A 144179-nucleotide genomic window follows, 5' to 3' on the forward strand; every position below is an offset into this window, starting at 1 on the left:
GAGGAAAGTACCCGAAAAAGTTTGTGTCACAGTACTCTTCAATACTCGGTAGACGTGGAAGTGTATACCAGACCCTTATCTCCCCGAGCATTTGAGTAATGAATTGGCCAGACAATATACAGTCAAACCTGTGTGTAGTCATCTTCATATGCAGAAACTGTTCTCATTGCGATCACCATTGGGCAGTCTTAATGCAAATTACAAGTCTCAAGCCTCTATATAAACGTTACTTGTCTAATTTGACTTGCAACCGTTTTTGGGTTCTGGTTTGGTGTTATGACCATCTGTCTACACAGATTTGATTGAATGGAAAATCATTTAACAAGATTTCAAATGCAGTCAACCCGGGTGTTTCAAAATCCACAGCTTACATAGTAGTTTAGACCGTAGAACAGGTGGTTCCACGGGGTGTCACAATCATGTCATACAGCACATTGAATTGCACAAGAAAACTAAGGCCAGACTTTTATTATCCCTTGTTTCGCGAACCCGCCGAATGAACAGGAGCCGAAAATGAAATAAAAATAAAATTTTATTTCAGCGTAATTTCTCGCGCCCGCCGACTTGTAAGTGCAAAAAATTGCTAAAAAAACTTTTTTTTTCGCCCGCCGCATAACAAACCCAAGTTGCATTTTCGTGGGAGTATCATGATCAAAGTACCAAACTTTGTGCTTGTTTCTCATCTGCCTTGAGTGCACAATCATAATTTCTTTGTTAATATCAGATGAGAAACAAGATGAGAAACAAGGTTATACATGGAATAAAAAATTATTTCATTTCTTCTCTCCGATCAATGATCTCACTTACAATTCTTTGAGAATCACACAAATCTAATGGAAAAAAAGAATTAATTTTATTTTCTTTCCGCCCTCAAAAAAATTGCCTTATAAAAACTCGAGAAACAACTTGAGGAATAAAAAAAGTCTGGCCTAAACGGACATATATTTGAAAGAAATTCAAACTAAGTTTTATATCAACAAAATACGTGGACACGTTTTCAAGTATTGAGACTATATACCGAAAAAAAAAGAATATTGCAAGTGTCGCTACACAATCATGTGCGACCAAAACAAAGATTGGACACAAGATTTCAAAGAAACTTTGTTAAACTACAATATTCAACAATTGCACTGATTTGACGAATCATCGATAATCAGCACATTGTGTCTGCTGTCACGCCGAGGGAAGGCAAGATGCCGCCGAAATCCATGCCATGCAAGTAACACAGAACCTGTTGTCAAGTGTATCCGGGATTGACGGTCCCCCCAAATAGTTAAAAATGTTTCTCGGTGAAGCACCCGGTGCTCTCGATTTTTGGTAGAGGGAGATCGCGATGTTATGGACAACTGGATATTCAACCATTACCACTTTGTTTAGCCTGTCCTGTTTTACAGACGTTGATCATCTAAGCACGCTGTCACGCAAGGTTTAATTTATCTACGGATTTGACTGTTTCAAAACTCGGATAACAATCACGGCAATTTTTATAAATTCGCTAGTACTAGTAAGTAATAAACCAACTTTAGAAGTACATGAACATCTGAGACAAGATTTTGTTCAAAGTGTTACTGTAGTGACTAAAAAAAGTCTGAGGGTTTGACTACGCCAAAGTTTATCTAAACATATTTATATGCAAAACGGGTGTGGGGGCTTTAAATACAAAAAGTATGAGTAAACCCCAGTCTCAAATCAGTATATATTTAGGTTAGATGTTCGCACTTTTGATGTCATTTAACGAAATTCGTAATACGTAAGGGGGGGGGGCGAATACACCTCGATAGGCAGCGCGTCTCAGAATGACCGCTGTTTGAACTCTGAGCCCAAACTGTGAGTTATCTTATTAACACCTGACAGTGAAACTTTATCAGAGTTTCGTCATTTATGTCACGTGATCTGTATACAAATCCTTGACTTGAGAAAACAAGTCACTCAGAAATAAGACAGCGTTATATAAAGTCCTGCAATGAAACATTCTGATACGGCGGGTTTTAATCAGATTTCACAGTGTATGGATTTCCATATAATTCTTAAATGTGCCTCATTTCACCACTGAGGGCGCACACACACATATACAATATACTTTCTCGTTCTTCACAATTAGAAAGCATCTCGTATAGCTGTGTAAACGTCACATCTCCCTAGCCGACGTCAATTGCGTACAAGTCTACAACAATCCCTACGTTTTTCCTCTGAACTTTTATGCGCACGTATTTTGGTGTCGTGGTTGCCATGTTGGAATTTCCGGCAACGCAATACGCATGTGCAGAAGATTATTTACGACAAAATTTGCACGTTTTGAGGTAGTCCAAAACGAGTTTTACGACAAGCCGGCGCTTTGCGACAATACGAGTCGGCATGTTCCGAACAGAAAACCGATCTGTGGAGACTCGTCGTTGGAGATTTTGTTGTTGTTGAGAACAGGCGAAAACTAATGCGCGCGAGGATGTCATCCATAAACTTAAGTCGGTGTGGCCTATGAAGAAAAATTGTGTAATTTATATTTGAAGCAGTCGCAATTCAATATACAGTATTTTCTCTATTAGTAGAACATGCACTTAAAAACGACGAATATTGGTGATACGCTTCTGAGATTGCTAACAGATCAACTGGTGCCAGACAGGGATCTTGTATGCTGTTTCAGAATAAAGTTAAAATGGACACCGGGTAAAACATACGAAAATAGACACGTGAAATATATCAAGACAAAAATCAGAATTATACAGCATACAGGGATACCATGCTACGTGAACATAGACATAAAATGTGATCCCATATCTGGGTGTGCTCTGAGCAGCAGACTAATGAGCTAATGAGTAAAGGATAGACAAACAAACAAACAAACAAACTTTACACCATCTTATATTACTTTATGTCATTTTTTTATTCTGGGATCTTCATAGAACACCATAAAAGATAAACTTGTGATACATTGTACCAATATTACAGGTGATGATGTATTGGGACAGGATGTAACTTTCAAACACAGAGGGAGGGGGTCATATGCTGCAACTCTGGATATATTTTTTATAACTGTGGAGTACAATAAATAATTATATAAAAACATACTTTAGTATCACGTTTTCATACATAACTACGGTGTTGTTTATAAGCCACAATGTTAAATTTGGCAAAGTCGGTGTTTTCTATGACCCCTATTATTATTTTGTCTGTCAAGATGGTTGACAATTCATTTTTTTACAACCAAGCAAAATGGTGGCAACCCCCCTGTGCAAAGATCCATAGTGACTCTGTGTTGTTATATAGAATCTATCTACTTTTAGGTACGTACCTAAAATTAATTTACATGTTAGAGATGTCAGCACACACGTTTCACACAGATTAGACATGTTACAAATCTAAATGTTTTTGGAAAAAAAAAAAATCACTTTAACAAAATAATCATTGAGTTGCAGCATATGTCCCTTTAAGTGATGTGTATAATATGCAAGTCCAATAATCAGGATTGTTTGCAAGCTTCAAACTCGTGGAGACATCACTATCATGGCAGAGCGCCCTCTAGAGACAAAAGTCACAGATTTTATGGCCAGTTTGTGTAGTACATAATGAATGACATAATTCCAAATGCTGGCTCCTTGTTAGTATCCGGCGCCAAGTTCTGGCGTTCCCCATTGTGGTATCTGTAACAGAAGAAGAGAATTCAATTAATTGAACATTTCCCTCTTGAGGGGCATATACAACTGTATACAAATTTCTGATTTAATACTAAAGGTCTAAGGTCACGTTGATAGATTTTATTTATATATATTCACAATTATTTGTGAAGGGAACAATACATTTATATTGTTACCTTCACTGGGTTTTAATTAAGCATTTTAGTTGTCAGTAAAATGAACAAACATAAAAACTCAGTCATTAATTAAGTTTTACAATGTGATATACAATATAAAAATCTCGCTCAAACTGAAATCGTAAAATGATCACAGAATCGCATGAATAAATTTTAACGCAAATTATTGAGACTGTGAAAGAAATGAATAAGATTGTTTTTAGTAATGATAAAAAAAAGCATGCAATACATGCAATTTTGTGTTTTCAAATGCAGAAACATATCTCGCTTATTTTTGTTTATGCAAGCAAACCTATTCTAAAAATCCACTGTGTTCTGTATCACCAATGGGAAGAGATACGTTTGATTGACATGTAGAATGAAATCGCTATCACTGTACTTGGTTATTTTTGTTGCATAAATCCTTGGTTTGACACAGTAATCTGCTGATGTAATCACTACTCACCCCCGCTGCAGTTTGTTGTTTTGCTGCTTCCCTCTTCTCAATATTCATGGCCATATTTATACTTTTAAAGGACAATCCTTTTGTTTTTTCGATGACTTGTTGGTATGGCGATACCGCTTGCGTACCCATCACTACATGGCCCTGTAATAAACAATACATCAGTTACCTATATGGTTGTGGAGTTGTTGGAAAAATGACCTGTGACTGACACTTTTGAACACAGTAACATGAGTGATTAGTGGAGATATGCTTTTACAAACTTTTCAAAATGGTATGAATTGGGAGTGTGATAAGTGCTGGAAGCAGGGTTAAAGCCAGAAAAGTACTTGTCTAAAAACTTTATCAAAATGGTATGAATTGGGAGTGTGATAAGTGCTGGAAGCAGGGTTAAAGCCAGAAAAGTACTTGTCTAAAAACTTTATCAAAATGGTATGAATTGGGAGTGTGATAAGTGCTGCAAGCAGGGTTAAAGCCAGAAAAGTGCTTGTCTAAAAACTTTATCAAAATGAAAAACAACAGTTGCTAGTCTGCAGCCATAGACTTATAGTTTATTTTTTGTTGATTATTTGTTGATTATTTATTGTTATTTTGTAATTTTTAATGAAAATTGGATAGATTTGTAAATACTTTGCCTGTCTAAAATGACAGGTGGACAGGCGGCTGACTAAAAGCCCGATGGGGAGCAATCACTCTTATTAGAAATCAGGGATTTTTTTAAACATGGGAACAGGGGCGCAGTGACCTCATGTCATGGCCATGTGCCCCCTTACTCTGAGGAACAGATTCTCTGGCTACCATAAAATTCTGAATGACCAGGGATCACATGTGGCCACAGTCTTCAACTGTGACCTGCCTGATAGTAATTTTGGCCCCAAGGAAGTCATAGAATGCTCCATTTTAACTTAAAATTATCAAAAACTCCACACCCTGGTAGAAAGAACCCTATCTCCCGCACTTGGTGGTGCTCCTGAATTACAGTGCTCTCTCTTGCAGTTTTTTTCTAGAAAAACCCCTGGGAAAGTAATGTTTTCAAATCCGAGACGAGTTGACTCTGGGAAAATATGCCAGAGATTCATTCATTTATGACAGGGAAAGCCATAATTCGCAGGTACTTGAGTTCAACCACACAAACGTGGAATATAATGCATGTGGCAAACAAGATAATCTGTGTGTATCAGTAGCATGTGCAATTAGCAGGTAAGGAATTCAGAAGAAACAACAACATATTTCAACATTGACTGCCTATACATGTGTCTAAACTAGAGGAAATTTATGATATAAATAGAAAGGGAAATGTTATTGTTAATTTTAAATCAACCATTTTTTTTGTCTATGGAAGCTACACATGTCTTATTCCTGTCACATTCCTGTCAGGTCATTTTTTTATATTTTTGCCAACAAGCATACGAATGTCTGATAAAAAAAAAAATGCTGTACACTGATCAGCACTAGTTCATGATCTACTGTGACAACATTGCCCATGAGTTGTTTTATCAACAGAGAGCAATACATGTAATAATTAGTAACACCAGCAGCAAACATTGCCATTATTTTATCTTTGGCTGCATACAACAGAATTTTATCTAACCAGTCTCTGGGCATACATATGCACATCAAACATAAACCAGTGTGGCATCCTATGTAAGGATAGTGGTGAACACTCACCTGTTTGGAATCTATCTTTGCATCTAGCCTGGCATTTCTAATCAAATTCACAATCCATTTCTCAGCTTCGTCGGGACTCATGTTCAATTTCTCAGCTAACATACTTGAAAATAGAAAGAAAATAGAAATAAATCAATATCATTCTTATTTTTTGATCAACTCTGAATGAATACAAAATGCAAAAAAACCCAGAATACTATTTTTTATTAATAATGCAAAACTTAATTTCTATCCCTGTTTTTTTTTAAAACTATCCAACTGTCAATATTCAAGTAAGAAGTACAAAAAGTAGGAAGTACAGTCGAGTCTGCATACAGCAACCACCCCAGGGACTTTATTTAGGTGGTCTTTATGGAGACAGGTGATCTTTATATGGGGCTTTGGTTATTTTTTTATGGATCACCAACTCATACATTTGATATAATATAATGAGATTATACTGTTGTAACAAAAACACATTTATTTGAGTTGATCAAAATTTATTAAGTTTGGCTTGAGAAAAAAAAAATTGTATTATTAAATTATTATTGTCTATAAACAGAGGCAAATCTGCAAAAAATATTGCTGAGTGGTTACAAAAGACAAGGTGGTCTTTATTACACATGTTTCTCACGTATGCCATGAAACTACCTATAAGTGGTCACTATAGACAGGAAGTTTTTATATAGGTGTGGTCACTATAGGCAGGAGATCCTTATATAGAGGTGGTCACTATAGACAGGAGATCCTTATATAGAGGTGGTCACTATACACTTACTTTATGCTAATACACTGGTGAATTCGGCAAAATGTCTCAAATATAAATAACCTGGCATTCTCAATAAAATCGTCCAAACACGCAACCAGGAAGAAATCATTCACTAAAACCTGTAAAACAGAAAGCAGTGATGAAAGACAATGATGAGATAACATCATAACATTCATTGGTTTATGGGACTATTACTCATTGGGGTGATGCCAATGTAGTGAAAGTATTGAAACAGGAACATGTCAAATACAAATATGACTTGCCTATTCACAGTCCCAAGAATAGAAATGGCATTTGGATGCTATATTAACAATTCACATATACAAATTTAATTAAAGATGAGTTCACTGGGTAGGTTCCCTGGTCGCTACATTAATCGGTGCACTAAAAATGTAATGTTTCCTTTACAAACCAATTCAAAACCTATGCGTGCAACATCAAATCCTTTAAGATTGAAAAAAACATGTAGACGTTCAGGATTACAATTCAGTTTATCTGTAGTACAGGAATACACCATCAGCATAGTGTAGTGTAGTACAAGATGAAACACCAAAAACAAACTTACTGTCTCGCATTCTCTTAGTTTCTGCTGGGCTCCATCAAAGTCAAAATTGACGTAGAGACACTCTAGGAATTCTGTGATGGGATCTCTGTATGTGTAGGATTCCTGCTGTATGACTTTAACAAGGTCTTTTAAGACGGTTCGTCGTCTCTTATTTGTGATCACCGCTGTGGTCAAGTACCGCAGTATGTGTGGACATAAAGTCTGTATAGCATTAAGATATCTATAAAAAAATAATATCAGTACGAGTTTCTGACTATTTCTGACTGTTATGACACTATGCTCCATCAACAATCAAGATGAATTACTGTAAAATCTGTATTAGAAGAGCAGCTTTTAATACAATGGTACAAAGCAACAGAATTATTTTCAATTGGACCATCTAAACATACGAAGATTTTGATTCTGTATGAGAAAGGGTGTGCGATTTTCAGCTTGTGCCAACTATTCACTGATTTCCCTTGTTCCCAATAAGCTAATGTTTATGCAGCGAAATCAAATGTTTTTACATCAGAGCATACAAGTTTTTATGGTAACGAAGGAACTCGAAAATTGTCTATTGGGGCGATCATGAAATATCACACGCAAATGAAATAGACAAAAAACAGAAAGCGTGTCATCTTGGTATCCATACCCATGTTCCAGATAAGTATTACTTACGGGGGTTGATAAAGAAACAGATCAATGATAGCATCTCTTCCTTTAGGGTGGTTGAAAAACACAAACAGACTCCAATGGATTAGCCATGTACGCTGCTGTAAACTCTGTAAGGGAGTGACAAATGCCTGCAAAAGATAATATAAGGCAACCTTACGTAAATGAAGTGTTAATACATTTAATATAAATTGATCAATGAGTATTTGGTGAACTTCAATCTCACTCATTGACTGAATGCTACTGAAGGCAATTTATTGGCAGCTTATTATCAATACATCAAAAACTGTTGTACACTACACAATCATAATTGCTCATTCGTAGCACTCACTACAAATACTATGAACAATATAGTGATGCCACCGACTCATTAAATGTGTTATAAAACAAACTTTTGTCCTCCATACAGACGTATCCGGCCAGGAACACCACCTGTTTTTTTCGCAGAAAATCAAAACATCAAGCAAATACTTGTTTTATTTTAGTTTACTGATTGCTAAATGTTATTAACACCACTAGGCACAACATATCTGAACATCCCTAATCAGTCAACTACTTGTCTCGCTAGTTTGCAACATCAACAACATCACCTTCACTGAACGGTTAGATTACAAGTGACTGCAAAACATGTACATAACACACACATAGATACTACAGCTGGTGAATCAATGCACCACTCATTGTGAATAATATTTAATTTTTGTGTGACGAAATGCACAAAACTTGAACACGAATGTAACATTAAATATGTGTTGATATTGATCTTTCAATCTTTTTATTTTATATTATATATATCTTCAAAAACATACATGGATGCTGAATTACAACAAACAATGACAGTATATGTACTTTGAGAAGAGGGACTAATTGCACCTCCATGTTCAATTGTTATACTGTAGAATACTTTATTTTCGCTTGGAATTTATTTTCGCTGAAGGGATGATTCCGTGAAAATAAAATCCAGTGAATATACTTTTTTTCCTATATTTCACATTAAACTTATCAAAAATCAGTGAAAATAAATTCCATACAAAACGAAAATTAATTCCAGCGAAAATAAAGTATTCCACAGTATTCTAACATAATTTTCTGTGTTTTTTTTCACCTACATGTATGACAATTGCATACAGCACACAAATTGGATTAGCAATATATGTCCAGGCATAGTAATTTATAAACACATGATGAAATTATTTGGCTATTTATTGATGGAAATGGATTGCCTGGCGCACCAAAACTACGTCACTTTCGTTTAACTGATTTTAGAGGTACTCAGCTGTAACACTCAATAAATATTCAGAATTACCAATCTATTTGGTTTTTTTACCTAGTGAATATTCTTCTAACATCAAATTCAATGAAATTCAACACAGTGAAAACTTTTTCTTATACGCTAATACATCTGTACATCATTTTGTAGTGAATACTTACATTGGAATCAATAACGTCTTTTAATCTGTTAAGATCTTCTAACGCTGCTTCCCAATTTTGCATCAGTATTTCCGACGCCAACTTGCCCCATAATGAACTCAATGCATTCTTATCATTGGGAAGAACCTTTGTTGAAAATAAATAAAAATGTGCAAAGAATGATGCACTAAAAATTTTTTGTGAAAAATTCATGGAATTCAACAAGCTAAAGTACAATAGAGTAATATGAGCAATAATTTTAGAGATGTTTTACACCACTCACCAACACTCTGTGGAAATATAGATACTCAGCAGCCCCAGAATAATTCCCACACTCGTATTGAAATTTGGCATATCTATACAACGTGTCTAACATCTCTGGTACAAACTGAAAAAAAAAAAAAGAACATGTCAATATGCTGAACAAATCAAAGGATTCTATGCACTTACATAGACCATATACAGTGAACCCTGTCACCATAGACAGGGATCACCTCAAGATAATAACATAATGCCATTGCTAAAATGCACAAGTCTAGAATATGGTAATCACTATGGTATTCACTGTTATGCTATGCTATAATGTTTATCAAAAATGAAGGCATGTAATTCACAAGTAGATTTGTGGTTAGGTAATATGCTATACACATTTGAAGATGGTCAATTTTGACTGAGTAAAGACATCTCAATGCCATTTTTTTCTTCTGAAAGATTGTAATTTTGAGATTAAGCATTAATAAACAAATAAATTCAAATCAAATCAAATAACTAAATTTTTACAACAGACATTTGGGTCTTACCTTCCACACAATGCAATACAGTGAATAAAATATCTGTGGAGAACCCTGCATACAATGCATTTAATAGTAATAAATTAGTTTTGTATTTGATGTAGGACTTCACGCTTCACCAATCAAAGCAGTGTGCAGCCCATGCATGACTTGATACAAACATTTCACTAAATGACAGTATATAACACAATGCCAAGTATGTCCAAAGCAACTGTTTTAACACAGGGACTATGTATACTAGATTACTTACACCATGACTTTTTGCAAGATAATCAAATAACTGTCTCCCATCTCTTGTATTCTGCACTTGAGTGTTCACTTCGGGGTCATCAAATATCTTTACAATTGGTTCTGTTTCACCTTGCAACTTTTTCAACTCTGACACAACTTCTTGCCTTTTATCTCTCAGCTCTATAACACACAAAATACAAAACCCATGTCAGTTGAGAAACCTCAGATGAACATTAAAAACAATTATTGCTGAATTCTTTTTTTTTAACTTGAGTAATAAAATGGCATGGCTCTGATTTGATGAGCAAACTTTCTCTACAATTGTCATGTTTTCTTTCTTTACTTGCAGTGATAATAACTGAATCTCACTTCTCAATCACCGACACAGAATTTGATTTTCAGGGCTTCACATACAATGATGTAATGAAGATAAAACGAATGAACTAGTAAAGTGAAGTACAAGTACTTTGGCGTAAAGCTGTCTAGCATATTTGGGAATAAAGGCCAAGACGAATTACGTGCACTAGGCAATATTTTTAACCACTTTGGTGGGCCACCTCCAGGACCAACTCACCATATCGAAGGACATGAAAAGAAACTTGATTATTTCAGCAAATATTTAATCCAGGACTTATTGCATCAATGACCCAACTAATTGCTCTTCAAAACGTGGATACCGACAAAGACCATAGGAATAGCAGGAACTATTGGAGCCTGTCGCTCTGCTCAAAACGAATATGAGGAATACTACTCATATTTGGGCAACATAAATTTTTGGTCATGAGATAAACAATTGCAGAGGGCATTCAGAGGATAGAGCAAGAACGTCACATGTTCACCAGCACTATGAGAATGATATGCACCCTTTGGATAATTCATGGAATTAATGTAAACTTTGACGTGAGATATTGTTTTACAACACTTGATGAATTCTGTACAATTTGCTGATTGGCTATTTCTACCTAGCTAGGGGTACTTGCAGATTGGTTATTTCTACTTATCTAGGAGTACTTGCAGATTGGTTATTTCTACTTACGTAGGGGCACTTCTATTTCCGGATGAAGATTTTTGTAGACATCCATGGCAAAATCGACCTAAATTGTAAATATAAAAAAAGTTGTCAGCAACTAGTATTATCTGCTATTATCTTGTAATGCATCCATACCCAACAAAGGCCAGGTTGAGACCACGTGCATTCTACCATATTATGCAACATTTTATAGCAGACAGGACGTTATTTTCAGTTTACGACAACACATATATACACACTTACCATATTTGTTTCACTGAGCAGGTCAAGCTTTCCTTGCAGCATTTCCTGTTCCTCATAAATCTGTAACAAAACAATACATTTGAAATTAACCTTTTGAGCAACAAATAAACTTTAGACAACATCATGACTTTTTACACCGAAAATTTCAAGAGATTTTGTTCATCTGACCCAAAATTAAAAAATAAATGAATGCATACATACATAAAAATAGAACAAGCAGCCTGTCGGCTGAGATAGCTCCGCTGTTAGCAATGCACATGGCAATTAAAGAACAGAAGATATCATTAGAAAATGAACAAATCTGAGAGAGGTCCACATGTAGTACCTATATGTATAATATATCAAAGCAATTGGACTTGCGGTTTTCAACAAGAAGTCGAAAATATCACTTTTTACCAAAAATTACAAAAATATTCATCAAAATTAGAGAATTAAAGATATCATTATGAAATGAACAAATCTGAGAGAGGTCCACATGTAGTACCTATATATGTAATATCAAAGCAATTGGACTTGCGGTTTTCAACAAGAAGTCGAAAATATCACTTTTTACCAAAAATTACAAAAATATTCACCGAAATTAGAGAATTAAAGATATCATTACAAAATGAACAAATCTGAGAGAGGTCCACATGTAGTACCTATATATGTAATATCAAAGCAATTGGACTTGCGGTTTTCAACAAGAAGTCGAAAATATCACTTTTTACCAAAAATATTACAAAAATATTCACCAAAATTAGAGAATTGAAGATATCATTACAAAATGAACAAATCTGAGAGAGGTCGACATGTAGTACCTATATATCTAATATCAAAGCAATTGGACTTGCGGTTTTCAACAAGAAGTCGAAAATATCACTTTTTACCAAAAATGACAAAAATATTCACCAAAATTAGAGAATTAAAGATATCATTACAAAATGAACAAATCTGAGAGAGGTCCACATGTAGTACCTATACATGTAATATCAAAGCAATTGCACTTGTGGTTTTCAACAAGAAGTCGAAAATATCACTTTTTACTAAAAATGACAAAAATATTCACCAAAATTAGAGAATTGAAGATATCATCATGAAATGAACAAATCTGAGAGAGGTCTACCCAAGGTACATATACACCAAGTATCAAAGCATTCAGGCTTGTAGTTTTCAAGAAGAAGTCGAAAAAGTAAAACATTGACACGGACGACGACGACGGACGACGACGGACAATCACTCATATGATAAGCTCCGCTCGACAAAGTCGACAGCGGAGCTAAAAAATGATGCACAAAAGCTTTGAGAAAATTATGGCGATCAATTTGACAACTGAATAGTGACTCACTTACAGAAACGGACGAGACTATAGTGATTATAACATTCATTTCGAAAAGTGAGTTTAAAAGTTAATCATAACATGCATCAGTGTACCCAAGCAAAAAATATACTTACCGTAGTTCTAATAGGTATCTCTTAATCCTACACACCAACCTACATCATGCTATGAAATGGTGAGATTTGATTGACATGCTATGACAAGAAAACAATTTTGTTTATGATAACCCTGCCTACCCATATTTTTAGTGAAACAAAAACATATTTTATATAAATTAAAATTCTATTTTATTTTGTATGCAAATTAGCCAATTTCCATTTTATTTGTGATGCAAATTCGCCATAATTGAGCCAACAAATTATGATTCTGTTCATTTACTTCCTTTGATGTACTGGAGTGAATGACCAGGACACATCTATAAGAAAATCAACTAAATATGAAATTTGTTTGTATATTTTGTTCTGTTTGATGTTTGTTGGATGCATTTTTATCACATGACATTATGTGTTACAACATGTCAATCATTTTTGGGGTGTTGAATCTGTTTCAGCTGTGCTGGTCATTTATGCTAGTGTATTGGGCTATGTGTAGAGACATTCTTGATCAACACAACAGGACTATACGTAGGGGGTACAGGGATGAGAATGAGAATTTTCAGCTGAAAGTAAAGTCGCCGAGGTCCGAGAACTGTAGTTGATCAAATCGTTACAATACAGACACTGCGCCTTTCAAGGGACCTCGCACTTGCCGATGAAGTCACTCAATTTTTCAGTTACCACTTCATCTTTCTTCTCGATTCGCACGGTCAAAGTCACTTTCTTGTCAAGCTATGCCCTATGAAATTTGTTCCTAATGTCTTTATCGATCTTTCGCACAGCTGACTGGTTGTCTTTTGTAACCAATTTCACCATTAACGCTGCATAAAACTTGTACAACGATTCAACGCAGCTAACAATTGAAACAATAAAATGGCGCCGCTGGTAAAAAGAAAAATGAAAGCTCTTCACTGATTTGCCCGTCAGAACACACCCAGCCAATCATGTTAATCGTTACATATTACTTTGAACACTTCGGATTTCACGATTGCACTGATGAAAAGAGTTGTGAGTATTCCGCATTTGAGACACCGCGAGTTGTCTACCCTTGACCATACACTGATACACGTCTCTTGCAGCTGACAACAATGACCCGAGAGCGTGTTTACTTCCAGTGAATGATTTGTATTCTTACCCCCCTAAAATTTTCTTTTTGGATTTAGATGTTTCAGAAAATCGATCCCTGGGGCTTAGAAATCCGCGGATCCGCTGAAAAATCTCACCCATGAGGGGTAACATTTCCCATGATGCACTGGGGCAAACACAGGGATTGCATAGCCACGTTATCCCTCGCCCTGCTTCTGAATGGTTCACTCCTTATTATAATGTATTTATGACCTAAGTCGGGGTCAAATTAAAAATGTCTCTATAACTCAACAGCATATATAGGATAATTATGCCAGTTAGAGAAATGACGTACTGTCGCCAGCGATAGATTTATTGTATTTTTATTTCAACTAACATCGATAGATTGTCCATATGCATAAAACACATGGAACCAGCAGCACCAATCTGGCAATCACGTGTGACAGCAGAGAACCTATGTAGTAAATACGCTAAATGTGCACATATGTATATTAAAAAAACAACACATTGAGGAGAAAACATGTGATGTATACTTACGGCTTTCACCGACAAAAATTCCAACAAAGGAAAAACCAGATGTCGGTCTAAATATTGGCCAATACGCGAAGTTAAGTCAAATTCCGCCATTTTGAATTGAGCAATTAACCACACTCCCTTGCGACAAGGAAGTGGTAGCGTTCACTTTATGATAGGGGTGGCAATTCAATTATTTTCATTAAACCTGACATAGTTTTACACTTGGTGTAATTTTGTTCATTCTTCAATAATATGCTTTCACTATTTAATGCTTATCTCGGTAATACATCTATATCAGTATTCAAAAACTTAGCAACCCTCTAACCGATAGGACGAAACTAAATTTTTATCTGCGCGGATGATTTTGTGCCAGTGGCCATCTGTGATGTAGGATATTGTCACTGAAGTGAGAAAGGTGGCCTTCTAAGAAACAAGTCTCTATTTTTGTTGGATAAAATACTTGTGTGACATACTTCTGTTTTTCGAGAAAAATTATTTAGCTCAAATTTAGGGGAGTATTTCTTCTGCGCCGTGGTAGTGTCGTTAGTGGTTCGGCTAGGTTCCGTTTAGACTCGGCGACTCCGATCAAAACAAAGTACTACAACCAAAACAAAACTGTTTTCCGAAACATGAGTTGGTGATCTATTAAATTTCTGTCGAACCATGGCTGAGAAGGAGTATAATCGACCTGTGTTGGCGGGCGCACAGACGGACCGTGCGAAGAAAGACAAAAAATCGAAATTAAGAAAAAAATCTGGTAAGCACATTTCATTCTGTGGTGTCTGGTTGTGTTATCGTTTTTTAGTCTGGTGTGTTTTCACTTCAAAATTTAACATTTACCGACATAGCAGTAAAACAAATTAAATTGTCCATGAAGCACAAAAATATCAATATTCAATTCCAAATAAATTCATGCGAACGCTACATGCACATTGGCGTCGTGGTCGCCTGTATCCACGTGATCTTGCCTCGTAGTCGTACATATGTAATACATGTACAATTAATTGAGATTTATTTTTTAAAATCATTCACAAACTAGGTGTAGCATTGTCTTTTTGTGTATATGATTAATTAGAAATTCAGCTACCTGCAATCGTCTGGCCATCTTTTTGTGTGTGATTATACCTGGGTGTACATGTATTGAATTGTTTTTCATTTGTTTTTGTTTATTTTACAGATGTCCAAACCCAGGAGACAGAGGAAAACATTTTAACAGATGTCGATATCCCTCTTGAATGTGCTGTATGCCTGCAAAGCTGTATTCAACCAGTCAAGCTACCATGTGAACACATATTTTGCTTTCTCTGTGTCAAAGGTGTTGCGAATCAGAGCAAACGTTGTGCATTGTGTCGAAAAGAGATCCCAATAGAGTTTCTAAACTGCCCTGTACTGGTAAAGTCTTGCAAAGATGAAATAGAGCCAGAGCCAGAGGTAGAGTTGGAGGAGGGTTATCAGTGGTACTATGAGGGACGCAATGGTTGGTGGCAGTATGATGAACGTGCTAGTGTGGAACTAGAAGACGCATATAAAAGTAAAAATAGATGTATAGAGTTACTTATAGCAGGCTTCTTGTATGTAATTGATTTTGAGAACATGATTCAAATTAGGCGTAATGATCCAACTCGGCGACGAAGAATCAAACGTGATTTGCGTAATGCACCAAAGAAGGGAATCGCAGGAATCAAATATTTCCCATCGGAAAAAAATAGTTCTGATGATCGCCAAGGTGATGGAGATGAGGAGACTGAAGATACCAGTGGCCAAGCACCTAAGGGAAAAAAAGTGCAGAGGAAACCGGGATCCGGTAATGTTGATACTATGGCAACACGTTTTAGTGCAATGACTGTAGGTGAAAATAGAGAAGAAGAAGAAGAAGATTTAGTTTTACTAACTGACGAACAAAATTCATCTGAAAATTCAAGTGGAGACCAGGCACCAGGAGCTGTGGGAGGGTCATACTAATAGTGTACTAAGCCAATCAAGTCATTGGCCAGCATGAGGACATGTGCTTTGCAACGTGATAATGGCACTGTGCTACCACAGGGACTAAGACAGCGGAGATGGTGTATGCTAGTAATACAATGAGTAGGCAAGAATACTTGGTGTCTCAATCAGAGACGCTTCCCGGGTCTGACCAAGACACCAGTACTACTAGATCAGCACAGTATCGGTATGATGGTGATGTTGAGAGCAGTGATGAGGAATACTGCATAATATCTACTGTATTTGTTGATTAGAAGCTCATCTCCAATATACCTTTACTATCAGTGACGAAGTACTTCTGTAACATAGGTGTAAGTTCACAGCAGTATTGTTTTTTTTGGGTCTGTAGTAGACTTGTCTATCTATAAAAAAAATAACTGTAAAATGATGAATTGCTCTACAACCAAACACAGATGTTGCTTTGAACCTTGATTTTATCCATCTACATGTACATAATTTTGACAGAATTGCCTCGTCATTTTAGTTGTATTGGAACCAATCTATGTTGGTTGATTTTATCAGCTTTGACAGTGTATTCACATGCTCACATATATCAATTTTCATTGCTATGTGATGACTTTAAAACACTGGAATTTAAGAATGTCAAGGATCGTCTTTTAACAAAAATCATTTGTTATCAATGACTACCCCAATATCTGCAAAGCTGCGTAACATTGCAATCCAGACTCTGAGGGCACTGAATATCTAAAATTATACTGTAGTTGCTCTATTGGTAGTGTATGTGCTTGAGTAAATAGCGGAGGTGAATCGTATGGTAGAACTAGGTCAGTTAATGATCCAGTATATGATCAAATGCAACTGTTGTCTCACATGCGCTTCTATTGGAGATTCAGATACTACACTTTATTGCTCACTGTATAGAGTATGGCATCCAAGGTGGTGACATACTGCCTCCCTACACTTGCATGTGAGTAGTCCATGCTAAACCCAAGGCATAAACCAAAATACTGTATCTGCTTAACAGTTTTATATTAGAAGCTCATCTCTAATAGAAGCACATATAAACCAAAAAATTGCATTGTTGTGTGGTGAATTATTAAAATATTATTTACTTTGACCATACAAACAGCTCTGCAACTTACGTTAGTGCATGCATGACTGATAGAGCAAGTCGGTATATCTATAATAGTACTATCATTGGTGGAATGTCATATCTGTTAAAAAAGCTTTGCATTATCAGTCTTTAATGTTGATTATTGTACTCCTCCTGCCTACTTATTCACCATGTGTCTATTTTCCAGATATGTGGCTTTCATTTGCATTTACTGTAGTTGCGTCTTTTTAAGTTAATTCAGAGTGAGTGTAGAAACTTTCTCTTGGTCACTTGCCCAATTACATCAAATGAAGTGAATGGTAATTTAAATTTGCATTCTGATTATATTACCATTGATATTTTCAGATTTGTTACTAACAATCATGCTTGGTTACGCCTGCAGTTTGCATATCACTGCTAATCAAAATTTCTCTGGCTATGGTAATTCAAAAACCAATTTTGTGTCAAGAGAATATGAAAAAAAATATACTAGAGTACCCCCGGTACTTTAAATGCATATGGCAGATATTATGCTGAATTACATTTCTGATTTGATGAAAAATTGAAATGAAAACTGTAAGGATTGATGCAGTCTGAGAATAACTTAACATTTAGCTTATTTCTCAAAACTGTCATACATGTATATCTACAGTGTGCAGAGTGATCTGTCTACATGTAAATGTGTCTCAAATTAGTAACATAAGTAAAAACTAAGAACAAAAAGTTAAAATTATTGATACTCACTCAAAGGCAAAGTCAGCTGATAGCCAGCTTGGTATCAGTAGTCAAGTTATGCCCAGACTGTACTGTAGTCTGTATTTCTAATCATGTAGCATACCAATACATGGATAAAACTTTTAGTGTGCAATTTTACTCATTTTGTACATGGATCAGCCTTTCTCCCAATAGTTGTCAACCAAATACGAGAATGGCCAAAAAATAAGGTAAAAGATATTTTGCAATGTTCTGTATTGATTGTAACAGTATATCTCGGCTACAGGTAAAGTCATATTTGTGTTTTCTGTACTACTCTTGTTTGTTAATGTTTGGTCAGTTGGTAGGAATTAAGGTTATTCTGTGTTTTAATATAAATTGAAGAAATTGTATCATTTACAGTCTAGCCAGAATCTAGCCATTCTGATTACACTCAAGAATGGTCTGTTGAATCACTATGTAATGTAATTACCGGTATGTAGTCGGCACAGAATTATGTGTCTTCCCTGATTGACTGTCTCCATGACTTCCGTACATTACCATGGGAACTTGTATGCGCAGACTGACTTGTATGCAAGGCCCGCCCACACCACTTGCCCAGAAATTCTTACGATCATAGACGGCATCTAGTCTAATAGAGTGGTTCTTAGACTTGTTCTAAGACTTGTATGCACTATTATCATTCAGGAAATATTCCACACGAGTCAGTTGTGATCGTGCAATCGTCACTAATGTGATTTCAACTTAACCTTATTCTTTGTGACTTTGTGGAATAATATTCAAAAGTTTTCCTTTGTTTAACAAACACAATATGCACATTTTATCGTCCACAAATTCCTTCTGCAAGTGACATTCATCAAACACCTAATCACTTAAGATGCATTTACAGTATACAATTATGAGTATATGCAATCTGCTTTTAGAACCCAGCTGATTTTTGGATCACCTGGTTATTATTTTATAGAAGCTAATCCTACAGGATTATTCAGTTATTGACATGATGATAAAATGTAGATTATAAATTCCAGTATGTTCTACTTAATCCATTTGTATTAGTCTTGTATTGTATTGATATGTCTATTTTAGATGCTTTTAATAAAAAAAAATTGTATGTATGAACATGTGTAAACTGTCTTTGTGTAGACAAACTGTGATACTCTCATGTAAATGTTAGAAACGCCATAGGACAGTGTGGGTTTACATCTGTTTTGATCAGAGTAAATTGCACTCTGTTTCAGACAATATTATTTAACTCTGACCAAAACTGGGTTTGTATCTGAACTTGCACTGTCAAATATAGATTTCAAACATGCATCAAGATAAAAGATAATTTAAAGCTTCAGCTTGGCTGTTTAAAGACTGTAAACCCCACACCTGGCTGTACGAAGACTGTAAACCCCACACTTGGCTGTATGGAGATTAAACCCCACAATTGGCTGCATGAAGACTGTGAACCCCATACTTGGCGGTATTAAGACTGTAAACCCCACACCTGGCTGTACGGAGATTGTAAACCCCACATTTGGCTGTATGAAGACTGTAAACCCCACACTTGGCTGTATGGAGATTAAACCCCACAATTGGCTGCATGAAGACTGTGAACTCCATACTTGGCGGTATGAAGACTAAACCCCACACTTGGCTGTATTAAGACTGTAAACCCTAAACTTGGCTGTATGGAGATTAAACCCTACAATTGTCTGTATAAAGGTTGTAAACCCCAAACTTAGCTGTATGAAGACTGTAAACCCCATACTTGGCTGTATGAAGACTGTAAACCCCACACTTGGCTGTATTGAGACTGTAACCCCTACACTTGGCTGTATGGAGATTAAACCCCACCATTCGCCGTATGAAGGTTGTAAAACCCAAACTTGGCTGTATGAAAACTGTAAACCCCACACTTGGCTGTATAAAGACTGTAAACCCCACACTTGGCTGTATGGAGACTAAACCCCAAATTTGGCTGTTTGAAGACTGTAAACCCCACACTTGGCTGTTTGAAGACAGTAACTCCCACACTTGGCTGTACACAGATTGTAAACCCCACACTTGGCTGTATGAAGACTGTAAACCCCACACTTTGCTTTATGGATATAAAACCCCACACCTGTATGAAGACTGTAAACCCCACACTTTGCTGTATGCAGATTACCAGGTAACACTTTGTTGTGTAAAGACTGTAAACTTAGATGTAAGGAGTCTGTAAACCCCACACGTGTAGTGTTAAGTCTGTAAACCCCACACTTGTAGTGTTGAATCTGTAAACCCCACACTTGTAGTGTTAAATCTGCAAACCCCACACTTGTAGTGTTAAATCTGTAAACCCCACACTTGTAGTGTTAAATCTGTAAACCCCACACTTGTAGTGTTGAATCTGTAAATCCCACACTTGTAGTGCCGAGTCTGTAAATCCCACACTTGTAGTGTTGAATCTGTAAATCCCACACTTGTAGTGTTAAATCTGTAAATCCCACACTTGTAATGTTAAATCTGTAAACCCCACACTTGTAGTATTGAGTCTGTAAACCCCACACTTGGAGTGTTAAATCTGTAAACCCCACACTTGTAGTGTTGAGTCTGTAAACCCCACACTTGTAGTGTTGAATCTGTAAACCCCACACTTGTAGTGTTGAATCTGTAAACTCCACACTTGTAGTGCCGAGTCTGTAAATCCCACACTTGTAGTGTTGAATCTGTAAATCCCACACTTGTAGTGTTGAATCTGTAAATCCCACACTTGTAGTGTTAAATCTGTAAATCCCACACTTGTAATGTTAAATCTGTAAACCCCACACTTGTAGTATTGAGTCTGTAAACCCCACACTTGGAGTGTTAAATCTGTAAACCCCACACTTGTAGTGTTGAGTCTGTAAATCCCACACTTGGAGTGCCGAGTCTGTAAACCCCACACTTGTAGTGCCAAGTCTGTAAACCCCACACTTGTAGTGTTGAATCTGTAAACCCCACACTTGTAGTGTTGAATCTGTAAATCCCACACTTGTAGTGTTGAATCTGTAAACCCCACACTTGTAGTGTTGAATCTGTAAACCCCACACTTGTAGTGTTAAATCTGCAAACCCCACACTTGTAGTGTTAAATCTGTAAACCCCACACTTGTAGTGTTAAATCTGTAAACCCCACACTTGTAGTGTTAAATCTGCAAACCCCACACTTGTAGTGTTAAATCTGTAAACCCCACACTTGTAGTGTTAAATCTGTAAACCCCACACTTGTAGTGTTGAATCTGTAAATCCCACACTTGTAGTGCCGAGTCTGTAAATCCCACACTTGTAGTGTTGAATCTGTAAATCCCACACTTGTAGTGTTAAATCTGTAAATCCCACACTTGTAATGTTAAATCTGTAAACCCCACACTTGTAGTATTGAGTCTGTAAACCCCCACACTTGGAGTGTTAAATCTGTAAACCCCACACTTGTAGTGTTGAGTCTGTAAACCCCACACTTGTAGTGTTGAATCTGTAAACCCCACACTTGTAGTGTTGAATCTGTAAACTCCACACTTGTAGTGCCGAGTCTGTAAATCCCACACTTGTAGTGTTGAATCTGTAAATCCCACACTTGTAGTGTTGAATCTGTAAATCCCACACTTGTAGTGTTAAATCTGTAAATCCCACACTTGTAATGTTAAATCTGTAAACCCCACACTTGTAGTATTGAGTCTGTAAACCCCACACTTGGAGTGTTAAATCTGTAAACCCCACACTTGTAGTGTTGAGTCTGTAAATCCCACACTTGGAGTGCCGAGTCTGTAAACCCCACACTTGTAGTGCCAAGTCTGTAAACCCCACACTTGTAGTGTTGAATCTGTAAACCCCACACTTGTAGTGTTGAATCTGTAAATCCCACACTTGTAGTGTTGAATCTGTAAATCCCACACTTGTAGTGTTGAATCTGTAAATCCCACACTTGTAGTGTTAAATCTGTAAATCCTACACTTGTAGTGCCGAGTCTGTAAACCCCACACTTGTAGTGTTGAGTCTGTAAATCCCACACTTGTAGTGCCGAGTCTGTAAACCCCACACTTGTAGTGTTGAATCTGTAAATCCCACACTTGTAGTGTTGAGTCTGTAAACCCCACGCTTGTAGTGTTGAATCTGTAAACCCCATACTTGTAGTGTTGAATCTGTAAACCCCACACTTGTAGTGTTGAATCTGTAAACTCCACACTTGTAGTGTTGAGTCTGTAAACCCCACACTTGTAGTGTTAAATCTGTAAATCCCACACTTGTAATGTTAAATCTGTAAACCCCACACTTGTAGTATTGAGTCTTTAAACCCCACACTTGGAGTGTTAAATCTGTAAACCCCACACTTGTAGTGCCGAGTCTGTAAACCCCACCTTGTAGTGCCAAGTCTGTAAACCCCACACTTGTAGTGTTGAATCTGTAAACCCCACACTTGTAGTGTTGAATCTGTAAATCCCACACTTGTAGTGTTGAATCTGTAAACCCCACACTTGTAGTGTTGAGTCTGTAAATCCCACACTTGTAGTGCTGAGTCTGTAAACCCCACACTTGTAGTGTTGAGTCTGTAAATCCCACACTTGTAGTGCCGAGTCTGTAAATCCCACACTTGTAGTGCCGAGTCTGTAAACCCCACACTTGTAGTGTTGAATCTGTAAATCCCACACTTGTAGTGCCGAGTCTGTAAACCCCACCTTGTAGTGCCAAGTCTGTAAACCCCACACTTGTAGTGTTGAATCTGTAAACCCCACACTTGTAGTGTTGAATCTGTAAATCCCACACTTGTAGTGTTGAATCTGTAAATCCCACACTTGTAGTGTTGAGTCTGTAAACCCCACGCTTGTAGTGTTGAATCTGTAAACCCCACACTTGTAGTGTTGAATCTGTAAACCCCACACTTGTAGTGTTGAATCTGTAAACCCCACACTTGTAGTGTTGAATCTGTAAACCCCACACTTGTAGTGTTGAGTCTGTAAACTCCACACTTGTAGTGTTGAGTCTGTAAACCCCACACTTGTAGTGTTGAGTCTGTAAACCCCACACTTGTAGTGTTGAGTCTGTAAACCCCACACTTGTAGTGTCGAATCTGTAAATCCCGAACTTGTAGTGTTGAATCTGTAAACCCCACACTTGCATACATCACCAGATCAAACACAAATGCCATCCATTAAAAAAACACAAAGTTTAGAAAAAACTATTTTACTGAAATTACTGAATTCACTGCATATATCTAGACAGCAAATACAATCAAACCTGATAAAATATGTTCCACTCTGAAATTGATTTAACAGTTATTTATATGTTTGACTGAAAAACTACACATTAATTGGCACCAAAATCATGTCATGTATAAAATATAAAGCAAAACAAAAAATCACCATCATAATTTTGTGAAAAATCCTGAAATGAAAACAATGATGTTAAATCGGTCAATGTTTAATGATACATAGGACGGAAATGCCCCAGATGGAGGTACAGCAATATTTGGCTATAATGCATTACTATGATAATTCATCTCTCTTATCAATGGCCAGACTGGCAAAGTCGGAACTTTTTATTTGTTTTGCAAAAAGAAATATTTGTTTTAAGTCTTTTTAAGCGTGATCGCGAAAACTAACGTGACCGAAAAAAAAAATTGTGGTCACGCTAGTTTTCACGATCACGTTAAAAAGGCTAAATTGGCTAAATTATATTTTTTGTAAAACAAAAAAAAAGTCCAGAGTTTGCCAGTCTAATCAATGGTGTGCAAACATTTTATGCAATTTCAAGAAGTGCTTCAGCAAAATACAAAGGTCAAACAAACTAAGTTAAATTTTAAAAGTTGCTTTCTGAGCGCTCTAATTGGTAATTGAGTGTCTATTAAATGAAATAGTTGCATGGTCTGAATAGCGGGGAATATGCAATATTCAAATTTCAGTGTGCGCAAGTGCTTGTGATTATTTCAGCTTCCTGTCAAATTGTTAGTACCAATGTTTTTGAATACTAGTATAAGTGTTCCATCATGTGTGGATTTCACAGTGATTTAATTCTATCCTGAATTACTGTCGAATAAATCCTGTTGAATCCTCAGGTTTATTTCATGAAATTAATGCACTCAAATTCAGCAATATATCAAATAGTACATGCCGTCCCAAGGTGCCAATAAAGCTATATGAATACTTCCAGGGTGCAACTTATAAGTATACAATATTTGACACAACTATGAATGTTTAATGCCACAATTAGCATAAATTCTGTTAAATAACCACAGTTTGATAAAGTGACGATATTAGATCAGATTAAAATTCAACAAAAGTGACTTCTTGTCTAGTGAAAGCAAGGGATAGTTTTATTGCTACATTCAGCAATTTATCTAAAATTCACAAAATTAGTTACAGTACAATAAAGTCTCTGAAACTCATAAAATCATATTACATATGAAAATAATTTTGGACAGTAATGTTTCCGAGTAATTTTGCTATTTACTCTTTGTGCCCAGTTGGTTTGAAAAATGAGCAAATCAATGGGTCACCAAACTTGTTTCCATGGCAGCCATTTAAAAAAAAAAACTTTGCTCTATTAGCAATTTCTATGGTCATAATTATCCAATAAATTATAATTAAATAGCTTTTTGGTTTAATTTACAATTCACAAAACAGTATATATCAATTGAAAATATATTGCTTTACTAAGGTGTATATACATACACACCAATAAAACAAATACCTGTAAAAATTGTTGATTATAGTTACCATGGTTACACAATGGCAGGAAGACCATGACCATGAATGGTATATAGTGCTATAACCATCACATGACCACGATTTCAAATCATTTGTATCATGACCGTTTCAAGAGGTGCTGTAAAATAATTATTGGCTAAAAAGACGTTTTTGGCTGGTTTGTATGGAATTTATTTTCACTGATTTCTTTAATGCAAAATATAGCAAAAAGGATATTTTCACTAGATTTTATTTTCACTGATTCATCCCTCCATGATATCGGAAATAAATTCCAAGTGAAAATAAAGTAGTTTATAGTAGTAGTTTACAATTCCAGTCAAACTGTTTAAGGGAATTGTTTGTGAAGTGTTGCCTAATTAGTAGACAGTACATGTATATATCTAAACAACTAGTCTATTATATATCTTGAATCCACCATATTATACTGGGAACAGTTATTTTTTTAATTGTTTTGCAAAACAGCAACATCAATTCACACAGAACATTTATGTGAAATAAAAATTACCAGACTGAGTATACAAAGATATCGCGGTTTGATTCACACTGATCCAGTTTGATCTAGTTTGGTCAACTCTGATGATCCAGTTTGGTCAACTGTGATCCAGTTTGATCTAGTTTGGTCAACTGTGATCCAGTTTGATCAACTGTGATCCAGTTTGATCTAGTTTGGTCAACTCTGATCCAGTTTGATCCATGTCACATGAGAACCTTATATGAAATTACTTGTCACAACTCCTTTTGTCGCTTAAAGCAAGCACAAAATATTTCATACATAAGAGTGAATATAAGTATATTATGAATATAATTTTGAGTATTGTTTGAATAATTTTGTTTGATTCTATATCGTAATCTTTTCACCCCCCCCCACTTTTTCTGCACTCCCCCTCCCCAATATTTTTCAATATTTCTAGAAATGAACCCTAATTTTGAAGCAAACAGACAAATTTGCAGACTATAAATGAAACTATTTTGTGAATTTGTGGTGAAAAGAGAAAACTGGTGGTGAAAAGGTTTATACAGAAGAGAACAATTTAGCACAAAATTGAAACTGTTGTTTTGGCAACAAATTTAGTAGAATTTGTTCGATGGAGTAACAAAATAGTTAATATGCATGCATTTTGAATTATTGATATTTCTTTATTTTTAAGTTTAGGGCTTTCAATTCAGATTTCCATGTAAAATTACATGTGATGAAGATCTTGCTCCTGTTCAATGAAATGTATTCCTGAAAATTGGGACACAGAATGCCAGGGACACTTAGCGAGATCTGATTGTGGAAATAAAAAAACAAATGAGGTACAAAAAAGCAAAAAATTTGCTACAAATACACAAGAACACTAAAAAACAAAAAAGCAAAAACAACCTCAAACAAACACTAACCAGTTCTTTCACAGACTCGCTCATTTGCATTAATATGTCTAGAAATATACATCATCATTGCGATTTTGTGATCATCTTACAATTCATACGATTTCAAATACAAAATATTAATCACACATCAAAACCGATTGTATTCCATTGACACATAAATCCTCAATATGCATAATGTTCAAATGAATTTCTAATACATCATCGAAACTGAAGACCAAGGAGATGGATGCAACCAGTTACTGTACACTGTAATTATTCAGTGATTTTTAATTTCACTTTTCGTTGGCAAGTAAAATTCGCTGAATTAAATCCACATGAACTTGTAAAATAACAATAAAACGATAAATTGTTTCTTACAAAGTTTGTGAACTTAAAATCGAGTGAAAATTGCTCAAAACATCAAAAAAATGAAATTAAATGTCAGTGAAAATAAATGGTCTTACAGTATATGGAATATGTACAATGCATGAATAAACACTTCTTAAAACTGAAACAATCATTAAGTATCTCAGATCAGATCACGTAGTCATTGACATCCACAAACAGCCACCAAAGGTGCTGAATAAACCAACTTTCCAGTACAGAGACCTTCCTCTTTCCGTTGCTATGAATGGTGTGGCAACTGCACACCAGAAGATCAATGAAGGTACAGTGTGCCATAAACTTAATGGCGCCTTTGTAGCCTTGCCAGGAAATTGACCTCTGACCTTTGGGTCGTTTGAGTAGTAGTCTTCCAACATTCTGAAAAATTAAAAAGAAGCAGTCCATTGTTTTTAATGCAAGCAGTTTTTTAAATTAAAACAAAACAAAAACAGTTCAAGTGAGAAAAACTGAGGTTACCATGGGGAATTGTGACTGTTACATTACAATGCCTGCGGAAAGTACAAGGATGTGTGACCTTTATATAGACTTGCGGCAAGTTTCAAGCCAAATTTGATAAAATTGCCAATTTCAAATATAAATTACGCTGGAAATATCTGTATTTTTTCAAAGAGCACCAAGGCGATTTGTTGGACAGCAATGCCGATTCATCTTTGATGTCTCTGAAGTTAAATCCTATAATAGGAACAACTTCTTTAACAACTGCTCACGATTTATTCCATCAGTAGTCAAGGTAACCACAAACCAAAGATTACTTGTGCACATGATTAATTACGTTCTATTACAAATCCTGCACTTATTTTTTTTTACAAAAAAACCTAGTTGTAATAAGCTAGGGTAATAGGTGATTTTTCATTCAACTGCGAGATCTCACGGATTGTATGAAAGACGAGTGTCGAATGTCTGCCGCAAAAATCTAACGATTTCATTTTGAACTCGAATTTCTTTATTTCATAGCTCACATCGACCAGCCGATCTTACTCCATCAAAATTGCCTATCATCAAATGCGGAGAGCACATTATTAAGCATGGAAATATCCCCCGAAATACGTTTGTCGAATTCCACGCTATGACCTTTGTTTGTCCTGTTTTTACGTTACATTTCACGCATAACGCTACGGTAATTGCTTACATGTCCTTTTCTTCAAATGCTTCATGTAACCATTGTTGGCATTGGTCTTCATCGTCCGGTACTTCATCTACAGGAACTCTTCTGAGGTGAATGTGAATCCGAGGACAACATCCGGTCAGGAAATCTGGATAAGAAAAACATTGAATCCATTGAAGGGAAACGTTATTATTCATTCATTCATTTTAAATCAGTATTTACGGATTGGCGATTACCCACTCATACAATCATTTCCTGTCATCAGTCTCGAAGTGCACTTACAGACTCTGAAATGATAGACGACGCAAGCCAAGCATACACATGTATTTGGAGGAATACGTCAGTAGTCCAGCTTTAAGACAAGTACAGCTGTATCTAATATGTGCAGTAATGGTAGATACAGTAAGTACACAGGGATAACAGCTTTACATCCCGGATGAACTGATGCTATTCTCTCCAATGCCGCAAGCCTGGCAAGTTGGCTCTTTTTACACTTCTGAGTGTGCATTCAACCATAGGAGTCAAACCCACACCCTCTGATGATTGGCAGACATGCTAGGCATTGTGCCAGGTTTTATTAGCAATAGTAGAGTTGGGCACAGAACTTAGTCAAACATCCAATGAATAAGTCTTAGTGAAGTATGGTATATCTGGCCACAAGACCAGATTAAACACAGTACAAGAATAACTGCACTATATGTATACAGACAGGAAGATTCAAATACCTGGTGTGAAGGCCATAGTGGGGTTTACGAACATACAAAGTGTTTAAAACAGACTCAATTTGGCTCAGAAACAAAACAAAAAAAAATTTTCTAGTCTGTTTATCCACAAAAATTGCTTGCATGCATTTGTTTTTTTAATTTCCATTACAACTGTTATTAATTTTATCCTGAAAATCCACAGAACTTCTTCTACAATCTTAAAATTGTGATGATAAAAAAATGAAAACATATTCCTTATTACTGCTCACAATATACTGTAATATACACTGTGCATTGCATTTGATTAAAATTCGATAGTGTTATAAATGGACAGCCAACATTATTAAGAAGTGAGGTGTAAATTATCTTGTCAGTGTCAACGAACTTCATACCTGTCATATCAGGACCTGCTCGTCTCACGTAGTTGTCATTCTTCCATTCGTATGCTATAGTAATATCATAAATGGCATCAATATGTTGTCTCAGTATTTTCAGACTTCCGGCCGTCGCTTTTACTCGCGGTGTCAGGACTTGATTTAATACAGTGTAGCCTGCAAGATGAGAAGTGATTAAATCAGAGGGGTCGTAAACACCTGTAGACACCTGGGAACTGAGTTCTAAACAATGCAAAGGCTTGTGGGTAGATACTTGTTTGTAAACAACAACATGCTATGGTCGTCTGTGTGCGTGACGACACTCCCGCTTTAATACCCTGTCCATTTACTTTTGGGCCAATTATGTGTGTTATTTATTAATAGTCCCTGTGAAATACATGTACTGAATGATTGAATGTAGATTATGCATGAAATTCTGGGAGAAATTAACATCTCCTGAAAACATTTCAAATTCAGAGCTAATTCGGAGACTACTACTTTTATTTGTTAAAATGTGGCCAGTTGTAGAAATCAGAATCCCAGAAACAGCAATACCGGTATTTTGTATTTTTATGTACATTGGAATCTAAAGCAAAACTCCACATGATGGAATTAGACAAGTCATTGAGAATGACGCAGTCCCCGTTAAATTTTTGAAAATTCTCTTTGTGCTCGTCATATTGAAGCAGAGGGGTTGTCGTGAGCGTGACCTTGAAACTTCAGTTCCAAGTGGCGTATACAACAGATTGTTTATTTACATCAAAACATGTGTTCCGTGTAGTTGTAATATGGCCAAAAATAAAAAACAGCCGTTATTCGGCCATCTTTGATCTGATTATGAAACACACTGATATGTATGATGTATGCGCCAAAATGAAAATGATACATAAATAGTGGGAATATAGTAGTATGGTCAAAAAGTCAGATGGCTGTCAATCGGCCATTCTTGACCAGATTTTGAAACAAATTGTCATGGACATGCATCCTAACATGTATAAAGTACATGTATATGCCAAATTTGAATGAAAACTGCCAGAGCACGTACAAGATACCGCATATAAAAAAAACAAGATGCCTTCCAGTCGACCATCTTTGATCCAATTGCGAAATAAATCATCATGGACATGTATCCTAACATGTATAATCTATGTACCAAGTTTGAATGACAACTGACAAAGCATGTCCAAAATAAAACATTTTCAAAAAACAAGATGGCTGCCAGTCGGCCCTTTTGAATCGAATCGCTAAACCACTGCATGTCCATATGTCCCACATAAGGTACTAGGCACATGCAAAGAATGAACGGAATCGGTCCACAGGATTCTGAAATATGACTCCGAACGGCGCACGGATGCACACCGAATTATAAGTCCCTGTTTTCGGACTTCATCCGAACGGGGACTAATAAACGAACTCTGAGCACAAATGTGCGTACAACAGTAAAAGTATTTACTCGACATTTTGAGCAGTTAACTCTAATTAGAATATTACTACAAGCAGGAAAAAAATGTATAATAATAAGCTTATGAGAATACGGCAAAATATGTGCTAAGGCAGAACTGGATTGCATCAACCTCATGATGACCACATACTACTAGTATGTACAGTAAAAATACCTGAATGGTCAAAGCTGTAATTCTAAATGAGCTTAAACAGTACATATTCTGAATAATTGAAATAATTCATGTGACATCTGTCACAATGTTCGTATATTAGATATGTAGATATACACTAAAAATCACCATGTGTTGCACAGGGAATCTATCTAAATTTATGTGAAAGGACAATCATCAAATTTCAAATTTTGTCTGAATTCAATTCAATTTTGAAAAATACTGTAGAATACTTTATTTTCGCTTGGAATTTATTTTTGCTGAAGGGACGATTCTGTGAAAATAAAATATATAATAGAATATACTTTTTTTTCTATATTTCACATTAATCTCATTAAAAATCAGTGAAAATGAATTCCAAGCAAAAGGCCCAAAAAGCCTTTTCAGCGAAAATTAATTCCAGAGAAAATAAAATATTCCACAGTATTAATTTTTGCAATCTTCACAACATTAATCTGAGATCGGCAAGTACCGTATTTGCAGCACACCTCCAATAGAAGCACATATGAATGAAGGATTGCTTTTATTGTAAACTAATTAATTCAAATATGGTCCGCGTCCGTCATTTACCAAAGTTCATGCACCACTGATAGAGTAAATACAATATTTGTTTGCTTAATATTTTAACATTTTTAAAGGGGAACCGACACTATAAATAAAGGTCAAGATGGTCAACGTATTAGTATGCTAATCCAAACCAAAAAATATGCCATTTTTGATGTTTGGAAATCAAGCTGTGGTTCCAAATACATATTCATGGGGCATGAATATGTATGCTAGCGATTACACTCGTCTGGTTGGGCTTTTGATTTATAAATGTTGTTATTTTCGGTCGAAATGTGCCGCGACCAGTGAAAATCACGAGTTTAAAATGGTGGCTAATGTATGCAAAATTCCTGTCAATCACAGTTTGAGTAAACGAAAATGTAAATCCCCTAGATGTTTATTCAATCTACAAAGCTTGTTGGTTTACAAACAGCATTATCGTTACGTAGTTTGTCTATGTCTAACCACCTCCATGGTCTAACCGTCGGTAACACTGGGACATGACAACGTAAGACAGTAAACAATGTCAATAACGTTAGATTACAGGCTTTCGGATATCCATTGCAATAAATTAAATGTAGAAGTAGAAATCGTTCGCGTGGTTTAAATTTTGCGGTGAGTCCAAAACCGCGAAAATAAAACCACGCAAAAATTTCCTGTTGAAATGTAAAACACAATACCCAAGTCAAAACAACACTCACTCCTGACCCACAATCTTACGAATTCAAGAGTACAACGTTTATTGTGGTTAGCGTGAATGGGTAAAGCTTCGATTCGACAATGAGCTGTTATCGTAAAAATAGTCTTCAAATGGTCAGTTTATCATCGAAAACAACTAATGTTTTGATTTCCCAAAAAAAAAAACGTGCCGTCTTCCTATCAAAACCAACGATCGAGATGAAACATCAGCAAATCTCCTCAGTTTTGGTAATTTGAACACGTTGGCATCATCGAGTATTTTGACTGGCTGATTAGCGATTTGACCTATAAGGTGTCGAGCATTTGCATGGGACCGGAATCGATGAAACTAAATTGAAATTTACTTGCATTTCAGAACAATTCAACGATGTTTACTTTTTGTACTTTATTAATTTATTTATTAATCACTACCAAGTAATAATAATAATTGTGAAACATAGCATGGTCGGATTGCGCTACCGTGATTATTTGCTACTAAGCAATGCAGTGTTTTTTTAGGAACGCCAGAACGATGTTGGTTACTACTATGTGGACATTTTTCTTTTGATTGTACGGCAAAGACTTGTGTTTTCTAGGGGATGAAACTTTTTGCATAACTTTCTAGACAGTCTGGAAAAAGGAAGGGGTACAGTGAATAAGTGTCAGACTGCAATGAGGTGCAAATGGTAGTTGTGTAATACAGGTAGGCGTGCAGGAAATAACCGTTCTGTTAGAGGTTCCAAGTTTCGGATATTAACAAGACATTGGCCCGACTGCTTCATATGGTGTTACCCTTTGTTTTATTTTTCGCAAAATACTTCGACAGCTCAAAACCGTGAAATCAGACGTTTCCACAGCACACACCACAGAGTACAAGAAGTAAATATGCCATGCTTGAAATGCATGAACAACCAGGTCTTGGCATAAGAAAATAAATCAGTTTTTGTTTCTGTATTTGACTGTAGGACGAAACGGCACCCAGACAACAAGTCACAGGCAGTTCCAATTCATATCATTTACAATAGATCGTTTTCATTCATGCGTCGTATATATGTCCAGAAAATTTAATCGAGTGTATGTGTGTATTTATATTCTATTTTTGGATTCTTATTTATAATAAATACAACTCTGCAGATTGGTTGTTAAAATTGAGTCTACGGTAAAATTGTTTTGACAGAACGCTCTTATCCCCTCACCTATTTTGACTGTAAAGTCAACCCGACGTTCACCCACCAGATCACAAGAACTCAAATCTCACAAGAGATACAAGCCGGTACCACCCGTGTGTACATTTTGATTTTCCACACGAGTGTCGTAAACAGGTTACAAGATAAGCCTGTGATGTCGCGGTGACTTTTCTTTACTGATGATTTTCATATTGTATCACGGGAATTTCCGTGTAATAACCTGTACTTATAATATACAGTAAACTTTTTCATTGTCGCCTCTACCAATTAGTCAATTTGGAAATTTGAGGGCAATAGTAAATACACGTTCTGTTTACAGATTTGTGACGGAAATATGAAAACAGAAGTCATTGACTTTGTGTTTTCACACTTGTTATATTAGCAGTCTGGAGGAGTAGTATACAGAATGTGCATAGGAAGTTTCGTTCTCAGGTTTACTTTATACGAGTTCAGTACCGTCAATAGACCGACGCAACGGAAACAGGCAAATAAACTTGAGTCGACGTATTTTCTTCGCGACCGTTTAGCAACACTCTGGCCGTGTGTTTCCGGTGGACTGTCGCCTTTTCTTGTTGGCCATCATCAACTTGAATTAGTTCCACGTCATATTTTTGTAATGATGTATAAATTACTGAGCGCGCAATGTTTCAAATCATGGCACATGAAGACTGTTCTGTATTTGTTTGAAATTCAGTTGCTATGTTATATTTAAACAAGCAAATTGTAATCCGTTCTTAGGATGTTTATATCAGTTGTTGTTTTGTGAGATTAGCGGTACAGGGGGAAAGATAAGCATTCATTTACTCAGTGGACAGAGGCGGCGTTAATTACCCATGAGCACTTGGTGCAATCCAAGGGATTGAGTGGTTCCTCTTTAACTTTTGTTCAAAAATAAATAAATATTAACAATGTTTATTTTATGCATATATCCTAGGTGTTTACCTCTCATGTAAGCAAAGCCTTGACTTTTCTGAATAACAATTGGTAAATTAGGATTGTAGCGTGTACCCTCTGGGAAGATGACCAACCACAGCTGTGATACAGAATAACATAAAATTAGTGTAATTTAATTATACAAATAGATAGTCAGTCTGTGTTTAACTCAAAGCCTCAAATTTGAAAGAAAGATTGTATTATTCAAGAAATACATGAATGAAATATTTTTTTAACTTTTAAACACTAAAATGTAAATGCTATTATGATCTATAACTAAAATAGAACAATTATAGCTAAATGATACAATGATATTTTCCATTTCTGAGAGTCTTTTACATAATCAATCAATTTACATGTATAAACCATATATGGAGTTAATTAGCATATTGATCACATGTCACTTAAAAGGTAAAATCCATATATGGAGAATTAATTAGTATATTGATCACATGTCACTTAACAGGTAAAATCCATATATGGAGAATTAATTAGCATATTGATCACATGTCATAATATATCAACTTACTGGTATATTATACTTAGAATATCTGTTTAGTTTTCGTATGAACTTTTTTTCTTGGAACTGTCCACTTCTCTTTACGTAAACACCACCATGCTAAGAACAGATAAATATACTAGTACTGTTGTACATGAATAAAATGTACCGGTAGTGGTGGTTTTACTAAGATGTCAAAAATCTGTTGCTTTCACAGTTGAAATATCAAATTGAGCTGCAGCCACAATTATGTATCAAAGATTGAGCTTTCACCATATACATATTTATAATTATATTTTTGTTATTATCTTTTGCTGTTTATTATTACCTGGTACATGTATGTACAGATTTGTTTGTATTATTTTTTTTACGGTACTATAATATTAAATATGAAAAAACAAACAGGATGAAACATCAATACAATGTACATGACCATAATCTAGTTCCAAAATGGCAGAAATGCTTGATTTCGAATTTTAACATTAAAATGGCCACCATTTGGCCATCTTGAATTGAATTGTCAAATGAATACATATGCAGGATGTATATCTACAGTTTGAAAATGTTTGGTAAGGGAATGTCCGAGATACAGGTCTGGAACCAAATTTGTTAAAACTAACTGGCCACCAGGCAGCCATTTTGAATCAGATCTAAAAAACAAAATGACTTTCATCCAGGCCCTATCATGTCTGATGTATGAGCTCAATCTACCACACACAACTGAGATCTGGTTCCAGTATGGTCAGAATGCTTGATTTCAATGAATTTTCAACATTAAAATAGCCACCATTCAGCTATATTGAATTGTACAATGACTAAATGTGCATATTTGACATCATACATACATGTACATGTATATAATATATATAGCTTGAACATGATTTTACAAGGCATGTCAGAGATATGGCTCTAGAAAATAAGTCCCCGTTTACGAATTTTGTCCAAACAGGGACTAATTATGCACCAAATACATAGCAGTAAAGTTCATTCAACTTTGACCTGTCTCCCCTCCTGAAACATACATGTAGACCATCAATGACAGTTCTCCAGCGTGTGCGGTCCTGTGCTGCAGTCTCAAGCTGTCAGTAAAGTTCAACCAACGATAAATTGAAAATTTAATGTTGAAATATAATCTGAGAGTTTTTAAAGAATATGCGTTTTTTCTTCTTTTTCTCATGTCGCTTTCTCAAATTACCATAATACTTCGTCAACATATGATCGCTGTGTCAGCATTTAGCACATAAAGTCGGGAGAGATACCAGTGATATTCAATGTACGCAACTGTCACTTGAAAAAATTTAAAAACGGAAAAAAAAGTGACGTACCATTCCTAAGTAAAAACCATAAAGTGGGAAATACTTGAGTCCATCTTTGAGTACATATCTGAGATGTCCAAGACTTCCTTGTCTGATAGACAAAAAATCACAAACTATCCAGTCTATCGTACTTTGGTGATTACTTATGTAGATGACATTCTCTTTCTTGTTCAGCATATCAACATCACCGTACAGCAAAACCTGTTGACAAATATTTAATTATAGGTTATTACCTGATATCACTTGTGCGTAACGCTGGTTGATATGAGTGATGTCATAGGCTAGAATTATCCACGATCAGAAGGCGAACACACATTTATAGTTACCGGGTACAGCCGTTGATTATATAAATCACCAAACATATTAACCTTCTTAGTGATATTTTGTTTCAAGATAAACTTACAGTTGTCGTTATTATGAGTTATTGTTCATGCACCACAGGAGTAATTCATGTTGTTACTGTAGTTAACCTTATGTTCAAGATTCTCACTGATTGGTCAGAATGTAGTCACATGGTAGTGAATAAAACTCATTGACTGATTCAATGTTGAAAATCCTGTGTTCTTGATTTTTTTATTAACACTGTTGTAGTGTTTTCAAAAAAAGCAAAATGTCATCTTCTGATATTTGAGTAATGTTTAATTATTCAGTAAAATAAAACAAAGCTGAGCCTCGGTCAATATTACCGGTAGTTTTAATTATGGAGCCCCTTGTCAATTATTTCCACTTCAGGGAATTAAAACTGAATATAGATCTCCACTTACGTAACTATTTGTTCATTATCCAGTCTGAAATTCTTGTATTTTATCACAGCATGTTTTGGTTTTATTTGTGTGCTATTCAACCACATGGATGCTGATTAAGTTCATTGTGCATACATTTGTATCAAAATAGAGTAATTAAATAGGTCTAACACATTTTTTTATTATTCAAGGAATGGGTTTCATAAAATTATATTTCCATGCAAAATGTTGAACACTGTTCAATTGTATTAGTGGTTACCTTAATATTACCCCAACGAATAGTTTGGTTATGAAAGTTCGATATTTTTTTCCTGATTTGTAGGAATCTGAAAAACACGTTTCTCAACTTGTCATTCATCGTCTGAGTCACATAGATCTGATTGCATGCAGCCAACCAGAATTAGCATAACATCAGACAACTGGTCAGAAACAAATTGTACCATTGGGTTGTCGATCGTGAAGCATCGCTGATGCACCCACAGTTCCCACTTGCCAGGATTTTTTTCTGTATGTGGTCTGGCACTGACCAAAGTCTACAGTTAGTCAAACTATTTATGCAGACTATCGTTTGACCTAGCAGGTAAGCTTATTTGGCACAGGCACTCTGCAGTCTAATCCATGAGTTCATTCCTTCAACCTACAGCACAGAGCCTCCACCTCATGCAGGAGTCGGTCTGTGAAAAATATTTTAGTTTAACTACTAAAGTTTTATCAGTTCACAGTTCTTCCCCAGAGACATACTGTATAAATATATAAATAGTTGTGATGGTTGATGGTTCATATGGTAGAGAGTTTAAGATTTGCGTACGTAACGGGAACGTAATGTGATGTTCTAATTCTAAACGATTAAGAACAAGCGCCCACAACGGGAACGTAATTGAAACAGAACCATGTCAATTCGTCTCTCATTGGGCAACCATAACTACCTAATAAAATTTGTTATGTCATTTCACGTCCGGAATCTGAATTAGTAGTTAGTTCCCAGACATTTGACAGAGCTCTCACTATTTCCATCCACTTTGCTGAGGTCCCAAGCCTGTTTGCTGAATCCTCTTTCAGCAGATCAATGTCATGCATTTTCAGTGGGTATAAATGTCAGCTAAAATACATCCAATATTTCTTATTTCATCATAAATATACAAAAACACTTTATTATAAAACGTTTTATCAGTGTCAATGAAAAGTTAATCAAAATTGACAGCGAGAAAAGCTCTCGGAAATCAACTACGAGTCAGTCACCTTGATCACGTTCAAAACGACTGCCGTACGACCAGGCAACCGATGACGTCATTGGTTCGCGCGGATGTCATGCACAAAGCAGTGACATATCCGTTCTCGTTCCCTTCTCGTATGCGCATCTTAATTTCTCTAATACCAAGACCATGTACTTGAATATTACCGTGCATTTCAAAGTGGGCATATTTCATAGCTGCGTTTCTTTAAGTGTAGTATAGTGGAAAATTGGAAAACAAATTAATAGACTGAATTGATCTAATTAAACTGTGTTTAAACCCGTGTGGTGTGAATAGTTGATCCACTGCCTATGGTCTAAGTAATAAACTCCAGCCACAGTTACCGAGGGCTGAAAATCAGAATAAATTGAATAAATCAGCACTATTTATTATTATTTATTTCCCGAATTTTCATCGCAAAGACAAGAAGCATTAGAAATTGTGGAGGAAAATGATAATAAATAATACCAGAGGTACATTACTTGGGGTTTGCAACGCGCATAGTACTGTATGGTGACATCATGCAAAGATCCCATTCAAGTCTCATCTCGTAGATAGCGAGACTGATGCTACGACCTTCTGACATGACATATAATGTATATCAATGTTCAAGGTTTACAATAAAACATGCCTCACCACTATCAATGTAATACATCGGAAATGTACAGAAAATATAGTTATCGTAATCCGTCATATTGTGGGCAGCTATTTTGATCCACCTAAACATCCAGTATCCCATTGACGCTGCAGGTCGGCGTCTTCTACACCGATCTGACGCATAAGGTGCAAGGTGTGCCGGGAGTTTGTTCGAAATTTCAAACGTTTGAAGTCAATCGTCGATTGTCACATATTTTACGGATGTATTAAATCGTTTCAGGGACCTGTTTACTAAATAATGATAAATGAAACTTAGAAAACATGTAAGAACAAACTGGGCCAAAATTGTGCAAATTTGCAATAAGTTTACGCTGCTAGTGTCTAGTTCGGGAGGAGTACTACGCCGGATTTCATCGCGTTCAAGGACGTTCTATTTTGGAACTCGTTGAAACCGGAAATTATGCAATTACTTTCGAACTTCAAACACAAACTTGATTATCGTTGTGTTAGTTTCTGTTGTTTCAAAGATTGAATTATTTATGATATTAATATTTCACTCACTAAACAATATGTCGTGATTAATAAATAAATACGTGATTAAAAAGCAACTTAAGGTAGCGGGACTATTCTTTGCATACTTGTTTTCATCTTCTAATTGTGACCAAATGACTACAAATAGACCCAGGAAAGTATATATTTTTGGAATCGTCAGACGTCAAGCTTTTCAGAAGTGTGTTTTTCATGCCCGTATCTGCATTCTACGGTGCGATACTTAATCAAAAGTGAAAAATTACTTTTTTTGTAAAAAAAATAATTACGCATTTATGCTGGTGATAGGAAGTTTATTTTTTCAATTTTCCTAGTTGTTCAATAGTCTGGTAAACTGAATGTGTCTGGTCAGTTTTCTTCAAGCAACGCGTTTTGAAAAGTAATGTCCTGAATTTTAATTTCTGTTTTAGTCGCATTGCCCCTAACTTAAACCACAACACATTAGTAAATAATCCATGACTATATAGTTTGTCTGGACACATTCAAGTTCCTCTCATTGTCACCTTAAAGCTGTGAAAATTTGGTGTTAATCCGATGACAATAAGTATACGTTATTTTTTGTTAAAGACCTTGTATTTTGAAAAACATAAACTCCTAGAAAACGTCCATGAAGTAACAGCAAAGATTTTCAAGCTTGTTTATCTGCACAAGCGATTTGTTTACCCTTCAAGGTCTGTTTTAACATGTATCGGGGCATCCAATTGTGTAAGGCTATTGGAAACCAAAAAATGAAGGAATGGGATAGCTATTATTCGATAAAATCGGCAGATAAAAACACTAAAATCAATGATTTTTTTTCAGTGGCTGTGTGACCTTGTGTCTGACACATTCATATGCAAATGACTAATCTGTGAAACAAACAGGGGCTGAGACAAACCACTCAAATGTTTGGAAACACTCATTGTGTGTCAGATAGCTACTGATAACACATCCTAACATTGCTTTGTCTTGAGTTAATCTTTGAAACTTATAGGCACACAGATTAAACCTGTGTTGTTGATTTTGTAAAACACTACTGAAACTGCCTTGCTTCCCTTCAGAAATTCTACATTTTAACCAACTTACATGACATTCTATGTTACGTTGACTTTATCAGATAAAATTTTATAGTGCATTTCATCAATTAATAAATAAATAAATGTGAAAATCGTAATTTTCAACACAAATAATAGTCTCGCTACCTTAAAGTTGGAAAAAAACATTATCAAGTTCCGTGTATAAACACTAGTGTAAAGGGGCGGTGGAGCGCTATTTTAACCAAAATCGGCTAGTAAGGCGTCATATGACACAGGTATCTATTTACTGTTTTGTAACCTTTTATTCCTTTTTAAACTTTTGTAACCATTGCCAATCCCTCCGGGGAATGTGCAAGTGTTAATAAAATTATTATGATATGGATTTTTAGCCCTCATCAGTGACTGTGTGAAATCCCTGAGATTTTCAGATTATTCCCAGGCCTAAGAACTTGCCGCACGTATTAGAAATTCCAATGCTAATGAGTTGGCGCTTGTTTTACTGGACACCGACTTACCTCTACTCCCGTATAATGCTCATAAAAGAAGACAATTAGACGCTGGTAGTTTGAATACATGATATCGTCTACGGCGTGGTACCATCGTGTTGGTAACACGGCCGATACACTTCGCCATGTCCCCCATATCATCATAAAACAAGGCGATACTCCAAGCATCGTTATCGCTGGCAAGGCGAACTTCAACGCCTGCAGGTACACGATAGCTGTCAGCATTTTCGACAGTTGTGAAAAACACAATTAAATACGTGCAAAAACAGTAGAAATGCGAAGTAAACAAGCGAACCCACTTTAACACGTGCACTCGATCAACTTGCAGTGTCAAATGTCACTCGTACTGTAGGTCACTAAGAGGGCGCTAGATGGAGGGCGCCCTCTTATATACGATCAGAGGCGATCTGAAAACTTAGCAACATACTTGGACGTTTTTATAATTGGTAACCAGTTTTGTTAATATACTGAACTAATTTTACTAATAACTGCTTGCTATTTTATGGATGAGCACAGTTTTAGATGGAATAAAACGCTAAAGCAAAAAACCTGGTACAATCAACTTCAGTATTACTAATATTTGTCTTTCGTTGCGAATGGAATGGAAATTCGAATTCTCGTTCTCAGGAAATGAGAGTTAAATTGTTGTTGTATGTCCATTACGTAAATTAAATTATTCTGCACCCATAAGTTGTTTTTAAAACGGTATACATGTGCCTCCATTGAAATATCGCACTTCCAAACCCAGGCGGCACTACAGCAATAACGAGAATTTAATGCAAAGCCGAACAATACAATGCAGTACAAGCCAGTATAAGAGGCTAAATATCTGTCTTTCAAATTTTATCGATATTTTATTAGCTCCGCTGCCGACTTTGTCGAGCGGAGCTTATCATATGAGTGATTGTCCGTCGTCCGTCGTCGTCCGTGTCAATGTTTTACTTTTTCGACTTCTTCTTGAAAACTACAAGCCTGAATGCTTTGATACTTGGTGTATATGTACCTTGGGTAAACCTCTCTCAGATTTGTTCATTTCATGATCATATCTTCAATTTTCTAATTTCGGTGAATATTTTTGTCATTTTTGGTAAAAAGTGATATTTTCAACTTCTTGTTAAAAACCGCAAGTCCAATTGCTTTGATATTACATATATTGGTACTACATGTGGACCTCTCTCAGATTTGTTCATTTTGTAATGATATCTTCAATTCTCTAATTTTGGTGAATATTTTTGTCATTTTTGGGAAAAAATGATATTTTAGACTTCTTGTTAAAAACCGCAAGTCCAATTGCTTTGTTATTACATATATAGGTACTACATGTGTACCTCTCTCAGATTTGTTCATTTTGTAATGATATCTTTAATTTTCTAATTTTGGTGAATATTTTTGTCATTTTTGGTAAAAAATAATATTTTCGACTTCTTGTTAAAAACCGCAAGTCCAATTGCTTTGATATTACATATATAGGTACTACATGTGTACCTCTCTCAGATTTGTTCATTTTGTAATGATATCTTTAATTTTCTAATTTTGGTGAATATTGTTGTCATTTTTGGTAAAAAGTGATATTTTCAACTTCTTGTTAAAAACCACAATCATTTATGGTGAAAACTGATATTTTTGAATTCTTGTTGAAAACAGCAAGTCCCATTGCATTGATACTATGCATAATGCTCATTTTCTAATGATATCTTCTGTTCTTTAATTGAAATGTGCATTGCTAACAGCGGAGCTATCTCAGCCAAGAGGCTGCTTGTTAAAAGTCTTTTAGAAATCACATTTAACTGCAAGCCAGTGTCATAACATCCTTTTTTAGTCAATGTAACACAAGAAGTTTCAGTCAAAAATAGTTCGTACACTATCATTTTCAATAAGCATAAGTCCACTGAATCGATTCACAGCCAATTCGTCTCAAGCCGATTCGTCCCAATTCACATTCGTTCACGCTCGCCACATTGCCTTCGGTTAGCCGCACTATCTAGTGCAGGATGACTTCCTGATTTGGTAACAAGACAATGGTGGTGGTGCATATAAAATACAATCGAAATGCACATGTTCTTGCAACAATATTCACTGAGTTTCCCCGATATTCAGAAACAAAAAACCTTTTACCATGATTACAATTTTTCAGAACACTATAATTTTGAAATATGAATAACGTATTGTGAAGTTTGATTCAGCCTTCGGCACGCTGTCGCGTCGTATGCGCGGTGAGTTTGTTAAGATCTTGTTGCGCGTATTGGACGAGGTGGTATCGGGCTAACCAAATAGATCGGACGAAACGACTTTGGGACTGATAAACTTGAGAGACGAATGTGATTTGGGACGTTTCCACCGTCCCCCGAATCTACGCAACATATTGCGTGTTAGAATTAATAGACAATGACGTTATTTACTATAATATTTCATTAAAGGACAATGGAATATATATTTGTTGCATGTTGAAAGTAATAAAAAGATTCACGTTGTCAAAGAATCCAAAACGTATCATTATACCCAAATTCGAAAGTTAAGCTACACCAACTGTCCCCCTCTGTTTTCTCCGTTCCAATAATGCTAAGCCAATGGGGGAATACATTAAAAATAAAGTCGAAAAACAGTTTGGGAAGAGTTGCAATTTTTGCACGCCAAATATAATTGACCAATCACTACACTGCATTGAAATGTATATTGGACCAAACTGGTAAAAGTGACTAAACAGATTTCTCAAGCCCAAGGTGATATATTATGCTCTATAATGTTGAGTACCGGGATATTAGATCAAAGCCTTTTTTAGGGCAGGTGAGAACAAAACTTAAATATACAAGACCAGGTAGACAACATGAAGAGTTTTATTTGTTTTGCCAACACTTTTAAGCACACGTTACTATATTCAGATTGGTATAGTCAGGTCTACACTATGAAAAGTATTGTTCCTTTTACAATGTACAAGATTTCCTATACAACAGAAAAACATATTTATATCATGCAATACATTGGCTTCGGGATAACGACGAATAGAAAAAATAAATTTCATTTGTAGCACAAACTATGTTGACAATGTTTGCATTATATTTATTTACAAGTATTATGAATGTATTCTATTTTTTTCCCCATCAGCGATTAACATTCACAGCTACATGATTTGTAAACAGTAGTTTCCCCGTCATATTGTGATTAAAATGCACATCTATAAACATTGCCAAGCAAACCATTTCTCGCTTAGGAAGACTTCTTATTGTGGTTGAAACATTTATTCATCCAGTGATTATTGGTAATTGACTGAAGATAGCAAATTTATGTTAATACTGTTCACCAAAATATAATCCTATCAAACGTGGATATTGTATGCGGGATGGAAGTAACTACCAAAATCAAATTTTTTTTTGGTTTTAGTTGCCCGAGAAAGGTCCACCTGAGGTGCCTACATATTCAATATCAAAGCAATCATACTTTTCACCAAAAATATTCATCAAAATTAGAGAATTAATGACATCACAATATGAACAAATATAAAATGTGGTCTACCCAAAGTACATATACAAGTACCAAAGCAATCAGACTTTCATTTAGTTCATAGCAAAGCTAGATTAAAAACGGTCAAACGAATGACAAGCAACTTCAGTCCTTTTCCTTTGATGGAGGAGTCTGTATTTTACAATGTAAAGTCTGAAAACTAGGTGTGTGAGTGGTCCTTTTCATCCCACACCAGGACACAAGGCTGCAATCAGGTTCTTCCATTCCTGTCCACCATTTCTGCATTACTCCAGGTCAGGTTCGTCAGGGGTGCTCAAGCGCCCAGCATCACAGACAGTGATGTTGGGACTGACTAGCTCGTCTCTAGTGAAAACAAGGTGCATGTGATTAAAATAAGGGCTTCTACATATTGTACTTTCTGTTGACAGTTATTGCAGAATGTTAGTCTGATATGATGTCCCCAGCTTCCCGACTGTACATGGCATGCCCAGAAAATACAATGACAATGTATTCTGATAAAACATTTATTTTGACCAACTACAAGAGTTACTTGCATTTACATGTGCCATAGCACCTTAGCTAAAATAAAGGCACTCAAGAAATTGAAAACTGACTTTACCATTAGTAAGGTATACATAGTGAGTGGTGTTGGTAAACATACCAAAATAAGAAAAATATATATACAAATGCGACCACAGTAGCAATGTAATCAAGTCTGTGCAGATAATTGTTTTCAAGCAGGGTTTGTACATTGGAAATCGAAGAAATTCCAAAACTTTTTATATCAGTTTTCTAGTCATTTTCAATTTTTTTCCCCTTCAATTTAGAATTGTAGTGGTTCCTAATTACCGGTAGATAGCTAGCTTTTGACACTGATCTTACCAATGATTAAAGAGGAAGGGTTGTCACCTGCGCATGTGCGAGAATTGAGTCCCAAGCGACTATTACATGCTAAAAACGCAAAGGCTCATGGGTAGATGCTTGTTTGTAAACAATGACAAACTATGGCCATCTGACGCATGCACAGGTGACGACTCCCCCGCTTTAATTAATAGTTTTTTTATACTGATTGTACATTTTCCAGGACATCTTTCAAATTCTAGGACATTCCAGTATATTCCGGGACTGTACAAACCCTGTCTAGACTTGCACCAAAGTTCATTTTGCATTGATAGTGCAAGATAATGTACACTAAAAATTGATTTTCGTCATTAGCTTCTGTCTAATTGGTGAATTCGGTAGATCATCATCAATAATGATCAGGATTGAAAACTTTAAAACAATTACAATTCTTAAAATCATTGAGACATTTGCTGAACATGTAGTTTTCAATCAAGTATGACTATAGAGCCAATCCCACATTGTATCTGCACCCCCTGTTACTAATGATTTAGCAGATCCACCATATGTATGCACTTCAGATTTCAGTTAGTCATTCACAATACCAGAGTTGTAATTCACGATGACAGCATCTCTACACATAAATGCAGAGAGAACACTTGGTCATACACAGAAACAGAAACTAAATCAGAGGGAGTACAGATAAAAACTGAAATGGTTGGATGTATAGCACAGGACAAATACCAACTCAAGCAATACTCGGTAAATGAAATGCTCGCTAGGACCAGGCATATAAACACAACATTCTTTTGTAGTCCATGGTTCCAAATATGGCAGTGAAAAATCACTTTGTGACGGACACTACCAACTAATGCTATCTACATGGTATTCACCTTGGGCATTGAAAGAATCCTACAGTTTGTAAAACTTATATTAATACAAGATAAGATGGATTTTATTTGGCCTTCAGCAATTTTACAGGAAGTCAGATCCCGATGGTTGCATACGGGAAAAGTACAGTTGTCCAAATATGAATGACTATAGAAAAATTGAGAACAAAAACTAACCAACTCAAACCACAGAATAAATTGTTTACAATACTATATTATTTCTTGACATGAAAGCGTTTTTGTGTATTCTTGGCGTGATCAAGCAAAAGCTGACAGGGTTTGAATTGATTGCCGTACGTGGCTTGGAATTCCTCCATGACCTTCACCAAGTTATCAGCACCAAAGGTGTCTACAAATCGGAATGGACCTGCAATAGACAAAATTAGTTTAAACATGGAATAAATATATATTTAACAACGATGAAATAGAAACCTGACTGGAGTTTGTCAAGAGCTTTTCGTTGTGTGGGAATTACTGTTGAGTTTTCCCAAATAAATACATGCTTCACCTTCTGCATTGTATGATGGCTAAACCAACTAGCACGATAATTCTAATGTAAGTTCAACCCATGTTGGTTTTAAGCCATTGTTTCAAATGTACATAACAAATGTAACGTGGTTGAATATTATGACTAAGTTCGGAAATAGTAAGATATGAAAATTTTGAGTTAGGCAAAACAAAACAAAAAAAAGAAAAATCTTGCTTCTTGTCCCAGGGCAAATTTTGAAATGATGAAGTCTTATTTTTGTATTAAGATTAATTAATACCACAAAAACAAAAAGATGCATCAAAGTTTAACATTGATCAAATTCTGCTTTTGAATTCATACTCTGACAGAGAAACATTTCTCAATTCTACTACCTTTGACGAGTAAAGCAAAATTTACACCCCCAAAAAAGTGTAAAGCAAAGGTTGTAAAATGACCTGCATGATCACGAGAAGCAAAAAACCCTTTGTTTTGACCTCATTTGACCTGTGACCACAACCAGAATTTTGTCTGACGTCCAATTTATAAAATGGAAAGGATCAAATCAATGAAAACTGTTTTCTTGACCAAAGGAAAAATTGGCTTTATATTTCCATCAATTCACAATTTGGTGACTAAAAAAAGCCAAAATATTGTCCAACATTAAGAGTTTTACAAACTTCAACACTGATGTAGATGATTGTTCATTTTATTTACACAATAGCTGAAGCCAAATTATTTGATGATGACTACCATTCTAAGTCAAAACTGACAAACTTATTACATGTTAATACAAACATAACTGTACCTCCATGGAAGGGTGGAAATCCAAGACCAAACACTGCACCAATATCACCTTCAACCTAAAACAAAACAATAAAATCAACAGTTACATTTATTGATTATAAATAACATGGTTGGATTAGTCTTTTGATGAATCTCAGATTAAAAATGGTCAGTGTATAACACACAAGCAATATGGGGAAATTATAACATGTTTATTACCATAGAAACAAGCAGATATACCCCACATTGCTTATATTTTGCGAAATACTTAGTTCTTCATGAGAAGTAAAATGTCAAAACAAATATTTTCTTCATAAGCAACAAACTTTATTACCAATGTGCCTTCTAACAGAACCAATTTTGTGGAGATGCATAAGTTGAAATAAAATCCCCCTCAAAATCAAGTTGGGTCTGTTGTGTTGAATTTTGAGGCCTCTGATTTTGTTTTTTACATATATCAAGTTTATAGAGTGTGAATTTAATCGTTTCAAATTCTATGACATTTATGTATGATTTTCTGTCACATCAATGACACATCAAGATATTAGCAAAATTATCATGGCTTCAGTTATGCAATATATTGGCCCTAAACGGCACACTATTAATCTGGTAATATTAATACTTACAGGATTAGTGAGTACCCCCTCTTGTAGACAAAGAACTGCTTCATTTACAAATCTTGTCACCAATCTCAACTGGAAATCTTCATCAGCATTCCTGCCACGGGGGGCAATGTGATGCTTCTTAAATATTGCCTCGGCGCCTTCATTCACTGGACGTTCCTTGGAACCTTGCTCATACATGAATATACCCTTACCAGATTTACGACCTGTGCAAGAAATGATGTCTTCATTACTATCTTTATGCAACTTATTTTGAAAACATTGAATTTGTGTAAATTGTGTATAGTTAATGTTGCTATTTACTCATGATTGACAGACCCAAGTTCAAATCTAACTACTGATTGATGTGCTACATAACGAGAAGGGTTAAAGCCAATGGCCAAGATTCTTTTACAAACAGATGCGACTTTGGGGTAACCCTCGGCAAATTAAGTGTCTGTATTAGACCAGGGTCAGGTTGGTGCTGGGATAGCACATTAAACTACCATATTTGTAATTACATGTTTGATAAGGGATAATCATGTCATACAATCTCAAACATAATGGTTTCCATGAAAAAATGCAGCTGCACTTCCAATTTGCCTTTGAAAGTCTGAAACTGTCACCTATTTTTTTTTTTTTAAACAATATAGTACCTCAAATTGGACCACTGAAAATTTATGCATTGCATCATGGGAAAAGCAACAGAGAAGACATTTACTGTGAATTATTTTTTTCACTGAAAAGACTTTTGGAGTTTTGTATTGAGTTTATTTTCACTGATTTTTGAATGAGTTGAGTGAAAAATATAGGAAAAATGTAGATTTGCTGGATTTTACTTTCTCTGAATGATCCTTCCAGTGAAAATAAAGTATTTTACAGTACAACAAATACATGAAAAAAATTGATGACTCTGACGAATTGTATCAGAGCTTAAACTTCAAAGGCAATTACCTCTGCCGAAACCCAATGAGTTTGCCGTTGGGCCTTGAAGAACATGGATTTTCTCTTTACTGTAAAATCTACATTAGAAACCACGGCTTCTATTAAAATGGTACATTGCAACAGAATGGATGCGACTTCTATTACAACATTTACACATATGAGAAATTTTTTGTTTTTTGTTTCGCCAATAGCTTCTATTAGGGATGCGGCTCCAAATTCAAATTTTACCATACTACTGCTATATGCAAAGGCAATTTTATCAAATATGTAAATGTATGACTTCTCAAGATCAAGCTCTGCTGTATGTACTGTTATTTTGAATAACTGTCTGCCAGTCATTTGCTTCTGGACTTGTGAATTCCTGAAATGACTATGAACAAGGATAGCATTTGTGTATGTTTTTTTTTCTACTGTGTTGATGTTTATAATACCCAGTGACAATTCTACAAGCCCACTCACCTAAAAATCCAGCATCTACCATATCTATCAAGACTTCATTATTAGCACCTGAGAACCTTTCACCAAATATTTTACCAAGATCCTGTGCAACATGTGAGGCTACATCAATACCTACTTCATCTAATAATGTTGCAATTCCTACAGGAAAACCATAACTTTTAGACCATTTGTCAAGTTGCTTTGGACTCCATCCTTCCTGTCATTGAAAACAAAGTAAACGGAGAAAAACAAATCAGCCTTAGAAATTAAACAAGAATGTCACAGTCCCCATCATTTAATTATAAAATACTTATGTTAAAATAATACATGGAACATCTGCAAACAATTGAATTAATATGTACTCCATGTGGGTACAACTCACCATAAAGTGATTTCCTTTAATTTCCCTCCCTGATAACTGAAAACTTTCATTGACCAAGGTCCAAAATCTCAGAGTGCAACCAAACTATGTCTCATAAATGCTCAAGAAACTGCATTCATAAATCTGAATAAACCTTGATGTACCTTTAATCTGACCAATCTGTCACCGATTCAGATCAAGGTCATGACCAAGTCATGACCAAGTCATGACATCACTAAAAACCCTAGCATCACAATCTAAGCTAATTATTTATTCTGAGCATGCTCAATTGTTCTCTCAGTGGTGTTGGGAGAGGTAGTTTTGGATGAAAATCATGAAAAAGACCCACTTAGGATTTTCAGATCTGGAAACAAAATTACATGCATATTCAGCAGTGACTTTTTCATCAACCTGCTAAGTTTCATAGATATCTGCTGCAGAATTTCTCAGAAAACGTCACAGACAAAAACTGGAGATAAGAATGAATAGGCTGCGCCTGAAACAGAGACCAACAAACAGTGGGTCGGCTGATATAGCTCGGTTGTAAATTGAAGAGAAAGGCAACTAACCATATTCAGGACAAGTGTCACATTGTCTTACCTGGAGTATTCTAATAGTTTCCGATAACGTGGGTGCTAAGATTCTAGTTGTATAGAAACCTGGCCCGTCTTTAACAGTGATGACAACTTTGCCTTGTCTAAGTCCTACGTCAACCGCTGACGCCGCTGTATCCTTTGACGTCTTCTCCGTGGTGATAATTTCTAAAAGTTGCATTTTATCGACTGGTGAAAAATAATGCATTCCAATCACCTGTGAATGTAGAAGAAAGTGAGATATATTATTTCTGAAACTGTCATTAAAAGCAACAGTCATTATGGAAATTCTGTGTATAAAACAATGTTCTTTACATGAAATGTTCACGATTTTATGGCAAAAATTGACACTTCTAGGACTTATCAAAATTTTGTAACAGTGTAAATTTTCTGGGGTCCTTGTGAAATTAGCAAATATTTGCCTCTCAAATTAATTATTTTTTACAGTTACATCATGCCAATTCAACATGATGCATTCGAAAGAAGTTTACTGCCTGAACAAAGCCCTTGAGAAATTATTTCAACACAACTGTTATAAATACATCTGTCAATATTTACTCGTTTGTTTGTCTGAATCGAATGTCTTCATGAATAATTAACCACACGATGTCATTTCAATCAAACACTTTCAAATTACCTTTTCTGGTCTCTTGCTGACTTCTGCAATTTTAGTAATTGGTAGTGCAGATGTATTTGATGCAAAGATGCAGTGATCTGGGATAACCTGAAATCAAAACAGAAAAAGAATGAATTTCCTACTTGTATAATGAAGACAGCCTGAGACAATAGCTATAAGTTAAACTAAGTTCTTCTGTAGTGTAAGTGGGTGTAAGGGAAGCCATCTTGATCTGTAGTCCTTGCACAATAAAAAGTAATCTTTCTGAGAGATTTACTACACAGCCAAACATTATTTTTTCATTCTTTGTCACTGCTCACAAAATAAATAGACCTAATTTTTTCCCTCCAAATTTTAATCAAGACCTCCAGCCAATGGGGAACTATGTCCTCAACTATGTTGGAGAAAACTCGTAAAAACATGGAAATTGATGCAACAAAATCTTGGCAGAGTAATTATGCCACTTAAAGTGTTATGATGCTTAAGCACTCTGCCACAAGATGGTGCACTTTATAGAAAACATGGATTATAAACAGTTGTCATGATAAAATATAATTTCCTTCCAAGTAAAACGCATTTATAATACACTCTGTATTTAAAATCAGGAAAAAAACAACAGTTGCACAATTTCTTGGATACACTGATAGAGGGCGCTGTAATGCTATAAAGTTATTACATATTAATTGTAAATACACGACTTACAGCTTCAATTTCTTTCAGAACTTTATGTTTAATATTAATATCTTCAAATACAGCCTCAATCACCATATCAGCTTTATCAAAATCATCATTGTTTACTTGACAGGATAAATTAGACATGATCAGATCGCGTTCAAAACTGAAAACAATTAGAGAGATTTAATTATTTGATGGTCAATCTTCATATATTAATAGTATACAATTTTGTGGAAACAGACTTTATATGCATTCAGGGTTTTTTCTAGAAAAAAACTGCAATTCAGCGGCGCCACCAAGTGGGGGAGATAGGGTTCTCTCAGGGTGTGGAGTTTTTGATTATTCTAAATTAAAATAGAGCATTCTATGGCTTCCTTGGGGCCAAAATTAATATCAGACAGGTCACAGTTGAAGACTGTGATCCCTGGTAAATCAGAATTTTGTGGTTGCCAGAGGATCTGCTCCCCAGAGTAAGGGGCGCATGGCCATGGCATGAGGGCGCTGTGCCCCTGTTCCCTTGTTTAAAAGAATCCCTGGCATTGTATGGGACCCATATCGACCGTGACCCGAAAAACATCTCACAATCCATGCACACAGTTCAATTTACAGGTGTACCCAGTGTTGTGTTTGAGGGTTAGTGTACTGTACATGATTTATTCAATAGACATACCTTGTAAGACGCTTTCTTTTTACTTTCTTATCAAATCTATAATAAAAAAACAAAACAAAATTCAATTGCGCCAAATCTAAAACTGCATGTACTGGTTTTAGTAAACACAAAGCAAAAGATTTCAAAGCAAACATTTCTCTATATGTCTTGCACTGATTGGACAACTCTGCAATTTTTAAATTGCACAGTAGCAACATATTCACAATTCGTAATGCAGCATTCAATATGGAGACCCTTGCTTGAAAATATATTGCTTAGCATAATCAAGTGACTGTATTAGCTCTATTAGAAGCTCATCTCAAAAAGAAGTACTGTCGAATACTTTATTTTTGCTTGGAAATAATTTTTGCTGAAGGAACGAGTCAGTGAAAATAAAATCCAGCAATTATACCTTTTTCCCTATATTTTATATTCAACTTGTCAAAAATCAGTGAAAATGATTTCCATACAAACCACCCAAAATAAGTATTTTACAGTACACATACACCTGACAATAGAATTTATTATTCATAATGAGTAACTGTGATATTTAATATTCTGCACTCGAAAAAACAACAAAACGATCCTTCTCACAATATTATATATAATTATTATTAATCTTTCACCATAACACCACAAGTTACAGCGTGTCGTAATTTTGCGGTATTGCACTGGGTATTTTCATCCTACCATATTAGGAAATGCGAATTTCAAACATGGGGCATGAGCGTCCTCTAATATTAAAAACAAACATGGCACCCCATAGGGTTTGACCGGACTCCCCACAAAGAAGTTCGCTAAATCTGCGAGTCGGTCGATACTCCTGCTGTACTGTCTTTGTGCATACTTTTTGTTATCCTCTTAATAACCTCATTATCTCCAGTATTAGTCACGATACTCTGAATCATTGAAATTAAACTCATTTTGACCAGCGACACACACCTGTCATTTACCAAGGAGAATGCATTTCTAATAGTGGATATGGTATAGGAATAAATTGATCAATAGACAGTAATTTCTTACCCCTTGTATATTTGGCTCCTGCCTCGACCAACTCCTTCCAATGACATGTCTTTTAACAAGACCTGCATTTTCTTATCAATACTGACTTGAGCAATACCGGCTCCCATCAGTCCGGCACCAAGAACAGCAAGAGTCTTGACTGGTTTCTCTGGTTTGCCAAAGCTGTTCTTTTTACACTCAGTCTGTGGGTGGAAAAAAAAAAAACGATAAATAGCGTCATCTACTCAGTGCTTTAGCGAGGAAATGGGATGGATAAACTGAGGCAGTCGTAAAGATACTTTTCGATATTACAATATTTTATGCATTATTACTTGTTCAATAAAGAAAATCACTGTTTTTAACAAATACAAATTTTGCTATTTGTTAAATTATAAGTTGTTATATTGGCAATATTTTGTTTAAACTGATGACATTTTAAATAATATGTGTAGTGCAAGCAATGCAACAGCATTCTCAAGCTTTTCACATCAAAACATCACTGAGTAGATTTATGTATTTGGTTGTGCTTGAGTTTGCAGCATTTAGTGTGTCATTGAGTCACCCTTAGCACAAAGGATTCTCTGATTATCTGAGATGAAGTATTTTACTAACTCAATATTTTGATGTGAAGATTTTCACATCAACACTAGTCCGAGATGCACACTAAGCTCTTGTTGAGTTGTTTCCTGTATAGCCATTACATCTGTCCCCTTTGAATTGATAGAACTACTATTTTTACTTGTGTTAACTTTGTCCGATCAAACATCAAATTTTACGTAGGGAGTTATGTGCTCAACCCCGAAGCAAAATTCAAACAGCAATGCATGAAAAGATTTATTGAAATGGAAACAAATAGTAAATTCATGGATAAATGGCACAATGTCAGCTTTGGTATAGGCCAGCTAACACAAATTTAACTTCAAGTGCATTCAGAAAAGTCAATAAAACTCACAAATCCCAAATCAAATCAATACTTGCAGGTTTTCAGAAGATGAGGTGTTACCAATTTTATAAATTCATGGTTACAGCATTCTTTGACATAAAAGCTTGCAAGCTATATGGTAATAAACATCCGTGGGATTCAAATGAAATCTTTTGCACCTTAATCACAGGGACAAAACATTTAAAGATTTTGACATTTCTGAATTTCAATTCACTAACCTGACCGTGGAACAACCCAATTAATGCCTTTGATTCATTCGTCATTGCTAATTGAGCAAATCCTTCAGCCTCGGCCAAGTACCCAGCAGTGGGTCCCTTCTCAACACCAGTCTTCATAGCCTGTTATAGATGGGAAGAAAACACACATTATTTTTAAGAAAACAAGACATTATTTACAAAAATTTACTCTATCAATAGCACATGTTTATGTGAACGAGTTGTGTCTATGGTCAAAATAAATTATATTTTAATAACCCAGTATACAAGAAATATGTTTGGTTTATGTGAGCTTGAATTGCGCCCTCTAGTCTAATAAAGCAAAATATGGTAGTGCTGCTAGAGACATGATCCAGTACATTTGTTAAAACAAATTGGCTACCAGTAAGCATTATGTTGAATGGACACGCCAAGTTTGAATGAAATGTGTCCATGCAGGTTGAGATCCAGTTTCGGAATAGCAGAAATGGTTGATTTCAATGAATTTTTAGCACTAAAATGGCCGCCATTCAGCCATCTTCAATTGGATCATAAAACAAACATGTATATACATGTATGTATGATATGATGTGTGAAAGAAATTGTCCCAGGCATTTCTGAGATGTGGACAAACACATGGATGTCCCTGTTTTCGGACTATCAGTCAATTAAATCAAGGATTTCAGCACTTACATCGAGAATTCTGAGAGGTGCAGGATACAGTCCCTGTGTTTGCTTCATAACTTGTGCTTTTGCTTTCTTGAATATTTGGTCTCTTACAAAACCAGTGCTCATCACATAGTCAGTCAGCTCTGTAACAAAAAATGCAAATGTTCAGATTCTCTCTATGCTATTTTCACACTGTGCACCTTAGTGCATTGTACCTCAATGACAAACAAATATTTTTGTTCTAGGTTTTATGTCACCTTGAAAATACAGCAAGACTGATGGCTTTTGATAAAAGACACATTCTTAGCTAAACTTTACTGATGCACAAGTTGAAAACTATAATAATACCATTTTTAGAAAATAGACTGAAATCCACATCAAAGCACGACTATGGAACCTGCAATGCCCAATAGATATGTATGTATAGAATGTATATTATGAATATGTAATAGTCCTCTTACTTTGTGCAAGGCCTTTAGGTTTATCTTTTGCTTTCTGTACTTTTCCAGCAGCTAGCCCTCTGTATGGGAAAATAACAGAAAATCATTATTTGGATTTTACAACATCAAGTCTGAAATACAAGCTGATATGATGATTGTGAACTGACAGGTGAAATACGAGCCAATGTGAAATGTGAACTGACATGTGTAATAGGAGCCAATGTGAAATGTGAACTGACAGGTGAAATACAAGCTGATACGATGATTGTGAGATGACAGGTGAAATACGAGCCAATGTGAAATGTGAACTGACATGTGAAATACGAACCAATGTGAAATGTGAACTGACAGTTGAAATACGAGCCAATGTGAAATGTGAACTGACAGGTGAAATACGAGCCAATGTGAAATGTGAACTGACATGTGAAATACGAGCCAATGTGAAATGTGAACTGACAGGTGAAATACAAGCTGATACGATGATTGTGAGATGACAGGTGAAATACGAGCCAATGTGAAATGTGAACTGACATGTGTAATAGGTGTCAATGTGAAATGTGAACTGACAGGTGAAATACGAGTCAATGTGAAATGTGAACTGACAGGTGAAATACGAGCCAATGTGAAATGTGAACTGACAGTTGAAATACGAGCCAATGTGAAATGTGAACTGACAGGTGAAATACGAGTCAATGTGAAATGTGAACTGACAGTTGAAATACGAGCCAATGTGAAATGTGAACTGACATGTGTAATAGGTGTCAATGTGAAATGTGAACTGACAGGTGAAATACGAGTCAATGTGAAATGTGAACTGACAGGTGAAATACGAGCCAATGTGAAATGTGAACTGACAGTTGAAATACGAGCCAATGTGAAATGTGAACTGACAGGTGAAATACGAGCCAATGTGAAATGTGAACTGACAGTTGAAATACGAGCCAATGTGAAATGTGAACTGACAGGTGAAATACGAGCCAATGTGAAATGTGAACTGACATGTGTAATAGGAGCCAATGTGAAATGTGAACTGACATGTGTAATAGGAGCCAATGTGAAATGTGAACTGACAGGTGAAATACGAGCCAATGTGAAATGTGAACTGACAGGTGAAATACGAGTCAATGTGAAATGTGAACTGACAGGTGAAATACGAGCCAATGTGAAATGTGAACTGACAGGTGAAATACGAGCCAATGTGAAATGTGAACTGACAGTTGAAATACGAGCCAATGTGAAATGTGAACTGACAGGTGAAATACGAGCCAATGTGAAATGTGAACTGACAGTTGAAATACGAGCCAATGTGAAATGTGAACTGACAGTTGAAATACGAACCAATGTGAAATGTGAACTGACAGGTGAAATACGAGCCAATGTGAAATGTGAACTGACAGGTGAAATACGAGCCAATGTGAAATGTGAACTGACAGGTGTAATAGGAGCCAATGTGAAATGTGAACTGACAGGTGAAATACGAGTCAATGTGAAATGTGAACTGACAGGTGAAATACGAGCCAATGTGAAATGTGAACTGACAGGTGAAATACGAGCCAATGTGAAATGTGAACTGACATTTGAAATACGAGCCAATGTGAAATGTGAACTGACATTTGAAATACGAGCCAATGTGAAATGTGAACTGACATGTGTAATAGGAGCCAATGTGAAATGTGAACTGACAGGTGTAATAGGAGCCAATGTGAAATGTGAACTGACAGGTGTAATAGGAGCCAATGTGAAATGTGAACTGACAGGTGTAATAGGAGCCAATGTGAAATGTGAACTGACATGTGTAATAGGAGCCAATGTGAAATGTGAACTGACAGGTGAAATACGAGTCAATGTGAAATGTGAACTGACAGGTGAAATACGAGCCAATGTGAAATGTGAACTGACAGTTGAAATACGAGCCAATGTGAAATGTGAACTGACATGTGTAATAGGAGCCAATGTGAAATGTGAACTGACATTTGAAATACGAGCCAATGTGAAATGTGAACTGACATTTGAAATACGAGCCAATGTGAAATGTGAACTGACATTTGAAATACGAGCCAATGTGAAATGTGAACTGACATTTGAAATACGAGCCAATGTGAAATGTGAACTGACAGGTGAAATACGAGCCAATGTGAAATGTGAACTGACATGTGTAATAGGAGCCAATGTGAAATGTGAACTGACATGTGTAATAGGAGCCAATGTGAAATGTGAACTGACAGGTGAAATACGAGCCAATGTGAAATGTGAACTGACAGGTGAAATACGAGTCAATGTGAAATGTGAACTGACAGGTGAAATACGAGCCAATGTGAAATGTGAACTGACAGGTGAAATACGAGCCAATGTGAAATGTGAACTGACAGTTGAAATACGAGCCAATGTGAAATGTGAACTGACAGGTGAAATACGAGCCAATGTGAAATGTGAACTGACAGTTGAAATACGAGCCAATGTGAAATGTGAACTGACAGTTGAAATACGAACCAATGTGAAATGTGAACTGACAGGTGAAATACGAGCCAATGTGAAATGTGAACTGACAGGTGAAATACGAGCCAATGTGAAATGTGAACTGACAGGTGTAATAGGAGCCAATGTGAAATGTGAACTGACAGGTGAAATACGAGTCAATGTGAAATGTGAACTGACAGGTGAAATACGAGCCAATGTGAAATGTGAACTGACAGGTGAAATACGAGCCAATGTGAAATGTGAACTGACATTTGAAATACGAGCCAATGTGAAATGTGAACTGACATTTGAAATACGAGCCAATGTGAAATGTGAACTGACATGTGTAATAGGAGCCAATGTGAAATGTGAACTGACAGGTGTAATAGGAGCCAATGTGAAATGTGAACTGACAGGTGTAATAGGAGCCAATGTGAAATGTGAACTGACAGGTGTAATAGGAGCCAATGTGAAATGTGAACTGACATGTGTAATAGGAGCCAATGTGAAATGTGAACTGACAGGTGAAATACGAGTCAATGTGAAATGTGAACTGACAGGTGAAATACGAGCCAATGTGAAATGTGAACTGACAGTTGAAATACGAGCCAATGTGAAATGTGAACTGACATGTGTAATAGGAGCCAATGTGAAATGTGAACTGACATTTGAAATACGAGTCAATGTGAAATGTGAACTGACAGGTGAAATACGAGCCAATGTGAAATGTGAACTGACAGTTGAAATACGAGCCAATGTGAAATGTGAACTGACAGGTGAAATACGAGTCAATGTGAAATGTGAACTGACAGTTGAAATACGAGCCAATGTGAAATGTGAACTGACATGTGTAATAGGTGTCAATGTGAAATGTGAACTGACAGGTGAAATACGAGTCAATGTGAAATGTGAACTGACAGGTGAAATACGAGCCAATGTGAAATGTGAACTGACAGTTGAAATACGAGCCAATGTGAAATGTGAACTGACAGGTGAAATACGAGCCAATGTGAAATGTGAACTGACAGTTGAAATACGAGCCAATGTGAAATGTGAACTGACAGGTGAAATACGAGCCAATGTGAAATGTGAACTGACATGTGTAATAGGAGCCAATGTGAAATGTGAACTGACATGTGTAATAGGAGCCAATGTGAAATGTGAACTGACAGGTGAAATACGAGCCAATGTGAAATGTGAACTGACAGGTGAAATACGAGTCAATGTGAAATGTGAACTGACAGGTGAAATACGAGCCAATGTGAAATGTGAACTGACAGGTGAAATACGAGCCAATGTGAAATGTGAACTGACAGTTGAAATACGAGCCAATGTGAAATGTGAACTGACAGGTGAAATACGAGCCAATGTGAAATGTGAACTGACATTTGAAATACGAGCCAATGTGAAATGTGAACTGACAGTTGAAATACGAACCAATGTGAAATGTGAACTGACAGGTGAAATACGAGCCAATGTGAAATGTGAACTGACAGGTGAAATACGAGCCAATGTGAAATGTGAACTGACAGGTGTAATAGGAGCCAATGTGAAATGTGAACTGACAGGTGAAATACGAGTCAATGTGAAATGTGAACTGACAGGTGAAATACGAGCCAATGTGAAATGTGAACTGACAGGTGAAATACGAGCCAATGTGAAATGTGAACTGACATTTGAAATACGAGCCAATGTGAAATGTGAACTGACATTTGAAATACGAGCCAATGTGAAATGTGAACTGACATGTGTAATAGGAGCCAATGTGAAATGTGAACTGACAGGTGTAATAGGAGCCAATGTGAAATGTGAACTGACAGGTGTAATAGGAGCCAATGTGAAATGTGAACTGACAGGTGTAATAGGAGCCAATGTGAAATGTGAACTGACATGTGTAATAGGAGCCAATGTGAAATGTGAACTGACAGGTGAAATACGAGTCAATGTGAAATGTGAACTGACAGGTGAAATACGAGCCAATGTGAAATGTGAACTGACAGTTGAAATACGAGCCAATGTGAAATGTGAACTGACATGTGTAATAGGAGCCAATGTGAAATGTGAACTGACATTTGAAATACGAGCCAATGTGAAATGTGAACTGACATTTGAAATACGAGCCAATGTGAAATGTGAACTGACATTTGAAATACGAGCCAATGTGAAATGTGAACTGACATTTGAAATACGAGCCAATGTGAAATGTGAACTGACAGGTGAAATACGAGCCAATGTGAAATGTGAACTGACATGTGTAATAGGAGCCAATGTGAAATGTGAACTGACATGTGTAATAGGAGCCAATGTGAAATGTGAACTGACAGGTGAAATACGAGCCAATGTGAAATGTGAACTGACAGGTGAAATACGAGTCAATGTGAAATGTGAACTGACAGGTGAAATACGAGCCAATGTGAAATGTGAACTGACAGGTGAAATACGAGCCAATGTGAAATGTGAACTGACAGTTGAAATACGAGCCAATGTGAAATGTGAACTGACAGGTGAAATACGAGCCAATGTGAAATGTGAACTGACAGTTGAAATACGAGCCAATGTGAAATGTGAACTGACAGTTGAAATACGAACCAATGTGAAATGTGAACTGACAGGTGAAATACGAGCCAATGTGAAATGTGAACTGACAGGTGAAATACGAGCCAATGTGAAATGTGAACTGACAGGTGTAATAGGAGCCAATGTGAAATGTGAACTGACAGGTGAAATACGAGTCAATGTGAAATGTGAACTGACAGGTGAAATACGAGCCAATGTGAAATGTGAACTGACAGGTGAAATACGAGCCAATGTGAAATGTGAACTGACATGTGTAATAGGAGCCAATGTGAAATGTGAACTGACAGGTGTAATAGGAGCCAATGTGAAATGTGAACTGACAGGTGTAATAGGAGCCAATGTGAAATGTGAACTGACATGTGTAATAGGAGCCAATGTGAAATGTGAACTGACAGGTGAAATACGAGCCAATGTGAAATGTGAACTGACAGGTGAAATACGAGTCAATGTGAAATGTGAACTGACAGGTGAAATACGAGCCAATGTGAAATGTGAACTGACAGGTGAAATACGAGCCAATGTGAAATGTGAACTGACAGTTGAAATACGAGCCAATGTGAAATGTGAACTGACAGGTGAAATACGAGCCAATGTGAAATGTGAACTGACAGTTGAAATACGAGCCAATGTGAAATGTGAACTGACAGTTGAAATACGAACCAATGTGAAATGTGAACTGACAGGTGAAATACGAGCCAATGTGAAATGTGAACTGACAGGTGAAATACGAGCCAATGTGAAATGTGAACTGACAGGTGTAATAGGAGCCAATGTGAAATGTGAACTGACAGGTGAAATACGAGTCAATGTGAAATGTGAACTGACAGGTGAAATACGAGCCAATGTGAAATGTGAACTGACAGGTGAAATACGAGCCAATGTGAAATGTGAACTGACATTTGAAATACGAGCCAATGTGAAATGTGAACTGACATTTGAAATACGAGCCAATGTGAAATGTGAACTGACATGTGTAATAGGAGCCAATGTGAAATGTGAACTGACAGGTGTAATAGGAGCCAATGTGAAATGTGAACTGACAGGTGTAATAGGAGCCAATGTGAAATGTGAACTGACAGGTGTAATAGGAGCCAATGTGAAATGTGAACTGACATGTGTAATAGGAGCCAATGTGAAATGTGAACTGACAGGTGAAATACGAGTCAATGTGAAATGTGAACTGACAGGTGAAATACGAGCCAATGTGAAATGTGAACTGACAGTTGAAATACGAGCCAATGTGAAATGTGAACTGACATGTGTAATAGGAGCCAATGTGAAATGTGAACTGACATTTGAAATACGAGCCAATGTGAAATGTGAACTGACATTTGAAATACGAGCCAATGTGAAATGTGAACTGACATTTGAAATACGAGCCAATGTGAAATGTGAACTGACATTTGAAATACGAGCCAATGTGAAATGTGAACTGACAGGTGAAATACGAGCCAATGTGAAATGTGAACTGACATGTGTAATAGGAGCCAATGTGAAATGTGAACTGACATGTGTAATAGGAGCCAATGTGAAATGTGAACTGACAGGTGAAATACGAGCCAATGTGAAATGTGAACTGACAGGTGAAATACGAGTCAATGTGAAATGTGAACTGACAGGTGAAATACGAGCCAATGTGAAATGTGAACTGACAGGTGAAATACGAGCCAATGTGAAATGTGAACTGACAGTTGAAATACGAGCCAATGTGAAATGTGAACTGACAGGTGAAATACGAGCCAATGTGAAATGTGAACTGACAGTTGAAATACGAGCCAATGTGAAATGTGAACTGACAGTTGAAATACGAACCAATGTGAAATGTGAACTGACAGGTGAAATACGAGCCAATGTGAAATGTGAACTGACAGGTGAAATACGAGCCAATGTGAAATGTGAACTGACAGGTGTAATAGGAGCCAATGTGAAATGTGAACTGACAGGTGAAATACGAGTCAATGTGAAATGTGAACTGACAGGTGAAATACGAGCCAATGTGAAATGTGAACTGACAGGTGAAATACGAGCCAATGTGAAATGTGAACTGACATTTGAAATACGAGCCAATGTGAAATGTGAACTGACATTTGAAATACGAGCCAATGTGAAATGTGAACTGACATGTGTAATAGGAGCCAATGTGAAATGTGAACTGACAGGTGTAATAGGAGCCAATGTGAAATGTGAACTGACAGGTGTAATAGGAGCCAATGTGAAATGTGAACTGACAGGTGTAATAGGAGCCAATGTGAAATGTGAACTGACATGTGTAATAGGAGCCAATGTGAAATGTGAACTGACAGGTGAAATACGAGTCAATGTGAAATGTGAACTGACAGGTGAAATACGAGCCAATGTGAAATGTGAACTGACAGTTGAAATACGAGCCAATGTGAAATGTGAACTGACATGTGTAATAGGAGCCAATGTGAAATGTGAACTGACATTTGAAATACGAGCCAATGTGAAATGTGAACTGACATTTGAAATACGAGCCAATGTGAAATGTGAACTGACATTTGAAATACGAGCCAATGTGAAATGTGAACTGACATTTGAAATACGAGCCAATGTGAAATGTGAACTGACATGTGAAATACGAACCAATGTGAAATGTGAACTGACAGTTGAAATACGAACCAATGTGAAATGTGAACTGACAGTTGAAATACGAGCCAATGTGAAATGTGAACTGACAGGTGAAATACGAACCAATGTGAAATGTGAACTGACAGGTGAAATACGAGCCAATGTGAAATGTGAACTGACATGTGTAATAGGAGCCAATGTGAAATGTGAACTGACAGGTGAAATACGAGCCAATGTGAAATGTGAACTGACAGTTGAAATACAAGCCAATGTGAAATGTGAACTGACATGTGTAATAGGAGCCAATGTGAAATGTGAACTGACATGTGTAATAGGAGCCAATGTGAAATGTGAACTGACAGGTGAAATACGAGCCAATGTGAAATGTGAACTGACATTTGAAATACGAGCCAATGTGAAATGTGAACTGACATTTGAAATACGAGCCAATGTGAAATGTGAACTGACATTTGAAATACGAGCCAATGTGAAATGTGAACTGACATTTGAAATACGAGCCAATGTGAAATGTGAACTGACAGGTGAAATACGAACCAATGTGAAATGTGAACTGACAGTTGAAATACGAACCAATGTGAAATGTGAACTGACAGTTGAAATACGAACCAATGTGAAATGTGAACTGACAGTTGAAATACGAGCCAATGTGAAATGTGAACTGACAGGTGAAATACGAGCCAATGTGAGATGTGAACTGACATGTGTAATAGGAGCCAATGTGAAATGTGAACTGACAGGTGAAATACGAACCAATGTGAAATGTGAACTGACAGTTGAAATACGAACCAATGTGAAATGTGAACTGACAGGTTAGATACAAGCTGACATAATATTTAAATTAACAGTTTGGATATAATCTGGGAGGTGAAATACAAACCAACAAGCGAAATACGAGTGGATGTTAACTACTAGTAGACAGATCAAATATGATCTGGGAGGTGAAATACGAGTCAACAGGTCAAATAAGAGTGTTCTTAAGCACTACAGAAAATAATTCCATTACATGCAATAGGTAGCATACAACTTTATGGTATGTGAAGTGCGAATCCTAGAAATACTTAGATGTCAGTACAATCTATACATCACTAACCTTGCAGCATCTATGGCGACCTCTTCTAGATATTGTAATGTACGGTTTTCAGGAGTATCAATACCAGGACCTAATATACAAACATTTACAGTTATGCCATCTATGTGTAAACTGTACAGCTATCTTTGGAAAACAAATTCATATCACAGTCAATGTAAAAGTGCAAACAACAGCTATGGTTCACAAATTAGAAAATCATCACACAATAAATCAGCTCATCTATTAAAAGTGTTCTACTCAGTGTGCAGTTGGGTACTGAAAAAATGTTGCGATTTCACACTTGAACACTAATAATATAGTACTTTTAAATGATAATTTATTCAATAATTATGAATTATTTGTTATTCCACACACACACAACACAATTTTGAATTTTCCAACGTAATCACATCACCCTGGAATGGCATATTTAACAGGGCTTTACTAGAGAGAGGATCAGAGACTGGGAGTGCCCACCTAAGTTCATTAATTATTTTATTAATTCATTAATCAGTATATATATAGCTAATGTATCATTTTAAGTCTTGTCATGCATTAACAGTACAATGCTGATGTGAACAAGATGTGAACCAATGAATTGATTGCTTTGATGTGTAAAGTTATACAATTCAAATATACCCCGGTATACATAGGAATGGAGACTTACCCAATGGTTCCACTATCTGATCCACTAACCCCATCTTCTTAGCTTTCTTGGCTGGTATATTTTTACCAGTCAATGCCATGTCTAGTGCATTGGGTAAGCCAATCTGTGTGTGAAAGTTATAGTTGATTTAAATAATTATAGACATATTGACAATGGTCAGAAATCTGCTGAAAGCCCAGCTACACATTTACAGCCAAGCTAGTAAATTCAAAAATGTTTCATGATTGGTCATCATTTTGTGGCAATCAAGTATTATAGTTACAACCGTGAGTGGTGTATATGATGTAGCTATAGAACAAACCGAACAATAACGAAACATTAGAATTCACACTTGTAATGACAGTGTTGCTTTAAAAGAAATGTACCATGATGTGGGACAATTTTAGCATAAAACAAGCCATGCATGGCACAGTCCTCGTTAGTTATCAAATTTAAGATATATAGTTTTGTTTATAGTAATAACCATGTCAAGAATATGATTTTTTAACATTAAAATGATTGACATTTGTATCTGATCGTCAAACAAGTACTTGTCCATATTGAGAGATATTGCTCTGGAACAGCATTCAAAATCAGCCATTTTGAATACATGTATATATAACATGATGTATAACGAATATATAAAATTTAAATATAATAAGTCAAAGCATTTAAGAGATATGGCTCTAGAAGCCCAATCATTAAAACAAAATGGCCACCAGTCAGCCATTTTGAATCCGATCTGAAAAATAAATGACGTGCATCAGGAACCTGTAATGTCTAATGTATGTACCAAGTTTGAACGAAATCCATCCATAAATGCCAGAAATGCTTGATATTTGATGATTTTTTAGCACAAAAATGGCCACCATTCAGCCATTTTGAATATGATCGTCGAACCAATATATCTGTTTATCTATGACATGATGTATAATGAATTATTAAAATTTGAACATAATCAGTCAAAGCAAGTCAGAGATATGGCACGAGAACCACATTCATTAAAACAAAATGGCCTCCAGCCGGCCATTTTGAATCTTATCTGAAAAACAAAATTATTTGCATGAAGGGCCCATAATGTCTAATGTATATACAAAGTTTGAACAAAATCCATCTGTAAACAGCCGAGAAATGCTGGATTTTTAGGATTTTTCAGCACAAAAATGGACGCCATTCGGTCATCTTGAATCAGATCGTAAAACAACATGTTGTGCATCAAGGTCCTATAATGTCCAACGTATATACAAGGTTTGAACAAAATCCATCTATAAACAGCTGGGAAATGCTTGATTTTGATGATTTTTAGCACAAAAATGGCCACCATTCGGTCATCTTGAATCAGATCGTAAAACAACATGTTGTGCATCAAGGTCCTATAATGTCCAACGTATATACAAGGTTTGAACAAAATCCATCTATAAACAGCTGGGAAATGCTTGATTTTGATGATTTTTAGCACAAAAATGGCCGCCATTCAGCCATCTTAAGTCATATCGTGAAACAAATTGACGTGCATATGTATAATATCATGTGTAATGTATGTGTGAAGTTTGATTGTGATTGGTCCAGACATTTCTAAGATACAGGTTCGGACGCACGCACAGACGCACGCACGCATGCACAGAGGTCAAAACATAAGTCCCCGTTTTCGGACTGCGTTCGAACGGGGACTAATAAAATACTGTTAAATCTCTATTAGAAGCAGCATCCCTGATAGATGTCACCCCCATATTTTTTGAATAATTGAGAACCAAAAATTCATCATTTCTCATATGTGCAACTGCTCTAATAGAAGCCACATCCCCTCTGTTGTATTGTACCATTTTAATAGAAGCTGCAGCTTCTAATACAAACTTTACAGTACATATAATTGATAAATCTATGCTAGGCGATTGTGCATAGAACCAAAAGTGATTGACCTTTGACCTTTGGTGGGCATCATTAAGAAAGGGGATGAGTGCTATTTGATGAGTGTCATTTATCTATGTGCATCATGATAGTCACAACCACGACAAAAACAAGATGTCTGACCTTCAGTGACCATTTTTGAGACACTTAACAATCCATTCAGTAATCAAAATTTTATGTGTGAACTTTTGCACTTTACAAGAGGTTACAAGACTTACCTTTGGCAGCAATCTATAGTATGCCGGATGTGAAATTTAGAAACTTCACATACAATTTTGTACAGCACTATACGAACCCTTCTATGCTTTCCATAGGTAAAGGTTAAGTTTACGTAGATGTACATACTCACCATTTTAGGTAATCTCTGTGTGCCACCACCACCGGGAAGTAGACCTAACATGACCTCAGGAACAGACAATACCGTCTTCTTATCATTAACAGCGATTCTATAGTTGCAGGCAATAGCAGTCTAGAAAAATTACAAAAAAAAACAACAATATGTGAACTATATACATGTAGAAACTGGAAACAGTAGCAAATCCTGATCAGAATTTGCAATCTATTCTGTGAATTACCGGTACCTGTTTTGGGGACATTCACATTGAGGTGTAGAATGGTGGGAAAAAATTGAGAGCAGCATATGTACAACAGACAGGTTCTTTCCCCCAATTTCTACACAAATCTTATGACATGTGCAGCAGCATTTCAAAGGATTTGAATTCAATCGAATTCATGGAAGATTAAGTAGAATTCAAATTCTGTAGTACTGAGCATATGTGCAATGCATCGTGGGAAAATTCATCATTATTCACGACTGTTTCAGCTCATGTCAGGCAAGACCAAATGAAAACAAATTAAATAAACAAAGTTTAAAATTAACCACTTCACAGACATGTATTGGTGACAATCCCCTACCCACAAATTTTGTTTTACATCTGATAAACCATCAAGATGAAAGTACAAAAAACATTAAACAATTTTCAATTCAGTCTGAACATGCATAAACGTTTAGGAACCAAGTTAACTTTAGCCATCATTTACAAAATAAATAAACTACAAGACCTGCAGGTAATTGAGTATTATATCTATTTGGTACAATCAGTGTTCTCCACAAGGGGTTTTAGGCGGGCGGCCCGCCCATCAAGTTTTACGGCCGCCCAGTAACTCTCAACACCCGCCCACCAACGTACATCCAGCTGAAATTATTTGTAAAAAGCTTGCATTGTTCTTCCCAAGCCTAAACAAAAGAGTAGTTGCCCAACCCTTTATTTTGCTATTGTTTCAACAGTCCAAACATAAACAATGTCCATTGGAAGTCTGCAAGCAGTTATCAAGTGTATTCATGGCAATGTGTCAATCGCTTGAATTCATTGTCGCCCGACATTGTTGCCACTTATTGCTCACGATAAGCAACTACAGTGGTTTCAATTTACAGCTGTATTTTTAATAATCGTCTTCCGATCACGAAAGAAAGAAGTAAATACGAACGAAATGTATATGCACAGAAAATAAACAAATATATTAGCAGATTGCATGTAAAATCGAACAAAAATTTAAATTCTAGCCGTATTTACAACGTTCGCTTGATTTTCATTGTGAAAACAGCATGGAGAAGGCAAACTGATGACCTTTTGGCCTACCCCATTCAACGACCGTCTGCTACCCACCGCTGTTGGCGCTGTAACGATTTAGTATCTAAGTTGCATAGGGGAACAGCGCATTCTGGGTGTTCGTGTACTGAATTCGGAAAGCGGTAATAAACATCAAACATGGCTGCTGGATTAGTTTTCCGCGAGTATTTGTAATTGAATAATATTTTAGTTATCTTTTCCACGTACTTTTTTCAATTTATCTATTTTTTATGTCTAATCTTTCGAGAACATATCGGATTCTTTTATTTTGCCGATTGCTAGCATTTTTTTCTTGAATTCCAAAACAATGTGTGAAAACGCAACGTATCGTGGCCGTACATGCGTAAATGCATCTTACCGTCGGTCGGCACGGGTGAGTACTGATGCCACAAATACAAATGTTATGGATTTTGTTTTGACAAATTGTCAGTTTTGGCTTCGTGGGCAAATCATCTCGTATATTTTCTACATTATAACTCAATTATGTTTTGTATTTGCTCTTGGTTACTCGAATTGCATTTCATGAACGCAGAATAATTTGCGAACGCATAAATCACCGATTTCAAACTTTTTGCATTTCGTAAATGTGACCAATCTGTTTGTATTTCAAAAAATTGTAACATGTTCCAATTAAATTAAATTAAAAAGATTAGAGAATAGTAAATAACTTAGTGTGTATTGCAGTTCATGTCATAAATGTGAGAATGCTGTATGTAAATGATATGCAAATTAATATGCAAATTTATGCTAATTAGGCCGCCCACCAGCTAATTTGGATTGTGGAGAACACTGACAATACTTAAAGAAATTACAGGAAAATACATTAAGATGTTTAAAATGTTACATCCAATTTTTGGTGAGAAAAACAATGGCATTCAAAGTGTTTTTAAACCAGGCTAGTGACTTACTTCCAATCCACCGCCAAGACAGGTACCCATAATGGCGGCTACTACTGGCTTGTCGTGTTTCTCTAAGTGGTCAAACATTTCATGTCCATCTCTTGATAACTTAAATACCTAAAGACAAAGAAAACAAAACTTCATATGTGTTTACTTTTTTAGTTGTACAATGTACGCAAGACAAAAAAATGAGTATAATTAATGTCAGTGGTCTATATGAATTCAGATTACTGTAAAATACTTTATTTTAAGCTGGAATTAATTTTTGCTGAAAAGACTTTTCAGGTGCTTTGTATGGAATTTATTTTCACTGATTTTTGAGTTGAATGTGAAATATAGGAAAAAGGGTATATTCGCTGGATTTTATTTTCACTGAACCATTCCCTAGAATGAAAATAAAGTATTCTACAGTATAGTGGAAATTTTGGAAATATTTAAACTTTATACAGGACACTGGGTGAAAAATTACCATCAAAGCCTAATTATGCAAACTGCTTTTGAGTGGGTGAACCTAACGTAAACTACCGGTATCCACAGTGAGTAATTAATTTAGTGTTAAGTATATTATTATAAACCATATGGAGTATTATAATTATTTTGTTATGTATCATACATGTATTTTTGTTTTTACTTTCAAAATCAGTCAATGTATGTCCAAGTAATGGCTCCAGACAGACTCACGAAAACCACATTAATAGTCCCTATTTTCGGATTTTGTCTGAATGTGGACTCAAAATTATATAAATGAATGCATTTCTTATATGCAAAAAGTATCACCATTTATTATTACAAAACAAAAAATATATGAAAAACAAATTATTTACCTCATCTTTAGTTTTCAATGATGATATCATTCTAGAGAAAAAAAAATTACATGAATATGCATATAAATGAAAATGGACACGCGTACTTATTTTAGCATGGTCACATCCATCGAATGTGCTAATGGTACTGACCACATACTGTGGGGTTAGGTAGGATTGAACTTGCAAGATATAGATGACTATTTAATTTAGGAATTTTCATAATTTGGTTATTCAAAGAGTTTCATAAAGACAACATTTGGCATTCAGCATCAGTATGAACTTTGAGAGAAGAGACTTAGACATGCCTCCTTACCCAATATCAGCACCAGCAATAAAGCATCCAGGTTTTGCAGATATTAGAACAGCTGCTTTGACTAATGGATCTTCCAATGCTTTATTCATCAGCTCTTTAAACTCACTGATGACTTCTTTAGTTAAAGTGTTCACCTGCAATCAATGTCAAATAAATAGATAACAGAATATCTCATGAGTGACTCTCCATTAAAATCATGTACTAAAAAGCTAATTACATGTAATAGTTAAACAAGTGACCTCAGGGTTGCAACAGCTCTGCTGTCTTTGAAGACTTCAATGCATCTTCCTCAAGACAAAATTCATACTGTTCTGTATGATGAAATTTAGCTGTCATGGTTAATACTGTTATCACTACAATCACAGCATATCACAACCAAGGTAGTTTATTTGGTTGTTGCCATGGCAAAGCAATTGCAATCATCTTGTTACAAATCTCAGTTGTCCATCAAAGGCTCAAAGCATGTCGTAACAAAGTTAAAAAAAAAATCTTACAGAAGTGCAGGGATTTTTTTAAACAAAGAACAGGGACACCATGCGCCCCCTACCCTGGGGAGCAGATCCTCTGGCAACCATAAAATTCTGATTGACCAGGGATCACATGTGGCCTCAGACTTCAACTGTGACCTGTCAGATAATTTTGGCCCCAAGGAAGCTATAGAATGCTCCAGGGAGAACCCCATCTCCCCCACTTGGTGGCGTGGCTGAATTGCAGTGGCGCCACTGAATTGCAGTTCACCCTCTTTCAGTTTTTTTCTAGAAAAACCCCTAGAAGTCTAACCACTCTACCTATATACAAAGTATCAGATCAATTGAGCTGAATGTTTTCAAGAAGTCAAAAAATAGCATTTTGTAAATAATTTTGACAAAAATATTCACTAAAAATAAGGAATAGAATATATCAACACGATGTACATCAAAGAATCAAGCAATCTGGGTGGCAGTTTTTGAGAAGAAGTTGAATATAACATTCTTTAAGAGAATTGAAAATATTGTCACAAAATGAACAAACAGAAGTCCACCCAAGGTAACTACATAATAAGAATTAAAGTAATTGGGCTGTTAGTTTTAAAGAAGAGAAAGAAAATAGTTAATCAGCAATGGCAGACAACCACCATTATAAACAGCTTTGCTGTTTTATAATAGATTACAGCTAATGAATAGGATAGTACATGTATAACAATCATTATTAAAACCAGTCACTGGTAGCATAGTGGTTGTCGCATCAGACTCATGATCGGTAGACCCAAGTTCAAATCCTACCTTAGGCTGAACATCAAAAGGGTCGACCCCTACCCTGGGTGAGTGTGCCACAGACTCAATGGGAAGGTCAATTCACTAACGAATGCGACTTTGGGGGAACCTTGGTTAAGGCCTGCAGGTGCTTGTGTTCCACCGAGCCCGGTTGACGCCAGGATAGCGCATTAAAATTGCCATTTGATAGGGAGATGGCCACACAGCCCCTGTCATGTAGTTTCAAACAAGAAATGACTTCTGTGGCAAAATGCAACTGATGGTTTGTTTATCCTTACCTTTGATTCTTGACAGTCTATCTTCACAACAGCCACATCATTCTTAACTTCATATTTTATATGTTTAGCTGTAATCAATGAAATGCAAAATACTTTATTTTAGCTGAAATTATTTTTCACTGAAAAGACATTTTGGCTCCCCTGTATGGAGTTTATTTTAAGAAGTTTGATGAGTCGAATGTATTTAAATTAGCTACACGTCCCCTGTAAATTAGCTACACGTCCCCTGTAAATTAGCTACACGTCCCCTGTAAATTAGCTACACGTCCCCTGTAAATTAGCTACACGTCCCCTGTAAATTAGCTACACGTCCCCTGTAAATTAGCTACACGTCCCCTGTAAATTAGCTACACGTCCCCTGTAAATTAGCTACACGTCCCCTGTAAATTAGCTACACGTCCCCTGTAAATTAGCTACACGTCCCCTGTAAATTAGCTACACGTCCCCTGTAAATTAGCTACAAGTCCCCTGTAAATTAGCTACAAGTCCCCTGTAAATTAGCTACAAGTCCCATGTAAATTAGCTACAAGTCCCATGTAAATTAGCCACCAATCACGTGTAAATTAGTCACTACTGAAATGTAAAATGCATTTCCAAAGAAATGGGAATGAAACTTTCTGACACAGAATAGCATAAGTATACTAACCACTCATAGCTGTAGAGACTGAGAGAGCACGATGAAATCGGGAATGAGAACCTGTTACTGAAAAAGATGTACAAATTATAAGTAGAATTTTATAAAAACACTGATAACCCAGAATGCCTTTGATTTTGTAATATAGTCTAACAGCGACGACATCCTAAGATGCTGAAAACTTAATCACAATCAAATTCACGTAACTGCCCAGCGATGGTCAAAAGTTGGAAAGGCAGATATTTTTCGATACTGTAGCTGCTACATTTATTAGTACATAATACTTGAAATGTAAAAGACTTCAAATTAAATTTTGCCAACAATGCCAGTTACGACCAAAAACACATTTAAGCTTTTTTTGGTTATAGCGCCACCTACTGACAGGTTTCGACAGGTGTTTAGGCTTGTAGACCAAATATGGCGGCTGCTGCAGAATTTTAGGCACCCGAAGGTCAAATACACCTTTGTTTCCAGATCTGTGTTAGATACCACACACTAAAAAAGTAGAGAGCAGTAGATAAATTGCACCTGGTCTGCTTGAGTAGTCTAAAATCACGGAAGAAACCAATTTGTGTACATGTATTTCTAGTTTTATGACCGCCAGGAAATTAGACACGCACATTTAGTGTTATTTACAACGGCAATTTATCTCGTCTATTGCAGTCTATTCAACGGTACCACTGATAATTGTCATTACATACAAGTATTATTTTCATTGGATAGTTTTTATGATGAATGTTATACTTTTCTAAATCAGACTACTCGCGTCTTTTACGGGCACTAAGTTGTCATCATTAGTGTATGGCACACCATGTGCCTTTTGATATTCTGATATTGTACTGACTATTCAACTGCGTATATTAATACATTTATTTTGTAATTTATTTTTGTACTGTACGATTTATTTAGTTGCTCTTAGTCAACAGATTAGCGGTACCGTACCTCTTAGATTTGATCATTTACATGTGTGCAACAAAATAATATTTTATTTGGCTTGCTTGGGGAGAAAGTGGCAAATTTGTTTTGTGGGGACATATTCAAGATATTTTTTTATTTATTTGTCTGAATCAAATGATCCTGATTATGTTACATAATGCTTGTCGCTTTTGTGATGTCATTTGAGAACTATGATATTGCATGTAGAATCAAGGCCCTTAAGGGACGACGTCAAAAGATCGATGTCGGATAAAAAACTTATTTCCTTTAGTTTGGGGGTGGGGGGTTTTGACCTCAAAAAGTTTCCATCCGACAAAAACGATTTTATTTTTTAATGAAGTCAAAAAAATCTTGGAGTATTTGTAGTTCGTTTTTTTCTATCCAATCATGGACAGAAATAACCGAAAAGGGAAAAAAAACAGAAAAATTGTTTGGTTCGAGTGTAAATCTTTGCGTCAAATGAGGTGCATTTGTAAAATCTATTTACACCCACCCGACAGCCAACTACCATGCAATACTACTGTCCGATTATCAATTTGTATTTAATGGTGAATGTAGTCTGACGCCATGACCAATATTTATTACCGGTAATCAAGTTTCAGTGGGGGGGGGGTTGGAAAAAAACTAAAGAAATTAAGTTTTTTATCAGACATCGAACTTTTGACGTCGTCCCTAATTCAATGTGTAATCATACAGATTTCAACGGCGAAATTAATAGTAAATTGGTATGATAATGTACAACATGCACATAGTCATCTACTGTACATACCATATCAGTACCGGGAGAATCCGACATCTAAGGGTTCATACTAAACCCCACAGCAAAGTACAGTACTAATACAGAGCACTTGTACACCTGGGTTTAGATAAAACTCAACTTGCTGAGCTTTATTTTTTTAGTTCAACCATGGTTTGAAAATTGTGCAATCTAATACAGACAGATTGCATTCGACATTGGTCAGGATAACAAGATATAACTGATTAGTCGAGAACTATGGTTTATGTTTACACGTATGTCTGAAGATACGAGTTCAATCGCGGTACAAACTTTCCAAGGGTCAAACATGTGCCGGTTCGGTTCATGATTGTGGATTTTAGGCCAGAAAAAATAATGCTCAGTCAGAGAGAAAGCGCACGTCTATAATATATAATAGGTGAAATGCCAACGTATTGATACTCACTTGCAAATCCGTTGAGCCTTTGCTGTGATAGAAGTCGAACAGCGCTAAAAACCCGAACGGACGCCATGTTGACCGGCTGCTGCAAAAGAGTGCACGTCGCTGAGCTGTCGACTGGTACCTACCTGAGATCACGCAAAATCACGCAAAATCTCGTTACATAAAAATTTATTTTATACACATTTCTGTTCAAGTAATATCATATTTTCTTTTTCGTATCACTCATGTAATCATAATTTTTCACTAAGTCCATAAGAATACTTATATATATTGCAAAACGTGTATATATTGCAAAGTTTCCGTGAAATCTCGTTTCGGTGTGCAATGCATTCTGGGCGTGTCCTTACTTTGACCCTGGATCCAACATGGCGCTCTTCGGAACCGGCAAGTTTCTCTCTGCGTTACCCAGTTTCTCAAATGTTGCAAGAATAAGTGAGTAGTTTGTCTATTATATTCCACGGTATAGATAGTGATCATTACAGTCACCGACCACTAGATATTTTGGCATACACTTCAATAACTTGAACAGATGGTTTTGTGTGCATGTCCTGACGTCACACTTGAAATAGGACTAGAAAAAATCATGGCGTAGCTCGTTTACTACAATTGCACATGTAATGTAATGTTGAAGAAAGAGAACAACGTCGTCTTTGCTGCCACAACTATGTAGTAATGTTTGCTGCTTTTCCTATTTTGATCCGGCCATTTTGTTCATAAGACGAGACAACTTAATTACTGTGTGTACAATGTTTGCAAACAAATATTTTACATGTGATTCACACATGATGGTCAATTACTGTGATGATTGTGTCATGAGCACACAAGTGTTTAAATATTACTAATAAAGTACCGGCCTTGAAACTGCAGTTGTGTACAAATTCCCTTATATACTTGTACTTATACTGTACTAAGTTGCGATTTGGGGGGCCAAAGCGTATCTGCATTTGGTTAAATGTGGAGTAAACTACATACATTGGCACATTTGTTGACATCATATTAAAATTTAATTTCCCCAGGATAGTGGTTTGAGGGCACATGTGCGCATGTTTTATGCTCTGATATATCTGTCTGTTTTGCAGCTGGTTGTAAATCACTTTGTACATCCTCAAGATATGAAGCTAAAGCTGGAACCAAAGCAAAGAAGACCCTTGAAAAACCAGGTGTTAAGAACATCGTCTTGGTTGAAGGGGTCAGAACGCCGTTTCTAATGTCAGGAACAGAGTAAGCAAGCATATTCTACAGAATGTAACCTTAAAACACAACTCAGTTTTACCTGTATCATAAAATTAGAAGCCTGATCAATTTTTTTCAACAATTGAAAATCAAAATTCATCATTTCTCGTATGTGTAGATGTTCTGTTAGAAGCCCCATCCCCTTTGTTACATTGTACAATTGTAATTGGAAGCTGTGAGTTCTAATACAGATTTTACAGTAGTATTGCTTACATTTTTTGGATTAAAATGAAAAATGTATTCATGGCCAAAACCTCATCTTAAGTGCAAAAGAAGCTCCAAAAGAAGGCACATCTTCAAGAGCATACATTGTGTGTAAACCAAAAACCACCATCATTGTATACTGACTACAATCTTCATAATTTACTTATTAAGCAAAATTCAGTATTGTCTGTATGACTTGCACAATTGAGTACACTGTATTATCAATTTATTCTCCTGGAAGTTGTGAACTTAGCCATTGAAAGTTAACTATTGAATATTAATATTGTCTTCATTTTCAGTTATGCTAATCTGATGCCGCATGATCTGGCCATCACTGCATTAGAGTAAGTATGAATCAATAAATAAATAAATAAATAGAGTCAAGGATATCTAGGATGAGGGTATGTGAGTGTCATGATATGTGATGAAAATCCCTCTAGCAAACTCCAAGATGATCTGAAAAATTGCAAGGCGAAAGTGCACTTTTAGAAATTGTGATGCAAATCAATGATGGCTGTCAATGATTACATGCAGGCATATCACAAACACCAAAGACATTTAAACCATTTGGCATTTTAATACCTCAAACATATCTCAAAGTCCAGTGGCCCAAAGGTTATCGGAGACATATAAAAAAAACATTGTTGAATTTTCTGAAAACCAGACATTGATTTGTAGTCATGTTTTATGTAAAGTTGACCAAGCTTTTCTAATAGTGTTTTTCTTGAGAAAATTTTGTTGACTATACTTTCTTGTATGCATTTGGGAGGGGGGGGGGGTATTGGATATGTACGTTTGTGAATCCCACACCCACATGTAATTAAAGAAAGAATGGATGTTTCAGGTTACATCAGTTTTTATTAATACCAATATAGAATGTACAATATGTAAATTTCCATCCAACTGATATCAATTTGGTTTACAATATAAAAAATAAATTTTTTTTTAATCTGCAGAGGTTTGATCACTCGTACCAAGTTACCAAAAGGTAGGTTTTCTTTTATTCATTATGCAATAGATTTTTTAGAATTTTATCCTTTAAGTTTAAGAATAAGAAATGACAGTTGTCAAAAGTCCTGGAGCTGAGCTATCAGAAAAGTAGTGTATGAAAGCATTATCTACATTTTCACAATGGTGGATATGGTGTCACACTTTACCCATAATCCTTTGCCAGAGAATCAAGATGGCGGATGACATAATACTGATGAAAAGTTCAATATCTAGAGAATGAAAAGTGTAAAAAAAACTGTAAATTGCGTTCCCTTACATTTGTGGAGCTTTGTCTAGGAGCATTGATTTTGCCTTGACTTCACCTTTAAGATAAAGCTGTTATGCTTAATTAACAATTCTTGAAATAATGGGCGGAAATGTAATTTGTTTTGTCAGATATTTTGTTAAACAACCATTTGAGATTCTATTGATATGTGCCATTAGGTTATTCCTTAGTTGTTATTCGTGGTAGCTGTAATCAAATTACGAAATAGATTTGTAGAAATATAGAGAACTGGTTTACTGTGTGGAAGCTATACAATACGCATTGATTACATTGCCAGGGATTTTTTTTAAACGAGGGAACAGAGGCGCAGTGCCCTCGTGCCATGGCCATGCGCCCCCTTACCCTGGGAAGCAGGTGCTCTGGCAACCATGAATTTCTGAATGACCAGGGATCACATGTTGCCACAGTCTTCAACTGTGATCTGTCTGATATGAAATGCTCCATTTTAACTTGCAATTATCAAAAACTACACACCCTTGTAGGGAGAACCCTATCTCCCAAACTTGGTGGCGTCGCTAAATTGCAGTGCTCCCTCATGCAAATTTGTTTCTAGAAAAAACCCTGCATTGCCATACAAAGCAGCTGATATTTTGAAATACTTTTAGTTTTGTGGAAGACAAAGGGAAATTTTTTGTAGTGTAAGTTTTTCTGAAGTTCTTTTGACAATTGTCACAGTAACATTCAGTTCTGTTAACTGAGATTAAATTAGCATGCAAGTTTCTGGCAATAAAATGTACTAATTTACAGTACATTTGTATGTGACCTCTGACTCTGTCTTGTGCCCTCCTTCCTCAATTCTTAGTGTCTACAGACTTGCATATGTCCTTTGTTTTACCCAACAGAAATTGTTGAGTATATTGTATTTGGTACCGTGATACAAGAGGTGAAGACAAGTAATATTGCAAGAGAGGTATGTACAATTTATAAAAATAATTTGCCAGTGTTGGACTGGAGTCTATTTGAATTCAATACTTTATAAACTGCGCATACATTCTTCACAAACCATACTTATACAAAATCTGGCTGTCATTAAGGAACATGGTAAAACAAGTAGTAAACTTCCTTACCGAATAATTGTTTCCGATAGCTCATCTTTTTAGTGTAACTCGGATTTTTATTTTTTGCAAATTACTCTACTGTATTTGCTCTATTAGAAGTGCATCTCCAATATAAGCGCACATAAATATAAATCAAATTATTTTGACTATAGAAACACCTGTATTTTAAAGTAGCTCCTGCACTATAAACAGATCAAAGACTATAGAAACACCTGTATTTTAAAGTAGTTCATGCACTATAAACAGATCAAATACAGTATTTTTATGCAAATTATTCATGTTTATTTAACAAAATTATTTTGTTCATATACTTTGATATACATGTAGTGGAAGACCAGAGCACGACTGGTTGCAAACTACTAAATATGACTAGCATGTAATTGACTGTCCTTCTTTTTTGATCTTGATCTTAATCTGAATTGTGATAGAAATAACCTGTTGAAAGTATTCCTTTGGAAAATTAAGTAAAATATAATAAATACCCTACCTCCCAACCCCATATTTTGTTAGCCCTGAAACACAAAATTTTGTTTTCACCCTCATTAAAATTGTAAAGAGGGGATTGTCCAAGGTCTTCATGAATTTTCTGAAATAGATGTCAGAGCTATAAATGTAATGTCAGATTCTGTGCTTTCATTAGGAAACACCAACAACAGTTTGTTTTGCTCTCACCATTTATACACTTGCATAATATTTTATTGATTAAAAACAAATAAGAGACTGAATGCAAGTCTATAATAATTCACCTGCGCATGCGTCAGATGGCCATAGCGTGTCATTGTTTACAAACAAGCATCTACCCATGAGCTTTTTAGCTCCGCTGTCGACTTTGTCGAGCGGAGCTTATCATATGAGTGATTGTCCGTCGGCATCCGTCGTCGTCGTCCGTGTCAATGTTTTACTTTTTCGACTTCTTCTTGAAAACTACAAGCCTAAATGCTTTGATACTTGGTGTATATGTACCTTGGGTAGACCTCTCTTAGGTTTGTTCATTTCATGTTGATATCTTTAATTCTCTAATTTTGGTGAATATTTTTGTAATTTTTGGTAAAAACTGATATTCTCGACTTCTTGTTAAAAACCGCAAGTGCAATTGCTTTGATATTACATCTATAGGTACTACATGTGGACCTCTCTCAGATTTGTTAATTTTGTAATGATATCTTTAATTTTTTAATTTTGGTGAATATTTTTGTCATTTTTGGTAAAAACTGATATTTTCGACTTCTTGTTAAAAACCGCAAGTCCAATTGCTTTGATACTACATATATAGGTACTACATGTGGACCTCTCTCAGATTTGTTCATTTCGTGATGATATCTTCAATTCTCTAATTTTGGTGAATATTTTTGTCATTTTTAGTAAAAACTGATATTTTCGACTTCTTGTTAAAAACCGCAAGTGCAATTGCTTTGATATTACATATATAGGTACTACATGTGGACCTCTCTCAGATTTGTTCATTTTGTAATGATATCTTTAATTCTCTAATTTTGGTGAATATTTTTGTCATTTTTAGTAAAAACTGATATTTTCGACTTCTTGTTAAAAACCGCAAGTGCAATTGCTTTGATATTACATATATAGGTACTACATGTGGACCTCTCTCAGATTTGTTCATTTTGTAATGATATCTTTAATTCTCTAATTTTGGTGAATATTTTTGTCATTTTTTGGTGAAAAGTGATATTTTCGACTTCTTGTTAAAAACCGCAAGTCCAATTGCTTTGATACTACATATATAGGTACTACATGTGGACCTCTCTCAGATTTGTTTATTTCGTGATGATATCTTCAATTCTCTAATTTTGGTGAATATTTTTGTAATTTTTGGTAAAAACTGATATTCTCGACTTCTTGTTAAAAACCGCAAGTGCAATTGCTTTGATATTACATCTATAGGTACTACATGTGGACCTCTCTCAGATTTGTTAATTTTGTAATGATATCTTTAATTTTTTAATTTTGGTGAATATTTTTGTCATTTTTGGTAAAAAGTGATATTTTCGACTTCTTGTTAAAAAACTGTAAGTCCGATTGCTTTGATTGATACTATTCATATTGTTCATTTTCTAATGATGTCTTCAGTTCTTTAATGGAAATGTGCATTGCTAACAGCGGAGCTATCTCAGCCGAGAGGCTGCTTGTTTGTGTTTTTAGTGTGTTATCGTCGCTTGGGACTCAATTCCCGTGCATGCGCAGGTGACAATCCTCCCGCTTTAAACTTGAAATGTTCAAATATTCAAACTTGCCCCCCATCTTTTTCATTCTAGGCTGCTTTAAGTTCTGGGTTTTCCATTAACACACCATGTCATACAGTTACTATGGCATGCATTTCATCAAATCAAGCCATCACAACAGGTAAGACTCAGTATTTAAAACAAATTATCTTGTTACAACTGAAGAAATCAACAATATACTTTACTTCATCACAATTGTCTTATTGTTATAAATTTGTAATCTCTCTAATGCTGCGGTCCAGAAAGCAGAATTTTAGTTGTTTAACACCTGTTATTTTTTCCCAGCTATGGGTATGATAGCCTTGGGACAGGCAGATGTGACTATTGCTGGTGGTGTAGAGTTTATGTCAGATGTACCGATTAGACACAGTAGAAAAATGAGAAAATTCATGCTGAATCTTGGCAAGGTATGATTACTTACTATTTCATTTCATATGCTGCAGAGACACTTGACGTGACAGTGTCAGTTTTGATCGATATCAGCAAGGATTTGTTTTCTTTCTGTCCATAAATCATGTTCATTTATGCAGGCATATTGAACGCAATATTTGACTCACATTGATGATATGCTTTTAATACAAAAAATATTTTAATTTCATTTCTAAAAATTAAGTTTATTTGAGATAATGGTCCGCGTTCTGCAGAGAATAAAAGATTTAATTTTCTATTTGATTTCTTATTCACTTTCCCAGGCCAAGTCTGTTGGTGCGAAATTAGCCCTCGCTGGAAAGTATTTGAATATGAGTGCCCTGGCACCTGAATTACCAGCAGTGGCTGAATTCTCTACTAATGAAACCATGGGTCATTCAGGAGACAGATTGTGTGCTGCATTCGGTATATCAAGGAGAGAACAGGTAAAGATAAGAGTCTTGTGTTAATGGTGGATTGCTACTCAAATAATAAAATAAAAATGTGGGGGTCAAGATTACCAGCATTATAAAAGGACAGGCTTCCCATTCTTACATGCTTATCATTACAGAAGACATGCTTTCCATCTCATAGCCTTACATGCTTCCCATCTCCATATCCTTGCATGCTTATCATTACAGAAGACATGCTTTCCATCTCATAGCCTTACATGCTTCCCATCTCCATATCCTTGCATGCTTATCATTACAGAAGACATGCTTTCCATCTCATAGCCTTACATGCTTCCCATCTCCATATCCTTGCATGCTTATCATTACAGAAGACATGCTTTCCATCTCATAGCCTTACATGCTTCCCATCTCCATATCCTTGCATGCTTAGCATTACAGAAGACATGCTTTCCATCTCATAGCCTTACATGCTTCCCATCTCCATATCCTTGCATGCTTAGCATTACAGAAGACATGCTTTCCATCTCATAGCCTTACATGCTTCCCATCTCCATATCCTTGCATGCTTAGCATTACAGAAGACATGCTTTCCATCTCATAGCCTTACATGCTTCCCATCTCCATATCCTTGCATGCTTAGCATTACAGAAGACATGCTTTCCATCTCATAGCCTTACATGCTTCCCATCTCCATATCCTTGCATGCTTAGCATTACAGAAGACATGCTTTCCATCTCATAGCCTTACATGCTTCCCATCTCCATATCCTTGCATGCTTAGCATTACAGAAGACATGCTTTCCATCTCATAGCCTTACATGCTTCCCATCTCCATATCTTTGCATGCTTAGCATGACAGAAGACATGCTTCCCATCTCATAGCCTTACATGCTTCCCATCTCCATATTCTTGCATGCTTAGCATTACAGAAGACATGCTTCCCATCTCCATAGCCTTGCATGCTTAGCATTATAAAAAGGACAGGTTTCCCATCTCGTAGCCTTACATGCTTAGCATTACAAAAGGACATGCTTCCCATTTCATAGCCTTACATGATCAGCCTTACAGAAGACATGCTTCCCATCTTATAGCTTTACATGCTTAGCATTACAAAATAATATGCTTCTGACATCACATCCTTACATGCCTTGCATTACAAAGAGACATTAATTAGCATTATCAAGCAGGAAAGATTGATGCTGGGATAGCATGTTATAATCACAATGACCAACATGTTGTCCCAACATGTCATATGGTTTATGTTGCAAAATACTATGTGTGTGTGTGTGTGTGTGTGTATATATATATATATATATATATACTACATCGCCTGCTGAAAGCCTCTATGGACATAACCAAATTGAATTTGTGGGTATCAGGTGGTTAACAGGCACTGACAGTTTCCATAAATTGTTTCCATAAAATTCTAACATGTGCTTCAAGGGGCCTATGCTGCTTTGTTACACTCATTTGTCAATCTACTTCCTGACTCTAATTTCTTCAAATAGGATGAATTTGCCATCAGATCGCACACATTTGCAGATAAAGCTACCAATCAAGGTCTTCTCAACGATAGACTGGATTACTTCGTACCTGGTAAAGCTAAGCCTGTCACTAGAGATAATGGAATCAGGCCATCTCCTATGGAAAAGATGGCTAAATTGAAGCCAGCTTTTATCAAGCCACACGGCACGGTCACTGCTGCCAATGCCTCATTCTTGGTAAGTGTGTGAAAGAGGAATGCTTTAGTATACATGTGTAAACCACAATAATATTTATATCAGTGTGCCTGCAACATGAATCATGGTCAGAGTCCATAAACCTCACACGCAATTGGTCACAGAGATCCAGTTGAAAAAAAGTCACAATGTGTGTTTTAGCTCTTAAATAGTGTTCTCTCCTGTCATCATGTTCGCTATTTCCCTGACCTATGTAGCCATACTTATTTGGAACAGTGGACCTGATAACTAAAGAGAATAAAACACTGAAGGAAAAAACCAAGTGTTGTGTCTCCAATGCCCTCAAAATGATCTTGATGCCTAAGATCTATTGGGGTTTCCCCTCCAATGTGGCAGGTATTATCTTTATAATAAAATCCAAAATGATATACTGAAAATAATTGATTTCTGACAACAAAATGATTTATATAGACACTTTTCATTAATTTACTGCCAGAAATGGTTGTGACTTAAATTTCACTAAGAACCAGTGGAATTGTTACAGCTATATTGTATCTCACAAATTTATAGCCATTCACAGAAAATGACAATCCTAGTCTATTGATTAGAAAAAAAATAGTTATGAAATTTATAATTTAGTAAAATGAACTGCAGGTTATCAGGTTTATCAGTTTAATTTGTGCCATCATAAGTGTTCCCTACGGCCACATAAAATCTTTATTTGTTCCCGAATACCTACCTCCGCAGCAGTCACCCAGCCGATTTTGCATTCCATTTTAACTTGAGGTCCCAATGACCCAAGTTCTGTTAGAGGGCACACTGAATTGGTATAATTTTGTTAAAATTGTTTTGACGTCCACAGTCGAGTGTGTTTATAATTCTGACACTGTGTCAATGTTTGTCATTCTATCAGACTGATGGTGCATCTGCATGTTTATAATTCTGACACTGTGTCAATGTTTGTCATTCTATCAGACTGATGGTGCATCTGCATGTTTATAATTCTGACACTGTGTCAATGTTTGTCATTCTATCAGACTGATGGTGCATCTGCATGTTTAATAATGTCAGAAGATAAAGCTAAAGCTATGGGATATAAACCAATTGCTTATCTGAGAGACTTTGTGTATGTAGCTATTGATCCTAAAGACCAGTTACTGCTTGGGTAAGTCTCAGTTTCAATGTGACCCAACACCAAGACCTGGCCTGACCTGACCTGACAGATGGACATGTGACCTGACCCTTACCCTGAGACATGTGACCTATCCCCTTGACAGATGGACATGTGACCTGGTCCTTACCCTGAGACATGTGACCTGTCACCTCACACCGAGACAGTTGGACATGTGACCTCACACCGAGACAGTTGGACATGTGACCTGACACCTAGACATGTGACCTGACACCTAGACATGTGACCTGACACCTAGACATGTGACCTGACACCGAGACAGTTGGACATGTGACCTGACACCTAGACATGTGACCTGACACCGAGACAGATGGACTTGTGATGGATATTACTGCATCGTGGTACTATGACTTTGAACCTCTTCAGAGTTGTTGGTTTGAGTCTCACCTGTTTATGATGTGTTCATGAGTGAAATGCTATAGTTTGTTATGGCCCCCTTTCAACCCTAATCTAAATCATAACCCTAACACTTCAGCTCCCAAAGTAACACGAGATGGGTACTTAGTCATGTAAAAGTGGTGTACCTATTTCTATGATTGTGTTTAGTTTCGATACTTCTTCTGGACCTCCGGCTGTTTGCTCCCCAGGTAGGGTTTACAGTTATGATTTACATGTTACTGTGACCAGGTGTAATATTGTGATGCGTATATAAGCAGTTATATTTGGCGCTATTTTTGGGATGGTCATTCGGGCATTTTCACTGCCTGGCAACCATAAACTGTACTTTGGGATAGATGTTGAGAATCCTCTGAACAGTGTAACAAGATTGCCCCTACATGTGCTTTATATATAAATGTTGTTGCTTGGGATTACTTCAAAGTTGAGTTTGTGTTTTTTCCTTGACGATACCTATTTTCACCGGCTCTTAGACCGACGTTCCATAGCAGCGTGCACAGAGCCCATAGAAATATATGGTACAGTGGTGCACGTCTTAGCAACGTGGAACATTCTGTGGCGTAGTTCTGCCCCTGAGAATTATTATTACATTCAATAGGTTATTACCATCTCAAAATATGCTGAATCTTTTATTTTGTAGTCCTACATATGCTACCCCAGCTGTATTAAAGAAAGCTGGGCTTGAAATTAGTGATATTGATGTGTTCGAGTACCATGAAGCATTTGCTGGACAGATATTGTCAAACTTGAAAGCTATGGATTCTGATTTCTTTGCCAAGACCTACATGGGTAGGCAGTCAAAGGTATGTGGGAAAAAGAAATAAACCTGTACCAGAGATTTAACCCATGGTTTTGTAATCATGAGGATTGCACCAGTTCATCGTGGGAGATGTCATTTAATTAACTTGCAAGCATTACTGGATATGTGTTAATCCTGTGTGTGGATATCTTGTGAATATCTTGTGATTGAAATGAACCTATTGGCAGTTATGAGGGGGACTTGTATATCTATTTAAAATGTGCTTTCTAAGAGACAAGAATTACATATAAATATTGTTTAACTGCTAAACTAATATCAAAATTGTTTTCTGCAAACTTTCATGGCTGTATGCAACATACTGATTCTCCAAAAAAGTTTTGTGGAACTTTCCAAGCAAATTGAGTGCTCCACAAAACTGCTCCAAGCAAATTGACTGCGCTTTGCATACTGAAATCAAAGATGCATCTTAACTTTTTTATATACCCCAGGGCCATTGTATAAAGAAAAGCAAGTGAAACGTGTATGAACCAAAAATTACAATTGTTGTATACTGAATCATTAAAATATTACTCAGGCCAGACTTTTTTTTATTCCTTGTTTCTTGAGTTTTTCTGAGGAGGGCGGAAAAAAAAAAAATTCTTTTTTCCCCATTAGATTTGCGTGATTCTCAAAGAATTGTAAGTGATATCATTGATCTGAAAGAAGAAATGAAATAAAATTTTATTCCATGTTTAACCTTGTTTCTCATCTGTGCGAGACTTCGGTACTTTGATCATGATACTCCCACGAAAATGCAACTTGGGTTTGTTATGTGGCGGGTGAAAAAAAAATGAAGAAAGAAAAATTACGCTGAAATAAAATTTTATTTTTATTTCATTTTCAGCTCCTGTTCATTTTGTGGGTTCACGAAACAAGGGATAATAAAAGTCTGGCCTTATTTAATTTATACTGATAGATTACCTAATGTTTTGGATTTACAGGTAACTGCACCACCGCTTGATAAGTTTAATCTGTGGGGTGGTTCACTGTCACTTGGACATCCTTTTGGTGCTACTGGTGTGAGGTTAGCCACTACTGCTGCTCATAGACTCAAACATGAAGATGGTCAGTATGCTCTAGTTGCTGCCTGTGCTGCCGGTGGACATGTAAGTACAATGTTGCCAACTCTTTGTGGGAAAGTAAGGTAATAGACCTCTTGTCGGACTTGTGGGTGCATGACATCAATAACCATCCATTGTCCACCTTCTTTATACGTTGCATGATGAATACATCTCAAAAATGCCCTGATATTATCATGCATGTTACATTTTCAAAATTAATATGAATACAACTTTGACAGGCTCAAAATTAAACAAATTTATTGGAAGCCTGCTTTGGGTACAGATTTTTAAAGCTTGTAGTTCCATTGCAATATTTGTAGTCATTAGATTAAGTCAGTACTAGAGTCATGCAACAAGTCTGAAAACAAGACCCCCAAAGTTTTAGAGGATAGCAAGTTTATGTGACAAAATAAAGCATTCTATTTTTTAGATTTTCAGTAGCCCAGTTAGGCTAATAATTTTGTATGTGGTCGCCCCCCAGGACAAGAGTTGGTGTGCTCCTTGGACTACTAATAATTTTGAAATTAGTGTCCCTGATATAATAGTTGGTAGTCTGTGCTTCATTACTACCAGTAATGATTTTGAAAATAGTAGCCATGGTACAATAGTTGGTTCTGTAAAATACTTTATTTTCGCTTGGATTTAATTTTCACTATTTTCGCTGAAGAAATGATTCAGTGAAAGCAAAATCCAGCTAATATGACTTTTTCCATATATTTTAACATTACACTTGCCAAAACTCAGTGAAAATAAATTCCATACAAAACACCCGAAAAGTCTTTCCAGCAAAAATAAAGTATTTTACAGTAGTCTGTGCTCCTTGGACGACTAATAATTTAAAAAAAACTTGTGGCCCTGGTACAATAGTTGGCTGTCTGTACACCTGGTAATTCTGTACGGCTGATGTATTAATGACTCTCTGCCAGTAACTGTCATGATATTGTGGATGTTTATTTTCTCATTTGTTCGTCTTTGTTCGTCTTTCTGATTTGAATATCTATGAATAGTAAAATGTCTATTAACCAGGATGAATGCTAACCTATTTCTTGTCCATCTTTCTTTCAGGGTCATGGTATGATTGTTGAGAGGTATCCATCATAGGATCTTTTCATCTCCTGAAATTAGTGCCACAACAATGCATGTAAATATTTGTTCCATGCTTTTCAAATGGAATTATTGAAGTACAATTGTACATAAAACACTCTGAGTTTACAAAGTTTATGTCACACTTTTGCTTTTTACTGTTCTGGTAAACTGCTCAGTGGGTTTGAGGTGCATTTGACATGAAATGTTTTGATACTGGCTAAATATTAAATAACTACACTGTATGTTTGTGAGTTGAAACATTCACTTGCATCTGAAAATATGTATGAATTGATATTACCGGTATTACATTTTCATGTATCAGTTAGACATTGTTACATTAAAAAAAACTACATTAAGCTGTATGAAAACATTTTCTATCCCACCTAATAAATACTGTCTATATATCAGTTAGTGTCTATGTTGGCAAAATATCACTATGAGCAAAGTTCAAATGGTCGTACTGCATATGCTTCTTTGTTTGGATTCTGTGAAAAGAGAAAAAACATCAGGTTTAGTTTTAGCAGAGGTTATTCCCTCTGTTTTAATTTAAATAATTTGTGAAAGAAACTATTCATTCATTCATTCATTCTGTTATTAACTGCATATACAACACGGTTATAATTTAGCTAGCAACAAATAAAACCCAGTTAATAATCAATTCTTTTACAGTACTCTTCTTGATGATGTACTCTGTCACGTATATTTTCTAGGAATATATCTATGCTGTATTGTATTGCATATTTCTACTATGTTAATATTCTCATATTCTCAGTGTCATCAAAAGTGCTGAATTCAAGATGCCTGTCTAAACCAAACTAAACAATAGACCGAGAAAAAAAGCACCTTAGTTTAGATGCATGGTTCGGTTTGGACAGATTCACATCACATTATAAAAAAAGCTATGACTTTACTGAATGGAATATCACCATTATTATGACATTATATCCTGCCTTTTGCATTGTTGCATAATTTGGCAACTAAGCTTGACATGTATATCGGCGAATAATGTATTTATTGACCAGTACAATGAGTTGAACTTTTCAAAAAATTAAGGCGTGTATCTCAGAGAAAATAAAAAATACTTTTACTGAAAAAAAAAGTTTTGTTTTGCTCGTACAGTGTAACATACACAATATTTTCGAGTCCAAGGACTTGTAGTTTCACCTCTGCATCTGCACGTCCCTGTATCTTGGACATGCCACGACAGATTACATTCACACATGCACTACTTGGGATACATCGTAAGTTTTTCAAACTCGGAGGTGAAATGGCAGCCGTTTCCCCAAGGCCAAACTTAATAAATTTACCTCAGCATACCTGAATTACATATAGGGAATTTATTGGGCGTTAAGGCAATTTCCTTTGACTCCTTCATGAAGTTCAAGTCTGCATTTGTGCAGGGAATTAGTGGGCATGTCTATAACAACCACTTGAATAAAAAACAGACTTTTCTTTTCATCAATGTGGTTGATATTTAGTATAAAAGGATATTGTCGCCAAGTACCAGTGCCTTTTTCATTTGGACTATGCTGCTATTAAGTGAAAAGTGGTCAATCCTGTAAATCCGCTATATATCATTGGGGTGCACCGGCTTGGAAAACCTGTGAAAAGGGTCCTGTCTTTGAACTACAAATGTACATTCATTATATAAATCATGACCATATGTTGGCTTTGATGAAACTTGATGCAATTATGCTCTGGGCACAGGTTTTGGTTAAAATGTATGCATATTAATTACGTAATTTGCATAATGATTCGTCAATTTTGATAATTAGCTAATTTTAGCTGTTCCATGACTATCACTGATATCTAAACCACTCGCTGGAGTTTGATGAAACTTGGTACATAGATGCTTTGGACTATTCCACAGGATTTAGTTTGGGTTAAATACCATGCGTATTAATTACCTAATTTGCATAATGATTAGTCAATTTTTATCTGAAGTACTAATCAAATTCTGCTAAAAAATCAGATTTAAATTGATAATGTGGTAGAATGCTCTGGAATTAATTAGATTGATGTAAAATCAAATGTATTTGCTGAAAGTATCATAAATTTAGATACTGTGAATCACATTGTTTCACGCTGTGCATTTCAAATAGCTGAAAAATATTAGTTGGCAAGCTTGTTTGAAAAGCTAATCTTAAATTGCAATCAATTTTAATGTGTCTCCAATACTTGCAGGAGTTCTTTCTAAGCTTTCATTGATATTTTTAGTTCATGACAAATTTATAAAGACGTACGTCTAAATGCATATCAAGCCAGTGGCGGCGGCACAGGTGCGGGCCCCCTCTAAAAAAATGTTTTTTTTTTTTTGGGGGGGGGGGGGCGTCGCCCCTCCAAAATGAAGCTGAAAGCCTTTGTGTCAGCAAAATTTGTCCAAAAAATGCATAAAATAGCGTTTCAGAGAGTCTAGATTTCAAAAATCTTAAGGGAGAGCATGACTCCGGAACCCCTAGTATTAGGGCGCGCCTTCGGCGCAATGTTAAAGAGCATATCTCGCCCCTCTTGCTGCAGTTTACGCAGCTCTCTTAGTCGTGGTATACGTTAGCTTAAGCGGCCAATAAGAGCTGCTAAACTGCAGCAATCGCCCCTCGTGCAAAATTTCGTGAAAATATGACTGTAGACAGTCTGTCGGTAATCGACAATATTTTTCAGCAAAGCAGGTAACTGTCTACCCCAGACCAATCGTCCCGGTGTTATCGCTATCGCCATCGTGTGGCGATAGCGATAACACCGGGACGAATGGTCTGGGGTAGTAACTGTCCTAATCTCAAAGACAAAGTATCGATGGTTTTCATTGTAAATACAAGAGTGGTTAACGATATATAGCGCCCCCTACAATTGTTGATTGTCAGTGAGGTCAGAATAAGGTCACATGAGGCTGCACATGTTATCACACCACGATACTCGGTTACGTCATGTCGCTATATAGGCTGGTGTATTTTTTGAACTTCAGATCACGTGGGGAATTGATTCGGCTGCTTCTGGCTGAGGCCGGAGTTAAATACGAAGTCGAACTGCTCGATTGGTATAAAGAATGGCCGGCATTGAAGAGCACACCAGGCATTAGCAGTAAGTCGAATCAGTGTAGCCAATTCGAGGATACAATGGCGTTGATAATGTGTATATTCTGCAATTATACTTATTGTTATTTAGTATTATAGTTATATAATGGTAATCATCGTAACCGAGTAGGCCGGTCTGACCATAACCTTGCTTTATACCCATTATATTCTACACGTTGTTTGTGACGTCAGAAATAATTCAAAGTGCGCATGTCCATATAGTCAATGTGAGATATGATATAACGACGACGTCATCATTGGAATGACGTCATACTATTTTGGCCATATATGAATTACTGAACTTGTATGAATTACTTTATGCAAAAATTGGCCTAAACGGAAAAGTTCGTTGGTGAGTGAGACATCTCGTCTTAGCTTCAAAACAGGGTGCAAAGGATGTAGACTGAGCCCGATTCTGTTATAAACGTATTTGAAAATATACATGGAGTGAGGTCGTGTGTTTCGAAACGATTGAGTACACATACTCCATATGTAACATCCCTACATAAATCATAATTAAAGGGTGGTGGTCGTCGCGCCGCGTCCTTTTTGATATGGGACTCACAGCGACGTATACAACGCGTGTAAAACCATAGACCCTCCAGTAGAGGGTCTATGGTAAAACACATTGTTTATTTACATGAAATTCGAACACGCGCTACGCGACGACTACCGCCCTTTAAATGTGTTCACAGGCCCGTAGCCAGCATTTTTGAATAGGGGGTTCGAAAACAACAATAAACGATATATTTGATGTGAAACGTGTGAATTTTATAATATTCAAAAAGTGTGTTTGAGCTCTGTTACAAACATTTTTATATTCTTGGTTTTAAATTCAATTGGTTTCATTTTTGAACTATTTTACCATTTTAGAGAAGGGGTCATAGGCCATTCCCCACCCATAGACAAACACACCCACACCCTTGATCCATTACGGCAAAATGTTGTACACAAAAAAGACAAGACTGTACGTATCTTAGCATTATTGTTCGAGCATTTTAAGGTAGAATGCTACTCACGAGCTTTTTCGCTCTTCACAGATGTTATCGCACATAGAGGTGACACAATTTCATGTCAAAATCTGTCTACAATTATTCATTTTAGTACATGTATTAGTCAATTATGTAATTTTATTTCTGTACAGGGCCTCACCACATCGTACAATATGTAATGGGTAGAAACGTGCATATCACGTTTTAAAAACAATACAACATCCATGTAAACATATGGTACTAAGTTGAGCTGGATTCATATTTATCTCGTCGCTTGAAAATTTTAAAAGATACAGAGCTAGTTGATATATGGTGTGGCAGTTTGTGTAGCGACGAAGTAAGCCCAGACTGTCAGTATTTGCATAATTGCATAAAATTATTGACAAAAGATCAGCCCTTAGATCTTTATAAAGTGAACATATAAAAACAAATTGAAGTTCTTTTTCTATCATGCTAAATTCAAACGTATCACTGCAAAAACTAAAAATTTATTGATCTAACTGTATTTTTGTGTGTCTGCCTAATTCAACATTATGTTTATGGCCAAAACAGCGAAAACTCGTCAGTATATATTTTAGTCTATAATTGCTTGCCAATAAATCTCCCAGGTTATAATACTACATTGATTTTTCCGAAAGTACACAGCCTGGATGATTGTGAAATTGAGGCATGCCATTCTTGCTGACAACAATTTTGTTATTCTTTGAGTAAATATTCATAAGAAATTTGCAGTATCTGCAACTTGTCCATATTTGAACAGGAGATTTTTATGTGGGTTTCCCAAGTAAGTCTGCCGGCCTTGTCTAATCGTTTAAGCATGGTATAACATGTTTTGGGGTTCCAACTATTTATTATTTAATTTTAACCAATAACCACAACATAATGGTAGCCTTCCACATTCGTCCAACATCGCTACATTGTTTGTACAACTATTAATGCTAAGTAGATATCTGCAAAATGTTGTCTGTACCCTCTCGATTTCCGAATTTTGGTACCCCCATATCGCTACCATAAGAAATAGTTGGCACAATGATTGCATCAAACAAATTAAATGCACTAACCAATGGCATACTACCAAGTTTCTTGCAGTACGTAAATTTGTTGGTTTACTGTAAATCTGTTTTTAGAGGGCGGTAAAATAATATGCATATAGTAGCAGTTTAGCAGCAGTCTCAATAAACTTCAATGACTACATCTCCTTTTATGAACCCACTAAAAATATAGAAAAAGACATAAAAAAACGTGTAAAAAATATGTTTGAAAAATATGATTTATCGCATAGTTTCAGTGCTGGGGCAACACTGTGGAATAATTTTTTGGCTACAAGAAGCTCTTCAACCTATACAACTCGTGATGATAAATCTTCGTCATTTTTTTAATGATGTTTTCAACCCTTAGCTGAACACTATGTCCAATAACACAGGTTACACGTACTAATACAATAATTTGACTACATTTGGCTGATACACTTAGAACAAAACAGTATATATGCCATCATTAACTTGAAGAATACAAAACTAAGGAACCAATATGAAAGTACAGTGTCGTGTTGCCGTCTCAATCCCGTTCGAACCCCACACTTTACTAACTGAGCGAACACTACCACAAGACAAACGAACCTATTCAGGACCACCACATCCTTCAGAGAGTGACTACCATTACATTATTGTTTCAATGTTTCTTTAATATTTAACATCATCAGCTGCTTGGACGCGATCTTCATTACACCATCGCGGATTCACCGAATAAAAGCTTCCGTATTTATAACAACCTGTTTTGATTGGCTGCTGTTGAACTGAGACGGCGTAACTTCACGATTGACATTTAAAGCTCGTTGCCACCTAAATGCTCATTACTGTGCAATTTCGACAGAGTCTGATAGTTACCTCACTGAGTCAAGTGATTTAAACGATGATAATTATTTTAATTAATACTGTTTGTTTTATTATGTTCTAATCTACGATCATAAATCTATTCACTTCCAAAATTTAGGGGGTTCAACCGAACCCCCCGACCCCCCCCCCAAACTACGGGCTTGGTTCATCACACAACTTCGGCGTTTGAATGTCTTGGATACACAATTACATTAGGCCCGGGGACTTCCACAGTCTATCGTTTAATCTACATTTTGCTAAATGATCTCAGTTTATTTATATCTGACTGGTCATGTGCCAGATATTAGTAGATAGACACACTGACAATTGCGTTCAACCTTCATTCTGAGCGATAGGAACTTTGCAGTATTACTTGTTTTTGACACTCCACATATACAAGTGTGTTACTGATGTCATCTTCCACATTTAGCTAAATGATCTCGTGTTATTTATATCACACTGGTAATTTTTTTGAGAGTAGTATCGTAATACCTGACCATTGATCCAACCTTGTTTTCCAGGCAAACTTGACGCATACTCATGTATATCATCGTGTATTATTTATTTATGTTATTCCATATATTTTGCTAAATGATCTTTGTTTTGTATACATCTTATTTTACACATTGACATTTTTTCAGGGTTTCCGTTCCAACGTGCACCAATCTTGGAAGTGGATGGAGTTACAATTGCGGATAGTCAAGCCATAGCCAGATTTCTAGCAAGACGACATGGTAAAAAAGGACTGTACTGCATATGGTGATTTATCAATACACTATTTCTATAAATGGCGCCCTCTAGTGACGAGCGTTTGTGTGACGTCAAAATGGCGTATATGGGGGAAAAAATGTAGTTAAAATCGTCAACTGTGTTTGGTTGTGTAGTTGTTTGTCATCCAGATTAAAGTAAAATTTCTGAAAAACAATTTTATTGATAGACAATTACAGATCAAAATAATATCGCCGCCGACTCCCCCATTTACATCATAATAAAAACACTTTGTCGCTTGAGGGCGTGACATTCGAGAATAAATCGACTAAATGCACCATTCTAATGTGTTCTATGCTAAATTTGATGTATTCACTGGGTTTTAATTTAACTCATTTTCCAGTCAGCGAAATAAGCAAAATTTAAACTCAGTGAATAATTAACACTTTTACATTAGTTTTGAGCTGGTTTTTGAAATGTGCTACTATCTGGTCAGACAGGTGTGTGTGGCAACAACCTTCTCTTTTCCAACTAATAATTTACTCGGCTCTTTAATAAGAAAGGTTGTGAGTGACAATGAAATGGGACATTTAAGTATGGCATGTGTATCTTTTAATTTTTGTGCAATTTTTCAATTTAACTATATGAACTATGACTGGGAATTTCCATTGAACATATTGGTTATTTTTACCTCAGTGTATTCAACTTGCTAATTACATTGACTAAACAGGTTTGTATGCAGATGACGTGTTTGACCAAGCAAGGATAGACATGATAACAGCCACAGTGCAAGATATGTATCAGAAGCTGAACGATATATGGGAAGCCGAGGAGAATAAGAAGCAAGAATTAATGGAAAAATGCTATACCAATATATTCCCGGTGTATTTACAAGGACTTGAATGTGTATTAAAGGAAAACAATGGTGGCAATGGATTTTTTGTTGGCGAAAAGGTAAGGAACATATGTGAAGTAATGTAAATGCCACTCGTGGTTTTGTTTTTACTAGTAGATGTTTAACATATCTAGTTGTGTCAGGTTTTGTGTGTGCATACATGTTCCCCAAAGCCTCTTATTAAATATAATTGTTTTACTGTATCAGTGTTGCTTTGTCCAATGCAAGAGACGAGGTAGGTACTGTGATATAATCACTCAACATTAATTTGAATGGCGGCATAGAATTTTATTAATAAAAAGTTTCGAAGTGAAAGCTAACTGCGTTGTGCAGATAATTTCCGATATCTATTTTTTTACCCATGGATCGATGAGATCAATAAAGATCAATCTTTAGAACAGACGATATAATGTTGGTATATGTATGTTGGTTTCTTAATGACGAACAGTAAATAATTCACAATACAATATGAGGGAGCGACCAGAACAATTCTTCATAAAATATAAGAATGCCTTTTTATTACACTTAGGTGACACTGGCTGATTTATCATTTGCCGATGTAAGCTACACGATGGTGGATTGGTGGTCAGATGTTTTGAAAGATTATCCTAAGTTGAATGCACTGAAGGATCGTGTAGAGAGTCGACCACGAATTGCTGAGTGGATGAAGAAAAGGCCAGAGTGCGATCTTTAATATTAGATTTCAATAAACGGTCATACTGGGTTGAAACTCTCTTATTACAGTATCTAACTTTCGTTTTTGTTGAAAATATTGTGTTCTCGAAGATCATCTGTTTTATATATTGCTTATAAAGAAATAATTTAAGCTGTTTGGTGCACATCCATGGTTTGCTTCAGGTTGGTTCGGTTTTGGCAGATGATATTGTACACTATGTACTGAAAAGAATATCACTAACTATCATACTTCTCTGCTTTTAGTGAAACATATTATGGTAACTATTTTGTAAAACCAAAGTATACCCAAGTAATACGATTGTGAAATTGGTGTTAAACATGAATTTGTGATTGGACATAATACTATCTACATATATATACAAATACAAATAATGTAGTGTATTTGTTGTATAATGAGTTCAAATAATTAAAATGTATACCTAAATAAAAAATAATTTTAGTGAATCTCTCGTGTTGGTAGTACAGTGTAACATACATAAAAGTAGCTTAGAGGTTTTTTAAGAGAATATTTTTAGTCAGCGGACCTTCAGTTTTAGGCAATACCCTCTGCCTTGGATATGTAATAACCGACCACACGTGCAACATGGGTTACATTGATGAGGGGAATTAGATGGCTGTGTTTCTAGTAACCAGTACATGTGCATAGCAAACACTGAGACAGATATGTAATGACAATCTTGTGCGCCGATCTGGCTGTTTTCAGAGCAGACCTAGGCACACCGCTGAGCTTCAACTTGAACGTGGAATATCGTTCACATCAGACGCTCAGGTCAAAGTTAGAAGGCCTACTTTGAGCTCCAACTGGCTCATTTTAGATAAAACATGGAGCGCCGTGGATTAAATCATAGTTGAAACGTGGCGCCATATTCATAACGGAAAACATTCATTGTATGGACGAATTCATTGAAGTCAGTGGAACAAAACTGTAAACCCCACAATAACGAGTATGCTTTTTCTGTTTGCTATTCGCAATTTATGATACGTTTGGAAGAGGAATTTGAGAAGAGGATTTTTTCAGAGATGTGATATCTACAAATTCAGCAGAAAAATAAAGATTTTTGAAAATACTGTCCTTAAATATTTGCTTAACTGTTCATATTCGTAATAACAATTCGTGAACTGTTCCCAGTGCAAAGTGATTAAGGAAAACGGTTACCAGATTAAATTATTTCACCGTGCACACTACTTACATTGAGACAAGGTAAGGGCAGATTTTTGTGAACAATTGCCTATAACAATGCATGAACATAACAGTATGCCCATCTATAAAACAGCAGTTCGAAGAAGATGGAGATACTATACCTACCAAGGTTTCATTAACGTTGGGAGGAGGACATTTAAAAAAAACGTATGTTCATACCGAGTTATTCAAATTCATATTATAATATATGCAAATTAGTCTTTTCTGCGTATTATAGACCTTATAACTGCAACAATATTCTGTCTATTTCTTGTCAGTATTAGTCAGTATGTGGAAGTTTTTTGTTCATTTCAGAAAAAAATCAGAAGGGCACAACCAATTTCCAACTGTTGATAAACCACTAAAATAAAATAATGTAATTTGTTAATACTTTTCAGTAGTATTCTACTTTAATGCATTTCGTTGCAACAGTAAATAACCACTTATTTTAGGACCACAAACAAGCTGCATGCGAGAATGCATCTATCAAAATATATCGGTGTGGTGTTCATTGGTGAAATATGCCGAATTACTTGTGCTTTAACCATTAAATTGCCACTCTCTTTGTATAAGTTCTGTACACGGCAGAAGTGACATTCGCGATTCATCAATTGCTAATTCACTATACCCCGGTGGTTCAATTCACTATAAATCGCAAATTACATTTATACTTTTTATAGAAAAAATTACCACTTACATAAGGTTAGGGATTTTATGCAAGATGTGAAGAGGTGAAGGCAAAATCCACTTGAATGTGGGAGACTTAGCAGGTTCAAGATACAATCACGTCACCGCATTTTATGATACATGCCATGCAATTACTTTATAGAATGTTATGTGTGGAACAGATTCAATGGCAATACTGCAACAATTCAATTATCTACTGCATAAATTTAACACGTGTATAGAAATGCGAGGTAATGCACTTTACTTCATAATTCTCCTCCACTCCCGGAGAAATAGTTGTGCACTCAAATGTTGCTTTACAGGCGTACTGTTCTTTCAAAGTGGTGATCTTGTGACAAAGAAATTTAGCTTACACACATGTTGGGTTAAAGTAACCCACGAATCAAGATTATACGTCGCCATTTTGACCCTTTTTTTATATAATTACTATTTGTTTCACAAAGCTTCAAACATCACAACAAGCCCTGCACTTGCTCTGACTTTTCGCTCATTCTCCAACCCTAATTTCATTTCTAGAATTGCCTATTCATAAACTATTACATTTGTGACGTCTGTAATTAAAATGGCATTCCTATGGTGATTATTTATTTCCATCAACAGCACACATTCAGTGCATTTGGTCGACAATTTTTCGTTCACAACGACATGCGAATAGACTGAGTCGTTGGTGGCTACACCGTGTTTTTTAAAAACTTAAACGGTGTGTCCGATATTACGAGAACAATTCATGAAACAGATAAATATCATCTATGGAATTTTTATTTAGAGTTCGAATTTATCAGTTAACATTTTTATGAAGTTTTACAATTAAATTAATTATCAGTATACCATTATATTTATTCCATTACTTTAACAACTGCAATGGTGGGAGAGAATTGTTCACAATAAAATAAGTCTAAAATATTTATTGAGATATTTATTCTCATAATTTAACATCTTGTAATGTTGGAAATTAATTACACCAAGAAGATATACATGAACGTGTCTTGGCATTAGGGTCGGGTCAGTAAGGTTTACGCATACGGCAAATATACCAAATTTGAGAAAATGTTTGACCATGAAATTAATGATGTAATTATTTTGTTCTTGACAGTAAAATTGCACTGTGAGCCACCGGAGCGACTTCGATTCTAGGTGAAAAGTGTAATCACGCCATGGAGGTTCAGTTTCTCAAGCAGTTCAAAATCCCCATGTCCCGAATGGTTTGTGAATAACTGCAAATAAAATGTTTGGCGAACACATGTATATAAAAATACTTAAAACAATACTTGACTCGAAAATTAAACCAATTTTAAACTATGGAGCGGCAAATAAAAATCGGTATTGTAAACCAATTGAAGATTTTCAGTTAAATTGGTGTGAACATATATTAGGTGTGGGGCAAAAAACAACCAACAATGCAGTTATGGGTGAACTCTGGCGATATCCACTTAGTATTGGCAGAAATATAATCCGTATTAAATTTCGGAAACATATTCTGAAAATGTTATCTAATCGCCTCGTTTACAAAGCCTATAGAGAGTCTTAAAAATTGGCACTGGTAGGAAAGCCATCTTTTGCTTTAGCTATTAGGAAATTATTAATTAAACACAATATGCATACTATTTGGGAGAATAGGTTTATTTCCCAACTTACTGATGAAACAACGTTGTTAATTGGAAAGAAAGAGAGTGATTGTTATTTCAAAAGTTGGAAAGATGCTTTATTTGACGATGTTCGTAGATCCCCAAACAGTAGAAATAAGTTACGAGCGTTTCGCCAATTTAAAACAAATATTTTGTTATGAGAATTATTTGGGTATCGTTCGTGTTCCCCTGTACAGACAAGCTTTAACTAAACTCTGATGCTCTAATCATAAGTTACACATTGAGACCGGTAGATATTATGGAACTCCAGTGAAAAATAGAACCTGCCAATTATGTACAGATACTGTTGAAGATGAGACCCATTTTCTGGTAGTTTGTCCAGCAAAACCACTTTTTGATCGAATTAACTGCATTGAACCATAATTTGAGCTCCTTTCGCCTATCAGTAAACTTATATATATTTTTTCTCAGGATAACCATGAAATCATCCAAATTCTTGCAAGATTTGTATACACAGCTTTTCAGATTATATATAATTTGTTAGTGCGAGTTCTCCAATAGATAAGTTATATTTTATTTTATTTTATTTTATTTTATTTTATTTTATTTTATTTTATTTTATTTTATTTTATTTTATTTTATTTTATTTTATTTTATTTTATTTTATTTTATTTTATTTTATTTTATTTTATTTTATTTTATTTTATTTTATTTTATTTTATTTTATTGAGGCGATTCAAGTCACGCTTGTAACTTTCTTTTTTATATGCATTGTAACCTGTTCCCCCATGTTAATGGGGTATATTTCTTTAGAGAAATGGAAATAAAGTAATAATAATAATAATAATAATTATAAAATATAATATTGTTGTCTGTAAAACGTATCTGTATATAATTCATTGACAGTAAGCCTCCAAGACCCATTGGTTTAGTTCTTTGGTTTATATATTTCATTATATACATATCCGTGAGAGTGAAAATTATTTGTATATAGCATAAGTGTAATGACAATACAATTTATTTATAAATAAGGGAAGCAAAATTGTATATAAATAAGTAATGCTGTCTATTTTATTATATACAAATAAATTTAGGGTTTCGTAATATACTAAAATTTTATATAACATTTTACTATATATATAAGTGAGAATTGTGTATTTATTACAAATATTTGTTTATTACAATAAAATGACAATTTGTTTGTATATATTATATTAGAAGAAAAATTGTATATAATATAACTTCATTATATATAACAAATGTACCACAATTGCGAGTTTGAATCTCGCGTTTCGTGTGTATATGTTTGTGCACGTGCCTGTAATTTTGATTACAATATATATAACGCGTCACTGGATAAGTTAATCTTAATAACTATTATCCTATGTACACCATTGTCGGCCGTGAACAGATGTAATGTCAATAGAATACTACTTAGACTTAATAAATCTATGATTAACAGTTATTGTGAAGATTCACATGAAAGTTAAAAACATGTCATGCCTTGTTCATTTCTATCAATCCTTCTCATGCATCCATTGCGTTCTATGATGTACATGGTTAGAAGCCGTCCTTTTGACGTGCTGATGGAACTTGTCTTGGTCTTCATTGCATATAACTGTGCATGGATACCACCATTGCATTCATTTGTCTTGTAAATTCTTGATAATGCCAAATACAGAAATGTTGTGTATGTAAAATAATACAAACATCATTCATGTAATAGTGTTAGTGTCTCACGACTCAAACCAAAAACACTGACCCCCTTAACACAAATAAAAAATGGGGTGACTCACATACGTCCGAAAATCAAAAACAGTGTGACCCTCTCCGCTACAATCTACTTAACTTATATATTGACTGAAAGTTGTACGTTAACATTTGAACCAGCGCAGCTACTCGTGTGATTAACTATATATACATACATTCACATTTCATGTCGCTGACTTCTGTTGAGAGGAATGTATTGAGGAGAGGGGACTTATGGTGGAAATATTATGATTCGTGATGTGGAAATGTGCCATGAGTTGTTAGATGCGGTATATTGTGACACTCGTGACTAAACGCAACATTTTAGTTTTATTCAGTAATGTGTTGACGGTCGTCATTACGTAATTGCCACATGAATGCCTACGTTAAATATCGCATAATAGTTTCTGCCTTACTCCATCATTTTGCCCAGGAATATGACAGGTTTTTCTTCGTCATGTCCGCACATATTGTTGGCGAGATTTAAAAAAACGCAGATTTTAGTGACATGTAAAGTGACAACGTGATTTTCTGAGTCACCAAATTAAGTCTAATGTCACTAATAAACCTGTGAGATGTTTTTGTTTTATTGTACCATTTTGTGGTCTGACCTTTAAATAAAAAGTCGGCTAGTTTCGGCAAAATTTATAAATTTTCACTGTCATATGCAACATTCTGTGGTTGTTTAGACTTGTGTTATGAACAAATCATTGTGTTCAGACTTTATTCATCAAAACTGTCAGCTGAGGTAACCATTCCCCTTTCTCCTCTTACAAAATCTTACAAACTCTAGGGATGTGTCTCACGGTTGAAGCATTGCGAGGTTGTCACTACCAAATACAAATAATAAACAATGTATTTATACAATTCCTGTAATATATGTTTATAATGTCCACTTTAAATATGAAAGTTGTTGATTCTAAACAATACTGCAACGGCGTGTGAACCAAATGTGCGTACATGTTGTCATTATAACACTTGGTTGTAGAAGATGCAAAAACCGCTAATTTGAACATTCGCGTTTGCAAATTTGGCGATAAATCTGTCAGTATCACTTGTGAAGTCACAATACCTACAGCATCAATAGGAGTTATTTTTTCCTTCTTTTTATATCCACGTATCAACAAGTTATGGCGATTACTAGTCCTAGTCTTTCTTCACACGTGCTGAAAATATTCCCGAGTCTGTTAACACATAGCAGTGGTTTAATTTATCTTGGCGTTCACACTATTCATACTTTATTCACCTACTACTGGATCGCCGTTAGAGTAAATTGTTTTAACCTTTCGACCTTCACACGTACCTAATATCGGGATTAAACACAGATATTTGAGGTCGAAACCAGCATTCTAAGCTAAATATTCATAAATATTTTACATTTTTTCACGAGTGGACTAAAATTATATTGGACCGCGCTTGGCTACATGTGTGGACATCACAATATAGTAAATCATTCACATTACGCCACTGAATTACATCATTTCATTCAGGCCACGTCACTACGTTTGGTTTCTCCGTTCACATTGCGTCACTCATATACATTTCAGCTAGTGAACACCAAAATGTCGCAGTATAAGCTACTCTATTTCCAGTTCAGAGGACGTGTCGAATTGGCTCGGCTGGTTCTTGCTGAGGCTGAAATTGAATACGAAGACATAGTAATCGATTGGAAAGATGAATGGCCGAAACTGAAAATCTCACCAGGCATTAGTAGTAAGTCAATCCAATGTGCATATCTTTAGCCTAAATGATGGCACATCATTAGATTTTTTTCAAACAAAATAATTTTTTACAAATTTGTGTGACTTGAAACTTAATGATATTTACACTCCTGTCTACATTACTACCCGTTGTACGTTGGAACTAAACTATCATGGGTTCAAAATGCAATGACTCCCAAAGTACAGTAAACATATCTGTAGAGTTTAAGGGTTATCAACACAAGATTATGACAGTTAGTTTAGATAACGAACGCGTACAACGCGTATTACACAATCCAATTTCACCCGAGTAACTCCGCTTCAACTTTACCGTGTTTGACTTTTTAGGACTTTAAGTGTACTAACATTATTTTACAAGAAGCTCTGTCGTAGATGCAGGTGTAGGTGGTGTCACTTTAGGTCGCCATCGGTGTCATGATACTCGATGTTTCTGTCTATTCTGTTTACACAAGTGACATCGTATAAACGGTCAGATATGTAATTCATACGCAATTTAAAAATTAATTTTAAGCATACTTTTTGTGTAATGTATCTGTTATAATAAATTTTAAAAATTCTGTTTTAACAAGTCTGAAAATTTTAAATTTCACTATTTGAACTGGAATTACTGTGCACCACGACGTCTTCCAATCTGTCCTCGCAGCGTGTCCCTAGAAGCAGGGTATTGGCACACGATGCCCTCACGAGTACACGAATTCTGTTCTTTATTCTTATTAACATATTTATACGGAGTCGTACTTTATAACAAGCATTTGTCCGTTTACCAAGTCAGCAAACAGTAGTTTCGCAGAATAAGGATACAGATACGTGTTGCAATGACGTGGTACGATCTAGGCATTTTAAAGGGGGAATTTTACTGAAGTTGTCTTTGGTAATGTCAAACAGAAAAAATGCGGTATTTATTTCTAAACTCGGGTTTCTTGCCATTTGCCCTAATTTCGCCCGATCCTTTAAAACTCCATGGGGATGGTACAACTATTGTTAATTGATACCCCATTTATAATGTACAACAAGTAAATGATTGTAAACAAATCTTATAATAAATACATTGGATTGAAAATTATTTCATTTTAATGACCTCAGTTGTAAATTGATTTTTGTATTGAAATATTTCAGAGTTTCCATTCTCACGGTTACCAATCTTAGAAGTGGATGGAGTGACCATCGGAGAAGGTCAAGCCATAGCAAGATTCCTAGCAAGACGACATGGTAAGGGAGACCACGCTTTTTATTGGAAAACTCATCTGCTTTATCACTAATATACATAACATTCTACCCACGGATGCGACTGTAAAATTGTCCACAAGTGCACACAGTGATACTGATATTGAACAACCAAAGACAAATACTTAAAAAAGAAAAGGGTCAAACCAAGATCGATAAAATTTCAAGTCATTTCGACGAAAGACAGCCGAAATAATGTATAATTGAAGGCGAAATCAGGTCATGTACTAAAAACAATCTGTTAACAAGACTTTAAAAAAAACAGTTCATGTAGAACATCTTAAATATGCATCTACATCTTTTTTACAGTGTTCGCTAATATTTTGTTGTTCTACTTTAATCATTCACTGTGCCTTACTAGGGTGTATGAAATATATGGCACCTATCATCAAACACAAATGAGCCAAAGTGTCATTATTAATTATAGCCCTATTGCCCCTGATTGCGCAGTTAGATTGATAGTTACATCGAAGAATAGATTTCACTGCTTGGATTAATTTTATTCCATGTCAATATCAAACTTAAATTCATTGAATTGATTCCCTATGTTATTATGAGTTTGGTCTAAAGAATAAATATACATTAAATATCAATATTTAAATGTATTGACTACATAGGTTTATATGCTGATGACGTATTTGACCAAGCAAAGATCGACATGATAACAGACACAATAAAAGATATATTTGAAAAGCTCGCAGAAACAGTTTTAGCCGAAAAAGAAAAAAAGCAAGAATTGATGGACAAATACTTTAAAGACGTCTTCCCTTTGTTATTACAAGGACTTGAACGTGTATTGAAAGAAAACAATGGTGGTGATGGATACTTTGTCGGAGATAAGGTAGGCTAAATGACTCAAATATTATAATACTATTGGTCACCTGTCATTTTGCCCGTGTCTATCCCAATGTAGATTAGTAATCGTCACAGTTGTTTATGTTTATGTATGAAAGTAACACAGACATTGCTAGGTCTTGTATATGTGGATAAATAATCAAACACTTCTTAATATGTGAATTAGTTAACAGTCGTACATTTGGTATTTTTGAATTAATAGCTTGGCTAAATGTCAAGACTGGACATTTTAGAGGTAGATGAAAGTTCTTTTTCAACTACTGGAAATGTTTGCCTTGTTCGGTTTGCATTATGACTTTAATATTAGGAGTCATAGCCTTCAAGGGAGATTTGTTTTGGTGTTCATATGAAGATGTTTGCAGAATATATTTGCCGTCGCGCAAAGCTTTGCGTGTTAATAAAGACCGTATATTAATGAGGCGAAGTAGGTGTGTCGTGGTATAAATTGCTGGAAACCCTTAACTGTGTTGTTTGTGTGCTATACTTACACTTAATATGCTCAGCATCTTGCAAATGACACTCGACTTTGTGACAATTATAAGAAGCACACTATAAGTATAGGTACATCACTGAAACCTCCCAGCTAGTCGTGTGATTAGCTATACTATCATGTAGATCTAAATAATATTTGAATGCTAACTAGTTCGTCTTGGGTGAGGATGAAGGTATGTATTAATAAATTACAAAATAGGCAAGCCTAAAATTTATAAACAATATATGTCATTGTTTTCAATGGAATCTACAACACTCGATCGCATACAACTGATAATGATAATGATTTCTTTTTGTTAGGATCAGTGATTATTTGGATATTTTGTTACCAGAACACAACCAGATTATCAATACAATGTTATGGTTCATTTTTATTGGTACAAATTTCGAACAAACACAGGAATAACGTTTTCTTATCCTTAGGTCACACTGGCTGACTTAGCATTTATCGACTCGTGTTACTCAATGGTGGAGTTGAAACCGGAAGTCCTGACAGATTATCCCAAGCTAAATGCGTTGAAGCAGCGTGTGGAGAGTCGTCCTAGAATTGCAGAGTGGATGGAAAAGAGACCAGTGTACGTCTTTTGATAATGTTTTGTATAAACGGCTCCTTAGATTAAATCTGTCTTAATTTATTTTACTTTTTGAAGTTATCTGTTTATGTATTAAATATAAACTCGAGGTAAACTTACAAATTCATATTATTGTTATAATTTGTATTACTATTTTTGATTAAATAATTCAAATTCAATTCAATTATGCTTTACAATATTGTTTTGTAATGCATTGTGTATCGCATCAAATGAAAACCCAATAAAATATTCTTACATATTGTTAAAATAACACTAAATTTAAGTGTGACCATGTGATCATTATGTAAACACGGATAGGTACAATTGAATATATATTTATATTCTGATAAACACAGACATCTACAAGGGACACGTAAACTTTTGTTCATCATCCGCTAACGAAAACTAAAATAACTATTCTAGCGTCATTATTTAAAATATAGTACATTTGAAGGGTGTTTATGTTTGTTAATAAGCAAGCGAATACACACGCATTATGCAGAAGTAAAGACAAATTATGCAGAGAAGTGGGAAGTACTAAGAGTAATCAGGAAATTTAACAAAGCAAATAATGTTTCATTTCGTATTTAAATTTGTTTTTGTTTGATGTTTTTGAGGGAGTCTGGAAGTGAATTCCAGTGTTTTACTGCAGCAAATTTAAAATTATATTGTAAAACTGTAATTTGAGCAACAGGAATTGACAAATTACCGCTAGACACTGATCTTGTGGGATAGCAATGTGGGTAATTATGTACATACTTATTGCGGCTATGTGCATATCTGTTGTGTTTGAGGTCCAAGATAAATAGACAGGTTTATAATTTCCAAAGTTTGTGAATATCAAGTATGTGTAATTGAATAAAAAGAAGAGCAGAGTGAGCTTTAAAGTGAGAGAAGATGATTAGGCGCACAACTTTGTTTTTTGTAAGAGCAGAACTGGTTTAAGAAGACTAGTGTTGGCTATGTGTTCCCCCAGATTTCACTACAGTGCATCAAGTGTTGGAGAATAAGTGTGTTGTAAAGTAAGATAAGAATTGATCTGGGAACATAGTAACGAATGCAAGATATAATGCACATTTTGGGACTGATGGTTTTCACAATTTTGTCAATATGAGAATTCCAAGTTAAGCATGGGTCAATGGTTACTCCTGTAGACACGCCCTCTATCAACGTATCATTGATTGCGAGCTGTCCCTCCACTTTTACTTTTCTTTCCAGAGTTTTCAGGATCATATAGTTTGTTTTTTCTATATTAATTGTTAATTCATTAGCATTGCGCCACTGTACAACATTTTCAAAATCATTGTTAATATTAGAAAGATCAATAGAGTTAGTTTGCAGGAATTTAAATAAATTTGTATCATCCTCAAACAGGTGGAAATCAGTAGAGTGGTTAATATCATTTATGTAGATAAGAAAAAGTAAAGGCCCTAATATTGATCCCTGGGGCACCCCGTATTGAATCTGTCTGAATGTGGATGCAGTTCTGTCAATGTTTACTGTTTGTTGTCTATCAGTTAGGCCTATCAGAGACCCCTTATCCCATAATAAGCCAGTTTTTCAAAAAGGATATTGTGGTCAAGAGTATCGAATGCCTTTTTTAGGTCAATGAATACCCCAAATGTAACAAATCCGTTGTCAATGTTGGCAGTGATATCAGAAACAAGGTCAGCTAGGGCAAGGGCGGTATTGCATTTTTTTTCGAAAACAATATTGGGCAAGAGGATGTTGAACTTTTTTAGGAAGCTGTCCATTTACAGCTGAAAAAATATTTTGCTGATTACGGGCAGAATAGATATGGGGGTATAGTTGCCGACATCCAGAGCAGATTCCTTTTTATATACTGGTGTGATTGTGGCGAGTTTGAGAGAGGCAGGAAAAATACATTGAGCTATAGAACAGTTAAGAATGCGCGCTGAGGGTTTAGAAATATACTTTGCATCATAAATTCCACGTTTAGGGTGCACGTGATCATATCCCATTGCCTTGTTGGGGTCTAATCGATAAATACATTTCATAATAACTCGTTCTGTGACTGCTTAGAAGAAAAAGGACGACGGAAAATTGTAATTTACTTTATTTTATAATATTTTCACTAAACTAATTTGCTATATAATTTGTAAAGTATTTCGGTTGATTAGTGCCCATTAAGACTTTCTAAAACGGGTTTTGTTAATGTCCATTTTCCATCTCCAACATTTTCTCAGAAATGCTGCAGCAGATATCGATGAAACTTGGCAGGTTGATGAACAAGTCTTTGCCGAGTATGCATGTACTTTTTTACTGCACTGCCAGAGCAACTGAGCATGCTCAGAATAAATAATTAGCATAGATTGTAATGCTCAGGTTTTTAGGGATATCATAACCTTGATCTGAATCAGTGACATATGGGTCGTACCATTACCAATCTCAGTGGAAAATGTTTTAGGGGTGCCAGGACTACATTTTGATGGGAATTATAGTGGTGATAATGAAACAAATCACGGTCCTGGTAGTATACAAAGACCTGAATTAACAAAAAAAGCAAATTGTTGTTAAAGGTATATTTATGAATGCAGTTTCTTGAGCATGTATGTGTGTATGTATGTGTACTCTGAGATTTTGGACCCGGGTCAATGAAAGTAGAATACATAATAATTCAATTGTTTGCAGATGTTCCATGCATTATTTTACATGAGTATTTTATAATTAAATAACAGGGAATGTGACATTCATGTATCGTTTCATTGGATTTTTTCTTTCACTATGCACAGGCACACTAAAACTCCTAGAAGTGTTAGCATTTTAAAACACCCCCTTACAGATGCAATTAATTCATAAATTCACTAATATGCATCACATACGAGGTAAACCAGTATCGATAGTAGAGAAAGAGAGCGGAGGGAAGGAATTGTGGGCTATAGGATCACGTGAGTAATTTTGTATACCATCTATTCTATCATACTTCACATCATTTAGCTACAACAAAATCACACACATAGTACAGTATAAAGTACTTTATTTCCGTTAGAAACACGTGTAGAATCGGCTCTACTGTTTTGGGCTGAACACAGAGTGGAGTGCGAAGATGATAAAGGTGCGCCACTGATGAACTTTACCAGGCCCTTATAGTAAGTCAAACCAGTAAGATTTTACAGTGCCCTCAAGATAGAAAGGGTGCCAGGGTTTAGTTCAACAAAACAGATACTCCTTTTCATTTAGGTAGTTTTTCTTTCTTCTGAACATTGGCATATAACCAGGTAAAGAATACTCGCCCACACTATTACTCAAGACTGAATGTGTATCGTTGTCTAACTTTACTGTATTCATATTGTTAGTTGTATTGCTTATCGGCTAAGTCATATCGAAAATCGAGCCTTTTGTCGGGTATGAATTAAAATAGATTAAAGTAGACAAAGCTATTAATAATTCTGCAATGCCTCCTGTTTTCCGCAAAACAAATACCCAAATGGTAACGAATATAGAGAGCATATCACGGCAGATCAGAACAATAACAAATGTTTGCAAAGTCGTTGCTTGAAATTATCATTGCAACGGCTGGGCAAGTCAGACCTTTCACCTGTGCAGCCTTGGCCAAGATACAACACCTGGTGTTTACGACGTTTCTACGACAGAGTTGAACTATTGAGAAGGTTGGCCCAAGAAATGTTTTTTTTTTTCTACGACCGAAATAATTATGGATTCCGGTGGTCGGAATGGTAATTTTTTTATTTAATAATGTGCATTTCCACTTTGTTTTACTTATGTGATGCAACTAATTACGTTTATTGTGTTTCTTTCGTGGTATAAGTCAGGAACACTCACAGATGTGTTTGGGAGAAGTCTTGTAAATTGCATGTTAGCGCTGTCATGCAGTTTGCTCTCGACTAAAATCAAAATTGTAGATTCATTATGCAATAAACGCGATTTGCAATTTATGATAGGTATGATAATCTCACTATAATGTACCCCTGTTACAAAATACTATGCCGTTCTATTTCATGCAGTTAATTTGAATTAAATTCATATTAAAATCAATTAAAACGCAACTATTGCAATTTACTTAAATTTTAATTACACTTCAATCCAACATAGGATTTTCAATTTAATTTCAAATCGAAAATCAGAAATTATTACTGATAAATCGTAAATTTTGTCAATAGTAGTTTGCTTTCGGGTCATTTTTTTTGGCTAAACAGGAAGCATATTTCTGATTTGAAGATGTACGCAATAGTTGATTGTTTGTCTGCCATTTGTTTTGTATTCTTGGATATGTAAATTTTATTTGGCTATGGATTGTGACTTCGTTAAGGTATTCTTTTTTTTTCATATTGATAAGTTGCGTCGACAGTATGCTGCAACAGTGATAACAGAATAGGATGACCGAGCTCAATAGCCATTTTAAATGTGTCAGCTTGTACCGTTTCAAACCGGCTATTTAATAAAACAATTGTTTTTGTCATAATAAAGAACATTGCTGTTATGAATTGGGCATTAACATATATCTGAAATGTACTATATTTCAAATAATAACAATAGAAAGATCTTTTGTACAATTACATTATTTTGCGAAGGATGGATAAAATTGTATGTTGTATTGGAGATTTATATGAAAAAGTTGTACAAAGTCGTTATTTGAAGTTGAAATATATTGAATAGTTGACCAAATAAGCTAAATATCCCTTGTAGATGTCTGTGATAACGTTTATTAGAATATAAATATATATTCAATTCAACCTGGTCACATTGTCACACCTAAATTTAATGTTATGTTCACAATAGTTGTGTTCACGTTACACGAAGTACGGGCTAAGATTTAAGCTGATTTAGGCTTATCTAGCATATTTGCATTTCGGCTAGACCCAATTGCGTCCACGCACAGGGAGGGCCAGTCGTTAGCACGGGCTAAGGGCTGCCATTAGTCGGTGACCTTTGGTAAGCCGCTATTTACGAACGAAAAATGGATGACACGCGCGAGGTTCTATTTCTGCTGCTGGCATGTTTCGTTCTAATTTTGAAGCGACGTGCACAGGAACGCGAGAGAAGACGGACCACTTATTTGAATGCACATAAACAGTATACAACGGGCGTAACAGAATACAGCGTTTTATTAATGCATGTCGTAGACAGCGAACCAAATTTATTTTGTCTACGATTGAAGCTGCTGTACGCTCTACTACAGTGACCCGATTAGTGTGGAAGTGAGCGCGCAGTAATGACTGGTGGAATAGTGTCGTTATACGAACATGGAACAATTTTCACACCCAAATGTCGCCGCAGAGGGCGCTTAGCCCTGGGCTAAGCGTTCGCGCATACTTCGTTAGCCCGTGCTAAGGTCTAGACCGCGTCTTAAATTCGGATCAGATTTAACCCGTACTTAGCATTCCTTAGCACGTTTTCTTAGCACGGGCTAAGGAATTTGACCTCTTAGCTCGTGCTAAGGAGCTGTGCGTGAACGCAACTAATATGTAAGAATATTTTATTGTGTTTTTATTCGTTGCGATACACACAAGGCATTACAAAACATTACTGTAAAGCATAATTGAATTGAATTATTAATTACAAATAAAAGTAAATACAATAATTACAGACAAATATAAATTTGTAAATTCTCATTGAGTGTATATTTAATATATACCATATAGCTTAATGACTTTAATTTTAAAATAGATTAAGACAGATACTGCAACAATAGTAATTTAATCTGGCGAGCCGTTTATACAAAGCATTATCAAAAGACGTACACTGGTCTCTTTTTCATCCACTCTGCAATCCTAGGACGACTCTCCACACGCTGCTTCAACGCATTTAGCTTGGGATAATCTTTCAGGACTTCCGGTCTCCACTCAACCATTGGGAAGCATGTGTCAATAAATGCTAAGTCAGCCAATGTGACCTGAAGATAACAATGAGAAATGCACACTTATTCACTAAAGTGTTTAATTACTAATTCACATATACATGACCCATCAATGTGAATGTTACTTATTTTACATATGCAATTGTATATGTTACCATATATGCATATACAAAACAGCTGTTTCGATTATTAACCTACATTCAGATAGACCCAATTGTGCAATTGAAGAAATAATTACACAGACAATGAGGCAGATGACCAATAGTGTTATAATATTCGAAGTATTTAGCCTACCTTATCTCCGACAAAGTATCCATCACCACCATTGTTTTCTTTCAATACACGTTCAAGTCCTTGTAATAACAAAGGGAAGGCGTCGTTATAATATTTGTCCATCAATTCTTGCTTTTTTTCTTTGGCGAAAAATATCTCTGCCAGCCATTTAAATATGTCTTTCATTGTGTCTGTTATCATGTCGATCTTTGCTTGGTCAAATGCATCATCCGCATATAAACCTGTGTAGTCAATACATTTAAATATTGATATTATATGTATATTTATTCTTTAGACCAAACTCATAATAACATAGGGAGTCAATTCAATGCATTCAAATTTGATATTGACATGAAATAAAATTAATCCAAGCAGTGAAATCTATTCTTCGATCTAACTGCGCAATCAGGGGCAATAGGGCTATTTATATATTGTATATTTATTTGTGAGACAAGAGGCAAAATAATACTAAGTTGCATTGGTCAATACAGAGATTCATTGCAATGTATAGATATTTTAGTTTGATATTCACATAGGACAAAATTAATTCATCCAGCGAAATATTTTCTTTGATGTAAACATTAAACGACTTGCGCAATCAATATAGATATAAATGTCAATGCCATTTTTGCTCTACTTGCATTTCATGAAAGGTGTCATGGATTCTGTATGTCCTACATAACAGACAATTCATTATTGTGTAACTGAAATCAATCTTTAATTTACGTTATTTGATTACCGTCCGTCGAAATAAATTAATGATCTATTCAATGTTCACATCAATCTTTGTTTGACCTTTCCCGGTAGTACTTTAAGCGATTAAAAAAAATGGTTAATATATAGCAGCACGACTTATGTAAGTGAGCGATGAGTAACAGGGGTTTTAAAGTATAATTATATTCCCCGCAACAATTATAGTCACATTGGATTCTTCCAACATCCCCTACCATGTCGTCTTGCTAGAAATCTGGCTATGGCTTGACTTTCTCCAATGGTCACTCCATCCACTTCTAAGATTGGTGCCCGTGAGAATGGAAACCCTGAAACATTTCAATACGAAAATCAATTTAAGTGAGATCATTGAATTAATTTTGAATGCAAGGTATTTATTATAAAATTATTTTTTTGACATGCATTTACCTTGTAATGTTGTGTAATTTAATGTTGTTCGGACATGGATTTCAACACTATAATCTAAATTATTATTGTATAGCTAATACACTCTAATAAATACAAACAATTATGAGCTGAGGGGGTAACAGTTAACCATAGTTGTACCAACCCCGTAAAGTTTTAAACGATTAGGCGCAACCAGGACAAATGGGAAGAACCCCTAGTTTAGTAACAAACACTGCATTTTTTGAAAGCCAAAGTTGTTATGGCAAATTATTACGTGCACAAACCGACAAGATTTCTTCTTTAAAATGCCTAGATTGTACCACGTCACTGTGTTGTGAAAGGGGCGGTCGAGGTGCGGGGGACCAAGGCGTGCGTGCAAAAGACGCGGAGGTGCTAGTGTCGTACCGCAATGAATACACATTAGTTCTTTACAGCTTTATTCTTTCGAACTGTCAGCTGTGTCGTACCTTGCCACCTCCTTTTCTCTTTCTTCTCTCACAATCTCTTACGAACTCTATCACAAAATCTAAGGAGTTGCGGAGTACACATGCGATCAGCCAATCGCTATAATCGTTGCCACGATCACGTGATTACCAGTGTTACACGGTTAAAGCTTTGCTACCAGTAAATACAATTAAATCTGTCGATTTATTACGGATAAACCAGTATTCGGCCCCATGGGCCTAGACGTCCGCGTATTGTCTTCAGCAACCAACCACACGAATAACTCAACAGGCCTATGACAATGTTGGTAAATTTATTTGGCCGAATGAATGAAACGTTCGTGCTGGACACGTTTCTTTGTATGTGCCTTATTGACGTTAAAGACAAACAAAACTGGCTACCACTTGAGAAGACGCCTCCACAGGCGTGACTAGGTTAATGCACGCGATTTTTTTAACACACACACGGAAAAAAATCATTCAAAAATAGCGCCCTCCACATGCGTAAAAAGGTTAATGCACGCGTTTTTTTTAATTTTTACACACACGAAATTTTCATTCGACCTCACACACGTCATTTTTTAAAAACACACGTCATTTTTAAACACATTATTTTAAAATACACATGTCATTTTGAACACACGTCATTTTAATATACTCATCATTTAACACACACACATCATTTTTAATGCACATACATTTAATGCACATACATACACACATCAATAATTTTTAAACACACAAGTCGTTTTAAAACACACACCATTAAAATTCAGTCACGCCGTTTTTAAAATGCACACATCATCTTAAAACGCACGCACCACGCCCTCCAATACGTACGTAATTTTGAATTATTAGTACGTCGGGTCCTCGTGACAGCATCGTATGCCTGGACCGTTCCCCATCTAAGAGTAGTTTTGAAAAATATTAGTTTTATGACGCCGATTGCGACTGAAATTGAGACCTGAATCTATGACAGGGTTTATTGAGTAATTGTTTTTTTTATATACAGTTAGAAAGTCCCAAAGAATGCAAAACACGGAAAAGTTTAGGCGGAGTATGTCTGCGTGTTATCAAACAAATCGGAGTGTCCGATACGTGTTCAGTTATAACCCCGATACTTTACTCATTCCTCAGCTCCTGAGAGCAAGGTTATTTGTAGATATGCTGGCGATCGCCACTGTGTCTGCGGAAGTACTATGGGAGATTGCATGATGGGAGTGAAAAGTCTTTTGATCAGTAAGATAATTTTAGAAAAGTGAAAACTAGAGTGACTGTGAAATGAAGATTGGTTTTAAATATAAAATATCATGAAATCTGGATGAAATAATGAAAGGAAATTGAACGGGTATGAAAGGGCAGTAAACTGATGTGGCAAGAATGCAAGGTCAGAATCTGGGGGTTAAAATACGTCACAATACATCCATCATCATCCATCGGCTGTCAACAACTATGGATGACGTAAAAGTCTTGATTTGCAGTTTGCGCGAATGGCCGGGAAAAAAAATTATGCCAATTCTGTGCTTCAGTAACAGTATTTGCTGCTCTTTTGTGCAATGGAAATTAATTCAAGAAATGCTGTCAAAGGACATTTCCTTCTAGTAACAACCCTGGGACGATTATTTTGAGGAATACAGAGAATGAACATACAGAGAATTAAAAAACAATTTTGCTTTTGAAACCTACCTTGTTACCCTGTAAAATATTGAGATGCGCGAAAATTTAAATAATTCCGCCTCAGTGACCATAACTTGAAAACTGAGACTCAAGAACCAAGTAAAACTCAGAACCAAGTAGAAGATGAGTATCACCTACTGATGTCATGCAAAAGTTATACCCCCGATAAAAATGTCTTATTTGAAATTGAAAAAAAAAATTGTCACCAAAGACACAATTCATAGTCTTGCTAAACAGTGGTCTAACACTCCCTTCAGCAAGGTACCTAAAGAAGTGTTTTGACAGCAACCCCAGTGACAATTTTCTTTCCCAGTTAAGTTTTGCATTTTTTCTATCTTTTTATTGTATAATAATTTAGTCTTAATATTTTCGTTCTCTGTTACAGTAAATGTATTAGCTTAGTCTTTTTGTATGTTTTTATTTTATTTATTAAATTTTTTTAACCTTTTATTCTTTCTTAAACATTTGTAGCCATTGCCAATCCCCCCGGGGAATGTGTAAGTGTTTATAAAATTAATATTATTTAATTAATGACCCCGCACATTAGTGATTGGTCTTGGATAGTTGAAGAGATTTTTAAATGGGCTACATGATAGAAGTATTCGCCGTGACTCTAGACTTTTCATTCGGGTTTATACAACGCTTACATGTTACTATCAGGAAGGTTTAATGTCTTGTTTGTATTTGCACAATGTGAAAGAGGGGTTTATTGTCAAAATGTACTAGTATATGGGTGGTTGTATGCATATTGAACTATACAAAATTTGAATTATGTCACCAAACTGTACGTGTTGACGACTTACATGCAATTGTAAGATGATATTTCTGATATACTCGAAGTGAATCTCAGCACTGTGTTTTCTATAAATGTTATGGTTCGGTTAATAATTTCCTGGAAACTGTACAGAAAAACACAGACTTTCATTATTTTTTGTTCATAGTTTTTCTAAATTTCAGTTTTTATTGTTCATAATTATTTACAGCATTAACACTTTTTTTTCTGTTGTGAAACCATTTCCAGTTATTATGATTGTGTACATGACAGCTTTGCCCCACACAATAAGACATGTATGGATATGTGCGAGTATGTTTCATGGGCTAATAGGCCACTTCTTTATATCCCACAATTGTTGGTAATTCTAACTAACTACTATTTCGCAAAATTTGCGTAGCCTTGCTTCTACTCCCACATTGTCCTTAATAGTGGAGGTTAATACAGACATATTGTAAATTACACAGAGGTAACACTACAATACATTTCCCTTTACATTCCCTGGTATTACACAACAGCCTTTGTGCTGAGGCAGTTATGGTTCATAACCATCACCAGTTCTCTTGTAGTTATTTTGTATTTGTTCACTGGAACGTGCGGACGTTGGCTCTGAGCTAGTGGTGGTTTTAGCACCAATGTTCGATGGGTAACAGTGTAGCGTGAAAAAATAATGACGTGACCTCTAGTTGGCTACAGATATGAAAACTGGTTTGACTTACTACTAATGCCTGGTGAGCTCTTCAGTTTCGGCCATTCATCTTTCCGATCGATTACTATGTCTTCATATTCAATTCCAGCCTCGGCAAAAACCAAGCGAGCTAATTCGGCACGTCCTCTGAACTGGAAATATACTAGCTTATACTGCGACATGTTGGTGTTCACTAACTGTAAATGAGATAACGAGTAACCTGACCTGGTTAGGTGACGTGGTTTAGACTGTATGGTGCAATTGAGTGGCATAGTACGAATGGAATTAACATAATGTGATGTCTACACGTGTAACCAAGCGCGGGTTCAAGGGGGGGGGGGTAATTTTAACCCTCTTTGTGGAAAACAACTGTAAAAAGATTAGGAATATTTTGCTTAGAGGGCTGGTTTCGGCCTCCGAGATCCGTGTTTAATTCCGATATGAGGTACGTGTGAACATTGTCTCCGGTTAAAACAGTAGTAGGTGAATACGTTATGTAAAAAAGTCTGAACGTAGAGTTAAATACAAATCACTATGATATGTTAACAGGTCGCAGGTCAGACTCACTGATAAGGTACAATAGAACTACTTATGTGTTTATTAGTGAGATTAGAATTGATTTGGTGACTCGCGTTGTTACTTTACAAGTCACTGAAACGTCTGTTGTTTTTAAACTGCTCCGCCGGTATTTGCGGCCACAACGGAAACAAATGTAGTACTAGTATTAAAAAATGATCGTAGATTAAGCTGAAACAAAATTGTATGCAAGCATACATTCCTGTGGCAAATACGTGACCATGACGTCAACACCTAACTTAAAACTGCAATGCTGTGTCATGATTTCCCACAATATACCACAACCAAATGTTCTGATCATTGCACTTCCCACACCACGAATCACAATATTTCGGCCACAACTCCCCTCTCGTTCTTGTCAACAAAAGTCAGCAACATGAAATATTAATGTGTGTATAGTTAATCACACGAGTAACCGTGCCGGTTCAAGTATGAAAGCACTGCTTTTGGTCACTATCTTGGGCACTAGGCCGAACAAATACTCGACACTAAAAAGTGTGCCTATTACGGAGGAACCTGTCAGTTTCGTGGATTGTAGATCTTAGGGGGTCACACTGTTTTTTTTTATTTTGGACGTAGGCGTACCTTATTTCTGATTTATGGCAAAGGGTCAAAGTTTTTGACTCCCATGTGCGAAGCACACAATGCGTGTTCGTCTGTTCCACTGGTATTTTGATGAAACTTTGTACATAGATGATCTGAACTTATGCGCAGATTTGAATATTTTTGGGTAAAAGTCCGTGCATCTTAATTAGCTAATTTGCATAATAATTTGCTATTTTTTTAGCTGTTCCATGACGGTTCCACTGATATCTAAACAACCACTAATTGGATTTTGATGAAACTTTGTACATAGATGATCTGAAATAGTATTAGGTTTTGATTAGTTTTTAGTAAAAATCCGTGCGTACCAATTTCCTAATTTTCATAATGATCAGTCAATTTTTGGGTTTTTCCATTGATATCTCAAGTACTAATAAAACTTGGTACATAGATGGTCTGTTACCTCATTAGTTTTACACTCAAATCTGTTCATATTAGTTTTCAGCTCTTCCATCAATATCTCAAGTAATTTTGAATTATTTTTAATGTGTCTCCAATAGTTTCAGCACATGGGAGTTTTCTAAGCTTTCTTTGATTCAAGTTTGAGTCGTTAGAATAAACACAATATTACATTAATCATGTTTAACATACACAACATTTATATATTTAGCATTATTAAGAATTTACAAGACAATGGTATGCAATGGTGATTATCCATGCACAGTGATATGCAAAGAAAATCACGACAAGTAATTTAAACTAAGACAATTAGGATAGATACAGCAACAAGAGTTTCAATGCAAGATGGTCTTTTATTAAATGCAATACTAAAGATCACACACTGGTCTTTTCTTCATCCACTCAGCAATTCGTGGACGACTTTCCACACGATTCTTCAATGCATTCAACTTAGGATAATTCTTTAAAACATCTGACTTCCAATCCACCATCGTGTAGCTTATATCGGCGAAAGACAAGTCAGCCAGTGTCACCTAAGTGTAATGAAATGACATTCGTACATTTCATAAATAACTAGATCTGACTAATATATTGATTTCTTCAGTCACAGACAAATATGCATAAATATACATACCAACATCAAATCGTCTTCTCATGAAATGTTCATTATTGAACTGAGAAATTCAGTCAATAAACATTTGAAAATTAGAAATTAGCAGTTATTTTATCTCATAGTTTCCATCTCCCATTACCAGTGTTCTACGCAGCCATTTTAAGTCATTTTGTGTGATAACATCACATTGTCTTGTCTCTTGCCTCGAATAAAGCAACATCCAGCACCCACAATAAACATTAAAACAATTATGTTTAACTGCGTGCACACAACAATTTGCAGCAACTACATGTGAAGTACTTGGTATAAACGATCTTCAAAGACATTCAAATCAATACACACCACAGGACTGCATATCTTACAGTATGTCACCTGATCTACTCACACATCTGACAACTACCGATTTCAATTGAAAATTCACATACTTTTTCGCCTACAAAATATCCATCACCACCATTGTTTTCATTCAATACACTTTCAAGTCCTTGTAAAAATACTGGGAAGACCTCGTTATAGTATTGTTCCTTTAATTCTTGTTTATTCTCTTTGGCATACCATATAGCAGATAATCTTTCATATATATCTTGCATTGTGGCTGTTATCATGTCTATCCTTGCTTGGTCAAAGACGTCATCTGCATACAGACCTGTGTAGTCAACGGAGTTAGATGTTGCATACACCAAATTAAAAATACCGGACATTCAATGGAAATTCTCAATCATAATTCATATGGAAAGATATACACGCCATACTTGCTTTTCCAATGTTGTTGTCACATACAACCTTTCTTAATTATTAATTTGTATGGTTGTTCCTACACAAACTTGTTTGACTGGATTGTAGAACGTGCAACATGTCAAAAAGCAGCTCAACAAACAATTCTCGTCGGTAGTTTCACGAGATCCCGCGTTATGCGTGAAAGGCGTGCACCGAACGACTGCCGCAAAAATTCAATAATTTGATTTTGAGATTGAATTTCTTTTATTATAGTTAAATATCGAAATATAAATCTTTCGGAGGAGAATGTGTTGTTGATATACCTTTACTCTTTAATCTACATGTAATGTTAACTTCAGCATTTGTCCAATCCCACGCGATGTTTTGACAAACTAAGACGCTATAACCTCACACATAATTTCAAACATAACGCGGGATTTCGAGAAGTTAGGAAATTGTATATTATCTATTACGATAAGCCATCCAGTATGAATACAGTCAAACAAATAGTGTTTCTGTTGATTGCATGCCATCATTGTCGCCTATGAAATCAACCTTTCATACCACTTCGCGAGAACAGTCATAACGAAAGTTTATAAATTTACAGCAAGATTCTAATAGCTTTTTGTTTACTGAGGACGCTGTCTAAAATTATGACATTATTCGTGATCATTTTATATGAAATTTTGAAAAAAAATCATTCCAGTGCTCAAATATTCCAAATAGAATAGCCCGTCGCACTGTGACGTCATTTGTTTACGTTTTTGCCAAACACTGATTGGCCCTAAATCGTGATCTGCTGCGACAACATTGTCTGTAACACATATTAGTATATATAATAACTATAACGGTTCCTGCTAGGAAGTTACTGCGCAGTGCGGCGGTCAACTCTCAAGCAACAAAGCCCTTGTAAATGTACCATTTCCCTGGAAGTAGCAAGACTTTTGTGCAGAAATACGTATTTAATATGTATTTTTTTGGCTGATATTCGACTTTCGGGAAAATCATCTATAAGTCTTTCAAAGCATCGATATTATTTTGATTTGTAGTCGTCAATAAATAAAAATTATGTTTTTGATATGTTTTACTGTATTCTAATGATACAACCAAAATCAGTTTTAACGGCATGCCTGACATCCTTATACGTCGTTATGGCGTTACAGAATTGCCCGTCACTAGAGGGCGCTAATTATATAAATACTAGTAGTGTTTAAAAAAAATCTCAATATGCAGTTCAATAATTCCTTACCATGTCGTCTTGCTAGAAATCTGGCTATGGCTTGACTATGCGCAATTGTCACTCCATCCACTTCCAATATTGGTGTTCGTTGGAACGGAAACCCTGAAAAATGTCAACGTGTGATACGAAATATCAAATATACTGAAACAATTTAGCAAATTGTAGACGATAACAGAAATACCACAAATGGTTGTGTCTTTGTGAAAAGTCAAAACCAAGTAATGGTTTGGTGTGCTAGTTGATGGATATTTAATTTATAATGAACAGTTTTTATTATTATAACTTCTTTCGAAAAAAGTGATTTTCCTGTTAATACATGTCACAAGACAAGTCCAATAATACAAAAGTGCATTATTTTGTTCAAACTTTTGTAGAGAACGACTAGGCTCAACCTTATTTCAATATGTTCCAATCAGATATAATAGACTTAATAACGTTGTTAAATTTTGGTATCACTGTTGCACAGAGCATAACTCAATATTGTCATATTTCAAGTTTTCATAATTCATCATGAACAAATTTAAATCAGAAATTCTACTAGAAAAATTACAGGAGGGAAATATATTTATAAAACATATAACACACAAATTTGAGAGATAAAATAGCACAAGGTATTTACAGGAACATCATTATTTTGCATAGAACTTTTTGATGAAAAAATATGATATCTGATGCAATCATTTCTTGCATCCACTTACACTTCAAAACAATATAAAAACTATACACTATTGAACGTCATTTTACATTTTCCGAAAAATAGAAAAGTTACCAAGCTCAGGAAATTGATCATTGGATACGATAACAATCGTAATGCACTACACCCCACGTGTACCTGCGGAAGCGTGGGATGGACTCTCATTTAAATACTCGACTAGAAAGCATTTCCCAGATTGCCAGAGAGCTACAAGGCTGACAGGAATATTGGAAACCATAGTCAATTCTGAATCACTTATGACTATTTTACGAAGTTGCATGCATTCACTACTTTTTACTACTATTAGTAGAAATGGTGAAAATGTAAACAAGCTCTCCCACGATATCAACATTTTGTCCATCACGTCTGCGTGTAAAGGCTCTGTTTCTATTTCCTTATCTCTGTAATAAGCTTCTAACTCGCTAACTAGGGCAACATCTATTCCACCAGTTGTCTTAGTGCTGGGAGTCCTTTGTTTTTGACGAATGTCACTGACTTAGATTGGTCACAATGCGCAAATTTCTTGTTCTGAACCTCGCCTAGAAAGTGGACTAGTTCGTGCCTGCGGGCAAGCATTTTCAGCATGTTACAGTAGCAGGGGAATTGAGTCCCAAGGGACGATAACAACACACGCTAAAAACGCAAAGGCTCAAGGGTAGACGCTTGTTTGTAAACAATGACACGCTATGGTTATCTGACGCATGCGCAGGTGACGACTCCCTGAATGAGCCATCCCGATTTCGAGGCATTACCATGGTTTCAGATAAACGTGGACTATAGACCTTTGATCACTCTTTTTTTTCACATAGCATCGCAGTCATTATGGTTGCTCACAGTGAAATGTCAATGCCAAGAACATATTTACATTATGCGGTTGACACCAAGGCCGAAATGAGTGACTGCGCAGGAATAGCTACAAATTGTTACTATTTCAGGTAATAAATGGTTTTTGCATCACGTGTGAACTTATTAAACATTAAACCAGTTATAAGTTTTCTTCACTCATGTGTGAATGTGTATCGATATATATATGGGAATAACAGATGAGTGAATTATTGATAAGGTCAACAGGGACATTACATTGATTTATGTTCACATTACATTGATTTATGTTCCCTTCAAAATGAAGGCGAGCATCCTTTCTGTACTTAATACACCAGTTATGATCCGGGCATGAAAGACGCCAATAACATTCCACTTAAAATGAATGCAAACAAACACCTTCTCTAGTAAATGATAATTTCCAGTAAAAAACCCGCGTCTACAAAAAAACCCAATCCCCCAAAAGCAAACACCTCGCTCTAGGAGCGGAGTAATCAGAGGCGGCGGTACGTAATTTTGCATTGGGGGGGGGGGGGTCTGCCTTCGCTGCGATCTTACTAGGGGGTCCGGGGCATCCGCTTCCTCTTAACATTATTTTAATCTAGACCCTCTGAAACGCTACTTCCCGCATTTTGAGGGGCAAATTTTGCTGACACAGCTTGATTGGGGGGGGGGCGGACTCTGCAACCCCTCCTCCAGTGCCACCGCCACTGGTAATAAATTTGAACTGACGAGTGAAGCGCCGCGCAAGTGTAAGTATACCTGCACGTCGCTACAATAATCCTTCGTGTTCAGAAATAGCGTATATTTAATAATGTAGAGGCGCGGACATCGTCAAGTCAAATTTCTTACAGACAGCATGCAGAATATGATAGTTTACACATACAAAGTCAATTAATTCATGTACCCAGTTATGATCAGTTATATAACTAACACTGTAGAAAAACGTAATGTAGTCACGAATAGGCTCCACTGATTCGACTTACTGCTAATGCCTGGCGTGCTCTTCAGTGCCGGCCATTCTTTATACCAATCAATTAGTTCTATTACGTACTTAACTCCGGCCTCAGCAAGGACCAGCCGAGCCAATTCTGCACGTGATCTGAAGTCATACAAATACACAAGCTTGTACTGCGACATTGTGTGAACAGGCGAAGCAGTATGATAACACGTGTAGTACCGTGTGACCTTGCCGTGACCTTATTTACAAGCCAGAATTATAGGGGGCGCTATTGTTGACCGGGTATTGCTGACCGGTTTCCAGAAGGTACGGGTACTTTCTAAAAATGTCATCACAGTGTGCAGCTTGGGTAAATAACAAATCGACAGATATAAGTCAAAAATATTATTACAAATAAAAGAAAAAATATTTTGTTAAATAATATAATACTTTTGTAACAATTACCGTAGAAACGTCACTTTTATTTACAAACATCACAGGTGCAATAATTTTGGTATAAGCAATATTAAGGATGAAATTAGGGTTGGGATAGAGAATGGATGAGGATCAGAGCAACTATAAAGTTTGCTGTGATGTTTGAACATTTTAAAACAAATAATTATTATAAAAAATACCGGCGACGTTCAAGACGAACGACAGAAACACTTGTAATATTAGTGGTTATTCACTATTGACAAATTCACATTGAGTATAATGTCACTCAAAAGTGCTTACATGTACTGTCGTGGCCAGTTGTCGTATTTTCAGACTTTGTCGCGAGGTATGTTGTTATTTCAACTGTACAATATAGTAGTATACAAACTGGTTATGTTGTTTTGTGCCTGTCAGAAGGAAGTGATCCTACCTTATACATACCTATGTTATGTATATTTAATACACGAACATTAAAGTATCTTAGAGTTGTTTTATTTTACTTACTTTTGACAACATTAGGTATGGTAATCTGCAAGAATGCTTGTTATGTGATATTTACTTTACATTTTATATTTGTATTTTTATTATATTTGAAATTGTCATCAACATATCTGCCTTAAAGAAATTAAAATCTAAAAAAAAGCTTACAGCGAGATGAAAATAGAAAAACTACTTAGGTACTTAAGGACTAGGTATTTAGGAATAACATACGTGTGGCACGTATCGATCAGAAGTAATGGTAACATTATTGCAAAAATACACTGCTTTGTTATGCAAATTGAATCATAGAATATCAATAGAGCAAATATACATCAGGTTGATAGTAGGTTTGGGAATGACGGGAAGGGGGTGGGGGTGAAACGATACATTATATTATCTTGGCGAATAAAGCTGTTTTTGATTCTTTAAAACTACCAAGGATATATATAATGTTCCACTATTGTCGGCCTTGTTGTCGACCATTCTATAACAAGTCTTGTCGAAACAGTTTGGGGACAAACCGCATTTACGATTAATTTTCAATACGTTACGGAAAGAGTTCGTATTCAGTGTGTCCCATTGACAGGTTTCCGTTTCCCGTTCATGAGGCCACGCGTCATAGAGACATTATTATTTGAACTGTCTAGTGACTTAAGTTTTCCAGTGTCATTAACAAAAAAATGTTCAGATCAATAAACATTATATACAAAGATTATATATTTTAGAGCGCTTTTTTAGGTAGTATTATTTTACATACATGCGATACAGCATTGAACTGATATTGGAGTCACGTGATCACAACACATACTGCGAATCAGCCTTGGCTTTTGATAACACAGCTCACAATTGGCAACTGGCAACATGGTCATGTGACCACTACACATATACTGCGAACCTGTTCGTACTTCTCCTTTCATTCGTCAAATGTTGACAGTCTGTAATGTCGCAGTATAAACTCGTCTATTTCCAACATAGGTCACGGGGGGAATTGGCTCGGTTTGTGTTGGCCGAGGCCGGAGTCAAGTACGAAGATAAACGAATTAATTGGCCTGGTGATTGGTTAGCACTGAAAAGATCGCAAGGCATTAGTCGTGAGTAATATCTATTCCATTTGTTAAGGGGATTTATATTTTTATAATTATAATTCTTTCATCACTAAAGCAATGTTGTATAATCATGTAACTCCATTCTGTGGTATGCAACAGGACCATGCGTGAATATGCTATTGTTATGTTAGTTATATTGATCATCATACATAAACGCATCTTTCCTTTAATCCTATAATAACATTTTGACAATTTGTCAAATATGATTTTTTTGTTTACTATACAGCCTGAACCATTTATTTATATATCACTACACACGCTATAAACTCAACCGCTATATGCATTGCTACAGCTGGCATTGTACACTCGACTGATAACCAGTAATAAAACACGGCAAATTGCAGGGGGTTGAATGCAAAGCACGTTATCAAACAAAATGAATTAAAGCTTTTAAACCAAGTGAAATCCACATCATAGATAAATGAACAAACCCAAAATACATGCACAAGTGTTATTTGTATTGCACCTTACGTACTGTCATCTGCCAGGGTTTCCATTCTCACGCACACCAATATTGGAAGTGGATGGAGTGACCATCGGTGAAAGTCAAGCCATAGCAAGATTTCTAGCAAGGCGACACGGTAAAGATTTATTGTTTAATGTCAACTACTACGACTTAACTTGCATGATAGCCAATGATAATTGTTAAGGCTGATGAAGGTACTCCGTTACGACTATTTTTTTTACAACATTTCAAACATACATGCAGCTTTTGAAACAGTTTTCAGAGGAGAAGTTGATCGAATGGCCAATGTTTTCAACAACTTATATTCAAAAAAAGAAAAACGATATTAATTTGTTTCACTTTTCCTTGGTCTCTGTTCTTCAAATTCAAAACGAAATTGTATATACGTATATACATATGCATACCTTCATGAAATGCATCGTTTCGTGACGAACATAAATCAGTACACTCGGTAGAATGTTCGTGTAACTATATTTTACAGTCAATGGAATTTATATGTTTTGAATTAATTGTTAAATAATGTGTGCATAGATACTAGAAATAACAGATTCTCATCTTCGGCAAACATCAGAGAAAATAGAAGGATATTCAGTCCAACGTTTTAATAGTGTGAGTTTCCGTATTGTGATTTTTGATTTACGGGTACGTAAAACAAAATTACATTAACGGATGTAACTGATAACTTTTCCAATGAAATCCTTAGCACCCCGTTGGCAGGCCAGTCACACTGGTTCTCGCCACAAGAGGTTACGATCCCCCTTGCCAATTGTTAAGAACAACTGGAACTAATATATACATGAACAATTGTCCACCTATGCGGTTCTGTTTGTGCAGGAGTTTTACGACCGTATGCCCTTACTGACGTCAACCAAACTTGTTATCTGGGAAGTTGGCACCCAAGGCTCACAGGTGCTACACCTTGCCCAAGGGTGACCTGGAGGCAGTTGTGGCAAAGGGTAACCTCATTCTCCCACATCCATAGACTGGAGTAAATCGCAACTTTAGCCATGCACGCTAAGAAGCAAAATATGCTTTGTGCCTGGCTAGAATGAAATTGTTTTGAGCGACGGGGTGGTAATATTATGAACCACCAACCAGGAATCCGAAAGTCTTGTTGAACCAGACGAGACGTGATGTTCATAAAAAGGTAGAGTAGGTTATCATTAGACGAGCAATCAAAAAAGATATGTTGAAGAGTATCGACCTCATCACAGAAAGGACACTTATCAGAACTGTTCAGACGGGCTTTAAACAGAAATCTCCCAGTTGGAAACGTACCATGAGAGATACGCCACTGCAGGTCCCTATATTTTCCAATAACTGGTGCTTTATAACAATCGTGGAAATTGGGCTTGGCATTTTCAGGTAGGCTCAGTATGTCACGCCAACAGTATCTAGTTTTTGTGGATGATGACTGACGTAGAGAACCTGAATCAGATATTTATAAAGTGCACCCATTTCAAATTTATAAAGTGGTAAGCTAAGGTCATCAGAAAAGTGGAGTTGAAAGCTGAGGTGTGAAAGAGAATGATTGCACTCGTTTTTACTTTTGAAATAGGTGTTGATTGTGTCTTTCCATTCTGTGGGGATGGAATCATGAATAACCTTTATACTGAGCTGAAGAATACGCTCGGAGCGGATTTTAATTCTATCTGCCAGATCAGCAGTACCCAACCAGATACATTTTGTTTCCTGGACAAGGTCCCTGACTTTGTTTACTCCTGCATCCATAAAGTGTCTGAGTTCAAACGGTTCATTTCCTATGGGGTGTAGAATGAGTGGATTGTGAAACAGTGGTTCGTTGAGAATATCAATAACGTTACTATCATTATACTTACGCATTTTATCAACAGACTTCCAACACTGGAGGAGTTCACAATGGCAGATGACGTAGAGGTGCATTAATAGTGATACATAGAAGTTGACTGGCAAAGTGCTCAATACTTACTTGGTTAAAAAAATAGTCAGTGAATTTAAAACAAGGATGGTTATGGTTGTTGTACAGGTATCTTTGAATGTAACCGAGACGCATAGCGCTGATGCGCGTTGGGAGGTGCGTGACGTTTTGCCCACTTTTTTCCAAGGGGAGGTACACTGTTTCGGTAGAGACCCAATGTCGGCCTTGCCAAAATAATTCAAGCAACAATTTCTGCACCTTCAGAACTACGTCCATGGGTGGTGCTAGGCTGTTAATACGGTACAATAGCTGTGAAGAAAGCAGGTTATTAATAACAAGTGTGCTCTCTCTGTAGGACATGCTATGAACGAAGTGATTCCAGAAATTAATTTTGTTATTCAGTTTTGACACAAGTTCATCCCAGTTCTGGTCGGTATATGTTTGGCTGTTCCCAAGATAAACACCCAACACGTTCAATCCCACACTATTCCATTTGATGTTAAGAGAAGAGTCAGTGTTGTTGCGCCAGCTACCAGCCCATAGCCCTTCAGATTTTTGCAGATTTATTTTTGAGTTTGATGCCCGCTCATACACTTGTAACCAGTGAGCAAGTGAACTAAAATCCTGTTTACGGGTTATGAAAAATTCAACATCATCAGCATAAGCAGTAAGTTTACAATGATGTTTATTACTGTGTGGTATGACTAACCCTTCAATGTTTTTATCATTTATGATTTTCTGAAGTAGTGGTTCAATGGCTATAACGTAGAGGGCAGTGGACATTGAACAGCCTTGTCGAATACTCCTAACCACTGTGATGGGTGTTGTGAGAGTGTAATTAATGCGAATCAGAGACTGGGCGTATGCATAAATGAGGCGAAAATATAAAATGAAGCGGTCACAAAAACCGAAGGCATAAAGTGTGTTAAAGAGATAGCTATGGTTTATTCTATCAAATACCTTTTCTTGGTCTAGGGCAACAATGGCCAGAGGAGAGTTAGTAACGTAGGCATAGCAATGCTCTCACGTCGGAGACTAATGTTGTCATGAATGTGCCTGTTGGGAACGCTACAAGCTTGACTAGTCTGACGTCTGGGTGGACAATGGTGCCAATAACCCCGCGCAGTCGCACTGCAAGATTTTATAATCACTGCATAACAGACTCACTGGTCGCCAGTGTTTTAGCTTGGTGACATTACCTTGCTTAGGAAGGAGACTAACAACTGCTCTAGTACAAGATAGAGGGAGCGCATTTTCGTTGATGGCAGTGTCATGATTTATTTCCATGTATTTCGGTGAGGCCGCTTTTTGCAGTAATCGCGACTTTCACTGATGACCCTGACCCTGAATGATCCACACCTGCTCGTGACTTGTCATGATCAGCTTCATTCGTATGTTAGGGAATTAGTGATTGGAACAACTGGCTGATATAATGGTCGACTATGGAAGTATGGAAGTTGGTTAAGTCAACGAGGCACCGATAAGTATGCGAGTTATGTCCCGAATCGGGGGCAATTAATCTAACATTATGGTGTGTTAAATACTTTGCGTGATTGGCTATATGTGTGAAGGCCACACCTTAGAGTCTTTTAACTTCTCTGTAATTGGTTAACAGTTGGAAAAGTGAATAAAGTGGTCTCGGCATGAGAGAGTCAGTCGGGGGTACGGCCGAGAAGCAACACGGCTGAGACCAAATGTAACACATTTCGATTCTCTGTGTGTCTTTGTTCGATTGAATGGGTGGCGAACTTCCCGATCACCGGTTACCTGACTTGAAGGTTTAATAACTCGATAATTAAGCCATCATAGCAGCAGTAAAAACTTCACACAGATCTCTTCCAATAATGTGCCAAAACGTTTGGTCAAACTCGCTTGGTATCCCATCAATGCCAGGCGTACGCCCGTGTGAAAGCATTTTGACGGTAGTGCTCATTTCGTCAAGTGTGATCGGTTCGTCAAGGTCGTCACGGTCGGTTTCACTAAGCTTCGGGAGGCCTTCAAAAATGTTATTTTGAGCATTGATGTCGATGTTATCGGGAGTGTACAGGTTTTTGTAAAAATCATGTATGAATTTGCGAATTTCAGTTTGATTTTCAGTGAGTGTGTTATCTTGGCGCCTGAGCTGAAAAATCGCCTTTTTATTGCCATTCTTTTTCTCTACCTGGAAAAAGAAGGAGTGACACACATCACTTTCGTTTAGAAACTGATGTCGCGCACGAGTAGTAAGACCAGTATTTTTATGTTTAACGAGGTGTGCAAGAAGTCTTTTCGGTGTAGGTGTTGGAGAGCAGTGCATTGCGGGTAGTAGTGCATTCAATGGCTTGGATTTCCATTTCCAAAACGTGTTTTTCTGTTTTGTGTTTATCTTTTTTAAATGTGCAATATTTCTGGGTTAGTAATTTGATTTTGTTTTTCCCGATGTCCCACCACGCCTGGATATTCGCATAATTGTTTCGGAGCGATTGCCACTTCGCCCAAAACTCAGTGATAACAGCTACGTAATCATCGTCTCCTAAAATCCCGGTGTTCATACACCACACAGGACTCTTATGTTTACCACCGTCTATAGCGATGATGATGCTATCAAGAGAATGATCAGAAAACGCTAGCGCACCATTACTGGTATTGATATTTTTAATTTTACCGCGCAAGCACTTGCTGATGTAAATTCTATCTAAACGAGCGTATCACCACGACCCCAAGTAAAATTCAACGTGTTACCATGGTGCTGACGCCATGCATCACACAGTTTGAGGCGATGCAGGACAGATTTGAGCAGCTTGGCAGTGCGCATGTCAGGTTCTCTACCTTTATTACGATCTATTTCAGGTTCAGTAGCGCAGTTAAAATCTCCTCCCATTATGACAGGGTCGTTGTTTAAATTACTAATAAAATGTTCAAGCTTAGAAAAAACATTCCATGCGCTCAGCGCCGTTGATGGGTGCATACATATTTATAATGTGAAATAAGATATTATTAATTTGTGGAAAACAAGATAGCTACACCTGCGCGATTAACAGTGCCATGAGAAAAAATACAAAGGCCACGCCACACAAGTTTCCATATGTTTTCATCTGATGCAAGAGAATGCGTTTCCTGTAACATATACAAATTGCATGGGTGGTCACGCTTAAGATATTCAAATACACTATATCGTTTAAGAGCATCCCGACAGCCATTAACGTTGTATATTGCGTATGTTATTGAGCTTGCCATCATGAGAGTGGAGCTTTTAAAAATCGGCCATAAAATTACCAGTTCTGATTTATTTGTCTGTGAATGCGCGCTTTGTCTGAAGTGTTCAACTGCTGGGAGTTTCGGTAGTTCATTAGGTGTCTAGCAAGTATCTTCAGAATTGGGGCAAAATTCAAAGCACTTGTCTATAAATCTACGAGAACGCAGCGTGGACACCAAAAACTCTTTAATATTTTCATTTGATATAGCTGTTTCATTACTGTCAGTACACGTTGAAATCTCGGATATCGTAGACCCTTCATTGTCTCTACATTCACTAACAGTTTCCTCCATTTCGACATTCGTTTGATCTGGGAGATTTGGTGTGTTTAAAACGTCTTGAGACTGATCGGTTATCCCACTTAAGCCAAGTGGGATTGCAGAAAGCGGTGAGTAGCGCGGAGATGTAGCAGTGAAATCGAGTGAGGGTGGTGGTGGAAATGAAGACAACACAGTATCATCGGGTTGTGGCACAGGGTTACACACTGTCACATTTGCATGAACATGTGGAAGGGGTTTGGAGGGCGAAGAGGGTGCGGGAGGCGAAGATGATGCAATGGGAGGGGAAGGAGGGGTTTGTACCCTCTCTTCATCAATTGAAATATTTTCTTCAATAATTTCTATTTCATTTTCATTTCCATCGTTGCGCTTTTTGAGGATCGGTTCAGTGTTATTTTCATTATTTATGTTGTCACCATTTTGTGTTTTTCTGCTCACTGGCGATTGTGAACCCGTGCGTTTTTTTATCGTGTTCTTGGTTGAGCCAGTAGCCATATTATTTTGTATAGCAGTATCAGCTGGTGTTGTGACATTTTTATCGGTTATGTCATCGTTTTTGTCAGTCAATGTGCCAGTGGTATTTAAGTTACCTTTTACCTGTTGCATATCTGTTGTTGAGTTATTTTGATTACCATTGTTTTCACTGTGAGTCATTTGCATATCCATTGATTGTGAGTTTGGACATGTTTTCCGTGTGTGTCCCTTCATCTTACATGAAAAGCAAGTCAGTTCATCGGATGAAACATAAATGTTGTACGATTGACCATGTAATAGGCAATAAACCATTAATATTTAGATCTTTTAAATGAACATAAACCTGCCGGCGAAAAGACTTAACATGCTTTAGTGTTGGATTTTTACACCCGAGTGGAATCGCTCGCACTGCGCTCATAACACGCCCATAGCTGGCCAAGGCGCCAGTAATACATTTATCTGGCAAAAAGGGGGTACATTTGATAAAACAATTTTAGTTGAGGGACGGACCAGAGGTTCGACTGACACATATAAATCTCCAACATCAATGCCAGCGGCAGAGACCATATCAACCCATGAGAAATTAGATAGAAAAACAATGACAGATCGGTTCATGCGAGAGGCCGCCACAATAGTAGTAGCCCCGATCAAATCAGCAATTGCCTCCACATAGGTTTCGACTGGGATTCCATCAATATTTTCACACCTTATTGCATGATTTCTCGTTAACTGACTTGTTGGCGTTGAAGGTGGTCGTGTGTGAGCGGCAGCCATCTTGGTCGCCGACCACCTTGCCAAGAACACTCCAAAAGGCACCAACATATGTTAAAGTAAACCAGAAAGTTCACGTAGTGACAATAACAACAAAACAGAACGCCTATGGCAAAAATCACAACTCAGACGGAAGCAAGACACCAAAACCAGGCGAAAACGCACGGAGCGCTGGAAACGACGTGCTCACTCGACCAGTTTGTATTGTATTGTATTAATAGTCTATCTTTTCTCTGTTGGTTGCGTAATTTGAATTATGTTCATTACTGTTGCCTCAGTAATTACATTGATTACACAGGTCTGTATGCTGATGACGTATTTGACCAAGCTAGAATAGACATGATAACAGACACAATGAAAGATATATACGAGAAGCTACTTGACATATGGTTTGCCAAGGAGAATAAACAGGAATTGATGGACAAATACTATAACGACGTCTTCCCTTTGTTATTACAAGGACTTGAACGTGTATTGAAAGAAAACAATGGTGGGGATGGATACTTTGTCGGAGATAAGGTAAGAAGATTGCTTTTTTTATATTTCGTGTTTTCACATCAGTATTGGCAAATAATAATTGACACTCTGAAAGACAGGTGTACATGTACTGTAGTTGATGACAAAATTGTACATCTTACATAATGCATGTTGATCTTTGTTGTGTGTGTGTCCGTCATTGTATGATTCACTGTCGGTGATAGCTTTCAATAGTCTTTGACATTTTACATTATATTTAAACCATGCGAAAATTAAGCTAAATTTTCTTTGATTCTCAGAACAATTTTTGTACTGTAATCATTGTAATTTTTAGAAGGCTACATAAATATTAAGGTATGTATTCGACACAATTCCGAAAAAAATTGTTTTCTTAACCTTAGGTGACGCTGGCTGATTTGTCGTTTGCTGATATATGCTACACTATGGTGGATTGGAGACCAGGTGTTTTGAATGATTATCCCAAATTAGATGCATTGAAGAAATGCATAGAGAGACGCCCAAGAATTGTTGAGTGGATGAAGAAAAGACCTGAAGCCAGCATATAATAATGAATTATATAAACGGTTTACTTGAATTATTTGTGTTATAGTATATGATTGTTTTAATTATGTTGAAATAAAATTAGTGAGCTCATTAATATCATGTCTTATTAATATCATATATATATATATATATATATATATACATATATATATATATATATATATATATATATATATATATATATATATATATATATATATATATATATATATATATATATATATATATACACAACCTCATACCATACTTGCGGTAATGTCGGTATACTAATACATCTCTCGTTTTAGCCATACTTACGTCTGAAATCATGCTCATTATAATTTAATATATTGCCATAGTATCAATGCATACTAAATCTCAAACAACACATTGAAAATAAAATTGATATAATTTACAAAAATTTTATTAATTAATGCTAATGCAATTAATGCTCGCAACCACTTAATGTAGGATCACAATTACACATTACTAATAATAAGTCTCAAGAGGTATATCTGGTAGTTGCAATAAATAAGTGAATAAATTGCGCTGCAAATAATAGTAGACTATTTTGCGATTGCTATGTGATGACTATTTTGATGGTCAAATACAATGACTGTGGTAGCACAAGTCTGTGGCATCATTATTAGCGATCCGCTCCGCTAGGATTGCCCTTATAATCACTTTTGTCGTTTTGTGTGTGTGTGTGTGTCTGTGTGTGTGTCTGTGTGTGTACATTTCCAGTGTTTTCACGTATGATTTCTTCTGTGATTTTTTTGACTTGGCCGATTTTTTTCAAACTTGGCAGGTAGGGCACACCTTCACCCTAGTTATAAGGAAAAATCAGAAAAAAAATTTTGGCCCACCGTTGCCATAGCAACAGCAAAAAAAACGGTTTTTGCATAGCTTCGCGCCAAATGTATCTCCTCCTACAAATTTGGGATAAAACACTTCAGACATAGCTCATTCTACTCAGCTTGAGTGTGGGCACAAAGTTACTATTTGAATTTTTGAGTTGGGGTAACTTTTCACCAGCAACGGCTCGGCTGGTTTTGTTCATACTTCACAGGTAGGTCGTGCCGTCACTAATTGGAAAAAAAATCCTGGCCCACCACTGCCATTGCAACATCCAAAAACTGATTTTTGAATACTTTCGCCCCAAATGTATTACCTCCTACCAGTTTTGTACACAGTCAGCTGGCATCGGTGTCGGTGTCGCTGGGTGTATATGATAAAGGGAAGTTGTGCAACCAAATTTGCAGTTTTTCGCCAATAAAAAAATAACTAAGGCAACAACTCACGGTTTTTCAGCATTTTTGTAATAAAGACATTATTCTCTATCAATAATCCGCCCCAAACAGGAACATTTCTACTAATTCTTGTGTTTTTTCGACGTTTTTCGAAAAACGTGCGATTAGGCTGCGAAAGTAGAACATTCCGGAGGGGGCGAAACGGAAGAGCCAAATTTAACGAGTAAAAATATAACGCGTATTTTGACCTCTATGCGGTCGTTGCCAAAGAGCCCCGCGTCCATCGCCTGGCGATGCTCTTCTGTTTCACCAGTTGCGTTTTTTTGACTAAAATGTGGGCAGTACTGTCAGTCACGAAAATTGATGAATAAATTAATACACATAAAATATGAATCACGGGCTAATTCAATGGTCACCGAACACTACTAAACAATCTGTGGCAAGATAGTAAAGTACTGTATAATCAGTCAAATAACTGGTGTTGATAATATTAATGATTACTGGAAGGGGGATAGTAAAAGTGTGAAGGGAGTTTTAGAAAAAATAGAAGATGATTATTCAAAAAAGTGGAAGAGTGACATTAATTTAGAAAAATCTGATTCAGGAGAGCTCAACAAACTTTGCACCTACAGGAAGTTTAAAACAAACTTCAAAATGGAAAAGTATTTGATGGATGTGAATAATTCAAAATATAGAAAATATATTTGTAAATTAAGAATTAGTGACCATCAGCTTATGATTGAGAAAGGGAGTTATACTAGACCAAAAACAAAACTGGAACACAGAATCTACACAAGATGTGACAATAACTCAGTTGAGGATGAGTACCATTACATTATGGACTGCCCACAGCACAATAAAATGAGGCAGATACTTTTTACAGACTTACATAAGGATAATCCTAATTTTATTTCAATGGATCATCCCGATAAATTTCTTTACATTATGACAAACTGCCACATTAAGCTTGGTGTGTTTATAATGCAAACAGGTGTGTATTAATAAAACACCTGATTCTGCACTACCTTTTAATTGCCTTTTAATTAATCTATTATTTTAATTTTTTGATTATCCTTTTTACTTTTTTTTTATTTCACTTGACTATGTTCATCTTCTATAGAAAGAATAATGTCAATAAAGTTATCTTATCTTATCTTGTATATTTGACCCAGATTTGACAAGCGTGGTACAGTTTTTTGCACGTGTCCGTAATAACGCGCACAAAGGATTGTGGGACAGAGTCCTTTATTTGCTGGCATTCTTGACTTTTGACTGCAGTTCTTTTTTATATTTTAGATTAAATGCTTCTGATATGCTCTTACATTGCTTAATATCCGTCTGAAATTCTGGACTGTGGTCATATTTTTTCGATTAGGAGTCGTATATTTAAATAACTCACCGTGACTAGTGTTTTGCATTATGAAGTATATTAATATGAAGGTCAACACACTATACTTTAGGTTAATATTTATCATTTCGTTATTTCATTATTTCGCTTTCCAGCATTTACAGGAAACGCTTCATTCTAGAAAATGCTCTCGCAAAACGGTTGGAAATAATACATGTAAAAGCAGAATACGTCCTAGCACAGTCACTCTACTAGGAGAGTCACTCTACTAGGAGAGTGACTGTGGTCCTAGTAATTAACTAAGTGACTTCTAAAGACTGAATGGTGTTTGCGAACTTCGTATTAGTTATAAACCGACGTTAGCTTCACGTTTATGTCACACCATGGAAACAGTTAAAAACATGTTGCTTGTTTTTGAGCGGAGCAGATCGCCAACCAGCCTACCGGCTTGTATATATGTCTGTCATTAGATTGTATTCAAACGATAGAACAGTGTTGTCCCCATGTTGTATTGTTTGGCTCAGAGATTATACTTCACGCGTCATTTGAAAGAGACATCACATATCTTGAATAAGCGAACAGGTTGTAAGGTTATAGAACACTTGTGGAATTGACATGGCTAATTTTGACTGAAGCCAGATTAGAGTAGCCGACACTGAAAAACGTACCCTGCATTAGTCGAGGAAAGAAACAAAACCTAAACAATAAATACCAATATTACACTGTGCCTGCACTGTTACTGTGCATTACATTACATTACAATTACATTACATTACATTACATTATATTACATTACATTAATTTAAAAGAGTGTTTATGCTTGATAACTATATGTTTCTACCTCCCACCAAAATAAGTTTGCCTTCTGCATTGCACCTTCAAATTATACCCTTTGCGCATGCACAGGACAATTTATATACCCACCCAGCGGAAAGTATAGACCCAACAAATTTAAAGTGATTTTGATAAAGTCACGGAGTTTTCCTGCTGCACACTTCGTAACGAACTCACAAACACTGCCCTACATTGACTAGTTGGAAATACGCACAGTAAGGCAATAAGTGTATATGACGAAAGGTGTAATATAACATTCAGCCATAGCGCACTATTTGAAAAAGAAGGTCATATGATTTCTGTTATTCAGTGAAGTAGTATGTAGACCAAAATTACTACGCTGCGTTGTTCTATCTCCGCCATGGCATATTTTGTCTATCAGCGAAAAATATTCCTATCATGTCCGTACGTGAGTTCCATATATTTAGATTTTATAAAGAAACGATGGAAAGCATTCATACTATTTTGTTTTGTTTTGTACCATAATTAGATTTCTGTTCTGACAGCATTTGCTGGTGGTTTCTCATCCAAAATTACAACGTGTTGCCGATGGCAACTAGAGTGATTGTGAGAACAAACAGTTTAGAATGAAATGTGAGTGACATCTATCGATCACGTGGAGTGGTAACAATATTGAAATACCCGTGAACCCAAAATACACTACTTTGTTATCTAAACCGATACGTAAAATATAAATATAGCAACTATTTTGAGAAGTACTCCACAGTGAGTATGAAAATAACGAGATTATTCGAAACGTACAGTAAAATAACATGGCCAATGAAGCAGTTCCTTTTTATTCGATAAAACTACTTAAACTACATTACAAAGTATAGAAATAATAGAATAATGTCGACCTCGCTAACAAATCCTTGATAATCAGTAATCTCGAGCGTATCATGTTGGAACAAGACACAGTTTTACTACACTACTTTCCAATACGTTTCCGAATACATTTTCCAATATCCAAGTAGCACGTACTTTGTTCATACGTCCACATGTGTTTCAAAAACTCACTAGCAAGGGCATATAAACAGAAGAACCAATCCCTGTATTTTTCCAATTTGTGAGAATAGAAGCAATATTGTTGTGACACAAGATTTTTAAGTTAATTTACAAAAACATTACACAATAACATCTAATGTAATTTTTTAGAACGTATGCATCGCAAGATTTATTTTTCCATTCGAGTCAGCATTGGCCAACGATAGCGCCGATCATGAGTGTGTACTAGATCACGTGACCACTATGCATATATACTGCCACACTTCTTTATTCAATTAATCACAGCTCTATAACCGGGAATGTCTCAGTATAAGCTCGTTTATTTCCAGTTTAGATCACGTGCGGAATTGCCTCGGTTGGTGTTGGCAGAGGCTGGAGTAAATTACGAAGATGTACGAACTAATTGGCCAGGTGAATGGACAGCATTGAAGAGTTCGCCAGGCATTAGTAGTAAGTCAAATCTTGTCCACTCGTGAATGGGATATATAATTCGTTCATCATTAATTTTGACACTTCACTCTGTGGTCAATAGAATACCAGTGCATGATTTTGTTGTTGGAATTATTGTTACAGTGTTAGTTATATTGAGTATGCGTCAGTATTTATTGGATAATTTGAACTTGCACCACCACAGAGTAAATCAACATGGTATATATTGATCTCAAATGCCAATAATATGATTAAAGATTATCAATGAACTAAATGTTTGTTTTCTCATATGTCGGGAACACATGGTCATGAAACCAGTTTGATAAATTGCCGATGTATACATATGTAACACGTACCAGAGTAAATTTTGGCGAAGCTGGCGACGCTTAGTAACATATTTAGTGTGCATAATGTATGTTGAAAAATATCCTGTTCTTATCTTTGATATCGGCAATCGGTGTCCCGTTGTTTTCCTATTTCGGAAAGTCCGTGATTGTACACATATGATCAGGTCTGACGTCATCGTATGCTCGGAAGGTAATAGATACATTGCATAATACATTGAGACGCAATGTATGATGCAATTTATCTATTACCTTCCGCATTAGGCATTTTCCTATTCAGTGTCACATTTTTAGTAAATGCTAAATGATGTTTACCAAAATGACTTAATCACATACATTGCAGTCGACTGACGACATAAATAGAGATTTGAATCTACAACCTACACAAAGCAATACAATAAATTGGATAAACATTATTGGCGAGATTCAACTAAAATGCTTTGTTTGTTTTATTCTATATTCAAATTAATGAGTTCAATTTTATTTAAATTTTACCTGTAAGGGTTCCCATTTGCACGGGTACCAATCTTGGAAGTAGATGGAGTGACCATTGCGGAAAGCCAAGCCATAGCCCGATTTCTCGCCAGACGGCATGGTAAGAAGTTAATGTTTATTGTGATGATGTATATTCTTTTCTATCACAGGGTGGATGGAATTCTAGGGGTTGGTGAAACATTCTATACTGTCTAAAATCTTGAACCTCATGCAGGTTCTGAAAAAAACGTTTCTATGTGAGAATTATGTTTGTCGAAGAATCGCAATAATTCATTAAGTTTCACCATTTATTACAGCTTGTGATAACAAGACGTATGTTTTCAGCGATTTATATTAAAACAATAAGATTATTCATCTATATTACACTTTTTCTGGGTTCGTCTCCCTCATATAAGAACGCATATTGTCTGTTCTTAATATCACCCAATTACACAATCTTACTGAAAATAACTGTTCAATTATAAGTCTAATAAAATCATTTTATCTTTTACTATTTGGTATCAATAAAATCGTTTGACCGAATTGCAAAATATTAAACAAATTTGTGTCATGTTATTCATTCTACATCCCCCCACAAAACACATAGCTACAGAGTCCTATTATTATCTTCACCAGAATCTGTCAATTGTGCTGTATTGGATTACATTGTGTCGTATCATACTTACTTTATTTTTATCCTTTGTGGAATTGTGGTTCGAATTACAGGGATTTCATTCGATATGTCGAATATGTTCACTTCAAACATCTATTTTGGGTTTCGTACTGATTGTTGATTTCGTTAAATATTTGATTTAGAAAGCAATAACAGCAAAGAATGGCTAGGTTCTATTTATGATCAATAAAACTCATATTTATTGGATTAGAAATCCTTTAAACTAGGTGCAATCTACACAATAAAAGAATGTATATAACCAAAAATACATGCACAAGAGTTTTCAGTATATGTAATTACATTGACTACACAGGTTTGTACGCTGATGACGTTTTTGATCAAGCAAGGATCGACATGATAACAGACACAATGAAAGATATATCGGAAAAGCTACGTGACATATGGTTTGCCAAGGAGAATAAACAGAAATTGATGGACAAATACTTTAACGACGTCTTCCCTTTGTTATTACAAGGACTTGAACGTGTATTGAAAGAAAACAATGCTGGTGATGGATACTATGTCGGAGATAAGGTACGGGGATTGTTTCTCATATCGGGTGTAATCCGTAATCAATCGCGTCCATCGCACGAGGATCGGAAATTATTAAAATCAAATATCCCGAAACGTTATATCGATTATTCATGATTCATGTTCGGTGGCCGTTTTCGTCACGTCTTCTATTGGTTGCATAATGCATCCATGCAACAAAATTCATTTTAACACTGCTTGTTATATGTGAACATTAGTAAATAGAGAGTTCTGATAAAATCTACAACACTTAAAGGGGTAAAGTGTTTGTTAAGTGATATGCAATATCGAATACTCTTAATCACTATGTGTTGGCCACGAATGGTCACGGATTGGGTGTTCTCGATTGAATAGCATGACACACTGTACGATGGAACAAAGAACACCCATCACGGTATCTCAGTAAAATTTCACTGAAGGTCAAATTGTGTAACACTAAACAAATTACACCGTTGACAATCTGGAGATTGATAAAAATATTTGATAAAAATATGAGATAGTCATGGTATTGCTATACCCCTCTCTCTGACATATTTGTTCATTTTTACCACACTACTGGGTAAATATACTTCTAAGTGATGCAATGTGATAAATGTACCCTTATTTGGTTATTTAGCGGGCAGTGTAGTGTCTATTCGTGTTTATTTCAATCAGATATTCCTGAAAATATATAATGTAATTTGTTTACGCTTAGGTGACGCTCGCTGACTTGTCATTTGCCGATATATGCTACTGTATGATGAAACTGCGACCAGATGTTTTGAAAGATTTCCCCAAATTAGATTCATTGAAGAAACGCGTTGAGAGTCGACCAAGAATTGCGGAGTGGATGAAGAAGAGACCTGAATCGAACATATAATAATGAATTCTAATAATGGTGTTTTTGTCTTTAATCTATTGATTTTTTTTTCATTTTGTTAGTTGAAATTTTTGAGCTCATGAAGGTCAGAATTTGTTCTGTTTTAAATCGTTACTTTACTTTATAATATAATCTCAGTTTAACTAAGCATATCAACTCACATGTTTCATTTTACTTTAGTATTATAAATTAATCCAGCTAAGCAAACAACAGTATTTGAAACTCATTATAATATGTAAATACTAATGAATCAAAACTGTTAGCTATATTACTAGATATCTAGGTCTATGAAACAGTGAACAATCTTCTTTTTATTTCTTTTTTCTGAATATATTGATCTAATAGTATCAATTAACAAATATACAATAGTGCTTTTGATAATAAGGTTAATGTGATCGCAGTTGAAAATAAAGGTTTCCCCTCTAGCAGAAGCGTTTAGGATAATACAATTGTTGAAAACTATAGTCTACATCAACTACTGAAGTAGCACGGTTACGCGTGAGTAAATATCTTCGGTTGTTGCAAAGTTTCTGTGTAAGTAGGTCAAGACAACTAACATTAGAACAGTGAGGTCGCCGAACCCTCATTTTTCACCCAGTGAACCAAACAATTTCTGCAACAACAGAATACATCACTACAGCCACAGATAATCCCCATAATTGTGAATCGCTACTTGTGAAGACTTTGTATTTAATACAGAATAGGAACTGTGCATTATGCCTGTTCAATTTGGGGTTAATTTTTACCAATACCTGTGGGGTATATGTATATGTAAGACAGCTGGGCAAATGCTTCCTATATGCATTTGTAAATATTTTTTTATGATAGTAGTATGGTATTACATGGTAATTTTTTTTATGTTTTACTGAAAACATAGATTTCTTTATACTCCACTGTATTGTAAATACAAATGTATTGACAATTTGGCCAGAAAGTTTATTTGAGGCTTAAATTACTAGGGCTTATGTATCTATTATTTCTCTGGAATCAATCACATGTGAAAACCTCATGAGCATTTTATTCTAAGATGCTTTTCGGCTGTAAATTTACAATGTCCCATTCATTCCTGTCTAATGGAGGTAAAAATAGTCTATTTTTACAGATGTTTGTTTAGCACATATGTATTGACTAATTTGCATAGCAATGTATTATGTTAATTACTCTATTGTATTCATTATTATTCTACATTATAGCTAATGTATATATCCCAAAAGTATGATGTCACGTAAATAGCAACACACATAATGCCAAGTACATATATTCATCCACGATAATGGTTACATGTATGTATTTCTATGCAAAATGTTATAGTTTCGGTGTAATTGAAGACTGAATTTTAGTTTTTTGTCACTATTAAAATGAGAACCTTGTTTGAGTTTAATACCATGACAAAGAGCAAGCAGAGACAAAGTTTGATAAATCGTAATTCATCTAACTATTGTATCCAACAATATGGCGGAACAACACGTTCTCGTCCATCATATAGTAGTGATTTTTAATACGCAGTTCGACAAGGACAAGTAACGTAAATGAAAGCAAATAAACGTACAACGTTAAGCTTTGGGACCCTGCAAGTAGGCCAATCTCACTGGTTCTCACCACAAGGGGTTACGATCCCCCCTACCAGTCCCAAAACAGAAATAAAACACACAACAAAGTTTAAAAACTACGTGATAATACTACCAGTTGATTTATTCGTGATGAAAAGTAGACATGATTTAAAATGACAGTAGGCGGGTTCAGTGTGTGAAAAAACAATGTTTTATTTGAGATTTGACAGTCACCCGTGACACGACGTGGCGGAGCGTACTCAGGCCACCCAACGTAGCTAACTGGAAGCTTGGTGTTTATAGCACCGTACCAGCAAAATATGTGCAGAGAACTAAAAAGCAAACACTGTGAAAACCATCATTGCCATATAATGGTGTGAACCAGTCACGTGACATTAGAACAGCGAAAGGAGACGGCCAGCCTTAGGATATCAAAATATCCGATCATATAGTAGTAGTATTAGATATTTTGAAATTAAAGACTTTTTTCTTGCATCTAGTCATTTAAATATTGAGAACATTGACTATATTAGTGAAAATATGCACTGTCTGTCCATACATGTTTTTTTATTTAAAAAATACCCCCAAGTTAGTCATTATGAATTGACGATGTCAGTTGGCAAGTATTGGTGGTTTGAATAAAAAAGGAATTTAGTTTTTTGCGTAAAGAAGAAATTGAATTAGCCAACAATTAAAATTTCAGTAAATTTTCATTTTTTCCTTGGCATGTTATAAATAATGAAGCTCTCAATATCTGAATTAATGACAGATCAGTGAAAAATCCAGTCGAGGACACTTTTATCTGATTTTTAATTATCAATTTTGTACTATTGAATTAACTTTGTAAGCTGACAAATTTCTCCATACATTTATTTGTTAATGGATTGTAAAATACATGCTGAATACACTATTACTCTAGAAACATCTGGACCTTGTTTTTAATTAAGAACAAGCCAAAACCAAACTGGTTTTTCAGTGTTTTATAAAATATTTCCTGTTATAAGAAAGCAACACAGGCAAAGGTTTTCAGGTTAAATACAATTAATTGCCAGTATACAGCTTCATTACACACTTTTTCCAACAGACAATATTGTTTCAGCATTGTATGGAACACAGTTAAAGAAAAAATCGAAAACTGTTCACGCCCAGTGATTACATATATACCGTGCGTCCGGGTTTCATTGCAACATTGAAAGCTTTGAGGTCATAGGTCATCGTCCGGGTTACTAGTACTTTCTTTCTACAAGCCTTATGAAATCCAACACGCTTGTACTTATGAAATATAGATAGAATGTATATGCTGGCGAAGTATGCATAATTTCCAATCAATTGTTTTAAAAATGGGAGTCCCAGAGTGTGTCTCGCCACTAGAGTGAAATGCCGACCTTCAAAAACCACCGCAAATATCAGGTTTACTCAGATGAACGATTCATAATAAGTAGTCCGCGTTGAAGCTGGAATGTCAATAATTCTAAATAAACACAAGAACTTGGTATCGGGAACTCCAAATTGAAGCCAGTGCAAGTTTAAAATGTGTGAAATAATGCCGTGCTCAGCTGGTTTGAAACGTAACTGCCACACGCATGAATGATTGTAAATATGCAAATGAGGCTTCGGTGACCTCACTGAGAATAATAATGAAGCAATACGAAGGTCGGCGTTGGTCACAAGCGCCGCCTATAATTGTTGGCAATGAACTGTGGTCGCGACTACTACACGATTACATACTGCCACTCAGTTCAAACCTTTTTCGTTCACTAGCGTTTTATCTAGAAAACCACTGA

The 144179-nt window shown here is 35.9% G+C and overlaps 11 protein-coding genes across 12 annotated transcripts; 6 read left to right on the top strand and 5 right to left on the bottom strand.

Annotated features, from left to right (window-relative positions):
* Positions 1–3141: 3141 nt before the first annotated feature.
* On the bottom strand, positions 3142–14729 carry LOC100376971 (eukaryotic translation initiation factor 3 subunit E). The gene is made up of 12 exons (XM_002734984.4): positions 14624–14729; positions 11588–11647; positions 11351–11408; positions 10334–10494; positions 9576–9680; positions 9314–9439; positions 7889–8013; positions 7232–7451; positions 6676–6785; positions 5919–6021; positions 4254–4394; positions 3142–3638 (listed from the first exon to the last, which is right to left on the bottom strand). Exons 1-12 carry the CDS (start codon positions 14711–14713, stop codon positions 3597–3599), a joined length of 1341 nt encoding a protein of 446 aa, XP_002735030.1. The 5' UTR covers positions 14714–14729; the 3' UTR covers positions 3142–3596.
* A 427-nt stretch (positions 14730–15156) lies between these two features.
* On the top strand, positions 15157–16692 carry LOC100377272 (E3 ubiquitin-protein ligase RNF146-like). Its single transcript, XM_002734986.4, has 2 exons — positions 15157–15359; positions 15780–16692. The coding sequence occupies exons 1-2, from the start codon at positions 15266–15268 to the stop codon at positions 16562–16564; spliced, it is 879 nt and encodes a 292-aa protein (XP_002735032.1). The 5' UTR covers positions 15157–15265; the 3' UTR covers positions 16565–16692.
* A 9486-nt stretch (positions 16693–26178) lies between these two features.
* On the bottom strand, positions 26179–40744 carry LOC102808233 (1-acyl-sn-glycerol-3-phosphate acyltransferase epsilon-like). The gene is made up of 7 exons (XM_085492718.1): positions 40425–40744; positions 35782–35973; positions 34487–34576; positions 33967–34057; positions 29019–29177; positions 27947–28070; positions 26179–27174 (listed from the first exon to the last, which is right to left on the bottom strand). Exons 1-7 carry the CDS (start codon positions 40638–40640, stop codon positions 26952–26954), a joined length of 1095 nt encoding a protein of 364 aa, XP_085348844.1. The 5' UTR covers positions 40641–40744; the 3' UTR covers positions 26179–26951.
* A 4898-nt stretch (positions 40745–45642) lies between these two features.
* On the bottom strand, positions 45643–74300 carry LOC100369576 (trifunctional enzyme subunit alpha, mitochondrial). The gene is made up of 21 exons (XM_085493266.1): positions 74182–74300; positions 72077–72133; positions 71431–71498; positions 69900–70033; positions 69605–69635; positions 68790–68897; positions 66600–66719; positions 64364–64466; positions 63718–63787; positions 55005–55063; positions 54568–54686; positions 53899–54018; positions 52759–52940; positions 51757–51792; positions 51114–51249; positions 50433–50519; positions 49803–50012; positions 48863–49058; positions 47483–47685; positions 46879–46933; positions 45643–45971 (listed from the first exon to the last, which is right to left on the bottom strand). Exons 1-21 carry the CDS (start codon positions 74246–74248, stop codon positions 45820–45822), a joined length of 2313 nt encoding a protein of 770 aa, XP_085349392.1. The 5' UTR covers positions 74249–74300; the 3' UTR covers positions 45643–45819.
* Positions 74301–74512: 212 nt separating this feature from the next.
* On the top strand, positions 74513–88043 carry LOC100376820 (trifunctional enzyme subunit beta, mitochondrial-like). Of its 2 annotated transcripts, XM_085493356.1 has the most exons (14): positions 74513–74610; positions 75258–75399; positions 75915–75959; positions 76572–76603; positions 77734–77801; positions 80223–80310; positions 80475–80596; positions 80882–81043; positions 82518–82730; positions 83726–83853; positions 84917–85079; positions 86017–86181; positions 87202–87277; positions 87995–88043. In XM_085493356.1, the coding sequence occupies exons 1-13, from the start codon at positions 74544–74546 to the stop codon at positions 87235–87237; spliced, it is 1431 nt and encodes a 476-aa protein (XP_085349482.1). In that variant the 5' UTR covers positions 74513–74543; the 3' UTR covers positions 87238–87277; positions 87995–88043. The 2 variants fall into 2 exon arrangements, with proteins under 2 accessions (XP_085349482.1, XP_085349481.1); XM_085493355.1 differs by lacking the exon at positions 87995–88043 and having other exon boundaries at positions 87202–87590.
* Positions 88044–90070: 2027 nt separating this feature from the next.
* Positions 90071–95497, top strand: LOC102804400 (hematopoietic prostaglandin D synthase-like). Its single transcript, XM_085493398.1, has 4 exons — positions 90071–90297; positions 93798–93890; positions 94595–94818; positions 95289–95497. Exons 1-4 carry the CDS (start codon positions 90144–90146, stop codon positions 95451–95453), a joined length of 636 nt encoding a protein of 211 aa, XP_085349524.1. The 5' UTR covers positions 90071–90143; the 3' UTR covers positions 95454–95497.
* Positions 95498–102155: 6658 nt separating this feature from the next.
* LOC102806149 (hematopoietic prostaglandin D synthase-like) lies at positions 102156–105705 on the top strand. The gene is made up of 4 exons (XM_085493123.1): positions 102156–102370; positions 103495–103587; positions 104220–104443; positions 105373–105705. Exons 1-4 carry the CDS (start codon positions 102220–102222, stop codon positions 105535–105537), a joined length of 633 nt encoding a protein of 210 aa, XP_085349249.1. The 5' UTR covers positions 102156–102219; the 3' UTR covers positions 105538–105705.
* A 5392-nt stretch (positions 105706–111097) lies between these two features.
* LOC102800532 (glutathione S-transferase-like) lies at positions 111098–116553 on the bottom strand. Its single transcript, XM_006824969.3, has 4 exons — positions 116364–116553; positions 112581–112673; positions 111655–111875; positions 111098–111396 (listed from the first exon to the last, which is right to left on the bottom strand). The coding sequence occupies exons 1-4, from the start codon at positions 116512–116514 to the stop codon at positions 111232–111234; spliced, it is 630 nt and encodes a 209-aa protein (XP_006825032.2). The 5' UTR covers positions 116515–116553; the 3' UTR covers positions 111098–111231.
* Positions 116554–118243: 1690 nt separating this feature from the next.
* LOC144342951 (hematopoietic prostaglandin D synthase-like) lies at positions 118244–123207 on the bottom strand. The gene is made up of 4 exons (XM_085492781.1): positions 122983–123207; positions 120490–120582; positions 118949–119169; positions 118244–118443 (listed from the first exon to the last, which is right to left on the bottom strand). The coding sequence occupies exons 1-4, from the start codon at positions 123134–123136 to the stop codon at positions 118279–118281; spliced, it is 633 nt and encodes a 210-aa protein (XP_085348907.1). The 5' UTR covers positions 123137–123207; the 3' UTR covers positions 118244–118278.
* Positions 123208–124791: 1584 nt separating this feature from the next.
* LOC144342952 (hematopoietic prostaglandin D synthase-like) lies at positions 124792–133213 on the top strand. The gene is made up of 4 exons (XM_078005803.2): positions 124792–124942; positions 125446–125538; positions 132377–132597; positions 132957–133213. Exons 1-4 carry the CDS (start codon positions 124792–124794, stop codon positions 133119–133121), a joined length of 630 nt encoding a protein of 209 aa, XP_077861929.2. The 3' UTR covers positions 133122–133213.
* A 4621-nt stretch (positions 133214–137834) lies between these two features.
* On the top strand, positions 137835–140845 carry LOC102800762 (hematopoietic prostaglandin D synthase-like). The gene is made up of 4 exons (XM_078005804.2): positions 137835–137985; positions 138811–138903; positions 139769–139989; positions 140681–140845. Exons 1-4 carry the CDS (start codon positions 137835–137837, stop codon positions 140843–140845), a joined length of 630 nt encoding a protein of 209 aa, XP_077861930.2.
* Positions 140846–144179: the final 3334 nt, after the last annotated feature.

This window comes from Saccoglossus kowalevskii, chromosome 18, assembly GCF_978046115.1.
Source record: "Saccoglossus kowalevskii chromosome 18, keSacKowa6.1, whole genome shotgun sequence".
Classification (NCBI taxonomy): Eukaryota; Metazoa; Hemichordata; class Enteropneusta; family Harrimaniidae; genus Saccoglossus; species Saccoglossus kowalevskii.

Excerpts from the sequence above, each read along its gene's own strand:
- LOC100376971 (XM_002734984.4), bottom strand. The coding sequence starts at position 14,713 with ATGGCGGAATTTGACTTAACTTCGCGTATTGGCCAATATTTAGACCGA. Across the intron at positions 10,495-11,350 it reads GGAAATAGAAGTGCCCCTAC|AGCTGAGAGATAAAAGGCAA; the intron begins GTAAGTAGAAAT and ends TGTGTGTTATAG. Across the intron at positions 3,639-4,253 it reads AACAACAAACTGCAGCGGGG|ATACCACAATGGGGAACGCC; the intron begins GTGAGTAGTGAT and ends CTTCTGTTACAG.
- LOC100377272 (XM_002734986.4), top strand. The coding sequence starts at position 15,266 with ATGGCTGAGAAGGAGTATAATCGACCTGTGTTGGCGGGCGCACAGACG. Across the intron at positions 15,360-15,779 it reads GAAATTAAGAAAAAAATCTG|ATGTCCAAACCCAGGAGACA; the intron begins GTAAGCACATTT and ends TTTATTTTACAG.
- LOC102808233 (XM_085492718.1), bottom strand. The coding sequence starts at position 40,640 with ATGCTGACAGCTATCGTGTACCTGCAGGCGTTGAAGTTCGCCTTGCCA. Across the intron at positions 35,974-40,424 it reads AGCATTATACGGGAGTAGAG|GTTTTGCTGTACGGTGATGT; the intron begins GTAAGTCGGTGT and ends ATTTGTCAACAG. Across the intron at positions 34,058-34,486 it reads ATTCTAAGTATAATATACCA|CTGTGGTTGGTCATCTTCCC; the intron begins GTAAGTTGATAT and ends TCTGTATCACAG.
- LOC100369576 (XM_085493266.1), bottom strand. The coding sequence starts at position 74,248 with ATGGCGTCCGTTCGGGTTTTTAGCGCTGTTCGACTTCTATCACAGCAA. Across the intron at positions 69,636-69,899 it reads ATTGCTGGTGCTGATATTGG|AATGATATCATCATTGAAAA; the intron begins GTAAGGAGGCAT and ends TTTTTTCTCTAG. Across the intron at positions 55,064-63,717 it reads GTCGCCATAGATGCTGCAAG|AGGGCTAGCTGCTGGAAAAG; the intron begins GTTAGTGATGTA and ends TTTCCCATACAG.
- LOC100376820 (XM_085493356.1), top strand. The coding sequence starts at position 74,544 with ATGGCGCTCTTCGGAACCGGCAAGTTTCTCTCTGCGTTACCCAGTTTC. Across the intron at positions 75,960-76,571 it reads CTGGCCATCACTGCATTAGA|AGGTTTGATCACTCGTACCA; the intron begins GTAAGTATGAAT and ends TTTAATCTGCAG. Across the intron at positions 83,854-84,916 it reads AAAGACCAGTTACTGCTTGG|TCCTACATATGCTACCCCAG; the intron begins GTAAGTCTCAGT and ends TTTATTTTGTAG.
- LOC102804400 (XM_085493398.1), top strand. The coding sequence starts at position 90,144 with ATGTCGCTATATAGGCTGGTGTATTTTTTGAACTTCAGATCACGTGGG. Across the intron at positions 90,298-93,797 it reads GAGCACACCAGGCATTAGCA|GGTTTCCGTTCCAACGTGCA; the intron begins GTAAGTCGAATC and ends ACATTTTTTCAG. Across the intron at positions 94,819-95,288 it reads GATTTTTTGTTGGCGAAAAG|GTGACACTGGCTGATTTATC; the intron begins GTAAGGAACATA and ends TATTACACTTAG.
- LOC102806149 (XM_085493123.1), top strand. The coding sequence starts at position 102,220 with ATGTCGCAGTATAAGCTACTCTATTTCCAGTTCAGAGGACGTGTCGAA. Across the intron at positions 103,588-104,219 it reads ATTCCTAGCAAGACGACATG|GTTTATATGCTGATGACGTA; the intron begins GTAAGGGAGACC and ends TTGACTACATAG. Across the intron at positions 104,444-105,372 it reads GATACTTTGTCGGAGATAAG|GTCACACTGGCTGACTTAGC; the intron begins GTAGGCTAAATG and ends TCTTATCCTTAG.
- LOC102800532 (XM_006824969.3), bottom strand. The coding sequence starts at position 116,514 with ATGTCGCAGTATAAGCTAGTATATTTCCAGTTCAGAGGACGTGCCGAA. Across the intron at positions 111,876-112,580 it reads ATTTCTAGCAAGACGACATG|GTTTATATGCGGATGATGCA; the intron begins GTAGGGGATGTT and ends TTGACTACACAG. Across the intron at positions 111,397-111,654 it reads GATACTTTGTCGGAGATAAG|GTCACATTGGCTGACTTAGC; the intron begins GTAGGCTAAATA and ends TGTTATCTTCAG.
- LOC144342951 (XM_085492781.1), bottom strand. The coding sequence starts at position 123,136 with ATGTCGCAGTACAAGCTTGTGTATTTGTATGACTTCAGATCACGTGCA. Across the intron at positions 120,583-122,982 it reads GAGCACGCCAGGCATTAGCA|GGTTTCCGTTCCAACGAACA; the intron begins GTAAGTCGAATC and ends GACATTTTTCAG. Across the intron at positions 118,444-118,948 it reads GATATTTTGTAGGCGAAAAA|GTGACACTGGCTGACTTGTC; the intron begins GTATGTGAATTT and ends CATTACACTTAG.
- LOC144342952 (XM_078005803.2), top strand. The coding sequence starts at position 124,792 with ATGTCGCAGTATAAACTCGTCTATTTCCAACATAGGTCACGGGGGGAA. Across the intron at positions 124,943-125,445 it reads AAGATCGCAAGGCATTAGTC|GGTTTCCATTCTCACGCACA; the intron begins GTGAGTAATATC and ends GTCATCTGCCAG. Across the intron at positions 132,598-132,956 it reads GATACTTTGTCGGAGATAAG|GTGACGCTGGCTGATTTGTC; the intron begins GTAAGAAGATTG and ends TCTTAACCTTAG.
- LOC102800762 (XM_078005804.2), top strand. The coding sequence starts at position 137,835 with ATGTCTCAGTATAAGCTCGTTTATTTCCAGTTTAGATCACGTGCGGAA. Across the intron at positions 137,986-138,810 it reads GAGTTCGCCAGGCATTAGTA|GGTTCCCATTTGCACGGGTA; the intron begins GTAAGTCAAATC and ends TTTACCTGTAAG. Across the intron at positions 138,904-139,768 it reads ATTTCTCGCCAGACGGCATG|GTTTGTACGCTGATGACGTT; the intron begins GTAAGAAGTTAA and ends TTGACTACACAG.